Source organism: Adiantum capillus-veneris, chromosome 6, assembly GCF_014529385.1.
Source record: "Adiantum capillus-veneris isolate H3 chromosome 6, ASM1452938v2, whole genome shotgun sequence".
Lineage (NCBI taxonomy): Eukaryota > Viridiplantae > Streptophyta > Polypodiopsida > Polypodiales > Pteridaceae > Adiantum > Adiantum capillus-veneris.
The window spans coordinates 138,400,934-138,525,860 of NC_140936.1; the positions used below are offsets into that span (position 1 = coordinate 138,400,934).

General features: G+C 43.4%; 1 protein-coding gene across 7 annotated transcripts; it reads right to left on the reverse strand.

The window, feature by feature from the left end:
• Positions 1–17,430: 17,430 nt before the first annotated feature.
• LOC147456360 (beta-phenylalanine coenzyme A ligase-like) lies at positions 17,431–92,107 on the reverse strand. Of its 7 annotated transcripts, none has more exons than XR_015188454.1 (7): positions 91,019–92,105; positions 74,868–75,057; positions 74,639–74,784; positions 40,239–40,306; positions 40,001–40,103; positions 39,653–39,871; positions 17,431–17,928 (listed from the first exon to the last, which is right to left on the reverse strand). XR_015188454.1 is itself a non-coding variant. In XM_086514873.1 (6 exons), exons 1-6 carry the CDS (start codon positions 92,078–92,080, stop codon positions 39,758–39,760), a joined length of 1,683 nt encoding a protein of 560 aa, XP_086370999.1. In that variant the 5' UTR covers positions 92,081–92,105; the 3' UTR covers positions 39,539–39,757. The 7 variants fall into 7 exon arrangements, 3 of the variants coding, with proteins under 3 accessions (XP_086370999.1, XP_086371001.1, XP_086371000.1); XR_015188456.1 differs by lacking the exon at positions 17,431–17,928 and adding an exon at positions 18,178–18,444; XR_015188455.1 differs by lacking the exon at positions 17,431–17,928 and adding an exon at positions 18,430–18,560.
• Between the last annotated feature and the right edge of the window lie 32,820 nt (positions 92,108–124,927).

The window sequence follows — 124,927 nt, forward strand, 5'->3', positions numbered from 1 at the left end:
TATTGCCTCTTGTCTTCTTTTTAGCATCAATGTTTGTCTGCTTTAAATGTGATTGGTAGAACAATATTCAACACATTTGCTTAGAGTAAACATTAGATTCTATATAATTTTCTGTCATAATTCCTTGTCTAGGTTTAAGAATCAAGCAGTCTGACAAAGCTAATTTGACCAAGTTAGGAGTTATAGATCTTTTCTTTATACCATGGGGAATGCCTTATTAATAAGCAATGGCTACTTTAGGTTCATAATCCGATTTAGGCAGCATTGTGTGCAATGTACTAGGGCTTTCTAGTGGGCCTAGTCCCTATTGACCTTTAGCTTAAGTATCATAAAGGGAGTTTACTAGTGTGATGAGCCTGGGGAGGGTAACGGTATCATATGACCCCTCCAAGTTACAAAATAGAAATGCTGAAAACAAACAATAAAAATAAAAAAATCAAAAGTGACACAATGTAAAATCTTAAGTTGAAAGAGAAATCCCAGCTTGATTTGGTACTTCACTCACATGTATTGCCTATGGTACTAGAGCCCTAGAGGTTCCCAGTGTGGGCACTTTTCCTTAAAAAGAAAAAAGCCCAAGGCATACAAATAAGCACACACATCAAAATTCATTCAATGTGAAAAAACTTTGGGGGGTCAAAGAAAAGGGAATAAGTCAGGCGCGATGATTTCATGAGCAATTCCTTTTATCGCAGCTTAACTACAAGGTCTTCTAGGTATAGCCTCTAGTTAGCCCTTGAACATGAAAAACTTTGCTCTCACAATTAAAAAGCTTAATTGACCAGAGAGAATTGAGAAGCTTGCCCATGGTATTGATAGTTGACTTCTAGTGCCTCTCGACCATTAAATTAGTGACTCCAAACTTGTTTAGTTTTTGAACTTTATAACTACTTATAAGTTTGATTATATTATAGTTTAATGTTTACTGCAACAAATTGTTTAATATTGTTACCAATCAATTTGTGTGCTTACAAGTGCATATGATTTCTAATTGTATATGAGAATGCAAATACTGTACCAAATTTGGTTGATTTTGCAGTGATTGAAGAAGGCAAAAGAAATTCAATCTCGGATGCTCTTCCACCTCGACGAACGGGATTAATTTCAATAGCTTCCGAGGACAGAATCTACATCAAGAAGGGGAGTATGTTAACACTCACGGACACCCTATCACCTTCGAGGACGAACGCCTTATTATTTATTTGATTGACTCATGGACCAGGCTTGTCGACCCAATAGGCGTGTAGGTGATCGTCGATGAGAGACACACCACTTTTCTTATTTTTACAGTAGTTTTACAACGATCAGCCACTGTGGACGCCCATGTGTGAATGGGTCAAACTCTTATAAAAGGTCCATTTGACCTAAAAATACTCATTCTTTGAGGTGCAAGCTAAGAAGTACTCTTGCTCCATCTCCGTCTCCTTCTCCTTCGTGTGCTCACATGTGTGTTTGTGTGTACGAGAGAGAGAGAGAGAGAGAGAGAGAGAGAGAGAGAGAGAGAGAGCATTGCGGCGGCATCGGCGGTTGAGCGCGGCATCGGCGGCGGCTCCTTCTTCTTCGCAGCACATGATCCTTCACGATGGAACATTGAGTGGTGAGTGAAACACCATTGTTTCTTTGAGCTTTTTAGGACTATTTAGTTGTGTGATTGCAGCCTTTTGAGGATCGCACACAGTGTACAGACAAGTTCCCTGTCTCCAACACATGCGGCAAAGAGCACGACTTGTTTTATCCCAAGGGGGGATCATTGCCACCAGACTTACCGCTAGACTTACATGCTTTTTCATACTCAAATTGGGCTGGTTGTTTTGACACGCGAGTGTCCAAAAGTGGTTTTGGTTTCATGCTTGGAATTTCATGTATATCATGGTTGAGCAAGAAGCAACCTACTGTGGCCACTTCTAGTTGTGAGGCTGAGCACAGGGCAATCTTCACAGCTACGGTTGAATGTATATGGCTCAGACGCCTTATGCCTGATTTGGGTGTTGGACATGACACTGCCAGCACTATCTACACTGGCAGTCAGAGAGCACTAGCAGTTGTGAGGAACCCAATCTTTCATTCTCTCACAAAGCACATTGAGTTGCATTACCACTATGTCAGGGAGAGGCTCTCAGCAGGAGAGAGATCAGCTTGGCTTATGTGCCAACATAGGATAACCTTGTAGATCTTTTCACAAAGGCATTGTTTCATGAGAAGTTTGAAGCTTTCCGCAAAGCTTTGGGCTTACTCCCCTTTGGGACTGATCATGTCCTCACGGCATGACACTTTCCCCTACTCATGTGCCAGCTCTCATTCACCGCATCACTCCAGGGGGGATTTGTTACCATATACATGTGGTAGTGATGTGTGTGTACACACTTAGGACTGTTGGGGCATTTTTTTCCTCACTAGGAGGTTTTCCCCCCGTGCATTGCATATACGCCCATTCATGCTAGGGCTATCTATCTTTCCATTGCACACTAAGTAATATACTCTTTGTTGTGTGCCTTGATCTTCCTTTGTCTTCTCCAAGCCACATATCTACATTAAGTTGCCGACACCAAAATCAAAGCCATGCTAAATGGCTTGAAGGTAACATCATTTATCGCTTTAAAAGTTTGCCCGAAATAACTGTGCGAATTGGAAATTAGAAGTTGTTAGGTCACCCAAGACTCCTTTGAATGCTATAGTTTCTGCCCTTGGGTCCACTTTTTGTAACCAGGAGAAAACAAGAACGTATGTGATTTGCAAACTTGCTAAAAATCTCACTAACTAGCCTTGTGTTTGATGATGACTATACAAACGATAATTTTTCTAAGAATTTGTGATCTTGCAGATTTTTTCGTGTGTGTTGAAGGGACTTGAAACCCCATACATGCCGCACAGTGCCTCTTGACCTTGCAAGTGGAAGGATTGAAAGGAATGCAAGGGAATGGACCCTTGGCCAACCTTTGGGGGGGGGGGAGGAGAGAACTTCAATGTGTATCCATGGTGACCTGCAAAACAATCGCAAGCAAAGGAGAGAAGAGACTCCAGGTGTGACGCTTTCCAAGCCCGCGGGCTCCTGTGACATGAAGCGGCCTATGGATCCTTGCGTAGCCTCTAAGAGAGAGAGATGATGATTCTGTGCTAGTCCTCCCTCACTCTCTTATGCAAGTAAGCAGCTCTGCACACAGTGCTTCGTTGAACTCCACGGTTTCCTCCCCTGTTTTGCATGCCCCCAAAAGGCTCGTTAACTGAAGTTGCTACCATTGTGAGGCAATGGTGTGTGAAACATGATTTTCCACCCAGCCTGCCTACCAACTTTTATAGATAGTCCTGTGTTGGTCCGCACCTGGCCCTTGGCCTCACAACCATTGTGTATCTAGTGCACATTCTAGATATTGCTTGCAACGAGAAACCACTTTCGCTCTAGCTCTCTTCCTTAAATGACTTGTTTTTGGTAGATTGTTACTAGCATCTGAGTGTGTCTAGGTTGAACATTGCAAACGTGAGAAAATGATTGACGTGAAGGTGAAAAACCCAGTGGGAAAAAAGTGCCTTTATCCTTGATTTAGTCATCAAAATCGATTTGATGAGTGGTGAGTGCATATGCATGAGTGAATAATAAATGTGTGTCGAATGCACGTTCAGATAGTGAGACACCATATTGTGAACACTTGAAGATTATGCAATAAAATGAGTATGTAATAAAAGAAAAGAGTGTAATGGGTTCTCTAAGGACTTTATGGTGCACTTGTAACACATTACAGTGTCAAAAAGGGTTAGCATAAGTCCAAAGAGAGCTTTTTCACAATTCACGAGTATGTGAGTGTACACCGTCTTTGCCAAACTCTTATGTTTGACTTAGAAATTTTGGCTTTGGAGTGCTCTTGTCTCTTAACTCTTATTATCATTTATGCCAAAGGGTTTGCTTTTTCACCCTAGCGGCTTGACTCTATAGCATAGACCTCTTACCATGGGGTAAAGCTCAAAGAATATGAGCTCTGCTCTTTGCTTGATTGTTTTTGTGGTAAAGAATAGTTAGCACCATGCTCCATGTTAAAATCATTCTTTAACTTTAATATTGATGGAGTTGCACATGTATTCAACCTTCTCCTTGATACGGAGTGGCTTCTTAGGTAGTAGGTACCCATCCTACTTGATGGTGATTCGTGGCCCTTATTGTGGCTAAGAAGCTATTGGTCTCCATGATAGTTTAGTCTTTAAGTTTCCCTTTGGTCCTCTAGAATTAAAAATGGACTTTGGGTTGGCAGATAGCCAAAATTTTCCATTATCCATATATTAGCCTTGTGCTTTGAGGAGATCCTTGGAAGGATGGTGGTGAGGCTTAGGAGCAACCCTGGATTGTGCTACTTTCACCTAGATTTTTGAACTTTATTGAGGCCATGTGTTTTCTTGATTAGTTTGTGGTGGCACTTTATAGCATGTTGTGGTATGTGGAATTGGTAACCATGAACTCTTTTGACCTTCATAGAATCCTCGTGTAGTCAATGACTTTTGAGTAGTTAGCCACACTTTGGACACATTGGCTTGTCACTTTGTTGTCCACCCATGTGCATTCATCACCACCCCCTCGCTTTTGTGCTTGGACTAATGCTTTCAGCACCAAGACCTATTGTGACTCACATATTTTCCTACAAATGAGGGATACTTTGGTTGGTCTTATTAGCTTGCATGTTAGCTTCCTTTCTCAATGGGGATTTAGTTCTTGGATTAGTCAATGTAGATGCATAAGGTAGTTGGAAGTTAGTTGCATGAGGGAAGCCTCTTAGTCCTCTTAGCCCTTAACCTCTTCCTAATGCCTCAAGGATTCTAAGTTTCTATGCAGTTTTCCCTTGGGGTGGTGTGACAACGAACTTAGGGCATACTTCATTAGAGGTTCCTAACTCTATGGATTCATGGGAGGGAGTCTCTGATTTGTCAGATCCATTACCATCCCCCTTATCTCAAGTTTTCTTTGGGCTTTGGCTCCTCACATGGGATGCCCATGTTTGCATTTTCTTTGTGGCTTGGGAGAGAGCTATTGTAGCAGTGGCTCCTTAGTTGAGGGAAATATAGGTTGGTTTGTATCATTCTAGCTTGGCCTTTTTGTTGCTAGTCTAAGTGGGATTAGTTCACAATCAGTTTCAAATCAATTAGGAAAGGGAATGAATTCTAGAGAGTACAACTTACTTGTCTTTTTTAACACATCCTTTGGAAAGTCCTTAGGTGCTTTGCAATTTTGAGCTAGATGATCAATGCCACACCTCGCACAATGTCTAGGGACGTTTGACCAGCCAGCTTCTTCCTCTCCAACTCCTCATCAAAGTCCAATGAAATATTTTTCAGCCAGCGTGGCCCAAAACATTTGAAAATGTGAAAATTGTAGCTTATAACATCATATTAGAGAATTTGAGACTTTAGAGCCAATCTGGAAATCACCAATTTCTTGAAGATTTGGCCACATGGACAAATCTCAAACTATTTTTTTAAACCAAAGAATTCCACAAGGTAGTACTTGAAAAGATCTTCCGAGCCATGCTCTCAAAACTTTGACTAAGATTTGGCCATGTGGTCAAATCTTAAGCTTATTTTGAAATTGGAAATTGGGAAATTTCCAAATTCACTAATATAGTGTTTTATGGGTATTTTACTAGTTCTCTAGCTACACCACCACTTATGCTAGCACTAGATCTAGGCATGTCCTCTCTATGATATACTTGAGTTGGCACTAGCACTCACTCCTTGTCTTGCCTTGCCTGAGTCAAAGTCTTCTTAGGTTGCATTGTGTTTGGTATGATGCTTTCAAGCACACATGTGCCCTCAAGCGCACATAGGTTGGAATGTATGCAAAAGCCACATATCAATCGATAAAAATTACTAAAGCTGGAAGAAACGGGCTACAGGGGACACATAACTCCAAAGTGATCTATTTGTGTAGGATGGTTTAACTCAAGGATTCATTGTTGGGCCTTAGTTCTTCCCCAAACCACTATCTATTGCCCCTTGAAGAGACGGTGCAAACTAGCTTTTTGCAATACTTTGGCAACCACACTCGTTCCACAAGGATGCTAAGCCGATGCACTAGCTAGAAGCCCTCAAGAAGACACTTGAAGAAAGGCCACTCTACCCTGAATGGAAGAAGGATGATGGGCGGAGAAAAAGATATGATGAGATAAACAAAGCCTTAGCCTCACTTGAGGCTGAAGTTGTGCTACCAATTCAACTCCCCACTAAAATTCTTAACAAGATCCAGTCTTAAATGCAAAGGCTAGAGTAGGGTGACATGGAGAAGGCAAGGATGGAAGCACAACAACAAGACAGACAACCATCCAAAGAAAAGAAGCCTATATGGCTACATTGGCGAAGCTTGCTAAAACCCCAGTCAAACCACCAACACTACCACCCAAAAAAACTGCTCAACCATAAAAAAACACCAGCCGGATGGCCTCCCCACCTCCACTGAAGAGGCCATAAACACCCACAAAAGATGCACTTGCTCTCCCATAATGAGAAAACCCACCGGCAACAACCTCCAAGATCGCTTGAAGAAGGGACTAACGCGACAAGCATAAAGCTAAGCAGCATCCTCCTTCCAAGGATTAGTGATGTTCAAGGACAGAGTTGCTACCATATACATGTGGTAGTGATGTGTGTGAACACACTTAGGACCACCGGGGCATTTTTTCCCTCACTAGGAGGTTTTTTTGCCGGTGCATTGTATATACGCCCATTCATTCTAGGGCTATCTATCTTTCCATTGCACACTAAGTAATATACTCTCTACTATGTGCCTTGAGCTTCCTTCATCTTCTCTAAGCTATGTATATTTTCCTGCAACCCTAATTCCAACAATGGTATCAGAGCAGGTTACATCCTCTTGAGCTTAGTCGCCAGCAGCTCTAACACAAGCCTGCTCCCTTTCTTCGATTTTTGTGAGATTTGGCAAGCGTTCCTAGGTCGACAAGTTTTTTGGGAATGCTCAAAGAGCTTAGTCAGCTCAGATTTTTAATTCGTACTCATTTCGACCTCCGTTTCCACTACAAGCAAAACTGCACAAGCTATTTCATCATTTTGTGCAAATTTTTTGTCAGTGCCTTTTTTTGCATAACATGTCTTCTACAGTTTGTGCTATATAGCACGTGTTGTTTTTTCCTTCTCCTCTTTTCATGCCATTTTCATATCAGGAGAACAATTACCATGGCTGACAACAAGACATATGTGTTCAAGATGTTTTCTACTGAGGACAAATTGGATGGAGACAATTACCCTAAGTGGGCTTATATGATGCAACATGTTCTTGTGTAAAAGGGCGTTTGGAACATTGTGTAGGGCATTGATGTACGTCCTGTTATGAGGATACATGCTATGTTTAGGATGTTGTAGGTCAAAGGGCGTTTGGAACATTGTGCAGGGCATTGATGTACGTCCTGGATGGAAACAATTACCCTATGTGGGCTTATATGATGCAAGATGTTCTTGTGTCAAAGGGAGTTTAAAACATTGTCCATAGGGCATTGATGTACGTCCTAGTTATGAGGATACATGCGATGTTGAGGATGTTGCAGGTCTTGCTACAAGGATTGATGTTGTTAGAGTTGTTTTGCCTACGGTAAAACTAGCTCGTTGGGATGTAAAGGATGCGCATGCTCATGCATTGATTGCGTTGTCTGTGAAGCGCACCATTACTGCTCACATTCATTCAACAAAATCTGGAAAACAGGCTTGGGATATTTTGGTTGGTATTTATGCAAGCCGCAATGAGTCTAAAATTGCATTGCTGCATAAAGAGCAGGAGTCGAAGATTATGCATGAGGAAGATGATCTGGACACTTTCCTTGCTAGTGTCAAGGAAAGTGAGCAACTTATTTTTGTAGGTGAAGTCATTTCAGACAGTTCCCTTGCAGACTATTCTTGATGCCTTGCCAGACTCTTACTAGATTTTTGCTAGTACTTAGGGACTTATGACCCAAGGAAATCCTGAAGTTGTCATGTTTGATGCATTGTGCACATTGTTGTTGCAAGATCCACTTTCCAAAAAAAATAGTCCTAGATAGCGTGCAATTGAACATGCTTTTACTGATGCTCAAAGAAAGGGTGGTAACAACAATGCAACCACTTCTTATGGTTCTTCTACGAGTGGAAAATCACATGTTCCTAATGCTTCTGCTGACATCAATTCGTTTGGAAATTCTGGTGATAAGGGCAAAAAGAAGATGCGTTTCCATTATTGCAATAAAATCTAATATCTAACCAACCCAAATGATTTTCTCACATTAAATTGATCATTTAATGTGGGAGAATAGACGGGAACAAAGGTTAGAATATAGACGTGTGCTTACGGGTCTATCTCAACATGGGGCCAATGGTAAAGGGGTCCAAATGAGGGATGATCAAAGAGCAAGGCTAGTTAATGGAGCTTAAAGACCTTAGGGTTAGCTTCATTAAAGACCTCCAAAGGTTAGTGTTAAGAGTACTTTGACCTTAAGTAAGCTAGGGTTAGCTTCATTAAAGACCTCCAAAGGTTAGTGTTAAGAGTACTTTGACCTTAAGTAAGCTAGGGTTGTGCTTGAGGTGGGAACCCGTTGAGGCGCTTGTTGTGCTTGATGACTAAGGTGCTTGAGGTGCTTGTCATGCTTGATGACTAAGGTGCTTGAGGTGCATGTCGTGCTTGCTAACTAAGGTGCTTGAGGTGCTTGTCATGCTTGCCGACTAAGGAGCTTGAAGTGCTTGTGGGAACAATACCCAAGCTTGATGTGCTTTGTCGTGCTTGTTGACTAAGGTGCTTGTGTCTCATAAGTCAAAGGCATCCCTACAAAGGAGAGGGTGAGCCCCAAAGCTAGGGGATGAGAGAGAACGTGCGCGCACACACACACACACACACACACACACACACACACACACACACACACACACACACACACACACACACACACACACACACACACACACACACACAAGATAAGCCAAGTCTCAAGGGGTGACACATGTCAAGCCCCTACCCATGTTACCCTCATGAAGTGCCTCAATCCTATTGGATAGGCTTAAAAGAGGTCCATTGAGCAATTAGATTATTAATTTATTATCTAAGCAATTATCAAGCCTTTCTCTCAAAACGGAAAGAAGGACACTTGTCCAAATGGTACCCTATTGCTTGAAATGACCACCTAAGGTGATTGGCCAAGCCTTGCAAGCGCCAATAGGGATCAAACAAGAGAGAGATGTGTGTGTGTGAGAGAGAGGGATCAACCAAGCAAGAGAAAGGTTGATTTTTGACATTCTCATACTCATTCACACACACACACATTCTCATTGTGTGAAGTGCAAAGTGCAAGAGCTCAGAGAAGTTGAGAGCCTACACCAACACTCTTGGCTATGGAATGCAAATCCAACCAAGAGCCATGCTTCAATGCTTAAGATTGCTATCTTCTCCATCTTCATTACTATGCTATTATGTATGCTAGCAAGAAGAGTGACGATAAGCAAGGAACTATTTCCTTCTCCTATGAATGTTTCTTCTTCCTCTTCCCTACCCTCATTCCCCACTGACTCTCTCCACCTTTGAAGGTGTTTGTGGCCTTGGGACTGAGGATGGGGAGAGTTATTGCTTTTTACAAAGTCTATGTTATGCTCGTGATGGATGAAGATTTCCATCTTCATTGCATCCCCTAGGTCACAAGGAACACAAAGATTGTATTGTACCAAGTCTCTCTTGATGGGAGAATCTATAATACAAATGCCTATTGGAGGGGGGACCGGCTCCACATAAATCCGGTCCTCAACTGTTGTCAAGTTCTCTAAACTCTCTCTCTTGCAAAAGTATTGTTCATGCCAAGTTAGTTAAGTACTATAAATATGTTGCTACCATCAATTAAGTTCACCCTCTATGTTCTCAAAGTAGTCACACAAAAATGCTTTCTTTATTCTCAAAGTTCATAGGCCATTTCCATTACATTGGTATCAGAGCATTTGGTTTCTTTTTTCTTGCTTAAGAAGAGAGGTCCTTAAGTAACCTATTAATGGTTGATTTTGTTAATTATATTTGCCCGCAATGAGACTCCTAGAGCTTCCACCATCGAAGCTCCAAAGAGGATGCTCATTGCAAAGGATCACCTCTCTTCTATGCTTGGAAAAAGGTAAGGGAACATGATGTATTCATCTTGTTTGACCTTGAATCTACTCACAAGCTCATATCAACGGAGTTAGCCACCAAGTTGGGCATTCAAGCTTTTGAGATGGGAGATACTATAACTGTCGATACCGCTTTCAAGGGGCAACAAGCCTCCATTACTTCCTTGATTGGGAAGTTGAAGCTTCATGTCCAAAGCTATGTTGACAAAGAAGACCTCTTTATCTCTCCTCTCCAACATGAGGATGCTATCCTAGGGGCACCATGGTTCAACCGCATGTCTACCAACATGAAGTTCCCTGAAAGGAGAATCTCCTTCACCTACAGGGGAAAAAACATCTATATAGATGCTAGTGAGTCTAATTGTACTATACCACTTGTAAATCCTCCTGCTTTTGATAAATCAATGAAGAGCTCAGTTTCTGCGTACATGATTTTTATCAAAGAGTCCCTAACAAGTCATAATGTGTACGCTTTTCCATACGTGTTGAAGGTTGGGAACTTGTATGTGCACTATTTTTGCGAGCCTTGAAAAGCTTCAAGCAAAAAACTAGAGAGTCCTAGCAAGCTCAAAGAAACAATGGTGTGTCACTCACCGTCCAATGCTTTCGTCGTGAAGGATCCTGTGCTGCAAAGAAGAAGGAGCTACCATCAATGCCGTGCTCAACCGCCTCGTCGCCGCCGATGCCGCCGCAATGCTCGATCACACACACACTCTCCCTCCCTCTCTCTCTCTCTCTCTCTCTCTCTCTCTCTCTCTAGAATACATACACACACACACATACACACGTGAGCACACGAAGAAGAAGGAGACAGAGATGGAGCAAGAGCACTTCTTAGCTTACACCTCAAGAAAGAGGATTTTTAGGTCAAATGGATCTTTTATAAGAGTTTGACCCATTGACACATGGATGCCCACAGTGGCCGGTCGTTGCCAAACTACTGTAAAAATAAGATAAGTGGTGTGCCTCTCATCGTGCCTCTCATCGGCAATCACCTACACACCTATTGGATCGACAAGCCCGGTCCATGACTCAATCAAATAAATAATATGCGTCCGTCGAAGGTGATAGGGTGTCCGTGAGGGTTAGCATGCCCCCCTTCATGATGTAGATTCCGTCCTCGAAAGCTATTGAGATGAATCCAGTTCGTCGAGGTGAAAGAGCATTCAAGATTGAATGTCCTTAGCCTTCTTTAATGACTACAAAGTCAACTAAAATTGGTGTAGTAACTGCATTCTCATCCAATAAGGCATATATTGTTGAATTTAAGACTGATTTGAATGCTACTTTCAAGATGAAAGATTTGGGACTATTGCATCATTACTTGGGCATACAATTTAAGCAGTGTGATGGCGGTATTGCCTTCTGTTAGAAAAGTTACATAAGAGACATTGTTATGTAAGTTTGGACTTGAGGATTGCAAACCTATTACCACTCCCATGGAAACAAGTTTAAAATTGAGTCTTCATGATGCTGGTGATATGCAAATGTCACTCTTTACCAAACTGCTGTTAGATGCCTCATTTACGTATGCAACACGAGGCCAAATATTCAGTTTGCAGTCTCACAGATCAGCAGTTTTATGCATAGCCCAAGGTCTAAGCATTGGCAGGCTGTCAAGAGGATTTTTCGCTATCTTAGTGGCACTTTACATCTTAGCTTGTTTATCCCAAGGGGGGATCATTGCCACCAGATTTACATGCTTTTTTGGACTCAGTTGGGCTGGTTGTTTTGACACGCGAGTGTCCACAAGTGGTTTTTGTTTCATGCTTGGTAGTTCATGTATATCATGGATGAGAAAGAAGCAACCTACTGTGGACACTTCTAGTTGTGAGGCTGAGTACAGGGCAATCTTCACAGCTACGGTTGAGTGTGTAGGGCTCAGAGGCCTTATGGCTGATTTGGGTGTTGGACATGACACTGCCAACACTAACTACAACGACAATTACAGCGCATTGGTAGTTGCGAGGAAACCAATTTTTCATCCTCGCACAAAGCACATTGAGGTGCATTACCACTATGTCAGGGAGAGGCTCTCATCAGGAGAGATCAGCTTGGCTTATTTGCCAACACAGGACAACCTTGCAGATCTTTTCACAAAGGCATTGTCTCGTGAGAAGCTCAAAGCTTTCTGCAAAGATTTGGGCTTACTCCCCTTTGTGGACCAATCATGTCCTCAGGGCATGGCACTTCCCTTTACTCATGTGCCAGCTTTTGTTCACCACATCACTCCAGGGGGGATCTGTTACCATATACATGTCGTAGTGATGTGTGTGACACACTAGGACCGTCGGGGCATTTTTTCCCTCTCTAGGGGTTCCCCCGTGCATTGTATATATGTCCATCACTCTAGGGCTATCAATCTTTCCATTGCACACTAAGTAACAAACTCTTAGTTGTGTGCCTTGAGCTTCCTTCATCTTCTCCAAGCTGTGTGCATTTCTCTGCAACCCTAATTTGAACAGCAGCATCAACGTCAGCAAGGCGATTGAGCACCGTGACAGCGACGGTGATGGCTCCTTGTTCTTGATGGCAGAGGGTCCTTCACGATGGAAGCATTGAGCGACAAGTGAAACACCATTGCCCCTATGAGCTTGCTAGGACTGTCTAGTTGTGTGCTTGCAACCATTCGTGGCTCGCACATGGTGTTTTGGAAAGTTCCCAGCGTTCTATACGTGCAACAAAGCGCACACCCTCATTCCCACAATTGGTACCAGAGCAAGTAGCTTAATTTGGTACTTCATTCATAGGTATCGCCTATGGTACTAGAGCCCTAGAGGTTCCCAGTGTGGGTGCTTTTCCTTGAAAAGCAAAAAACCCAAGGCATACAAATAAGCAGACACATCAAAATTGAATCAATGTGAAAAGACTTTGGGGGCTCAAAGAAAAGGGAATAAGTCAGGTGATGATTTCATGAGCAATTCCTTTTATCGTAGTTTAACTAGAAGGTCTTCTAGGTATATCCTCTAGTCAGCACTCGAACATGAAATACTTGGCTCTTGTGATTAAACAGCTTAATTGACCAGAGAAAATTGAGAAACTTGCCCATGGTATTAATAGTTTCAAGAAAGCAGTAACAATGTCTAATTGATGTACATCCCAACCAAAATGAGTTGACAATGCACATAGAAAATGCACAGTAGTCATACGACAAGTGGGAGCAAAAGTATCTTCATAATCTATGACTTTTTGTTGTGCGTAACAGCTTTGCAACAAGTCGAGCCTTATGGCAATCGATCTCACCATCCGGCTTGTGTTTCAACTTGTAAACCCACTTCGTACCAATGGCCTTTTTGCCAGGAGGCAAATCACATAAAGTCCATGTGTCATTTTCTGTAAGTGCATCATATTCTGATTGCATGGCAACCATCCAATTTTCTGAATTCTGTGCTTCATCAAAAGACAGAGGCTCCTCAACATCATGTAAGCTAGACACAGCCAAAGCATAACAATATGATGCATAAGATGCATGGCGAGAGCCTGGACGAGTACGACTAGACAAAGGTGCATCCAATTTACTGTCATGCAAAGTGTACACCAGCCATTTTGGCATACCTCTAGCCTGCTTATTTTCAGCGCTTTCCTCATCAAGTACATCATGTACATCTGCATCAGTAATAGGCTGACCTGTAACATTTTCAAAAACCCCCATAGGCTGTACATTTGCCTCATTGGAAATTACATTCGTATTTCCACCACTGAAAAGAGACAACAAAGTGTCATAAATGTCCTGTGAGCTTACATTACCGTCTCTAGCACATGACAGCAAGGGTTGAACGGAATCTTCCACAAACACTACATTCCATGAAACTAAAATACACTTTGTTTGCGGATGATACAACCTGTAACCTTTGCTTTCAGCACTATAACCAACAAAAATACATTTGACAGCCTAATCATCCAATTTTTTGTGTTGTGTTTGTGGCACCAAAGTATATGCCAAGCAGCCAAAAACATGCATGTGCTCAATAGAAGGCTTTCTATCATGCCATGCTTCATATGGAGTAATAGACTAAAAAGCTTTCGTAGGACACCTGTTAAGTACATAAGTGGCACACATAATGGCCTCAATCCAAAAAGAATGCGGCAAAGCTTGACTTTTGACCATACATCGTGCCATTTCCGTAAGTGACCTGTTTTTCCTCTCAGCAATACCATTTTGTTGAGGTGTATAAGGCACTGTACATTGGTGTTTTATCCCACGAATAGCCAGAAATGCATCAAATTCATGAGACATATACTCCCTCCCTTGATCGGAACGGATGGTGCCCATAGTACATTTTGATACATTTTCAGGCATAGCCAAAAATTGTTTGAAGCACATAAAAACTTCGGACTTTTCTTTAAGCGAAAATACCCATGCATGCCTAGAGTAATCATCAATGAAAGTCACGAAAAGTAAAGGTAATTGCCCAAGGACGGAGTTTGCATGGGTCCACAAACATCACTATGCACAAGCTGCAACCTAGCCCCTAACCTTTCCTTTCTAGAATGTTACAACAAAAATACATTTCATTGTCTTATCATCCATTTTTTTACATTTTACTTTTGCACCAAAGCATAAACCAAGCAACCAAACACACGAAAGTGAGGAATGGATAGCTCCTTGCCATACAAAGTTTGATGTGAAATGCAACAACTTAGTGGGACACACATCATAAATGATGATATCAAGACGAAACGCATGTGAAAAAGCTTGGTTTTTGACCATACATTGTGCCATCTTCATAAATGACATGCTTTTTCTCTCCATAACACCATTTTCTTGAGGGGTATCTGACATTGTACATTGGTGTTTTATCCCATGACTTCCCAAAAAATACATTTAATTCCTTAAACTTATATATTCCTTGTAGATCAAAACGGAGGGTGTCTACAGTACAACTATATACGATTATGACTATAAGCAAAAATTTCTTGAAGTATAAATACACCAAAATCACATACACTCATGTATGCCTAGCGTAATCATGAGTAATAGTCACAAAGTACAACTTCTTTCCAAAATATGGAGTGTACCTTGGACCACAATAGTCACTATGACAAGCAATAATATGCAAGTAATCCGCACAAAACTATCCTAAGGAAATTTGAAACACCGCATTTTTCCCAAAATGTAGCCTTCACATATATATTTCAATGGTTTCTCAATAGAGGACAACGAGGAAATTATATCAGATTTTTGCGAACATAAAAATTTGTTGAACATTCACATGGCCAAAATGTGCATGCCAAAGATTTACATCTAAAACAGTCTGAGTAGAGAACTGTGCATATTGAATCTTCCATACATTTATTAGAAGCATTGAGCTTATACAACCCATGAAACAAAGTTTTCAATGCCACAATAGTGACATCAAAATGGAGATCATTCGCAATACATTGTCATTCACAAACTTAAATTACATGTTAGCGGAATGCAATATGTGCACCAAGCAAGGAAGACGTGCCATAATTTTTCCATTTGATCGTGGCCTCATTAGGAGTTACACATTGTATATTCTAGGATAGATAGACTTAATTTATGTATATTGTATAGAGGCTTTTAGTCCATGTCTATAAAAGAAAGCCTCTTCTATAGAGATATGTATTCTTCAGGGGTTATTCTTTGGAGAGTCATTCTCTTTAGTGGTCATTCTTTCAGTGGATTAGCCTTGAGCTTCAAGATTATACAACTCTAATTTCTAATATACCTTGATGGATGTCCTTCTCTATTTACCACCATGATGAAAGTAGGTCTTTTGAGCTTCAACTCCTCTTCAGACAAGGATACTTTGACTTGGGAAAATGTGCCTTCAATATCGGGCAATATATACTACTATGATCTATGATGCAAACGTCAACAATCCTTCTTAATTATCCATTGTGATAGGCTAGTACCATAATATATTCATTTTAATTGAAACATGAATGCACAATCCTTATAGTAATTGATAAAGTAGATCCATTATAATAGGCAAGTACCATAATGCATTTATTTCAATCGGAACACGAATCGACAATTGACGTAATTGACAAAGTAGATCCATTATAATAGGCCAATATTATGATGCATTTCTTTTAATTGGAACACGAATCGACAATACTTCTAGTAATTGAAAAAGTAGATCCATTATAATAGGCCAATACCATAATCCATATTTTATATTGTAACGCAAATGGACAATACTCATATTAATTGACAACCGTATGGGTAGAAAGAGAAGTTACGTGAATTGAAAAGTTAGCAATTATAACAGATCAATCTGCACACTTTGCTCAATAGAGCTCAAACACATCCATAGCCAATGACAATTTCAATCAAAATCTTACGCTATTGGTCTTGTAATTATGTGAGCATGTGTCTAATTGTGTGCTTGTGTTGTGAATAGGTTTATTGTGTGATTATGATCAACGTTCCTTGAATAACATGGGATGGTTAGGGGAGTTCAACATCAGTGTAGCTAGTGTGAGCTTAACATAGTTGCCATTATGAAGAGTGCTTAAGACTTGTGATGACTTAAGAAGATTAATGGGTACAATGTAAGTGATTCTTGATTAATGATTGGAGTGAGATTAGAGTCAGACATGGTTATTCTCTATTCACATTATTGTAGCATTCTCAAGGATCCTCCTATTCAAATAATCCAATGAAGCTCTCACATTTCTTGTGTGATAACTTCAAGCTCTAGCCTGGTTATTACTCTTTGGATTGACAATTTCGCAGGTCTTGGTATGAAGATTTGGCTTATGCTATGACACTCTCAACATTTGGCATTGTTTTTTAGGATGATAGTTTATGCAGTGGAGACAAGGATGCAACGATAAAAGTAATTCATCATTAATTGTCACTAATTGCATTTGGATTTGTGAGTGAGTGTGTGTGTGTGTGTGTGTAACTCAATTTTGATCAAATTTGGAACGTGTGCAATGACTACTCACTAATTTTGAGTTATGTTACTCCCAAATCTCCCATTTTAACTCTCATTAATTTTATGTTGACAAATAATAATTTTCACTAACCATTCACTGATTTCTGATACTTCTCAAACTACAAGCCCTTGCCTACCCATAGACACTACAAAGTGAGTCAAATTGATCAAAGATTAGCATCACAGCCAATGGCTACCAAAAGACACAAGAAGGATCATCAAAAAACACCAAAACTCTAGCCACAAGATGGCCCCTCTCAAACCATTGCAAAAGCAACACCAAACTCCATTTCACACAAGTGCATAACCATCAAATTTTTGCTCCCTAACATGATCGCCAAAAGATGATGGAGCAAAAGACACCATGCATACACCCACACACCCTCACTCCTTTAGACATACACAACATCTTTCCAAACTCCCCATGCATCATCAAATCTTGACCAAAATTTTAAAACAGACTACATAAACAGATTAATGACTTCTTTTTATGTATCTTGGTGAGGGAGCACCTATTTGAATTTCTTTCGATAGCATCTCTTAAACCTTTCCCACTTGACTATTTCATTCTGTGACAAACCCGCAAACCAATCTCTTGTATTCCCTTTGACCACCTAATTGATACTTTCAAGCTTTTGCACCTCACTCGGAATCCCCCGGCATAAACATGTTAAGTCAAACTCATAAGATACAAGCCAATTGCCTGCATCCTCCTTTCATGTAAACACTAGAACACTAGATTCCATCTCTTTGAAGTCGCCTCTTCTTTGGTTGAGAATCTCTACACAAGTTGAAGTCTTGTGCTTCAACCACACCACCACCTTCAATGCTAAAACTTCACAGCAAAACCACTTCACTTGGGTGCACAACCATATATGATTGCCAAAAGATGATGGAGCAAAAGACACTGCAAATACACCTACACACCCTAACACAACATAAGAAACTCCCTTATTCTCTTTACCTGACACAAGGCTACTCAAGAGTTCAATGAAAAACCTCCCCACACTCAACTCAAGATCCAAAAATTTCAAACTACAAGCCCCTACCTACCAACAGACAATATGAAGTGAGTCTAATTGCTTAAAACTTAACCAAAAAAGACACAATAAGGATCATTAAAAACACCAAAACTCTAACCACAAGATGACCCACCTCTCAAACCATTGCAAAAGTAACACTGACTCCAATCTGTTAGACTCTTTGGTGTTGCCTCAACCCCAATGGCACCAATAAATGGTCAAATTCTCTTGCAAAAAACCATACCTTCTTTCCTCAATTCCTTGCATACACATCCATGGAAACCTCAAAATTTCCATAGACCTTGTCCAGTGAAAAATTAATGAGAACAAACCCTTATTCACTCCTCCACACACTCAAAAAAGGGAAGCGAGCAAAATCAAGATTGCATGGGACCACCTGTAGAAACCTGCTTCTTCTTTCACACAAAGATATGAAAGTGTTAATATTTGGGCAAGCAAACACGCCCTAGGTTGGTTGGATCTAGATTTTGGCCTTTTTAAAGCCATTTTTAGCCTTGATGAGCAATTGCTGTGGAAAAAATACAAATTGGAGTCCAAATTACTGTAGATTTTGTAGGCTTGATCCTTAATACTCAAATCTCATGACCACATACCAAAATTCTATTTTCAATCACTTTTGAGGCAATCCACACATCATTACATATTGTGCACCACAAATAGACAGTTACATCACGTGTCAAACATTTGGAACAAAATGAGCATACCCACACTTTCCACTTGCATTATTCACAAACTAAAAATATTAAAATCACACCTTAGAGAAAAAAGAAGCCAAGCTTCAACATTTTTCTCAATGTGTACATATGTGTGATTGTTGACATGCAAACATAACTATTTTACAATGAGTACATTGTCCACCATTTTTAAAACCCAATATCAAGTTGGCAAGACTTTTGAATGCATGTATTTACATTTATTTGTACACAGGTTCATGCGCATATACACTACTACGAACATGCCAAAAGTTACTTACTTGCTAAATTGATTTTACAAATTGCTAATTTAAAGTGAAATTAATGCCAAAATTATGCTTACATAGCAATCGTTGATTGAATTGGGAATAAAATAATGAGTCAATTTTGATCCTTGTGTCTTGTGTGTATGATAATTATGCCAACAATTTTTATACATTAAAATCCATGCTTATGCATCAAGATTAGCATTTGATTAAAGGAAAAAGGTTACTTGGTGCATTGAAAAGAATACAAAATTGACAACAATTCAAATGCGTGTGCAATTGATTTCTTGTTTGTGCATGCTTAAAAACCAAGTGCTTTGATCATACTTGCAAGTTCATTTCACTCCAGGGATTGGCACAACTAATCAATGCTATCAGTTATGCCAAGGAGACCGTTAGTTAACGTTAACTTGCTACTTTCAAATCCAAGACCGAAGAATTGAGAAAAATTAAGTGTGACTACCAATGCTAAAGCCACTTTGATTTGATAAGTTTTTAACTTATAAATACCATTGCATTGTTAGATTCACATCAAGTGTGTATACAAGCATTGTGGTCATGCCTAATGGCATTGTTAATTGCGTCATAAAAGAACTTGTGCTTTCGGCTTCGCGAACTCAAGGGAAGAACCAAGAACCTCAAGAACCCAAGAACCCAAGAACCATCAAGAACCCAAGCAGAACCAAGAACCCAAGGGACCTCTTTCAGTATTTTTTGCTGAAAGAATCTTTGAGTCCTGACCATGGACTCATTAGCTCCCATCTTCATTGCCATGTCTTTGAAGGAAGATAGATATCGGATACACGACAACCCAGATCTTGAGTACCAAGATCTACTAGCCTCTTATGCGGATATTCAGATAGTCAACGTTTTCGCATCCTCAACTTTGCATATAGTGGTGGTTGCAGATCAACAGTAAAACCGCAGGCAATTGCAGATTGTAGCAGAGCATCTAGCGTTTTCAAATTTCAACATTGACGCCCTCACCCTCGCAGTCACCGTCGATGTCGTCGTCGTCGACACGATACTTCATAGTACCCCCATGACCAGCATGAATAGCATGACCCTGTCCTCAACCTCACCGTCTTTGACATAGAACCTCATTGTCGACCTCCCCGTCCTCGACATAGAACCGCATGACCAGCATGATCTCATCACCGACCTCCCCGTCTTCGACATAGTACCCATTAGCATCAGCATCTCAACATCCAATCATTGTATGAGCATTTGTGCAAGAATAAAGAAAGTACTTGCTTTGGCAACAGAGCAAGGGGACCCTTGAGGGTTGGGACCCAACATCCCTGTGTCATCTCTTTTCTCTCTCTTGTCTCTCTCTTTCTTTCAATTGAGTTCAGTTCCTTCAAGTGAAGTAAAGTGTCCCTTGTGTTTGTGCGGGGTACTAGATCCGAGCTAAAACCATAAACAAGTCCGCTGCACCTGACACTCCAATAGGTCCCGCTGAAACGGAAGCTCTCAATATGTGGGAGAAGAGCAAGCAAGGCAAGTACATAATCCGTTGTGTTGATATCTTGAGAATATTAACAACATATAAATCCTCTTGACGATGGCTATCTGGCTATCATTGCATATGAAGAACCCATTTGTAGCTTCTAAAAGATATTTACCATACTTTGTACATCTACTTGAATTATCTGTGATTCATCTAAAACACTCTAAATCCCAAGGCCTACATATTCATACCCTTGAAAATCCTTCGTTGATATCTAAAAGGCACCCCAACTAAAAGTTTTCCTTGCATTAAGTAATATATACTATGAGCATTCAAGGCAATTTCTGTTGGAATTAGGGTTGCAGAGAAACACACACAGCTTGGAGAAGACGAAGGAAGCTCAAGGCACACAATAGAGAGTGTGTTACTTAGTATGCAATGGAAAGATAGATAGCCCTAGAGTGATGGGCGAATATATAATGCTTAGGGGAAAAAACCTCCTAAAGAGGGAAAAAATCCCCGGCGGTCCTAGTGTGTTCACACACATCACTACCACATGTATATGGTAACAAATCCCCCCTGGAGTGATACGGTGAACGAGAGCTGGCACATGAGTAAAGGGAAGTGCCATGCCTTGAGGATATGATCAATCCACAAAGGGGAGTAAGCCCAAAGCTTTGCGGAAAGCTTCAAGCTTCTCACGAGACAATGCCTTCGTGAAAAGATCTGCAAGGTTGTCCTGTGTTGGCACATAAGCCAAGCTGATCTCTCCTGCTGAGAGCCTCTCCCTGACATAGTGGTAATGTACCTCAATGTGCTTTGTGCGAGCATGAAAAACTGGGTTCCTCGCAACTGCCAATGCGCTCTGACTGTCAATGTAGATAGTGTTGGCAATGTCCTGTCCAACACCCAAATCAGCCATAAGGCGTCTGAGCCATACACACTCAACCGTAGCTATGAAAACTGCCCTGTACTCAGCCTCACAACTCAAAGTGGCCACAGTAGGTTGCTTCTTGCTCAACCATGATATACATGAACTGCTAAGCATGAAACAAAAACCACTTGTGGACACTCGCGTGTCAAAACAACCAGCCCAATCTGAGTCCAAAAAAGCATGTAAGTCTGGCGGCAATGATCCCCCTTGGAATAAAACAAGCCAAGATGTAAAGTGCCACGAAGGTAGCGGAAAATCCTCTTGACAGCCTGCCAATGCTTAGACCCTGGGCTATGCATAAATCTGCTGACCTGTGAGACTGCAAACTGAATATCTGGCCTCGTGCTGCATACATAAATGAGGCAGCCAACAACAATTTGGTAAAGAGTGACATCAACAGGATCGCCAGCATCATGTAGACTTAACTTCAAACCTGTTTCCATGGGAGTGGCAATAGGTTTGCAATCCTCAAGTCCAAACTTACATAGCAATGTCTCTATGTAACTTTTCTGACACAAGGCAATACCACCATCACACTGCTTAAACTGTATACCCAAGTAATGATGCAACAACCCCAAATCTTTCATCTTGAAAGTAGCATTCAAATCAGCCTTAAATTCAGCAATATGTCTCTCATTTGGTCCAGTGATCAGCAAATCATCGACATAAAGAACCACAATGAGAAGTATATCACCCTCACGCTTTACATACAATGTGCTTTCTGTTGGACTGTTACGAAAGCCTCGTTTAACCAAATGAGTGTCAGCTTTCTCATACCAAGCACGAGGAGATTGCTTCAACCCATACAAAGTCTTCTTACATCTGGACACTGTCCTCTTGTCCTTTTATGACAAAACCGCGAGGCTGCGTTACATAAGCTTCCTCAAATATGTCACCATTCAAGAAAGCAGTAACAATGTCTGATTGATGTACATCCCACCCAAAATGAGCTGCCAATGCACATAGAAAACGCACAGTAGTCATACGACAAGTGGGAGCAAAAGTCTCTTCATAATCTATGCCTTTTTGCTGTGCATAACCCTTTGCAACAAGTCGAGCCTTATGACAATCGATCTCACCATTTGGCTTGCGTTTCAACTTGTAAACCCACTTCGTACCAATGGCCTTTTTGCCAGGAGGCAAATCACATAAAGTCCATGTGTCATTTTCTGTAAGTGCATCATATTCTGATTGCATGGCAGCCATCAAATTCTCTGAATTCTGTGCTTCATCAAAAGACAGAGGCTCCTCAACATCATGTAAGCTAGACACAGCCAAAGCATAACAATCTGATGCATAAGATGCATGGCGAGAGCCTGGACGAGTACGACTAGACAAAGGTGCATCCAATTTACTGTCACGCAAAGTGTACACCAACCATTTTGGCATACCTCTAGCCTGCTTATTTTCAGCCCTTTCCTCATCAAGTACATCATGTACATCTGCATCAGTAATAGGCTGACCTGTAACATTTTCAAAAACCCCCATAGGCTGTACATTTGCCTCATTGGAAATTACATTCGTATTTCCACCACTGAAAAGAGACAACAAAGTGTCATAAATGTCCTGTGAGCTTACATTACTGTCTCTTAAACATGATAGCAAGGGCTGAACAGAATCTTCCACAAACACTACATCTCGTGAAACCAGAATACGGTTTGTGTGCGGATGATATAACCTGTAACCTTTGCTTTCAACACTATAACCAACAAAAATACATTTGACAGCCTTATCATCCAATTTTCTGCGCTGTGTTTGTGGCACCAAAGCATATGCCAAACAACCAAAAACACGCATGTGCTCAGAAGAAGGCTTTCTATCATGCCATGCTTCATATGGAGTAATAGATTGCAGAGCTTTCGTAGGACACCTGTTAAGTACATAAGTGACACACATGATGGCCTCAAGCCAAAAAGAATGCGGCAAAGCTTGACTTTTGACCATACATCGTGCCATTTCCGTCAGTCACCTGTTTTTCTTCTAACCAATACCATTTTGCTGAGGTGTATAAGGCACTGTACATTGGTGTTTTATCCCACGACTAGCCAGAAATGCATTAAATTCATGAGACATATACTCCCCCCCTCAATCGGAACGGAGGGTGCCCATAATACATTTCAAGACATTTTCAGCCATAGCCAGAAATTTTTTGAAGCACATAAAAACTTTGCCATGTTTGAAGTCCGGATTTTGGCCGAGTGGGGCAACTTGAAAATGCTTGCCACCGAAACCATGGATGACTATAACCAAAGGTTTCTCGACGTGTACCTTCCGGTGTCCTTCTTTAAGTTCATTTCCTTGAAGGACCGGTGCGAGCGCTACACCATTGGACTACCATCACCATTGCAAGAATATTGTCTCTCCAAGAAAGTCTCTACCATGCAAGAGCTTATGGACCATGCCACGGTTGGCTACAAGCTCATGAAGGGAAAGTTGGTGTTTACCACAGAAGAACCTCCAGCCACTAACCAAAACTCTCGGCAACAACGAACAAATTCTCGGGAATCCTGTGAAAACCAACCTCAACGGCCTCCTCTGACACACCGTCAATGAGACGCCTTGTTACAAGAAGGCCGATGCTTCGAATGTTTCCAAACAGGGCATACGTTCAATACATGTCCTGAGCGAGCCTCGACATCCTTAGTGCAACCTTTTGCTTCCACGTCAGACAGATCCCCGAGGCCACCTCCAGCCAAGAGGGCTAGACCTACTATTCGACTAGTACCCGATATTTATGGTATACACCTCGAGATTTTAAATGAATTATGCAGAGCTTATGGAAAAGTCCACGGCTTGAAAGCCCTTATTTTCTTTGATCCCGGAGCTATGGAGAACTTCATCCATCCAGAATTCTTGAAGTAGATGCACTTTAATTATGATGCAGAGGCTGGAGAAATTGAAGTTGTGCTAGCCACAGGGCAAACTTAGAAGGTGGTACCGCTCATTGGTGCTCTTCCAGTGACTATACAAGATTATCATGGAAAAGCCGATTTCCACATTATGAAGTTGGGCAATTGCCACGTTCTCTTGGGCATGCCTTGGCAGGACAAGAATGATGCAACTCTCTAGGTTCGGAACCGAACCATCACCGTGATGCAGAAGGGCAAGACAATTGTCCTCAAAGTTCGGTTGTCCGAACAAAGCCCTGAATGACCTCTCTAATGGTTTTCTAGTTAGATACTTTTGAACATTGTTTGAGAAAGTATTATTTGAAATTTATTTTGAAATGGATGCTATTTGTTTTAAGCCTGTCTTGGTGTCGATTTAAATTGTTTGACTCTGGTTTTAAATACTGGTTTCAATGATTGGTGATTTTACTCCCAGGAGGAGAAGTGAGAAATACTTTTTGGTATTGTTTGAACCTCGGAACGACGCACGCCGATGCCTGGGGAGCGTTTCGTTGTATGTTTGAAAACCTCGGAACGATGCAGGCCGATGTTTGGGGAGCGTTCCGTTGTATGCTAGAAACCTCCGAACAACGCAGGCCGTTGCCTGTGAGCATTTTGTTGTATGCTTGAGCCTCCAAGCGACGCACACTGCGATCTGGGGAGCGTGGGGAGCGTTTGGTTGTATAGTCCTCTGAGCTCATGGCCCGGACCTTTTTAGGTTATTTGCGGGGGAAGTGACGAGGTAGTCGTTGAGTAGCTTCATACCGCAAACCATTTGTCTCGGGGGAGTGCTCAGCGGCGGCGTTTGTTATGTCTAGTAACATGCATATGTAAGCATTTGTGTTGCATTGTGATGTGTCAACTACTCAATATTCCTAACTGGATGAGATTGCCTGGGTATGTAATTTTAGTGCATCAAGACACCCATGGAAGATCAATGCGGTCTAGGTGTGATGGCTAATTTTACTACGCCAACATATCAAGAGTTCCGATATGGACAAAAGGAGAAGCCAACTCCTTAACAAAAAAAAATAGCAAACTGATTGTCCCTTGGAACGACCCTCGGAATTTTTTTAAAGCTAAGTTGAGTTGTTTTGCAGATATGTTGTAATTGCAGACAATTACTCTCTTTCAAGAAGGGGAGATGTCACAAATTGCTGAGGTGTCAAGTCAGTAAAGAGGAGAGCCAACCTTCAGATCACGGTCGAGGGGCCTAAACCCTAATAAGAACAAGCAACAACAAAAGAAGAATTCCTACCAACTTATGGGACTTGTCCGATGCATAAAGGATTAAAATAAAGCAGTACCCACCAACACACAGCCCGGATTTTCCGTTGATTGCTGACGTGGCTGAACTGTCCGGAATTCTGCGTTTCATACTGAAAGTGCGGACGTGGCAGATTTCTGCAAAACGCGCTGATAGTGCTGACATGGCAATTGTACTGACTTTTGCAAATCCTGCTGGCAGATTTTGGCGCTTTTTGGACCAGTTGCTTTTGAAGTTTTTCATTGTAATTGCTTTTCAGGCCAAGGGCCTTTAAACATGAGGTTAGGGCTCATTCTCTGGCATGCTTCCTAGAGAAGGTGCAGAGTCTGGAGTACCGGCTTGTACTATGTTGACGCAAATATAAAGAAATATCGAAAGGGGCGCCAAGGTTTGGGGCCACTACTCTCTAGGGTGGAATTCCGCCACTCTGTGTCGCGTGTTGTCTCTCTCTCTCAGTTCAGTTGTTATTGAACTGCTAAAAGTCTGTTCAGTCTCTTCTTTTCTATTGGCACATGGTGCCCGTCTTGTGACAGATCTCCCTTTGTGAATGTCTCCCATTACCTGGTCTCCTCAAGAGACTCTCCGTGTGTCAGCGCAACTCTAGCAAAAACAACCCGAGGCATCTCTGATCCTAATATCTCAAGACTCTAGCCAACGGTCCAAAGCCCTCTCTGAATAGATAGTGAAAGCGGCCTCGTATCTCATAGTATACAAGAAAACGACAAATGTGATGTAACTCTGTCTCTGGCTCTACATGACACAATTCGCATATCCTGGCTTCTGCTGGCACTCTCCTAAATCTGCTAGTCTCAATCTCTAGCTGATGCGATGATGTGCGCATCTGAACAATAGCACATCGTATCCCATAGGATAAATGAGTGTCCATATAGGCCGGTCTGATCACATATCATCCTCTATTAGTTGGGGGAGATGCTCTCTATAGAAAGACATCTTCGTGCCCAACTCTTGTACCGGCTGAATCCATGTGCTTCTGGTATCTAGTTGAATCAAATCCTGACGTATAAGTCTAGTGGTCTCTGTGCGTGTGAGAGAAAGGGAGGGTGTATCCAAGGAGTACTGGAATGGAGGCTATCCATGTTGAAGCCATGTGACTGAAACCATGATGTCATCTGCCCATACCAACATGTTGTGTCCCCTTGTAGCGCTAGCTGTCGGGATGACTCAAGGGCTAGCTGTCACAAAGTGATGACGTGGCGGACAGCAGAAACCCTAATTTCTGCCAGAAGCCCTAATTTCCGGAAATCGCGGAGGCGGAATATTAAAAAAAAAAATTAATATTCCGCCTCCGCGATTTCCGGAAATTAGGGTTTGCAGGAATTTTAGGGTTTCTGGCAGAAATTAGGGTTTTTGCTTTCACCACATCATCACTTTGTGACACTAGCCGAGCATATGTATCTTTGGGAAGGTCCCATAAATTATGCATGAAGGAAACTAATCTAGTAAGGGCCTCAACTACAAGAGGGGGGGCAGCTAGCTAAGCTCGAATAATCTCATGTGGCACTGAGGCCTTAGCCCGAATCATCCGAGAGATCATAGAGACTAGAGGCCTCTCCATACATCTCCATCTATCAATGCTACCAGATCTGCCTTAGTGGTCCACTGAGGAACCCCAAATCTGAACCCCATAGAGCATAACTGAAGCCACTAGAGTATCAAAAAGCCACAGCTTTGTTCGAGGTTCCTGATACTGAACGTGCGAACACCTCTCCTCCAGTCCTCCCAAGGCTGAATAAGCTCTCGTCAATATAGTCTCTGCTACTCTTCTCAATGAAAACGCCGGTCCACTGAAGGCTACCCCAAGATAGGTGTATGCATCTATATACTCCACCAACTCCTGGCCATATGTAAAAGTAGGTGTTGACCTCCTGACCCTTTGTGGTGTGGTGTTAAACACCACGACCTTGGTTTTCCCCAGGTTAACAAACAATCCACTATCTTGGGCAAATGTGTACAAAGCATTCTAAATGACGTTGCCTCCAGGGAGTCGGAAATCAACACAATATCATCAGCATATAGCAATAGTGGGATCCATGTTCCTGCCAACAGTGCTCCTCTATCACCATCCCTCTCAATGTAGTCAGTAACCTCATCCACATGCATGACAGATAGTGTAGGAGATAGCGGGCAACCCTGTTTCACCCCAATAGTGGAGTGAACCAAATCAAAAATCCCCTCTCGGGTGCGTACATGCCTCACTACTGACTTGTATAGAGCCAGGATCCCCCAAATCAATTTTGTGGGCCCCATCTCCTACAATCTGCCCATTAATCTAACTCTGGGCACTGTATCGAAGGCTTTGCGGCAGACCACAAAGCAACAATAGAGCCGTCTCCCACGTGATCTCCCCTCCTCAATAATGGCTATGAGTGTTAGAATACGATCAAGAATCGAGAAACCTCTCCTGAAACCCGCCTGTCCTGTTGCCTGTACACCCTCTCTCTCTGCCCATCTACTCAATTGCTGCTCAAGGATGGATGCGCACAACTTTGCCAATGTGTTTCCAATCATGATAGTGCGGTAGTCCTCACGCTCCATAGGGTCCCCTGACTTGAAGATAGATACGATTGTGGACAAACTCCAAGCATCATGTAGGCCCTCGCACATGGCACGGTTGAACATCACTGCTAGAAGCTCTGCAAGAAAATCTCTGACATGTATAAAATGCTCTGCTACCAGGCCATCGTGATCATATGCTCTCCTAGTCTTCATCGTGTGCTTTCTTTACCATTTCAGCGGTAAAGAACGCACATGTGTGTGGGCATGGCTCTGGCCGATCTAGCAAAGGTGGCTGCCCCGAAACTCTGTAGAGATGATACATACTAACCCCATACGTCCGTAGAAGTGATGACCGGTGGGGGGGAGTGCTCATGGAAGAGTAGCCATGCCTCATATGAATCCTGGCTCAAAAACAACTGATATAAATCCTGCTCTAGCCGAGCTAGAAACACCCTCTTCTTCCGTCGTACCAAACACCGAAAAGAAATCCGTGACTGCATGTGAGTAGTGACTCTTAGAAGTACCTCCCTCTGAAGTCGGGCTCTAGTCTCTTTGCACTCCTCATCATACCAGGTATTTTGGGGTGTGCTCCCAGAATGGCATCGCTACCCAGGCTAAGTGTATGGGTATGCCTTTGTTGCTGCATCCTGTAGTGTCTCTGTCATTATATAAGTGAGCTCCCCTAAAGGTCTTCCCGGATCCTCTGTGCATAAGCATCTGTAGATAGTATCTATGTAGACAGAATCGTTCTCTGAAGTAAAATGTATCAGGTATATGTAGGTGTCTATGCTTGTCGAGCTGTGCTTAACCGGAACGAGGCGGTAAACGTAAGGAGAGCATGATCTACTACTACCCCAATAGTGAGCCAAAACATAATCCACAGTGTTGGCCCCATGTCTATGAGGAAAACAAGTGAACCCACTCGACACTGGAAATCTTTGGAGGCCATTCAAGATGGCCAGTCCATATACAATCCCCAAATCAGTCAGATATCCCCCATATCCAATGTGCTCTTCATCCTACGGACACCTGGCCAATCCCTTGTCACCGACTTCCAATTCTCTCAACATTTCCTCTAAGGTATCGTAGAAAGCAATCTGAGACTGGCCCGTCCTGACATTGAAGTCTCCCAAAAGAATGACATCTCCATCCCTAGAGAACTCCCATATGTCCTCATCCAATATCATGTAGGGTGACTCCCCCTTGGGCGATGCATAATGAGATGTGCTGAGGGAAATATAGAATATTGCAATGTAGAGTGGCCTCCCTATCTCCGCTTTTCACTCTAACCCACATATATATGGCATGCTCATCCCCCCGAACAATACAAATGAGGGGTTGTAGCTCCTCCGTGAATAGGACTGCCACACATCCTGACCCCTATCCTCTATGCATTGATCTAGCTTCATTGATCCGTTACAATTCCATGTTGCCACTTTAAGGTTGGTCCCATAGGTCTCGCACCGTCGTGCGGTGCGTTTTTCCAACACCACTACTCTCCCTCCCCACTAGAAAGCAAGTTTCCCTCTCTCCCTCGCTGCCTTGATCTCTGGCATCAGCTCTTGCATATGTGCTACCTGTGTTAGAGTGAGGTGATCACCCAAAAACATCCCAGTTTGCTTGAGTGTTGGTCTCTTCTTCAGGAATTCCTTCCTAGCTTCTAGTGTAGGGAAACATATAATGAGTGCTCTTTCCTTGAGCCTTCCTCTCTCATCACTTCCCTTCTTGCCAACTCTCCAAGCACCTGTGGGTGTGGGTTCAGAAATATCCATGCGCTTCAAGAGCTCTTTCACTTCTTCTTCTACTTTTCCAATTGTCTTTGAGACCTGTAACACTGTAAGGTGCAGCGGAAGTGAATGTTGAACTTTGCTCAAGATGAGTGCTCCGAACTATGCCTTTTACTTACGGAAAGGAGAGCCTTCCGTTCCTTTAGTGAGAGAGTGCAATGGACACAAACAAAGTGATGAACACTGTGAATGAAGGTGCTGAGACTAAGAGCTAGAGAGAAGAATACGACACCAGAATGTTGTCAAAACCCTCCTCCGAAGGCCACTCTCTATGGCGAGAGTGGTCTACTTATGATTGCACAACTGTCTCCCCCCTCCTGGGTTCTCTGTAGGTGGCTGCAGAAGTGTGTCCATGTGCCTCTGTATCTCTAGCAAGTAGCGCCCCAGCTGTCTCTGATCTCGAGAGTGCATGATATCTCGGAAGGTAGGATGCCCTCTGAATAGGGGCTCGTATCGGCCTCTCATATCCGCATAAGCTCTGCATCTGCAAACAAAATGCTCCTCGCTCTTTACTTCCTCTCTGCATACTCTACACACTCTCTCCTACAAGGGAATGTCATGAGCTCGCCCCACTTCGATCTCTAGTCTGTGTGATGACACTCTGAGCTAACCAATCGCCAGTTGTGAGTTGTGTGGCATGTAGGTGCCCATATAGCGTGGTCGTTGTATAAATCAGTCCTCCAGTATGGTAAGAAAATGGTCTTTGTAGTTGACATCTTCCGTCGGAGGGGAGACGTGATCCAAGTTTGTCTGATATAGAGCTTCGAGAGATCCTGTCGGATCATTATGTTTCTCTCACTACATGATGGATGAAGCTGGGGGGAGTCGGGGTCGTACTGGAAAGGTGGCAAACTCTCCAGGTCAAGGCTGTGTGCTCCGAACCATGCTCTAATATGTGTACCATGCTCTGTCGTATCCAGCCTCTGATATCTGCATAGCTGACTCAAATGCTCGTCGTGTGAGTCTGTCGGTCGGGAGCTCTCTCACTCTCTGGATGAAGCAAACCGTCTGGAAGAGTGCCTCCACTATCATGGGGGGGGGGGGGACCTGCTAGGTCCGCTCCTGCCCCTCCTACTCGTAGGATGTAGTCGGAGATCTCGTCGATGTAGAGTCCGAAGAGGGTTGGGGAGAGGGGGCATCCTTGCTTAACACCAATGGTGCTAGCAATAGCCTGGGTGAACTCTCCCAGTCACTCTCATAGAGAGCGTAGATGGCCCATATCATCTCCGAAGGTATCCTGAAACTCTGGAGTCGTCGTGTCACAAACTGCTGACGTGTCAAGCCCTGAAGAATGGAGCCAACTTGTAGATCCCGGCCAAGGGGCATAAAACCTAAGTAAAGAAGCAGAAGCATCAGAAGATGAAGCAAAACCAGCACACACACACACATCAAAAGATACGCAACCAGCTGATGACGTGGCAAACCTGTACGGATAGCACGGATTATCCGTTGACTACTCACGTGGCAACACTGTACGGATTTCCGTTGTTTCACGCTGACAAGCAGACGTGGCAGCCTGTACGGAATTCCACGATTTGCGCTGCTGACGTGGCAGTTGTACGGATTTCTGTAAACCACGCTGGCAGTTTTTTGAACATCTGCTTTTGGACCATATGCTTTTGAGTTTGAAGGCTTCTCATGTAAACTGCTTTTGGGCCTAGGGCCTTTAAATATGAGGCCATGGGCTCATTCTCTGGCATGCTTATGGACGAAGGTGTAGAGGATGGAGTATCCGCTTGTACTTGGTTGATGCAATATAAAGAAATACCGAAAGGGGCGCCAAGGTTTGGGGCCAATACTCTCTGGGGTGGAATTCCACCACTCCGTGTCGCGTATGTGCTCTCTCTTTCAGTTCAGAAGTTATTGAAGTGCTAAAAGTCTGTTCAGTCTGTTCTTTTCTATTGGCACGTGGTGCTCGTCTTGTGACACGTCGAAAGAGCCTCTCCCGTGGGACGATGTCAAAAGCTTTGCGGAAATCCACAAAGCAACAATAAAGTCTCTTCTTCCGCACCTTTGCCCCATCAATGAGGCAACACAAAAAGAAGATGTGGTCGATAGTAGAGAAGGTCTGCCTAAACCGTGCCTAGCCAGGAGCCTGTAGGCCCTCAACCTCCCCGTAAGAACTAAGCTCAGCCTCAAGAACTGCCCCATATAGTTTGGCCATTGTATGGCCGGTCATGATAGTCCTGTAATTCCGTGGGTCCAAGTGTCTCCAGACTTGTGGATCGGCACAATGGTGTGCCTGGTCCACTCTTTTGGGAAGCCCTCCCCTATAGCCTGGTTGAATGCATGTGCGATCAACGGGTATCGTGGCAGCTGCATAAATGAGGTGCTCACTCTGTAAACATGTGTGGTCTGATGATCAATCGACGGTGCTGTAGTCGGTGGATGGCCTCCTTGGCCATCTCCGCTGTGAAGGAGGAGCTCATGGGTCGAGGCCCGGGTGGTTGTGGAATTGGAGGCTGGTTCGGCACCTCATAGAGTTTCTTTGCATAGTCGTGACATACATGTGGATCCTCAATGGGGGTAGTCGGTCGTGGCTCCTGGAGGGTGCGCCATGCTGTGGCACTGTCCATGCTCATGAACAGGCGATATAGCTCTAGCTCTTGTGCCTCCTCGAAAGCTCGTATTCATGTGGCGTCTGGCTTCTTGATCAGTGGTTCTCCAAGAGCCCGTTGTGCACGCAGTTGGCGGTAGAGATCTTTGCACTCATCATCGTACCAGCGATTCTGTGGCATGTTCCCAGGGGGGGGGGGGGGGAGTGGGGCATGTATGGGTGGTGTGCGGGAAAGAACTGATGGCTAATGTCTGAAGAACATATGTGATGTGGGAGGCAAGCATAAGTAGTGGTGTAGAGGGATGGAGCAGGAGGAGTCTCTTCTCGACCTCTGTCAAGTATAAGGGGGACTAGCTCATGTGAAATGGATCGTGGAGTGTGGAATGCGTGTCATGGGTGTGTGGGGTGTGGCGTTGCTAGTGATGGAGAGTGCAAGATAGGTGTGGTCGGCTCCAATCGGTATGGGTGGGATGGTGAAAGAGCTAAGTAGGTGGGTGGCCTCTCTAGGTCCCATGATGTAACCCACGCTGCTCCCCTCCCCCCCCCCCCGGCTGCAATTCCATGTGGTATGCATATCAATCCTCTCGAAGTAGGCCATTGTGCCATCCCGTTATAAAGAGGCGGTAATGAGAGCCTAATCTGAGCAAATGTTGGCCGTACTCTTAGGTACAAGCTGTGTCTGCTGACTCTCTCATGGTGGCCTCCTCCTCTTGTATGGAGAATAGTGCCATCGGGTCCTCTATGTCGTATGTCTCACACTGATTCCTACCTTTCCTGGCGTTGAAGTCTCCCATAAGGAAGACTTCCTCTAATGTAGAGTACTCAATAATCTCATATGGCAGGCATGTGTATAGGGATAGTCTCTCCTCCCTCTCCCCTGATGTCTCTGTGGTAGCAAATCTGGACCCTGAGGGGACGAAGTAGCAAAGGGCGATGTAGATAGTCCTAGCCTGTGGTAGCTCAAAATCGATCCAGAGGTAACGGGCCTGTGGGTCTCGTGCAACAATCTGTATCCTGCTCCAGAGTCCCTGTCTGAAGAGTATAGCCACCCCTCCTGACCCTCGTGTGGTGTGTTGGCGGGTGCTCTCGATGTGAGGCCTCCCACTGAAAGTCGTGAATCTTTGGTAGACTCCGCTCTTGACTCTCATGTGTCAGAGATCAACAAAATATCATCAGCATATAACAACAATGGGATCCACGTCCCTGCCAGATGGGCACCTCTATCACCCTCTCTGTCAATGTAATAAGACACCTCATCAACATACATACCAAATAGAGTAGGAGACAATGGGCAACCCTGTTTCACCCAAATGGTGGAGTGAACTAAATCAGATATTCTCTCCAGGGTGCTTACATGTCCCATCACTGATCTGTATAGAGCCATAATCCCCCAATCAACACTGTGGGCACCCCCATCTCCTGCAGCCTGCGCATCAATCGAGCTCTCGGTACCATGTCAAATGCTTTGCGAAATCCACAAAGCTACAATAAATCCGTCTTCCATGTGACCTGTCCTCCTCAACGACGGCTCTGAGTGTCAGAATATGATCAAGAGTGGAGAAACCCCTCCTGAAACCGGCCTGGCCCTTTGCTCGTACACCCTCCCCCTCTGCCCAATTACTCAATTGCTGCTCAAGAATGGATGCATACAACCGTGCCAATGTGTGTCCAACCATAATAGTGCGGTAATTCCCAGGCTTTGTAGAATCACTTGCTTTGAAGATAGGCACAATAGTAGACAACCTCCAAGTCTCAGGTAACCCCATACATGGCACGATTTGAAAGCGCGAAGCAGAAGGTACCGGTAGGTGCGCGTCGCGATGTAGTGCAGTATTGGGGTAAGAAGCAGAAGACGGAGTGCAGCAGAGAGGAAGCGCTAGGGATCGAAGCAGGGAGAGAGAGAGAGAGCTCACATTAACTCAATAAGTGAGTTTTGGGTTTTTCCACTTTTATTATAAGTGACTTTAAAAAAATGTGTTCAGGTTCGTCCAGGTTCAATATGAACCTGGACAAAGTATAAAAATGTACAAAAAGGGGTTATTTAGGCCTTTAACCCAACAACCTCCCACTTAAAGGCATAAATGACGCCTTTAAGTTCACCAACTCCCACCAGCTGTATGCAATGCTCATGTTGAGCCTTAGCAAGACTCTTGGTGAGAACATCTGTAGGGTTATCCTGTGTATGGATCTTAGTCAAGGTGACTAGACCATCCTCCAATACCTGTCGTATGAAGTAATACCGCATATCTATGTGTTTGGTACGCGCATGAAACATGGAATTTTTGGCTAAATAGACAGCACTTTGGCTATCACAACCCAACACGGGTGTATGAGCAAGCATGCCAAGTTCTTTTGCGAGTCTGCCCAACCAAATGGCCTCCTTTGAAGCCTCTTTGGCTGAAATATATTCAACCTCAGTAGTAATCAATGCCACAATTTTTTGCAACCTAGAACACCAAGAGACTGCACCACCAACAATGGCAAATACATATCCACTGGTAGATTTCTTGGTATCCATGTCACCTGCCATGTCTTCATCACAATATCCCTGCAACTTCAAGTCACTTTTTCCATAACAAATACACTTTGATTGTGTACCTTTCAAATATCTCAGAATGCATTTGAAAGCTTTCCAATGCGCTTTGCCAGGATTCGACATGTATCGACTAACAACTCCCACTGCATAAGCAATGTCGGGACGAGTGGCAACCATAGCATACATAAGAGAACCACAAGCTGATGCATATGGGATTCCCTTTATTGCTTTCAATGCCACCTCATCCTTTGGGCAATCTACTTTGCTAAGCTTAGTGTATGGAGGTAAAGGTACTCCAAGAGGCTTAGCATCAGCCATATTAAACCTGCCAAGTACTTTTGCAATGTACTTTCTTGAGATAAAAACAGCAATTTCAGCTTTCTATCTCTTTTCATACGCATGCCCAAAATATGCCCTGCATCACCCAAATCCTTCATAGCAAATGTTGAATTTAGCTTACGTTTCAGAGCATCAAGACTAGTCTTATGTTTCCTGGCAAGCAGCATGTCATCAACATAGAGAACAAGTATGATGGGACTACCATCTTCATCCCTTTTCGTATACAAACAATTATCTGCATGGCTGCATTTAAAGCCTTGAGAAAGCATAAAAGTGTCAAACTTCTTATACCACTGTCGTGATGATTGTCTCAACTCCCTTTTAATCCCATTTTCATCACAAAAACACTAAAATTCAGCAAATACATACTCTCCTCCATTATCAGATCTAAGACATTTAAGCTTAGTACTCTTTTGCGTAGTGACAAAAGCATGAAACTTCTTAAAAGCATTAAAAGTCTTGCTCTTACTTTTCAACAAATGCACCCATCCTTTCCTAGTACAGTTATCAATGAATGTAACAAAATACAATGCACCACCAAAAGACTTAACAGGCATAGTGCATACATCGGAATGAATAAGATCAAGAGGATTAGCTTTGCGAGAGACACCAGAGTTATAAGAAGATTTCTTTTGCTTTTTATAAAGACAATCGTTACAAAAATCAAAGTTTTTGCCTTTTACATCAACTCTCTTCAGACAGGAAAGCACATCAATACCCTTTTGGCTCATATGGCCAAGTCTGTTATGCCACAATTCCATGTGAAGCAACTTCAGCAACAGCAAGAAACTTGTCAGGCAAAGCTTTGCATCGAAGATAGTACAAAGTACCTCTTTTAGACCCTTTTGCAACCCTTAAGCAACTTCCATGAATCCCTAGCAAAGATGGTAGTATAACCATGTGCATCTATCTGGCCAACAGATAGCAAACTTTTCTTAATGCTTGGTACAAACCTGACATCATTCAACACAAGCTCTTGACCGTTGTTAAGAGCCAAACGGATAGTATCCATTTCCTCAATATTGCAAGCAAAATTATCACCAAGGTAAACCTTGCCATAATTGCCTGCAGCATATGTAGCAAAACACTCCAAAGATGGAGTCACATGGAATGAAGCACCAGAATCCACTATCCATGACTGGGATAGGCCATCATTAGCACTGAGCAATGCATCAATGACATTTTTCTTCGAGATAAGCATGTCTTCTGCATTAGCTATCACCAAATCTGAGGGGAATGAAGCCACAACCAAGATTTCCTCAATGTCTGACAACTCCTCAATGACCACACTAGAGGATACATTTGCATTCTCAGCATCCCTGGAGGAATCACCTGCTGATTTTTCCCCTTTCTTTTCATCTTTCTTCTTCTTATCTTGGGTTTCCTTCTCCTTTCCTGCTCTTTCTTGAAATACCTGCAATCGGGTTTCTTGTGACCCTTTCTGCCGCATTGATAGCAAGTGACATCCTTATCCTTTGTCTTGCTCTTACTTCTATTTTGAGTCCTGGTTCCCGCATCATGCTTTTGATTTCTACCTCTTGCATTGTAGGCAGAACTGCCACCTTCCCCACTAGACTTGCGTCTAATCTCTTCATTGAGAATAGACCCTCTCACACCATCATACGTGAGGGTGGGACTGTTGCTCAAGGAGACAACCAAGGTTTCCCAAGTATCTGGCAATGTCATAAGCAAGAAAATAGCTTTCAGCTTATCATCGAGTTGTTGAAGCTCGCTGTCCTGCAACTGACTCAACACACCTGTAAAAGCACTCAAATGCTCAGAAGCTGACTTCGAGTCATCAAGCTGCATATTCACCAACTTTTGCATCAAATGCACTTGGTTCACAGGTGTGGTGTTTTCATAATTGGACTTTAGCTTTTGCCATATTGCATAAGCAGAGTCCAAACGCTTGATGTCCGTCAAAATGTCATCATTGATAGCCATTTTGATGTAGGCCATAGCCTTTTTATTCAACCTAGCCCACTCAAACTCGGCGGCTTATTCTCTTCCAATGCATCTTCACAATCCTTTAAGAAAAGGATACCTTGCATGCGTTCTTGCCAGAGGTCGAAGCCTTGATCATCGAACCGTTTGATTTCCATCAATTTTTAGTGTCAGATGTGGAAGAGGAAGAAGCCATTTTTAATCAACCAGAAGTATGTATACAAGAGAGATGCAACAAGCTGAAAATTTCAGCAAATAGGAGCAACCACAAGACTTTGCATACGATAGACCACGATTTCTTTACATGAAACTGTCCAAATCTGAAATTTCAGCTGAAAAGTGCAATTTCAAGCACCTGTACTCAGCTTTTCACTCAATTTGTCGCGACAAACATCAATACATGTGATCCCACAACTTTGGTACACCTGCGTATTGCTGTTTTGACCTGTTATAACCTGTAAATCACCTGTTTTGACCTAAAAACGGCCTGTTTTGGACTGTTTTGGCAGTTTTGGTGACCTTTTCGACTCCGGAAGCAAGGGGCTTCGCGATGGAAGCAAAATTGATGGCAGGAAAGCAATTTTAACTCGCTGTCCAACAGACTGCACAGGATTGTTTTGAAACCCTAGGGCTCTGATACCAGTTGAAAGCGCGAAGCAAAAGGTACCGGTAGGTGCGCGTCGGGATGTAGTGCAGGATTGGGGCAAAAAGCAGGAGGCGGAGTGCAACAGAGAGGAAGCACTAGGGATCGAAGCAGAGAGAGAGAGAGAGAGAGAGAGAGAGAGAGAGAGAGAGAGAGAGAGAGAGAGAGAGAGAGAGAGAGAGCTCACGTTTTTTCTGAAAAACTCAATAAGTGAGTTTTGGGTTTTCGCACTTTTATTATAAGTGACTTTAAAAAAATGTGTCCTTCAATATGAACCTGGACAAAGTATAAAAATGTACAAAAAGGGGTTATTTAGGCCTTTAACCCAACACGATTGAACAACACTGCAACTCAAGAGCAGTTGATACAAGTCTCGCTCCATCTGGGCCAAGTAAGCTCATTCTTCCGTCGCATAAGGCGTCGGGAGCAATCCAAGATTGTCTATGAGTGATGTCTCCTAAAAGAAGATCCCTCTGAAATGGGCTCTCATCTCTCTGCACTCCTCATCATACCAACTATTCTGGGGCATGCTCCCAGAATATCACCTCCGACCCGGCTAAGTGTGTGGGTATGCCTCTGATGTTGCACCATGCAATGTCTCAGTCAGTAAAGTGGTGCACTCCTCCACTGAGAGGCAAGGACCAGCTGTGCATAGACGGCTATAGATCTCCTCTGTATAAACTTAGTCAGTCTCTGGTGTAAATGTATAACGGGTATGTGATCTAACTCCTCATGTCTGGGCTGTACTATACTGAAATGAAACAGAAAATGTCAAAAGTGCATGATCCATTGCTACGTCCACTGGTCTGGCTCTCACTATGAAATCCTGAATACAAGGAATAAAGCTCGGCTCTGCCATAACATAGTCCACTGTACTGGCCCCGTGTCTGTGTGGAAAGCATGTGAAACCGGCTGCTCCAGGAGATCGTTGTAAGCCAAGTATGGCTAACCCATGTGCAGTCGTCATCTCCGTGAGGTATCTCCCATACTTCGTCTACTCTCTGTCATGTGAGCATCTGTCAAGCCCCAACTCACCCACATCCAGCTCTCTAAGCATCTCATCTGAAGTGTCGTAGAAGACTGTCTGAGAGTTGCTCGTTCGCGCATTGAAGTCCCTAGGAGGATGATTTCACCATCCCTAGAAAACTCCCATATATCATCAACTAGTATAGAGAAAGGCGACTGTCCTCCGGATGCAGCATATACTGACGTACTGGGTGGGGAGTAACATATGGCAATGTATAGAAATCGGCCTGTGTCAGCTCTCAACCTCACCCACATGTATCTAGCATGATCATCTCTCCGTACAATATGTAGTAGTGGCTATAACTCCTCCCTAAATAGCACTGCTACTCCTCCTGAACCTCTACTCCCATGCTCAGATCTCGGGACTGTCCTGTGGGCTGTCTCCCATCTGTATCTCACCACATGTGGCATAAGCTGTCCGGGGGCCTGATGCGTCTCTGAGAGAGAGAGAGAGAGAGAGAGAGAGAGAGAGAGAGAGAGAGAGAGAGAGAGAGAGAGAGAGATCTTCAGAACTAAATCTTGTGCACATAACACGATCAAGAGAGACATGTAAAAAAAAAGAAGATACAGGGAGACCAAGAACTTAACTTACTGAGTATAAGAAAGGCCAAAACTCTGAACGAAACGGAAGACCAAGAGAGACAAAAAGAAGATTCACAATAACATTAAGTAAGAAAACTCTTTTACAATAAATCAATGGGCAAAATAATTGAGAGACGCTCAATGAAAGAAACTGTCTAGATTTCACTCATACCTGCCTTCTTATACATAGCAATTGGCGTGAAGAAATTGTACAAGGAACCCCCCTCCTTTCAAAGCTTTATTTCACAGCCGTCTGCAAACCCAGCTTTATGATGCACTACAGCTTAGACCCGGCCTTGGCAATCAACTGCCGTCTTAATATCTTTCCAGAGGGTGTCTTTGGAATGCTTCTCACAAATGACACTTTGCGGATTTTCTTGTATGGAGCCACCTATTCAAACATCACATGAAGCATATCTTGACGAAACAAGTGGAAAGAGAACCCCAAAGAGACTTACACTTGAAACAAACCAGAAGTTCCACATGTAGATACAAACACAAGCAGTTCAGAGTGGCGTACCCTCTCTGCAACAAAGTCTATTGCCTCTGCTGCTGACAATGTGGCTCCTCCAGCTACGACTATGTAGCCTACAGGTATCTGGCCAGCTTCTTCATCAGGATGCCTATAAAGATAGACACAGAAAAATTTCAGCTGAAGCACAGAATGAACCAAAGCACGCTTTCAAAGAGCCTATATCCTGTTGACTATCCATGAGGTGTCTACTAAAACAGAGAGAACAAAGGGTTTGGAAGCTCACGGAACTACGGCTGCATCTTGAATCAGAGGATGAGATAAGAGAACATCTTCGAGCTCCGCCGGTGCGACCTAATCAGTCATTAAAAAATAATTCAGTTTCTTCTTATTGCTTTAAACAGCCCAACTGCAAGCATGATGAAATCGACATTAAAACATTTTTCTTGTTGTACAATACGTTGTCTATCGTCTGGTGTTGAACTCCTGGCACAAAGTAATTTTCCCAACATGGTTTAATACATAAGAGTTTGCACTAATGGATCATCAACAGAAACAGACCCCTACCAATGCCCATAAACGTAATGGTACAGGTAGCTTAGGATTTAGCCCTAGGACAGATGTCAAGTCCCAAAATATCCTGTAAAAATTGCTTTTATTGAGCTACCTCCACAGTTTTGGTTGCTGGAGATGTTGAGGCAAATGGGTTCTATATTTGGTATACCTTTTAATGTGCTCAGTTCACACCCAGACATCTGCGCCATCTATTAAGTGGCTACCACCCCTTCCAAGGAGTTTCAAGATCACTTTTGAGAGAAAAGGGGTGCTACACTCACGGAGATCGTGGTTACGGGCAGACCGAACCAGTGCCTTAGGTGACTTGTGATGGAGCATCTGGTGAGGGATTGACCTAGAGGGCGACAACAGATACAGATTGGTCGCGACTCTCACAGCCACAGCCGACTGGTAGTGAGACAAAAGTTGGATTAGGCAAAGCAACCCCCAAACAAACCTTCTAAGGAGAGGTTACCAGATCAGGATCAAGAGGATGTCCCAGAGTAGCTGGAAAGACAGCATGAGAACCAGCAATCGAAGACAGCTCAAGATCAGCCTGAGGTGCCCCAAGATAAACCAGTTCAGCAGCCTTCAATTATTTGGATGTGGATGTACAACCCAAGTGTTTTACAGTCCCTTGGCTTCTATGAGCTACCATAGGAGGGGTTCTTACAACGAATACTTTATATCAATTAGGTAGCTAGCAATAGACACGTTGATTTTGCTACATCGCCTGAGGCGAACAGAGCTTTTGGCAGATTTATGTAGGTCTCTTACAGCCCGAGAGCTTCATACCACTTTTTAATCAGAGTATCTTATTCCTTCATGTATCCTATGGTTTGTATGGGATTTTTCCCGATGATACTATTGTGTATCTTCCAAGTTTTTCCCATATTTCTTGTATATGGACCTATGGCCAATTTTTTATGTAATGCAAAGGGTCACAACCCCCACTTTTTGCTCAAGTAGAGAGAGAGAGAGAGAGAGAGAGAGAGAGAGAGAGAGAGAGAGAGAGAGAGAGAGAGAGAGATGAAATGTTACATTAATGTCTTCAAAAGGCCAAAGTGACCTATGAGACCAAAAAAGTTACAATGTGGTGGATATGATACAAAGTCTTGAGTAACAAAGTAAAAATACTATGGAATCCTAAGCTGCTAGATGTGAACTAAGCAACTAGCTGGGATTGTGTAGGATATGAGTGGGGGTTGAAGCGAATGGGGGCTAATACAACACAATGTGGGAGTATCCTTAGAAAGAGCTAAATCACAGGAGATCCAGCATCGGTCGCTAGCGGATCTCATCAATCTCCTCCATGGTTCAGTACTCTGACCGGGCGTCGTGCATGTTGGGCCAAAGTGACCCGAATCCTCTGATGCATCCTCCATCAATGCTTTGTAGGTCTCCGCAACCGCGGACATCTGAATCTCCCCAGCTTGGTCGCTCGATCGATCAACATGCCTCTCGTGTGAGGAGAATGTGGGCTCTACTGTGGTAACAGCTCCTCCAGATGTCTAGTGTCTGCTCTAAAGAAGTCTGTGATTCGTCTTTGAGACTGGTTAGCCTCTCCTCTCATCAAGCTCTCTTTGTGTCTGCGCAGCTCGAGCAAAAACAAACCTAGGCATCTCTAGTCCTCGTATCCCATGACTCTGGAGAGTGGTCCAAAGCCCTCTCTGAACAAGCAGCGGAAGTGGCCTCGTATCTCATAGTAGAGTAGGCATTAGCATGGGTAGTGCAACTCTATCTCAAGCTGTTGCCAAATTCGCTTTATCTGACAGAAAAATAATTCTAAATGAATTATTGGACTTATAAGTAAGAGGGTTTTCTCGCTTGGAACACCAAGGAAAAATAATTCTAAATGAATTATTGGAATTTTAAGTGAGAGGGTTTTTTTCTCACTGGAGACATCCGAGTACAGAATATTCCTAGTGCGTCATTCAGAGTAATGACGGGAGCACTGTGAAAGGGAATATCTGTAAGGCCACCAGGAACGGGTACTTCTGATGCGTCACATCGGATGGGTGATAGGGAGCATCGGGAAGAAGTATCCAACCATCCGGGAACGGACATCTCTGATGCGTCATAGGATGGGTGACAGAGAGCATCGTGAAGGAGATTGTACCGTAAGTTCGGTAGGAAAGGACTAGGTGATGGGTATTCCTGATGCGTCACAAGGTGGGTGACGGGTGCATCGGAAAGGGAATATCCATAGTCGGGAGGAAATTCTGAACTGTGTTAGAATTGTGCACAAGGAAAAAAGCAAGCACTTGAATGAAGATGGGTTCAAAGGAAACTTTGAGGAAAAACAGATGCTTTTTGAGAAAGCGGGATTGCTTTTCGGGAAAGCAGATGCTTTCCCGCGAGGAAGTCTATGTCTGCATTGCAACTGTGCATGTGATTGCATCCACGGACGCCTGGGAAATGCTGTGAAAGCATTGTTTTTAACTTATAGGTTTTATTGAGTTTGGGCAGGTTCAGATTATTTTTAAAATACGCTGGCCGTCCACTTAATAAGTGGGCAGCCATCTGATAAATAAGGCAACAGATCAGCCAGCGTTTTCTCTCTCTTTTTTTGACAGAACACCAAAAAAAAAGGTTTTTTTTTTTTGAAAAAAAAAAAAAAAAAAAAAAAAAAACGGTCGCGATCTCTACGCGAGCAGCTATTCGTGCCCGTGGCTAGGAGCTATAAAAGCATCACATGCCCTCACTCAGAGAGGAGGACCAATCTTTGCAAGGAGGAGATGCTGCTGCAAATTTCAGCCGTAAAGAAGACGTTGCAGGTGATGCCCATGGCTGCCCAAAGTGTACCCGATGTCGCCAAGACCCAATGCGCGAGTTCCCTCGCGAAGAAGTGCCTACGGAGCGTGTTTCCATCGCGACAAGCTGCTGTTTTTCTCTGTTTTCAGCCCATAAACGTCGTAGACGGGGCTGATTTATGAGAAGGAACCTGAGAACACACCTCTTTTGTGTGTAGGATTGGAAGAGAGGATTTTCTATGGAGAGATCTCTTCCGGGGAATTGCTTTTCGAGAACGGAGTTGCGTTTCGAGCGTCGAGACTTTGAAAGTAACGATTTTCATGTTATGAATTCGAGTATTTGTTTGCAGGTGTACTTCCTCTTAGTGAGGGAGTAGGAGCAAAGGAAGGTATGAGCCTCTGCAGGAGAAAAGCGCTCTGAGGAACTAGAGCCAGATCAGCCCAAGGGTTTCGTACCCGAGTTTGGGAAGTAGATCCACGGATCGGAGGAAGGTAGTCTCTCAAGTTGTGATCCGGAAGTTGGGATTCCCAAGTAAGGACTTCGTGTCCGAGAAAGCGGAGTTGTTCTGTGGGAAGAGGACTCTGGAAAGAGAGTTGGGAAAGAGTTGCAGGGATGCCATGCCCTGAGTCTGGAAGGTGAGATCCAGAGGCGAGAACCTTGATTCTCGAGGAATTGGAATAAGGAACGGAAGTTCCTTGGAATAGGGTTTTGCCCTAGGAATCGGAAGCTGAGGCTTCCGGGAACGATCAAGTCTTATTCTAGAACGAACGTGGTAATACGTTCGGTTCAAGTGCTTGTATAGACTTCTCCTCGGTAATAAAGATACTATTACAGGGGGGGACCAGCCCATCTTCTGGTCCCCAGTACTGTGTCGATCTTCTCACTCTCTATCTCTCTCTCTATTTATTTCTCTCTATATCCTCTAGCTTCAGTAATAAGTGATAAATCCTATTTATCCGAATGTATTTTATATTGTTATGCGCTCCCGTTTGTGACACAAGCTCCATGAGACACAGGGGGCATGTCTTGGCCTCTGCTGGTACTCTGCTGCATCTTTGAGTCTCGACCCGAAGCTGGTGTGAAGATGTGCTTATCTGGCCAATAGCACATCGCATCCCATGAGACAAGTGGGTGTCCCTGTATCTGGGTCTCGTCACAAAGCCGTCCTTCGTAAGCTGGAGAAGATGTCTTTAGAAAGCCATCTTCGTGCCCAGCTCCTGTGCTGGCTGTATTTATGTCCTCCTGGTGTCTAGTTGAGTCAGGTCCTGGCGGATGAGCCTTGTGATCTTGGATATGTAGGAGTTAAGAGAGGGTGCATCCAATGAGTACTGGAAGGGGGGCAATCTGTCTATGCTGAACCCATGTGCCTGAAACCATGATGTCATCTCCCCATACCAGAATGTTGTATCTCCTTGCATGGCTAACTGTCGAGAGGACTCAAGTGCTAGCGGGCATATCTGTCTGGGAAGTTCCCACAGGCAGTGTATAAAGGAGACTGATCTGGTGAGCGCCTCAACCACTAATGGGGGCGCAGCTAGCTCTGCTAGGATAATGTCACATGGTATTGAAGCCTTGGCTCTAATAAGCCGCGAGATCATAGAGACTAGAGGCTTCTCCATGTCCCCCCATCCATCAGTGCAACCCGACCTCCCATGATGATCGAATGAGGGTCCCCAAATCTCAGCTCCATAGAGCAATGCGGAAGCCACCAAAGTGTCAAAGATCCAGAGCTTCGTCCGAGGCTCCTGAAACTGAACCTGTGAACACACCCTCTCCAATCTACCCAATGCTGCATGGGCTCTGGTCAATCTAGTCTCTGTTGCTCTCCTCAATGAAAATGCTGGTCCACTAAAGACCACCCCAAGGTAAGTGTAAGCATCTGTATACTCCACTGCCTCCTGACCGTATGTGAATGCGGGTGCTGACCTCCTGATCCACTGTGGAGTGGTATTAAACACCATAACCTTGGTTTTACCAAGGTTGACAGACAAACCACTTTCATGGGCAAACCTATGCAAAGCATCCAAGTGACGTTGCATCCCCTCCAGAGTGTCGAAGATCGACAAAATATCATCATCATATAACAAAATAGTGGAATCGATGTCCCTGCCAGCTGTGCACCTCTATCACCATCTCTCTGAATATAGTCAAAAACCTAATCCACATACATACCAAATAGAGTAGGAGAGAGTGGGCAGCCTTGCTTCACCCCAATAGTGGAGTGAACCAGTGTAGATAGACCTCTGAGGTGCGTACATGCCCCACTACTGATTTGTATAATGCCATGATCCCCCAAATGAACTCTATGGGTACTCCCATCTCCTGTAGTCTTCGCATCAATCTAGCTCTGGGTACTGTGTCAAATGCTTTGCGAAAGTCCACAAAGCTACAATAGATCCGTCTCCCATTGATCTGCCCTCCTTAATAATGGCTTTGAGTGTCATGATATGGTCAAGAGTAGAAAAACCTCTCTTGAACCTTGCCTGCCCGCGGCTGCACGTATCCCCTCATTCTCTGCCCATCTACCCAACTGTTGCTCAAGAATGGATGCGTACAACTGTGCCAATGTGTGTCCAATCATGATAGTGCGATAATTCCCACGCTCCATAGGGTCTCCTGACTTGAAGATAGGTACAATAGTAGATAAGCTCCAAGTATCAGGCAAGCCCTCCCACATGGCACGGTTGAACATAACTGCTAGAAGCTCTGCTAGTAGATTTTTGGCATGCATGAAACGCTCAGCCACTAAGCCATCATGATCATATGCTCGGGGGGGGAGGGGGGGGGGGGGGGCTCATAAAAGAGTCGCCATGCCTCACGTGAGTCCTGACTCAAGAATAGCTGGTATAGCTCTACTCTAGTCGAGCCAAAAATGCCCTCTTCTTCCGTCGCACTACGTGTCGAAAGTCAATCTGTGACTGTCTGTGAGTGATGTCCTCCAAAAGAACCTCCCTCTGTAGTCTGGCTCTTGTCTCGCAGCATTTCTCATCATACCATCTATTCTGGGGGCATGCTCCCAAAAAGCCATCTCTGCTCAAGCTGGGTGTGTGGATATGCCTCTACTACTACATCATGTAAAGTCTGTGTCAGTATAGTAGTAAGCTCCTCCAGAAGTCGCCCTAGCTCCTTAGTGCACAAGCGTCTGTAGATCCCATCTATGTATACAAAGTCCGTCTCTCGCGTGAAGGTGTAGCGAGTACCCGTGGCCTTGTGGCGTGTGCTACACTAAACTGGAAAGAGATGGTCATCGACACAAGGGCATGATCCACTGCCACACCAACATGTCTCGGTCCAACCGTGAGATCCTCGATACTAGAGATGAAGCTCGGTTGTGCCATGACATAATCAACTGTGCTGGCTTCATGTCTGTGTAGAAAGCATGTAAAACCTCCTGCAACGGAAAATCTAGATAGCCAGTCTATGTGCAGTCCCCATGTCTATAAAGTGTCCTCCATACTCAGTCAGTTCCACATCATGTGATAGTCTAGATAGGCCAATTTCGGGTCCTTCGCAAAATTAAGCATCATCTTTGTTGCATCGCCCATCAATTGTCGACGCTCCATCTCTCGACGCTCTGCCTGAGTAGGCCGAGGCGGGTCGTACTCCTCGCGTTGTGATCCCTTCCCGCATCTCCGGATGCATAGGGAGTCGACTGATCTTTGCCTGAAGCCATAAGTGCCGTTGGAAAAAAAAAAGGAATCGAATTTCCCGTAGAAGAGAAATCGGCCATGCTCTGATACCACTGTGAGTGACAGACTTGGACACCCCAAGTCGAGAATCTACCGCGACACATTAGGAGAAAGTTGGACTCACTTTTGGGCCCTGTAAGAAGTTCCACGTCGGCTTAGAAAGAGAAAATGAAAATGTTAAATTGTGCATTGTATGTGATACTTTTTTGCGCCAACAAAAAGCCAAAATGACATTCTTTGGTAGATAGCCGCCGTCTTTATCATTCTTATCCTTTGTTCTCTTGTCAGGAATCCAACTAATCGTATGACTAATAATTTGAAATGCCAACTTACAAGCGTTCCCTCCAGAAACATAAGCCACACAAACTCTACCAACTCTAAACATGAGAATATGGCCTTCCCTCCCAAAACCTGAGATATTTCATGAGTTTCAAGTATCTGTCTATTTCTCTATCAACTTTAGGAATGGAGAACGCTTCTTTTTCCGAGGAAAACACCAATTTTGAACTTGCAATCCTCAACCCCTTCATCTTCAACACTTACCCAAAGAAAGAACACACATCATCTTCATGTTGATGTATTGCAAGAGTACGCACCATTGCAGAAATGTAAGAGGGAGTCTTTCTTATCTCAGCGGAAGAAAGAACTTAGAAGGACAAACGAGGAACATCATTTGGATTTGTGGACCAATGGGTTTATTTATCCAAAGGATCCTACGACAAATGCGCCACCTCCCTTTGCTAATATCACTAACCTCTTACATTTCATAGGCGATGGCAAGGATGGACTATTGGGATACACCGACATTTGAAAATGAGAGGATTGAATGCGGAAAGGCAAAGAAACCTCCTGGCGATGGAGAACATGCAACTGAAGAAACTTAATGAAGCATGCTCTCGGAAGATTTCATCAAACAAAGAGACAATCCAAAGCCTTGAGAAGAAGATCACAAGTTTGCGAGAGAAAGACACCGTGCTTGGTAGTCGGAAAAGAAAATGAGATCTGTGCAACATTGAGAACATGAAGATTGGTAGTGGTGGCCTGAAAAAATGAATACGAGCTTTAAGGTAACTCGAAGTTTGTTTCTGATTTTGTATCTTCAATGTGCTTCACTAAGAAAAGGATACACTTTCCTATACATGATCATAACGCATGGTGCTTTTTTGGCAGGTCTTTACTGCATCCAAACTCGAACGGTGTAGGCTTCAATGCCAGAGTGCATTACAGCCGTCTAGTTCCAAAAGAAGTATGATAACTCAGAAAAAATTTCGTAAGTTGAAAGGGAGACTCCTTACCTCCTTCATGAACGAGAATCAGCTAGAACCAATGGAAGTGCAAGCAATACTTGATAAGAGTGGCATCTCGCAGATAGGATACAGGGAACTCTTCAAAGCATTAGCTAAAAAGTCTCAAAATAAACTACAGAGAGGATCATCGCTGCCAAAGCCATCGCATGTAAAGGTTGCTCGCCGGCACGTAAACGATGAGGTGTTGGAGAAACTTGGGTCACCATTCTATATTGAAGCAACGTTCTTAGGCAAGGGCGGCAGAGAGATACAGTTTAACGAGCACAACAACCTCTTTGTTGATCTTGAAGCATTGCAAAGGTATGCAGTTCACTTCTTTGACATCAGTCGAGAGGAGTGCGGTGGGGTTCTCAAGTTTGTTTTGAAGCTCGACGAGTGCGAGGTCTTGAAGAACAAGAAGCTGGAGAGAGTCACCATTACCCTCATGAATAGAGCTCTGGATCCATCAATAACGAAAGAGGATCCACGATACTTCAGCGTGTAATCCGAAAACAACTTTCTAACTCTATGATCATTTCAGGTATACTTAGTTCACTCTATAATAACAAAAATATTGATTATTTGGTTGTTGAGTTTCTGTTTTCATTTTTCATTGCAGGTTGATAAGGAAGATTTTGAAATCCTCGATTGGGTTTTTAGTCAAACCCAAATTCCTTCTATCATCAGTGAACAAAGAAACGGAGTTGTTCTTTCAGTGAAAGGATTTGGTGACTATGCAGTGGAATGGCACATGGCAGCTGACTTAAAGACTTAAGTGTATGTACAACATAACACACGGAGCAGCTGTGGCAAATCCATGCTTATATTGCATGGCTGATGCACAATCTCTTGAGAGTGTGCAATGGAATAGAGCTCCCAACACACATCTTCAAGATAAAACTTTTAGGCCAATGCTTGATATTCCTCTGAGTAAAGTTCACGTCTGTACACTTCATGCACTCTGTCGAATAATTGAAAAGGTGGTTCATTTGTACATATGTTTTGTATGGACATTAAAACCAAAGAGTGAGTCGAAAAGAGTGATCAAAGCATTAGAGGGAGTGCTCTCAGACATTGGTTTGCATGGAGGCAATGTCAAAATCGAAGAGGACCCTAAGATGTCTCAAAGTCGTTACAAGGTACCTAGGAAAGCATCGATAGGAGGCGTGAAAGCCAGAAGGTTTCTTGGGTTTAGCCTCAAAGATTCGGATAGAGAAGAGAGGAGAAACCTGTTCAACAAATAGAAACAGTTACATAAAGTGGTTAAAGACAATGCTAGTGGTGGGGCAATCCAAAATCACAAGACGAACGTGTGGAAATCACTAGATAAAATTTTTCACTACGTTGAGCAACATTCTTGGGACCAAAGTAAGCCCACATCATTTCAAGCAGCCTTGCTGGATTGGAAGAAGGCTTACCTTACAAGGTGGGGTGGGCAACATATCACACATTACATGGTGGGTTAGCATTCTACGTATACAAACAAAATTTAAAATTCTACTCTACTCACCATTTTGTTTTATTTCTATGCAACACATACTGTCAACCATGGTCCATATTTTGCCAAGACATATGGCTCACTATCAATATGGTCCGCACAAAGCATGGAAAAAACCCAATACATGGCAAGGATAGGTTACTTTAAGCACACTAGACATAGGGGAGGAAAGGATAACGCCAATAGCCTATTAGAGTTACATCAATGGACTTATAGACGACTTATTCATAGAGCAACGCAGAAGGAGCTTCTTAAGAGTTCAAAAATTACATGGTCTTTACAACACATCCGCAAAGAGAAGAAACAGATGGCTTGGGGAAACTCAAATGTGGGGGAGCGCCATGCGAGGTGGCGATAGTCACGAGTCAGGAGCGGGAGAAGATGGACCTAAGCCCATCGTTTTTATCCTCTTCGATGCACCTCCTTCTTCCTCACTCTGTACCTCTTCGATGTGCAAGCTCTGTAGACAAGCTCGTTCCTCTATTGATGGCAACATCCCCACGGGCATCAAGCATCTTCTTTCCCTCATAAACAGCCGCTTAGTGTATAAGTCTAAGCTCTCCAGGTCTTTAATCCCTGCAACCAGAGCCTGAGCTGTGTAGGACATGAAATAGGGGGCTCTGAGTGCTTGGCACCCATACCCAATGCCAAAGACGCGTATAGCAAACTGTTTCTCAATCAGCATTAGTCTTTCTGCGTTTAGTGGGAGGGGGTGCCCACCACACAATCTTATTATAACTTTCATTGCAAACAATGGGAACTTTGCATTGTCCTCGGAGTATTCCTTGTGGTATATTATGATCTACAAAACAATATTACAACATTTATGGGCCGTAAGTGAGATGAGTACAATTACCAAGTACTTGAATTGTTTCTACAAACCTTTTTGTGGTTGAAACGCCCGATGTAGTGAGACAACGCCGCATCCTTGCCTTGTACTCCAGTGACAAGCCCTTACGTGAGCCTCCCGCTCTTCTAAGGAAACTATCGTCATATACTAGCACCTGTCAACAAAAAGATAGATCATGATATTTCATCACTAGGCCATCTCCAATACCATCTGAATGCCTTTAAAAATTACCATCTGATTCTCGTCCACTTCCAGCATCGACCTTTCCCACAAGTGAATAGACTGACTATTCATTACTTGAGCTCTAGGTGCCACGGGCCTATCCATGTTTTCCAAGCCGAGTTGTTTTGTTGTCGATTGAAATTGCTCATCTGTTGGAAAATTGGCCTCTCCGGACTTCGCTTCATTGAATGTATCTTTGATCAGTTGCCACCCTGAAGTGAATTGTGAGTCGTGGACAGCTGTGTCACCAATAAGATGTTGGTCCACTCCATCATCATCCACAAATCCCATGTCTGCCTCACAAAAATTCGCAATTGCAGCTAGGCAGTAGTCCTCCCGTATATTCAACTCATGCATGATATCTGTGAGCAGAACGTTGTGGGAGTCGCACGCCATAGCAAAGTTGGGAGCGCAATTCAAGGCAAAGTCACTTCCTTATTTGGGCTTTCTTGCTCGCACCCTAATGCTGCATTTGCAAGAGAAGTAAGAGTTAAGCTCGCATCAAATGTTTCCTTTAATACCTCTACCCGCTCTTCTTCTGGGTCAAACTGCACCTCCACATCCTCTACCTCTTCCTCCGGCACCGATGGACAACTACCGAAAGTTGTTGACTGGGAAGTCTTTGACTCACCATCCGTCTGCAAGTACAAGTAACAGACAAACCCGTGGTTGAATTCCACTAAGCGACACTTTTTTAAGTGCTTCATACACCTGTCTTGTACAAGCAGTGCATTGGAGGGACACTTTTCTAGACAGCGATTCAGTCTCCTTGCCGCACTCTTGTCAGGGTCAAGGTCCGTTGGGTACACATATCTCATGCCATCAATTGTCATGGAATTGTCACAAATGACTGCCTCATACTGTTGAAAATGGCTTTGTAGGTACTCAAATGAGCAAACTATGATCCTCTATATAGAAAACTTTGCATTAAACATTCCTAATAGTTCTGGTGCACAGTGATGAGCACGAGCGTTGTATAAGAACGTGAATAGTTTTTCTTCACATGTATCCTCACCCACATCGTCTGTCTCCAGGACTATGATACCCATGACTGAAAGAAAAAGCAAGCCAAAACTACTATTCAAAATTGGTCTGTATTTGGTGTCACAACCAAGCGAATATTAAGCCTGGAGTATCCCTCGAGGTCTCTATTCGCTTGGTTCTGTCCCGTGCGCTAATGTCTGATAGGTGACATGACTAGAGTCAGAACCAGGCGAATAGGGGCCCCAAGAATCTCCAAAGATTCGTATTCGCTTGGTTCTGACCCAAGTTGAATTTATACTGTACCCACGTTCATTCAGAACGGGTGGATTGGAACAGAGCATTTAATGTTATCAGTAAATGCTCTGTATCCTCGCCCACATCGTTTGTCTCCAGGACTATGATCCCCATGTCTGAAAGAAAAAGCAAGACAAAACTACTATTGAAAATTGGTTTGTATTTGGTGTCATAACCAAGCGAATATTGGGCCTGGAGTATCCCTCAAGGTCTCTATTTGCTTGATTCTGTCCCATGCGCTAATGTCATAATAGGTGACGTGACTAGATTCAGAACCAGGCGAATAGGGCCCCAAGAATCTCCGAAGGGCCCTATTCGCTTGGTTCTAATCCAAGTTGAATTTACGTTGTACCCACGTCCATTCGAAACAGGTGGATTGTAACAGAGCATTTAATGTTATCATTAAAAGATATATAGGCCTACTCACTCACTATGCCCAAACATAGCATTGAATAACAACTCAGGCACGGTCACATAAGGAGTAATTATTCTAACCATGCGGTGCATGGAGAATCTCAACTAATACGTACGATTTGTAACTATGTCAATCTTGAGGTTGCGAGACTTTTAATCTTACCCTAACGACCACTCTTGGTCCTTGGAGTGTTGTTCCCCTTGTGCCCTAACCCCGTAACGTAGTGGCTTCGGTGCGCACACAGTTAACAACACACACACAGGGGGAGGGGGAGAGAGAGAGAGAGAGAACCTATCTCTACAATATCCAATGGCGCCGAGTTGGATGGTGATGTCGCAGGTCGCTGAGAGCAAGAACCAGAAGGTGGCCAAGAGGAAGAGGACAAAAAGGCGAAGGCAAGGGCGATGGCGACGCGGCAGCAAAAGACTCAAACCAATGGAGGTCGCTCAACGCAGGATCGCGAGAGGTGTCCAAGGGGAAGAACGCAGAAAAGGCGAAGGCAAGGGCGGTCTGTTTGTTCTACTTGGAGATGGAGATGGCGACTGCAACGACGATCGACGTCCGACTCTAAACGGTCACTCGAAAAAGGCACGTGGGTTGTGCTCACAAGGACAACCAGTTTGGGAGTAATAAACCGGCTCAGATTCCCATGCAGTACGATCTACCAACCACAATCTCGGGTGTAATAATGCGCATAAGTGAAGTTGTTACCCTCGCAGAGGTAAGCATACTAAGTTTAGAGGCAGTACCCTCGCCAAACATTTTAACTATACCCTCGCCCCAGTTGAGGCTCATGCAATGAGCAAACAGTAAAAGCTTGAGCACTCTTCTGCCTCTTTTCGCATCCTCCACTGCCCAGCGTTTTAACTCTACCCCCGTCGATGCTAGCAATAAGCAAACCATCTCTTTTGTGCTCCCAACCCTTTTTGCGCATCCTCCTCTTACTCTCTAGTGCTCCTCCTTTTTGTGCATCCTCCTCTTACTCTTGTTCTCTAGCGCTTTACTGACGTAGACCTCTACACACAATGAAGAGGTATGCTACTACACTTTTGTGCACTTGTATTTTGTGAGGTCAGCACCAAGCGAATAAGGGAAGGCAAACTCTGTTTGTTGCACCTGTTCGCTTGGTACTGACCATCGTTGCACCTGTTCGCTTGGTACTGACCATCGTCTTTATTAATGATGTTTGCTATTATACTTTTCTGAGGTCAGTACAAAGCGAATAAGGGAAGGCAAACTCTGTTCGTTGCACCTATTCGCTTGGTACTGACCATCGTCTTTATTAATGATATTTGCTATTATACTTTTCTGAGGTCGGTACCAAGCGAATAAGGGAAGGCAAACTCTGTTCGTTGCACCTGTTCGCTTGGTACTGACCATCGTCTTTATTAATGATGTTTGCTATTATACTTTTCTGAGGTTAGTACCAAGCGAATAAGGGAAGGCAAACTCTGTTCGTTGCACCTGTTTGCTTGGTACTGACGATCGTCTTTATTAATGATGTTTGCTATTATACTTTTCTAAGGTCAGTACCAAGCGAATAAGGGAAGGAAAACTCTATTCGTTGCACCTGTTCGCTTGGTATTGACCATCGTCTTTATTAATGATGTTTGCTATTATACTTTTCTAATGTCAGTACCAAGCGAGTAAAGGCAATACAACCGTATTTGGTGCACTTCTTCGCTTTGTGCTGACCCTAGAAATCTTAAGTTCCTTGTGCAACAAATGATATGTCGTTTTCTGTTATGCTATTTGTAGAGATGCCTCGTGCAAAGGCCATGCCTAGAAGAGCAACAGGTGACTCTTTGCATGCTCAAGCAAGAAGGCGCCGATAGAGGCGCACAGAGGTGTCCTACAAGAGCTGCAAAGGATTGAACGACACATGCAATCGGCCATTCCACGTCTTCCTTGCCAGTGAGTAGTACGAGAGATTTGCGAGCATTGGAGAGTGGGCATGAGATGGGCCAGCAGTGCACTTCTCTGCCTGCAAGAAATTGCAGAAGACTACCTCGTTGAATTCTTCAGTAATGGAGATATCCTAGCTGCCCCTGCACACCGCGTTACTATCATGCCGCGGGATTTCGACACTCTTCGGAGACTTCGTTTCCGCTACGATAGGATGCTTCAGCTAGTACCTATCCGCGATAGTAGAACCATGGATATTCTTAACATCCCCCCTCTCCATTCTTGTGCACGATAGACAGAGCCTTCTAGGGTTGAATTAAATAGCAGAAGGACACGATCACGGATCGAGAGAAATGACACAGATGGGCAGGCTGAGCCAGCCGATGAGGGGCATGAGCAGGCCAAGGTGAACCCTGAGGCGGTCGTTGAAGAAACAGAGACAGTTATGGAGGAACCAGTTATGAAGCAAAATGAGCAAGGCATGGAGGATCCGGAGCCAGTTAGGGAGGAGCCTGTGCCAGTAAGGGAGGAGCCTGTGCCAGTAAGGGAGAAGCCTGTTAGGAAGGAGCCTGTGCCATTAAGAGAGGAGAATGAGGCAGTCACGGATAAAGCTCAAGAAAGGCAAGGGAAAGCCTTTGCTTCACAAGGGCCATCCAACGAGGAGCCTTTATCAAAAGAGTTGATTATTTTAGAGCAAATCAACGAAGAAAACGAAGCGGAGTTGCAAGTTTTGATCAGCGCAGCGCCTCTGCATGCACAGATACTGCTTCCTGGAAGGTCAGAGGAGGCCTACATTTTCAACCTCGATCAACAAAACTTCCTTGTGCATGAGCGGTTTCTCGAACTCCAACGCAACGGATGCGGTCGTCAACATTGCTATGTGGTACTTCTCAAGCTCTTTATAAGTCACGTTTGGTTCATTAAATGGCTCACTTCCGCTAAGACATGGGTCAATACCAAGCGAGTCAGTGGCTTATGGAATTGGATAGTTATACCACTCGCTCGGTATTGACCCATGTCTTAGCGGCAATTGTCAACGTTGCTATGTGTTACGTCTCAAGCTTTTCTTTATAAGTCATGCTTGGTTCATTAGATGGCTCACTACCGCTAAGACATGGGTCAATAGCAAGCGAGTCAGTGGCTTATGGAATTGAATAGTTATACCACTCGCTCGGTATTGACCCATGTCTTCGCGGCAGTCGTCACCGTTGCTATGTGTTACGTCTCAAGCTTTTCTTTATAAGTCACACTTGGTTCATTAGATGGCTCACTACCGCTAACATGGGTCAATACCAAGCGAGTCAGTGGCTTATGGAATTCGGTAGGTGCCTCAATCGCTCGGTATTGACTCATGTGTTTGTGGCAGTGACATGCCGCTGAAATATCTAAAGTATAATCTCTACCATTGATTCATGTTAGGCACGCTATCTCGCTTCTGCCCGCTGATGTTCAGAACAAAATATACGTAATAGATCCGTTGATCTCGCCTATGCTGCAAAAAACAACGGAGTTTCCTTTTTGGCTTTGTTGGGCTGGTTTAGCAGAGTCAGCGTTTTCTGGTCACTGCATACAATCAATCGTGAGTTTCTTCTTGCCTTATAAAAATCATGTTGGATTTAAGATCTTTCTCCTTATCTTTGATGGTTTTGGTGTAATGATCATTGGAGTCTGTTGTTATTTGACCTTGAAGATAAGATTGTTTACTACGCAAACTCCGGGCAAAGCAGGTTGTTTCACGGTCGTGTAAAAATGTAAGGCCTGGATACATTTGGAAGCAGTATCTCTTTGTAATGTGTTACTGACTCAAGTGGTTACGTATGTAGTGCCGCAAAAAAATTTGTATGCTGTGTAGAGCATGTTTTGTTAGAACATGATCTAGGGACTACCATCCGACACGAACGGGTCACCGTGCCCACGCAGGTTGATGACTATAGCTGTGGCTGGCGAACTTGTTTGAATGCCGTGTTGCTCCTCAGTCAAATTTTGGATGTACCAAACGTAAGTAATCGTATTGTTTCATTGTTTGTTTGCTGCAACATTTGTATTAAAAGAATCAACATCTTTACTTACTTTCTTATTATCACGCTTCTACAGAAACTTCAATTACATAACTACACCCCCAATGATGTGCGATATTTTTATGTAATGGCCATCCAGCATATTATAGTCTCGGTAAACAGACGTACAAGAGAGGAAGGGGCAAGAGCTGAGGAGTTCGAACAGGCTTGCATTGACGAAATGACGCAGCGCTACCTGTCACAAAGTGATAACGTGGCGGACAACAGAAACCCTAATTTCTGCCAAAAACCCTAAAATTCCTGCAAACCCTAATTTCTGCCAAAAACCCTAATTTCCGGAAATCGCAGAGGTGAAAAAGCAAAATTAAATAAATAAATTTCGGCGACGCAAATCTCAGCTTTTTGCTATGATTTGGGAAAAAGAGAACTTGCTTTTTACTGGCTCTCATTGAGAGAGAGAGAGAGAGAGAGAATTTGCTTTTGCTTTCAGAAGCTCTCTGTGAGAGAGAGAAAAGAGCTTTTGCTTTCAAGCTTTTGGGGCTCTGCTTTTGGGCATCCCTTGTAACTTTAAATAAGTGGTTTGGGCATTCACTTCTTAGAGCATCTGGACGCAGAGTCTGAGAGTGAAACCCTAACCGCTCTCTTGTACTTTGATGATTGATTAATACAAAAAGAAATACAAAAAGGGGCCCCAGTCTTTGGGGCCAATATCTCTAGGCACGGAACTCCGCCGGGCCAGTGCAAATCTATTGTGATCTGTGAATTGTTTTGAAGTAGTTATTTGGTGCTGTCGCGGTTGGTTCTTGACTTGGAGTGTCCAAGTCTGTTACAGTGGTATCAGAGCACGGCCGATTTCTCTTCTACGGGAAATCCGATCCCCGAATTTTTTTCCCGCGGCACCTATGGCTTCAGGCAATGATCAATCGACTCCCTCTGCATCTGGAGATGCGGGCTGGGATCACAACGAAGATTCAGACAGAGAGTATGGCCCTCCTCGGCCTACTCAGGCGGGGCAAAGAGAGATGGAGCATCGTCGATTGATTGGCGATGCAACAAAGATGATGCTCAATTTTGCCAGGGACCCGAAGATAGCAAAATATATGAACCAGACCTCTTTGGAAGAGGTACAAATGGAGTGGCAAAGAACCACAACACCACTCCCGAAACCCACTCTCAAGAAACCTTCTGCCTCCATGAAATATACGGAGAAGGAACTAGAGGCCGTGGTTGATGCACGGATTGCTCAGCTTTTTGACGCGCAAAAGAAAGCCAAAAAGCACGGCAAAAAGCAGAAGAAAAGCACTGACTTTCCAGGTTATTTGGGTCGTCAATCGACTTTTGACAAGGCAAAGAAACAGAAGAAGCGTGTTCGATATGAAGGAGTACCCAGTTCTTCTTCTTCTTCTTCTTCTTCTGATAGTTCTTCTAGCTCCTCAGACTCGAGCGAAGAAGACAGGAAAAGCAAAAAGCGAAGCAAGAAACAAAGCTTCGGAAAGGGCAAGAAAAAGGCAAAGAAGGCTAAATCTCGCCCAGAGACTGAGAGTTCTACTATGGACTCGTCTACAGACAGCTCAGAATCCGATGACGGAAAGTTTTATGCGAACAAGAAGAATTTTTACAAAGCCAACCAGTATGACTTTCTCGAAGATAAAAGCAAGAAAGTCCGAGAGTTTAAGGAAGGTGGCCACTCGATCAAGTTTGATACTTTTCAGGATACTCAGATGCTTCGAAGGCTTTGTCTTTTATACAGCAGTTTGACATCGCTTTCGCGGGAGGACTCTCTTCAGAGCCTCCAAGATTCGGAGAGCTACCTCTTACCTTAAGGGGAATGCTCGTACTTGGTGGTCCACGCTTCTTTTAAACAAGAGTGCGCCAGTTAAATGGCTGAAATTTGAAAAGCTTTTTATTTCTTCTTGGTTGACGCAAGAATATGAACGAGATATACAAGTTGCTTGGAACCATCTCCGGATGACCAAGAGCGATACAATGAATTCTTATTGTGAAAGATTCTGGAGCTCTTTTCTACCCGCCTCTTCATTCAAGAAGATCTCGTTCAGAGAACAGATTGAGCGGTTTACCTTGGGTCTACCTATAGAGATCCGAGATCACTGCTTGGAACAGAAGTCAGCTTCTATTCAGGAGTTGATGACTCATGCGAAGCGGGGCTTTGCCATTCACTCTGGCAGTCTGACCTACCCCACAGATGAGGCCATGACACAACGAGCCGAACAGATTTCTGGGAATGAAAGTAGAAAGAAAAAGAGCAACCCAGCGAAAAATGATGTACGACCCACGCTTACTCCTGAGGAGAGAGCTCGCTTCATCAGAGAGGGGAAGTGCTTTGGATGCGGGGAACATGGACATATCTCCGCGAAGTGCCCAAAAAAGGCACCGAAAGAACAGAATGATAAAGATGACCACAGGTCTGAGAGTTCGAGAGCAGCTGAGGAATGTGGCAGAAAAGGCAGATAGAAAAGCAGAACTAGTACCACATGGCGTGGGACCTGCACCGAATCTAATGAATGAAAGTACAAACTTTGCCGCTTTTGGGGCAAAGTGAAGGATCAAGAAGCTCTTTTGAAGGAGCAAAGGCCAACTTCTTTTCACTTGGAATTGGCGGCTCGATTTGGAAATTACGCCCAACAGACTGACGCCATAGGCGGAGGTAGTTCGACTGGCACCCGGATGGGATGTTGCCATTACACTGAGCATTGGCAAACTTTGTTTGCAATGACAGGGGTGTTCAGGGCACGCGAGTGACGTTCTACTCAGGATCCCTTGGTACCACAAGAACTACGCCGTGGTTGACTACCGGGCCGAGAAAGCGACTTTGATAAATGAAGGGCTTAGAGATTGTACTTGATGAACTTCAGTTTCTTACTCATTCTTTTGGAAGAGAACTGAACGATGGATAAAGGTTGAATATGTTTTGACCTGATCAAAAGAACGCCAAGATTTTTCTCCACACTCATGCCGATTGCTTTTCAGAGGGCGTGAAGATCAAACCATTGATCTGATACCTGGAAGCACACCACCGAATCGGCCACCTTACCGTGTGAGCCGAGTACAGAATAAAAAGATTATGAGCCCGGTGAAAGACCTCTTGGAAAAGGGTCTTGTCCAGCCTAGTACTTCACCGTATTGCTCTCCAATGTTGTTGGTTTTGAAGAAAGACGGATCTTGGAGAATGTGCATCGATTATAGCACTCTCAACGAAATCACCATCGAGAACAGATTTCCGATTCCTAGGATCGATGATATACTCGACAGGTTACAGGGATCCTCGTGCTTTAGCAGGATTCACTTGAAGAGTGGATATCATCAGATCAGGATAGCGCCAGGAGATGTCTACAAGACAGCTTTTCGAACGACTGTTGGGTTATTTGAGATTTTGGTGATGCCTTTTGGCTTAACCAATGCTCCTGCGACATTTAACCGGATGATGGACAGGATTTTTCGAGAGTACAGGCTATTTATTGGCACTTTCTTTGACGACATCATTGTTTTCTCCAAGAATGAGGCAGAACACAGAGATCATCTGCTTCAAATCTTTCAGGCATTACGAGATCACACGTTAGTGATTAATGCAAAGAAAAGTGAATTTTTCCTACCAGAGATACACTTTTTGGGACACATTGTGTCAGCAGGAGGAGTGCAAATGGACCCGGCCAAGATAGAGACTATCCGTGATTGGCCCGATTTGAGGAATGTCCATGAAGTTAGAAGCTTCTTGGGACTGTGTTCGTACTACAGGTGGTTCATACGAAAGTTTGCAGAGGTTGCTTCCCCTTTGCATACCTTGACACAGAAAGGAGTACCTTTTTCGTGGGGACCCACACAGGTGACTGCCTTTCGGACATTGAAAGAGAAATTGACTACGGGACCTATTTTGACTTTGTCGGACTTGCAGAAGTCATTTGAAGTATATTGTGATGCTTGTGGTCGTAGTCTGGGTGCGGTCTTGATGCAAGAAGGCCATGTCATAGCTTACGAGAGCCGTTTGTTCTCTAGGCCGGAGATGACAGCACAAATCTATGAGAAAGAGCTTTTGGCGGTTATCCATGCTCTTACTCAGTGGCGGCATTACCTACTCGGAGCGGATTTCACTGTCTTTACAGACCATCAGAGTTGGCGCTACTTCTTGTCACAGAAGCAGCTTTCGGAAAAGCAGATGCGGTGGGCAAACATCTTGTCACAGTTCCACTTCCAGATTGTCCATGTGAGGGATAGAAGAATGTGGTGGCAGATACTTTGTCTCGGAAACCGTTGGTTCTGGCTATTTCCGCGATACATCATAGGAGCTTCGAGGATATGGTCGATCAGTATGCCACAGATACAGATTTTGCTGATATTTTTCATACGGATACGGGATGGGGAGACAGTAGCTGGATACTCCCTTCGAAAGGCTACTTGATGAAAAAGACTATGTTGTGCATTACACAGCTGTTGAGGGATAAGGTTATGACTAAATGCCACTGTCCACCTTTTACGGGTCACCGCGGCATTGCTACCACCATGAAGGGGTTAGAGAGATACTTCTTTGGGCCGAGACTCAAAAAGGATGTGGAAGAGTTTGTGCGCAGTTGCTTGGTATGCCAGAAGGTCAAGTTTGACAGGCATAAGGCACAGGGATTGCTACAGCCTTTACCCATACCCACCCACCCTTGGGAAAGTATTGCAATGGATTTCATTTTTGATCTCCTGAGAACACAGAATGATCACGATGATTTTCCGATTACATGGCACGTCTGAGACGTTTAGCTCCGACAGAGACCCCAGATTTATGAGTTTGTTTTGGAAGGCAATTTGGGAGAACATTGGCACGCAGTTGCAGTTCTCATCATCGTTCCACTTGCAGACTGACGAGCAATTTGAGATTGCCAATTCAGTGATTTTAGATTTATTGAAGTCTTGTATCTCGGATCAGAAGACTCAATGGGAAAAGAACTTACCTTTGGTGGAATTTGCCTACAATAACACGATACACTCTTCGACGGGGAAGACGCCATGTGAGATTGTTGAAAGTGCTGCGAAGGTTCCATCCTTCCTAAGCACGAAAGATTAGATATTGGAAGCGGATGAATATTCGCGAGATTTGGATACGGCTTTTGCCAAGGTTCGCGAGACTTTGCAGAAGTCTCAAGAACGACTGAAAAAGGCAGCGGATCACCATCGTCGCGACTTGAAACTGAAGGAGGATGATTGGGTGCTCTTACTTTTGAGAAGGCACGCCTAAGAAAGAAAAAGGGAAAGGAGAGGCTTTTTCTAAAGCTTAGTATGTGATACTACGGACCTTTCCAGATTACTGAAAAGATAAATGATGTCTCCTTCCGATTGAAACTGCCAGATACTTGGAAGATTCACAATGCATTGCATGTGAGTCTCTTGAACCCTGTTAAGGGTGATGTGCCTGATGATGGGGAGCCTGATGAGCAACCCGCAATGGAAGGAAACGAGGAGATCGTTGTTCCTGAACAGATTTTGGCACATAATGATACGAAGAAAGGTAAAGTCCGAAGGCGGTTCTTGGTTAAGTTCAAGAACTTTCCTGCATTTGATGCGAAGTGGATGGAGGAGGAGGACCTAGCAGATACTCCTCGGATTGTGAAACTTTACCTCGATGTTTTGGTTTAGCATAGTCTACTCCAAACGGAACCCAGAAACTCAGCTTGGCCGAAGATCTGGTGCAGTGGGATGCACAAGAGGGGAGTTACTCCGCTCCTTTGTCAACAGATGCCTCGATTTTGATACTAAAGTCACTGATGTCTCTTTGAGCTTCAGGGATACTGAGAGCTGACAGTATTCTGCTGGATGACTTTATGAAATGGAATTCCTGATAATGATACTGATTTGTTCTTGACTTCTTGTGAGTGCAAGAACTGATAGACGAAATGACTGCAGCATTTTGGTCTGATTGATCTCGAATAGACATGGTTGCAATAGGGGTTAGTCAATCGGACATCGATGAGGTCCCGATTGGACCTAGATGTGATTGCTAGCTACATTGCCGATAAATCATGGTCTAAGATCCGAATGAATGTTGAATGTCATGTGATGTCTGGTGATGTCCTGTGATGTCGTGTGATGTGACTGTCGATTTTGTACATGTGCTAGATGTGTGTTCCTAGTACGTAGGTACTAACAGTCGGTGTCTGCTAAGACGGTTTATGGCTTTTGTCGGTTTTGCAGGCGTAATCGCGGTCGATTACAATGCTTTCAAGAGGGGGGTATGTCACAAAGTGATGACGTGGCGGACAACAGAAACCCTAATTTCTGCCAAAAACCTTAATTTCCGAAATAGCGGAGGTGAAAAAGCCAAAAAAAAAAAATCGACGACACAAATCTCAGCTTTTTGCTATGATTTGGGAAAAAGAGAACTTGCTTTTTACTGACTCTCATTGAGAGAGAGAGAGAATTTGCTTTTGCTTTCAGAAGCTCTTTGTGAGAGAGAGAGAAAAGAGCTTTTGCTTTCAAGCTTTTGGGGCTCTGCTTTTGGGCATCCCTTGTAACTTTAAATAAGTGGTTTGGGCATTCACTTCTCAGAGCATCTGGACGCAGAGTCTGAGAGTGAAACCCTAACCGCTCTCTTGTACTTTGATGATTGATTAATACAAAAAGAAATACCGAAAGGGGTGCCAATCTTTGGGGCCAATATCTCTAGGCACGGAACTCCGTCGGGCCAGTGCAAATCTATTGTGATCTGTGAATTGTTTTGAAGTAGTTATTTGGTGCTGTCGCGGTTGGTTCTTGACTTGGAGTGTCCAAGTCTGTTACACTACCATCAGACTCAAGAGAAGGTTCGAAATATGCAAGAAGCAATCAATCAATATTATGCGGACACCACAAAAGTAGAGGAATGGGCTACACGTCAGCGGCAAGAGCAAGAACAGAGGGAAGCTTCATAGGTGCAAGATGCATGGAAAGCCATGGAAGAGGCCCATGATTCAAACGACGAGAAAGGATGACCGAGACCAACGTACCCCCAAGGGGAAGAAGCAGCAACCGGGGGAGAGGGCAAGGGACTAGTGGCAGCAACCGGGGGAGAGGACAGGGGACCAGTGGCACCAACCGAGGGAGAGGACAAGGGAGTAGTAGCAGGGGAAGGGAGCAATAACTACCTCTCTTTGTATACATCTTGACAAAAACAACACAATTTGTAAAGTTTTGAGACAATGAAAAGTGTACATTTTTTTAACATTGTTTGAGCGGCACAAAAAGACATTTTGTATTAATCATTTTGAAGAGTACATCATGGTTTGCATGGCATCAAAGCTCATTGCGTGCACAATGTATGTGACCTAGCTTCCGGTGGAAGCAATTAAGTGAAGTATATTTGAGAGGGACTCCTTGCACAATGTTGTTTTCTCCATGCGTCTTGGAATCTGAGAAGAAGAAACAATTAGATTCCATGTCTCAATGTATTAAAGATAATCAAAATTCATCCATTTAGTAAGCACCTTTCTATTGTTGAGACTGAATGCATACAATTCCGGCAAAAGTGGAAGTTCTTCACATGTAAGATCTACCCTGAGTTGTGCAAGAGTTGTATTTGACATTGTCTCCATCACAATAAGTAAGCTGTCTCGAAAGTAGAGCTCCATTGATAAAGGTTTGTTCTCTCGAGACTAAACTCTGTATCTTGGTCGAGTGGAATAAGCTGCCCACTAAGAAGATGATATCTTAAATAGTAAAATGACACTGAAATTTTGAGAGCTTATAATAAACTTGCAAATTATGGACTTCTTTTGCAAAATACAGATTTTGCCCTGTGACTTGTTTCCTATCCCAATTATCATCTAAAAAGTCCAAACAGCTCTCAGACTTGCAAATGAACATTGTTGCGGTAGTTCTTATTTGCTCATCGAAGAAGAAATCTACAAACACTTCAAGAGGCATAAATAGTGCGAGCCGAACTATTTTTGTGGCAATTGAATACTTGAGGGACTTTTGTATATCCTCAAACAACCTATTCCTAAAGCTTTTACTAGTTTGTGAAGATAGCAAAGACCAATCCTTGCTGCCAAAGGATGGAAGTGACAAAGGAGCTACACAACCCCAACCAAAGGAAGTTCTCGGTTCCAAATATGACATATCATAAAAGAATATTTCATTATCTCCAAGTTCCTTGTGTTGTCTTCCTCGGTACATCTGCTCACCAATAAATGCATGGAAAGCATCAAAAATCCCAACTATGCTCTCAATTGGTTGCCAATCCGTCCTATTCGATGGATAAATATCTAGAACATACCAAAGATGATATCCACCACTTAACCTTCGAATATAATCATGCACTAAGTGAGATGCTCAAAATAACTTACATTTGGGTCGATGCCGTGGAAAACTTGGAGGAGATGTTTGCAACCTTAAGTCTGTATGCTAGAAAGCATGTTGTATGAGGACCTCTTTCACCCGCTTGCTTTGTGCACACACTTTAAACTTTTTAACTTGTCCCTTGAAAGCCTCCACGAAATCATTGCGTTGCCTTCTCTTCCTCCTCCTAGTTTGCAGTAGTACCCAACTTCCGATAGTTATTCGAGGGATGGTATCCATGCTTGATCATCTGTAGTATAACTGTTAAAAATGCTAACAAAGTCAATGATAGTGCTAGACCTTCGAGAAGTAGTCATGGTGTGCACTAGAATACACAGAAAAGTTAGCGCAAATATGAAAAAGGAAAGAAAGTTTTTAGAGGGAAGTAGAGCTACTCAAAGTCATATTTGGGCAGGAACATAGATACTAGATAGAGTCTTCAATGAAAGTTCTCAAATTTATCGGTACAAAGTTAGTACGACTTATAGCATTTATGCCTTGAAAGCGTGAAATTGTGCAATTTGATGAACAAAAATAATATTTTTTCCCTTTTTTCTAAAAGAGCTTGGCTCCAAAATGTCGATTCTCAACGTAACGTTAGCCTCTTCCTCATTGGTCGAGCGTCACTCTCTCTCTAAAACTGAAAGGCCCAAAAGTAAGTCCAATTTTCTCCTAATGGCACAAATAATCACTTCACATCACCAATTTATGACATACCTCGTCGAAGAGTGTATCGTGTTAATCCTGTCCATCATCCGGTTAAATGTCGCAGGAGCATTGGTTAGGCCAAAAGGCATCACCAAAAACTCAAATAACCCAAAAGTCGCCCAAAAGGCTGTCTTGTAGACATCTCCTGGTGCGATTCGGATCTGATGATATCCACTCTTCAAATCAATCTTGCTAAAACACGAGGATCCCCGTAATCTGTCGAGTATATCATCGATCCTAGGAAGCGGAAATCTATTCTTGGTAGTGATTTTGTTGAGAGCTCTATAATCGATGCACATTCTCCAAAAGATCCGTCTTTCTTCAAAACCAATAACACTGGAGAGCGATACAGTTAAGTACTAGGTTGGACAAGACCCTTTTCCAAGAGGTCTTTCACTTGGTTCATAATCTCTTCATTATGGGCTCGGCTCACATGGTAAGGTGGCCGGTTCGGTGGTGTGCTTCCAAGTATCAGATAAATAGCATGATCTTCAGGCTGAGCGGGTGGTAACTCGCCTGGCAAGCCCTCTGAGAAGCAATCGGCATGGGAGTTTGAAAAAATCTTGACGTTCGTTATCAAGTTCAGACATATTTATTCTATCCTCATCACTCAACTCTTTCAAAAAGATCGCGTAAACAAACAGACTGGATTTCATCAACTTTGAAATGGCCAAAGCCGATACAATAGCGACAGACTCGCCCTTAAGTTTAATATCAAGTACAATGGTTCTGCCCTTCTCTGTGGTCAATGTCGCTTTCCTCGCCCGATAGTCGACTACGGCATTGTTCTTGTGGTACCAAGGAATTCCCAAGAGGACATCACAACCTTCCAAAGGCATATGTAAAAGTCCTCATGTCCCAAATACCCCAGACAATGCAACCGAAGTTTGCCAATGTCAGGTGTAATGGCTACGTCCCTGCCAGGTGCCGCTAGAACTGCCTCGGCAAGTGGTCCCATCCGATCGGGAGTGATCTCGAGATGCACCGCCAATTCCGGTGAAATGAAGTTAGCCTTGGCTCCTCCATCAAAGAAGATCAGGGCTTCTTGGTCTCACTTTGTCCCAAGTTCGACAAAGTTCTGTACTCTCGTCCATCGTGTTGGGATCGGTACCCATGCAATCTGGAACCACTTGTTTTCATCTTGCCTTTTCTTCCACATTCCTCAGCTGCTCTCGAACTCTCACGCCTCTCGTCGTCCTTGTCGTTCTGTTCTTTCTGTGCCTTTTTAGGGCACTTCGCGGAGATATGTCCAATTTCCCCGCATCCAAAGCACTTCCCTTCCCTGATGTAGCGAGCTCTCTCCTGAGGAGTGAGTTTAGGTCGTGCATCCTTCTTTTCTGGGTTGCTCTTCCTCTTTCTACTTTCATTTGTCGAAGTCTGTTCGGCTCTTTGTGTCATGATCTCATCGGTGGGGTAGGCCAAACTGCCTGAGTGAATGGCAAAACCCCGTTTCGCATGACTCATCAACTCCTGAATGGAAGCTGACTTTTGTTTTAAGCAGTGATCTCAGATCTCTGTTAGGAAGACTCAAGGTAAACCGCTCAATCTGTTCCTTGAACGAGATCTTCTTAAATGAAGAGGCGGGTAGAAAAGAGCTCCAGAATCTCTCATGATAAGCGTCCACTGTATCCTTCTTGGTCATCCGAAGATGGTTCCAAGCAGTTCGTACGTCACATTCTTACTCTCGAGTCAACCAAGAAGAAATAAAAAGCCTCTTGAATTTCAGCCATTTAACTGGCACAGTCTTGTTTAATAGAAGCGTGGACCACCAAGTTCGAGCATTCCCCTTAAAGCAAGAGGCAGCTCTTCGAATCTTAACGTGCTCTGAGTAACGCCCTCCCGCAAAAGCGATGTCAAACTGCTGTACAAAAGACAAAGCCTTCGAAGCATCTCTATAACGAAAAAACGTGTCAAATTTAATCGACTGTCCACCTTCCTTAAACTCTCGAACTTTCTTGCTTTTATCTTCCAGAAAGTCATACTGGTTGGTTTTTAAAAAATTCTTCTTCTTTGCATAAAAGTTGCTGTCATCAGAGTCCGAACTATCTGTAGACGAGTCCTCTGTAGAACTGTCAATCATGGGGCGAGATTTACTTCTTTGCCTTTTTCTTGCCCTTTCCAAAGCATTGCTTTTTGCTTCGCTTTTTGCCTTTTCTGTCTTCTTCGCTCGAGTCAGATGAGCTAGAAGAACTGTCAGAAGAAGAAGAAGAAGAAGAACTGGGTACTCCTTCAAATCGAACACGCTTCTTCTGTTTCTTTGCCTTTTCGAATGTAGACTGACGAGCCAAATAACCCGGGTAGTCAGTGCCTTTCTTCTACTTTTTGTCATGCTTTTTAAATTTGTTATGCGCATCAAAAAGCTAAGCAATTCGTGCATCAACCACCTCTTCTAATTCTTGCTCTGTATACTTCCTGAGAGTAGGAGGTTTCTTAAGAGCAGGTTTGGGGGGGTGGTTTTGTGGTCTTCTGCCACTGTGTGTGCACCTCTTCAAAAGAAGTCTGGCTCATATATTTTGCCAATTTCGGGTCCTTCGCAAAATTAAGCATCATCTTTGTTGCATCGCCCATCAATTGTCGACGCTCCATCTCTTGACGCTCCACCTGAGTAGGCCGAGGCGGGCCGTACTCCTCGCGTGAATCTTCGTTGTGATCCCTTCCTGCATCTCCGGATGCAGAGGGAGTCAACTGATCTTTGCCTGAAGCCATAAGTGCCGCGGATTTCCCGTAGAAGAGAAATCGGCCGTGCTCTGATACTACTGTGACAGACTTGGACACCCAAAGTCGAGAATCTACCGCGACAGCACAAATAATCACTTCAAAACAGTTCACAGTTCACAATTGATTCGACACTGGCCGGCGGAGTTCCGTGCCTAGAGATATTGGCCCCAAAGACTGGCGCCCCTTTTGGTATTTCTTTTTGTATTAATCTGTGTTCAAAGTACAAGAGTGCGGGCAGGCGCTCGCACTCAGACTCTACGTCCAGATGCTCTAAGTTGTGAGAGGCCTACCTGCTTATTTATAGATTACAAGGGATGCTAAAAGCAAAGCCCCAAAAGCTGAAAATCAAAAGCTTTCTAAAAATAAAGCAAAGGCTCTTTCTCTTATGCTTTAATAAAATAAAGCAAGTCAACTCTAGCCTTCTTTAGTAAACTAAAGCAATTCAATAAAGCTCCAACGTAGCCAGCCCTGCGTAGAAAAAAGCAACGCCTAAAAGCTGCCGCCTGTTTTTTTCCTGCTGCCCCAATCAGCACCGGAAATTACAGGATTCCGTACCGCAGTGCCACGTGTCTGTCCCGCCAGAAATCCGACAACCACGTCAGCATTTCCCATTGGGGTGTGTGTGTGTGACACGTCACCAATTTGTGACAATATTTGTGTAACTCAAGTAGATATAGCCCAAGACATCTCTGATCCTCATAACTCATGACCCTAGAGAAAGGACCGAAACCCTCTCTGAATAAGCAATGGAGACGGCCCCGAATCTCATAGTACACTGTGAAATGACATATGTAATGTAGCTCTATCTCTGGCTCTACCTGGCATAAGCGGCATATCCTGTTGTCTGCTGGTATCCCTCTGAATCTACGAGTCTCAATCTCTAGCTGATGTGAGGATGTGCGTATCTGACCAATGGCACACCGCAAACCATGAGACATATGTGTGTCCATGTAGCTGGGTCGAATCACAAACCCATCTCCTGTGATGTGGAGAAGATGCTCTCTATAGAAATCCATCTTCGTGCCCAACTCCTGTGACGGCTCAGAGAGAGAGAGAGAGAGAGAGAGAGAGAGAGAGAGAGAGAGAATGAAATGAAAAGAAATGTTATATTAAACGTTCCAAAAAACCAAAATGACCTATGAGGCCAAACTGATCAATCCTTGTGGATCTAATTCAATGTTTGGGAACTTTGGGTACAAAAATAAAATGAAGTAAAGTGAAAGACTAAACTAAAAAACTAAAATCGTCATATTGAAATCATCATCATCATCATCCATGCCCGAGGATGCCCGGGATCGGGCATTGTCCGAGAAAGTATTGCATCGGTCGCTGACGAGCTTCGTCGATGTCCGCCTTTGTAAGTAGTCGTACTGGGCATCTCCCATGTCGTGCTAGAATACTTCTGATTCTCTAGTGGAGCCTCCGTCGATGTCGTGGTCTGCCCGTATACGTGGGCGTCTAGCGCTCCCGAGCTCAGTGGCACTCTCCACTAATATACCTCTTGTAGAAGTGGGCTCTGAAGTCTATTGTGAAGCATGCTCATCCGGCTGCTGAGTCCCTGCTCTAAAGAAGTCAGTGATCTCCCTCTGTGAATGTCTCCCACTACCTAGACTCCTCAAGAGACTCTTCCCTGTGACTGCGCAGCTCTAGCAAAAACAACCCAAGGCATCGTTGATCCTAATATCTAATGACTCTAGCCAACGGTCCAAAGCCCTCTCTGAATAGACAGTGAAAGCAACCACATATCTCATAGTATACCGGACAACAACAAATGTGATGTAACTCTGTCTCTGGCTCTATATGACACAACTGGCATATACTGGCTTCTGTTGGCACTCTCCTAAATCTGCCAGTCTCAATCTCTAGCTGATGTGATGATGTGCGCATCTAACCAATAGCACATCGTATCCCATAGGATAAATGAGTGTCCATATAGGCTGGCCTGATCACATATCCATCCTCTGTTAGTTGGAGGAGATGCTCTCTATAGGAAGACATCTTCGTGTCCAACTCTTGTACCAGCTGTATCCATGTGCTTGTGGTATCTAGTCGAATCAAATCCTGACATATAAGTCTAGTGGTCTTTGTCCGTGTGAGAGAAAGGGAGGGTGTATCCAAGGAGTACTGGAATGGAGGCAATCTATCCATGTTGAAGCCATGTGACTGAAACCATGATGTCATCTGTCTTTGAGAAGGTCCCATAAATTATGCATGAAGGAAACTAATCTAGTAAGGGCCTCAACTACCAGAGGGGCAAAGCTAGCTCAGCTCGAATAATCTCATGTGGCACTAAGGCCTTAGCCCAGGCCTTAGCCCGAATCATCCGAGAGATCATAGAGACTAGAGGCCTCTCCATACATCTCCATCTATCAGTGCTACCAGATCTGCCTTGGTGGTCCATTGAAAGCCCCCAAATCTGAACCCCATAGAGCATAGCTAAAGCCACTAGAGTGTCAAAAAGCCACAGCTTTGTTCGAGGTTCCTGAAACTGAACCTGCGAACACCTCTTCTCCAACCCTCCCAAGGCTGAACAAGCTCTCGTCAATCTAGTCTCTGCTACTCTTCTCAATGAAAACGCAAGTCCACTGAAGACTACCCCAAGATAGGTGTATGCATCTGTATACTCCACCGTCTCCTAGCCATATGTAAAAGTAGGAGCTGACCTCCTGACCCACTGTGGTGTGGTGTTAAACACCATGAACTTGGTTTTCCCCAAATTAATAGACAATTCACTATCGTGGGCAAATGTGTACAAAGCATCTAAATGACACTGCATCCTCTCCAGGGAGTCGAAAATCAACACAATATCATCAGCATATAACAATAGTGGGATCGATGTCCCTGCCAACTGTGCTCCTCTATCACCATCCCTCTCAATGTAGTCAGCAACCTCATCCACATACATGCCAGATAGTGTAAGAGATAGCAGGCAACCCTGTTTCACCCCAATAGTGGAGTGAACCAAATCAAAAATCCCCTCTCAAGTGCGTACATGCCTCACTACTGACTTGTATAGAGCCATGATCCCCTAGATCAACTCTTTGGGTACCCCCATCTCTTGCAGTCTGGGCATCAATCTAGCTCTAGGCACTGTATCGAAGGTTTTGCGGAAGTCCACAAAGCAACAATAGAGCCATCTCCCACGTGATCTCCCCTCCTCAATAATGGCTGAGTGTCAAAATATAATCAAGAGTAGAGAAACCTCTCCTGAAACCCGCCTGTCCTACTGCCCGTACACCTCTCTCTCTACCCATCTACTCAAATGCTGCTCAAGGATGGATGCGTACAACTGTGCCAATGTGTGTCCAATCATGATAGTCCAGTGATTCCCAGGCTCCATAGGGTCCCCTGACTTGAAGATAGGTACAGTCGTGGACAAACTCCAAATATCATGTAGGGCCTCGCACATGGCACGGTTGAACATCACTACTATAAGCTCTGCAAGCAAATCTCTGGCAAAATGCTCTGCTATAGTCCATCGTGATCATATGCTCTCCTAGTCTTTATCCTATCAATGGATTTCTTTACCATTTCAGCGGTAAAGAAAGCACATGTGTATGGGCATGGCTCTAGTGGATCTGAAAGAGGTGGCTGCCCGAAACTGTGTAGAGAGATGATGCATACTGACCCCATACCTCCGTAGAAGTGATGACCGGTGGGGGGGAATGCTCATGGAAGAGTCGCCATGCCTCGCTTGAATCCTGGCTCAAAAACAACTGATATAAATTCTGCTCTAGCCGAGCTAGAAACGCCCTCTTCTTCCGTCGTACCAAACGCTAAAAAGATATCCGTGACTGCCTGTGAGTAATGACTCTTAGAAGTACCTCCCTCTAAAGTCGGGCTCTGGTCTCTCTGCATTCCTCATCATACCAATTATTCTGGGGAGTGCTCCCAGAACGTCATTGCCACCCAGGCTCTATGTGTGGGTATGCCTCTGCTGCTGCATCCTGTAGTGTCTCTGTCAATATATAAGTGAGCTCCCCTAGGGGTTAAGCGTCTGTAGATACCATCTATGGAGAGAGAGAGAGAGAGAGAGAGAGAGAGAGAGCAATGATGACTAAATTTGAAGGTTTTTACACCAAATGATGCTAAATTTCTCTAGATTTTGTAGGTTTATTCACTTTATAATTTAAAATTTAGAGGTAAATCTCAAAATTTGTAGGTGGGATTACATTAAACCTAGGTTTTTTTTTCAACCCCTCCCCCTCTCTTTCTCTCTCCTCACTCTTTGTCAATCTCTTTAAAAAAAAGTCTCTGAAAGAGCCCGCACCTGCGTGGAATTTTTGTTAAGAGAGATTGAGAGAGATGGAGGGGAGAGAGAGAGAGAGAGAGAGAGAGATGAAATAAAATGTCATACTAAACGTCTGTGTGAAAATTGACGGTCAAGTAAGTGCAAGGTTAATGCAGAGCTATGTCAGATGATGTGCAAGGTCAAGGTTAAGAACTAAGGAGTCAGCAGCATCTTCCCACCAAAATGCCCCCCTGCAAACTCTGCCCAGCAGCAGCGCAGACTCTCAATGGGCAAGTAACAGCCACTGCAGCAACTAGCGAACAGCTTTCTGTGGTGGAGCAACTTCGCAAGGCTCAAGCAGGTTAAGAGAATGCATGCAGCCTATGGCCTTACCAAGCATAGTTTTTCATACGCCAAACATATTGCATACGCATACGGGTATGAAAGTATGAAAAGAGTATGATCCAGACCCGTAGAAATACCATACTTCTGAGATCATATGCCATAAAGAAAATAGGGGGGAAAATATGACCTTAAAAGCTGAGTGATTGCAATTTACTTTATAATGAGCAATAGAAGGCTTAGACTTCTAGTGTTACAGAGTTTACTTACAATTTACATGGTACACCATCACAAAACCAAAACCACGACTAAAGTGGAGTCTCAAAATTGAGAGTCAAGACTAAATGATAGATTCATGAATCATAACATAGCTTGTAAGCATGGAGCTTGCTGGCTGCTGAATACAAAATGAGAAATTCCAAAGTCCAGGCTGCTAACATGAAGCATGAAGCTGCAAGCATACATGCTAGATACTAATAGTGAAGTGTGAACACTAAATATAAACTAAATATCAAAAAGACTAAGGCGGGCTGCCAATGGCAATTCATGAATCATAAGCATGAGTCATGTATCATGATGCATCAACTACTCGTCCCTTTGCTCTCATCATTGCTGGCCTCATCTTCATCGTCGTTGTTCAATGCAAGATCCTCATCCTCATCATCCTTCTCTACATCTTCATTGTCATCCGAAGAATCTCCAGCCAATTGGACCTTTTAGTCCAAAATTTTGTGGACGCCCAAAATTTTAAGGCTGGAGTATATCCAATCATACTCCAAACATACCAAAACGTTTGCGTGGCCAAACATATGTGTATGAAAAAAACTATGTTCCCAAGCAGCAGGTCACGCGTCAGCCTCTAGCGCTCAGGTCGGCCCCAATCCTCATGCATGCAGTTCCTCTTGACAGAACCGTCTCCACGACTCTGGCGTGCAATTCTTCCCGTTATATCCTCTCCTTGTTTCCATCTACCTCCCATATAGCAGAGAAATAAAAGTAAACCAACATTAGGAAATTGCAGTGCACAACGAAAATGTGTACATTTGATAAAAAAAGGATGATACAATAAGAGATTTGATGTTTATGAATCCTATACGACTCACAGGAGCTGTTTTGAAAATGACCTAACTCTTGTGGCATATCTTCAACAAACATAACAAGTCTTTAGTGGCCACATTCACATCACGAGGAAACGTCATCCTAGTAAACTCCAGAATAGGCAGCAAGCAAAGTGCAGGATGCTGCCTCACATTTGGCTTCTTCACTTAATACAAACAACTTTTGCATTAAGCACATGGATACTCTATAAACACAATAAGACAACTGCACAAGTCAATCTAAACCAAGTACAAAGCAACTAATCATCAAACCTTAAGTCTTTTTCACACAAATGCTTTAGAAAACAATATGCTATTCAAACCTGATTGACAAAGAACACTAGAGGTACAACCTAAACTAATAAGCAAACGTAAGACTACCTTTGTGAGAGTGATTATTGCATATACAGCAGATAGTAGAACCTTGCTCTACTGCCCCTTGTACCAAAATGGCCATTTTCCCAAACAGTTCTTGCTATTCATAGCATGCTCCCAGTGACCATTTATGCATCACTGTACATTACAGCCTAGGAATCTTTGGAGACAGTAAGCGTAGACAAACTAGAAGACACCTTTAGACCCTCTCATTCAGGCAATTGAACTTCAAGACATCTCTTAAAACCATAACTCACTGAAAAGAGGCTTTTAGGCTAGATAACTGGGAACAAAAGTACTAACAGATTATCAATGGCTTTAATACAGTATTGTGGCTCCCCAGATTCTCTCACAAGATTATGACATACATGAAAGCTAGCAAAGACAAGATATGTATGCATTCTGAAGAACAAGCTCTGCTTTGCATCTCGATACCTGAAATCCCTTGTACTTGATGAGCTCCTTCAATCGGTCAATAATAAAACAAAACCCGTTGGAGTTGATGTATCCCAAATCGCCAGTACGCAGCCATCCTTCCTTGTCAACTGTGCTTGCTGTTGCTTCGGGCTGTCCAAGATATCCTGTGGTTTACATTTCTGGAGTATGAAGGAGCAATTTGGTCTCTTTTTGATGTTCAACTTTCATGCCAAATATATTGAGCTACCTTTCATAATTGTTGGTCCTCTTAGCCATATCTCTCCAGAATGGTTTGGAGGCAAAGGACTTCCTGAATCAACATGCACAATCTTTGCTTCTGTATTTGGAGAGAGCAAGCCTACTGAGCTGAACTCTCGAGACTCCTCAGCAGTAAGGATTGTGGCCCCAACGGCAGCTGACTCGGTCAACCCATAGCCCTTTGAATAGCATCAGCCATACCAATTTTTAGTGCTACTTGTTAAGAAAACCGATCACTATACAAACATCACCAAGGGCAAGATATGAGCTTGTAAAAAGTTCTAGTTGTGACAACAAACCAGTTCAATACACAAACAATGCCAATCAATTGCAAGGCTATGTCATCATTTGATTGTTTCATTGAAGCCCCCCCTTCCCACCCTCTGTAAAGAAGAAAAGAAAGCTGTGAAAGGTTCTAGTGCTAGGATTTACCCATAAGGTGAAAGAGCCATTGGCCAATGCCTCTATCTTTCCTAGTAAGGTAAGCTCTAGCTCTAGGAAGGTGGTCCCATACATAGCAAGAATCCTCCCCTACTGCGCTATTGTAATAGACTTGAACACTCCAAGCCAAAGATCTACTACAACACGTGAGATAGTGCAAGTAATTGTGCAAAACTTGAATAAAGAGAGAGAAAAGGAGAGTCAGCACGGCACGGCGTAGTTCCACGCCCAAATGCACTCCCCTTCTTTCTTTATTATTATTGTAATGTGCAGCGGAAGTGATTGATGGTGGATGCTCAAAATGAGTGCTCAGTGCATACTCAAGGTTCCTTTTACTTCAGAATGATACTGTGAATGAAGGTTCTGTGAGTGATAAAGAGATAGAGAGAGAGGACTAACACCAAATGGGGTCCCAAACCCCCTCCGAGGGCCCCCTCTATCGCTAGAGAGGTATCTTTAAATTTCACAAATGCTGATAGAATGGTCCTAGATGCTGAGATGCTGATGGGATCTTGCTGTAGGTGCTTGGGTCTGCAAGGCTAAGGGTTGAAAATGCAAAACATTAGGGTTTGCAACTGCGACAAGGCTATGGGCTGACCTGTTGTCGCCGATGTCGGCGATGGGCTGGAAACTGAAAACGTTGGCTGATGATGGCTGAATCTGAAAACACTGGGACTATGGATGAAATCGGCAAATTCTGAAAAATGCTAGGGTTGAAAACTAACGGCGATGTAATCTATTAGTGTAGGCTAAAAACGCTGGTGGCTTGAGTATATTGGTGGAAAATCGCCATGGATGTTGATGGTCGTACTGCTGCAAAAACGCTAGAGGTGCTTAGGTACTGCAGGTACTTGGTGCCGGTATTGAGGGTGCTGACTTATGCTTAAAAAGTGACCCTCAGGGTCACTTATATATGGGATTAAAGTTGGGTTGGGCAATGCCAATAAAAATACCATGATTTCTAAAAATGTCACCTATTGATGAGTTAATAAACTCGCTTATAAGAGGTGCTTCACATGCAGATAAATACTTAGGTTGGATACTAATGCAACTGTATGCGAATACTCCCTAGTGCCTACACGTATCAGACACTAGCTATGTTCATGTGCGATCAGAGGATATGCAACAAATCTAAAGTGCCTGGACATGCATGTCTTGCGTACAAGCTCACAAGGGTTACTTCCTAGGTTGTCCTAAACCCTAGAAATAGGAGTTACACCTTGTCCACATGCACATAGGATTAGATGTGCACGTGACATCCCCCCCGTTTTATGGTGAGGTACTAGTACGGCCATAGCTTCCTTGTAGTCTACCAACAACTCGGGGTAATCTATGAAGAAGTCTTCGTCCACCCACACTGCTTCGTGACTTCTGCGATCCTTGAACTTCAAAAAGTATTGTTGTGCTTGTTTCTTTGAGCCATGGCAAAAACGATGCAGCAAAATCTGTTCCGGCTTCATGACTTCAGCTTCGTCCACGATCTCAAGTTCGTCTTCTTCAGAAATGTCCTTTAGTGGATCTCCCTGAAACAACTTCAACCAAGAAACGTGAAAAACGGATGCATTGACCATAAGTTAGGTAGCCGCAATTTCACACACACATAATTTATCTTTTAAATGACTGGAAATGGACCATACATCCGAAAAGACAACTTTGAACACTTCTTTCCTACTTGCTTAAGACGTTGCTTCATGATTCTAAGATAAACCCAATCCCCTTCTTTGATAGTAACATCTTGATGATGCTCATTAGCTTGTCGTGAATAAGATTTTGCTGCATCGTTTTCACCATGGCTCAAAGAAACAAGCATCATAGTACTTTTTGAAGTTCAAGGATCGCGAAACCCAGGAAGCGGTGTGGGTGGACAAAGACTTCTCCACAAATTACCTTGAATTGTTGGCAGACTACAAGGAAGATGCATCTCCGTACCAATACCTCACCATAAAAAGGGGGGATGTCACGTGCACATCTAGCCCTATGTGCATGTGGGCAAGCTATAACTCCTATTTCTAGGGTTTAGGAAGCCTAGGAAGCGTTATGGTACTCTTGTGAGCTTGTATGTAGGGCCTGCATGTCCAGGCACTTTAGATTAGTTGCATACCCTCTGATTGCACATGAGCATAGCCAGTGTCTGCTATGTGTAGGCTTAGTACCCAACCTAGGTATTTATCTGCATGTGAAGCACCTCTTATAAGTGGGTTTATTATTTAGTCACATTTTCAAAAATAGTGGGATTTTTATTTACATTGCGCGACCCAACTTTAACCCCACGATTTCGAAAAATGTCACTTATCAATGAGTTAATAGACTCGCTTATAAGAGGTGCTTCACATGCAGATAAATAGCACCAATATAGTTGTATGGGAACATTCCCCAGTGCCTACGCGTAGCAGACACTGGCTATGCTCATGTGCAATCAAAGGGTATGCAACTAATCTAAAGTGCCTCGATATGCAGGTCCTGCTTATAGGCTCACACGGTGCCAAAACACTTCCTAGGTTGTCCTAAACCCTAGAAATAGGAGTTACAGCTTGTCCACATGCACATAGGGTTAGATGTGCACGTGTCAATTATCCTTCGGAAAGTACAATGTCCGAGGGTCCTCCTCTCAGTGCTCCCAAGCTCACATGTGAGGAGAATGAGGCCCTCGCTCTGCTTATAAACATACAAGACGTCCAAAAGCTGGCACCCCAAAAACTGTGCACCCCAAAAGCCTCCAACGTGATTTTTGAGCCTAAGCCTCCAACGTGATTTTCGAGCATGTCCGTACGCTGCTGCCACGTAAGCATTTTTAACCGTAACCCCCTTTGGGCCACTCAGCCAAACTCTGCAAGTTGGTGATAACTTCTTTTCCTTCCTTTTTAAAAGATTTAGGCCCTTTGGCCCGGATCTGTCCTTTAGGCCATGCCACATCATCACTTTGAAGCATACACCCCCTCTTGAAAGAATTGAAATCGCCCCTCGATTACGTCTGCAAAACAAACATAGGGCAAAAACTAGTTCAATAGACACTGACTCTAAGTATCGACACTGACCACACATATCCAACACTTGCACGAAGACGACAATCACTGACATTCACATCACACTATCCCCGTAGAGATCTTAGAAGAGAATCATGATCATTGTAACTTATTTAGCAATCACATCAAGACCGCGCTGATCTTTCACAGATGTCTTGATCTACTAAATCTCGTTACTATCACATTCACATCACCCCTGAGATGACTTAGATAAAATGTTGCAATCATTCTATCTTTTAGACACGTACTCAAACAATACACACATGAGAGAGCCCATGTAAAAGATTCATTTAGGAATTTCCATTTCAAAGTACTTCTTTACATAAAGTCATTCACATGTCAATATCAAAAGAAATCAGTGACTTTATTCCCATCTCGGGGGGTCACTTAATAATTATGTGACTATCACGTGAGGGCAGCAGAAGGGGTTATTAAATTTTATTTTTCTCACATTTTCACATACAGAAGGGTACCATAAAATGCAATTGGAAAAAAAATTTACAGATTGAATAGGAAAAGGGTGTATTTTATTTCACATATAAGGAGTTAAAAAGATAGTCCTTGAACGCACGTGATATGTAAAATTTATACATAGTGACTGTAACAAACTTGGACACTCCAAGTCAAGATTCTACCACGACACAGTAGAGATTCACTTCAAAACAATTCACAATTCACACTTGAGTCGACACGGCCGGGCGTAGTTCCGTGCCTAGAGATATTGGCCCCAAAGACGGACACCCCTTTCGGTATTTCTTTTTGTATTAATCTGTGTTCAAAGTACAAGAGAGTGGGTAGGTGCTCACTCTCAGAATCTACGTCCAGATGCTCTAAGAAGTGAGGTTTAGCCACTTATTTATTGGTTACAAGGGATGCCCAAAAGCAGAGCCCCAAAAGCTGCCATTCAAAAGCTTCTAAAATTAAAGCAATAGGCTCCAAAAGCAACTCAGCGCAAATCCAAGAATTCCGTACACTGTGTCAACGTAAAAAGCGGGAATCCGTACGGCAGGCTACGTCAATACTGTCAACGTGAAAACCGGCGGAAAATCCGGAACTGTCACGTCAGCCTGTCTTTGCGTTTTACGGTGCTGCCAGCTTGTGTGGTGTGTCTTGGAGTATGCCACATCACCTATTTGTGACATACCCCCCTCTTGAAAGCATTGTAATCGCCCTCGATTACGCCTGCAAAACAGACAGAGGCCATAAACTGTCTTAGCAGACACTAACTGTTAGTATCGACGCACTAGGAACAACACATCTAGCACATGTACCAATTGACAGTCACATCACAGGAAATCACTTGACATCACATGAAAAATCACATTCAAAAATCATTCCAAATCTCAGACCATGATTAATCGGCAACGTATTTAGCAATCGCATCTAGATCCAATCGAGACCTCTCAGATGCCTGATTAATTAATCCATATTGCAATCATGTCTATAGAGATTTATGAGACCGAAATGCTACAGTCATTTCGTCTATCAGTTCCTGCACTTAAACAAGTCAAGTACAAATCAATGAGTATCATTTTCATTATCAGGAATTCCAGTTCATAAAGTCATACAGCAGAATACTGTCAGCTCAGCAGTATCCCTAAAACCCAAAGGGACATCAGTGACTCTATATCAGATCAAAGTATCGGGACAATCTGGCGACAAAGGAGCGGAGTGACTCCCCTCTTGTGCATCCCTGCTGCACTAGATTCGTCCATGCTGAAATCGGGGTTCTATCGGAGTAGACTATGCTAAACCGAATGCTTCAAGGTAAAGTTTCACAATCTGAGGAGTATCTGCTAGGTCCTCCTCCTCCATCTACTTTGCATCCAATGCAAGATAGTTCTTGAATTTAACCAAGAACCGCCTTTTCACTTTACCGTTTATCTTTCTATTTTTATGTGCCAATATCTGTTCTGGAATGAGTATCTCCTTGCTTTCCTCCACTTTGGGTTGCTCATCTGGCTCCCCATCATTGGGCACATCGCCTTTAAAAGGCTTCAAGAGACTCACATGAAATGCATTGTGAATTCTCCAAGTATCGGGCAGCTTCATTCTAAAGGAGACATCATTTATCTTTTCTTTTATCTGGAAAGGTCCATACTATCTCATGCTAAGATTTGGAAAAAGCCGCTCCTTTCCCTTTTTCTTTCTCAGGCGTGCCTTCTCAGAACATAAGAGCACCCAATCGTCTTCTTTTAATTTCAAATCGCGACGATGTCGATCTGCTGCCTTCTTGTGTCTTTCCTAGATTTCTATAAAGCCTCCAAAAGCAGTGTCCAAGTCTCTCGTGTACTAGTCGGCTTCAAAAATCTTATCTTTTGTGCTTAGGAAGGGTGGAACCTTCGTAGCACCTCAATAATCTCAAATGGCGCCTTTCCCGTCAAAGAGTGAATCGTGTTATTGTAGGCAAATTCCACCAAAGGTAAAAACCTTTCCCATTGAGTCTTCTGATCCGAAATGTAAGACTTCAACAAATCCAGTACGACTAAATTTGCAATCTCAGATTGCCCATCTTTTTGCGGGTGGAAAGATGACGAGAACTGCAACCGTATGCCAATGGTCTCCCAAATAGCCTTCCAAAACAAACTCGTGAATCGGGGATCTCTGTCAGAGACTATTGTCTCAGGAATGCCATGTAATCTGAATATCTGGGCAATGAACAATCTCGTTAAGTGATCCGGCTTGACTGTTTTCTTCACTAAAATGAAATGAGCTTGCTTGCTAAATCTGTCAATAATAGTCCAGATACCATCGTGCCCACTATGTGTCTTCGGGAGATCAAATCCATAGCAATACTTTCCGAGCAGTGGGTGGGAATGGGTAAAGGCTGTAACAATCCCTGTGCTTTATGCCTGTCAAACTTGACCTTCTGGCATACCAAGCAACTGCGTACAAAATCGTCCACGTCCTTCTTGAGTCTCGGCCAAAAGAAGTATCGCTCCACAGCTTTCAAGGTGGTATCAATGCCGCGGTGACCTGTAAATGGTGGACAGTTGCATTCGGTTAGAACCTTTTCCCTCAATGGCTGTGTGACGCACAACATCGTTTTCTTCATCAAGTAGCCATCCAGAATGGAATATCCCGCTACTATCTCCCTATTCTGTATTCGACCGAATACATATGCAAAATCTGGATTTGTGGCGTACTGATCGACCATGTCCTCGAAGCTTCTACGATGTATCGCGGAAATAGCCAAGACCAACGGCTTCCAAGAAAGCATCTGCCACCAAGTTCTTCAGTCCCTGCACATGGACAATCTGGAAGTGAAACTGTGACAAGATGTTCGCCCACCTCATCTACTTTTCCGATAGCTGCTTCTGTGACAAGAAGTAGCCTAAACTCTGGTGATTTGTGAAGACCGTAAAATCGGCTCCGAGTAGGTAATGTCGCCACTGAGTAAGAGCATGGATAACCGCCAAAATCTCTTTCTCATATATCTGTGTTGTCAATTCCGGCCTTGAAAACAATCCACTCTCATAGGCAATGACATGGCTTTCTTACATTAAGACCGCACCAAGACTACAACCACAAGCATCACAATATACTTCGAATGACTTCTGCAAATCCGGGAAAGTCAAAATTGGACCTATAGTCAATTTCTCTTTCAATGTTTGAAAGGCAGTCACCTTTGTAGGTCCCCACGAGAAAGGGATTCCTTTTTGAATCAAGATATGCAAAGGGGAAGCAACCTTTGCAAACTTTCTAATGAACCACCGGTAGTAAGAACATAAGCCCAAGAAGCTTCTAACTTCATGGACATTCTTTAAATCGGGCCAATCAGGTGCAGTCTCAATCTTGGCCGGGTCCATCTACACTCCTGTTCCTGAGACGATGTGTCCCAAAAAGTGTTATCTCTGACAAGAAAAATTCATTCTTTTTTGCATTGATAATCAACTTGTGATCTCTCAATGCCTGAAAGACCTGTAGTAGATGTTCTCTATGTTCTGCCTCATCTTTCGAGAAGACAATAATTTCATCAAAGAAAGTGCCAACAAAAGATCTGTACTCTCTGAAAATCTTGTCCATCATTCGGTTAAAGGTCGCTGGAGAATTGGTAAGGGCAAAAGGCATCACCAAAAACTCGAATAAACCCGAAAAGCTGTCTTGTAGACATCTCTCCGTGCGATTCGGATTTGATGATATCCGCTTCTCAAATCAATCCTACTAAAATAAAATGTAAGGTGCAGCGGAATGAATGTTTGAACTTTGCTCAAGATGAGTGCTCCGAACTGTGCTCAAGGGTTCCTTTTACTTACGGAAGGAAGAGCCTTGAGAGCCAAGATCAGTTCTTTCTGAGGGGGTTCTGTAGACCTCGACTCGAGAGCCAAGATCGGTTCTTCGTGATTGATCGAATCTGCAATGAGGTTAGCTTCACTAGAAAAAGCATCAACTAACCCATCATCCTTGTGAACAATCACATCATCTTCATGCAAATTATCATGCTCGTGAGAAATCACATCTTGATCATCATGCAAATCATCATACTTGTGAGAAATCACATCGTGATCATCATGCAAATCATCATGCTTGTCATTCAAATCATCATGCAATTCATCATGCAAATCCTGTGTGTCATGCTTTGGAGAAGAAGAGACTAAAAGAGTCTCCTCTTCCTGATTCTGTGCAAACTGCGCCTGCACTATAGAAAAAAGTCGCCACAACTCTTTCATGTGTTGGTCGCCCTTCTCTTGTCTTGCTTTGTTCTCGCGATCAAATTCTGGTTGTCTTACTTTGGCTTCCAAGCATGCTTGCTCGCGCTCACGCACTATGGCTGCCATTTTGTCTTGGTACTGACGATCAATTTCTGCCATTCTTTCTGTTGTTCTTGCTTCGCGTTCTAACTTCCTTTCCATAAACATCTGGTCTAAAGCCTCCATAGGAGATAGTGCAATCCTTGAGTAGATAGGGATGGGAGAGGGTCGGAAAAACCTCCTGGTGGGGAAAATGCTTCTTCGCCTCTCTCATGCTCATCACCTCCAAGCAAAGTATCCATTCCGCTTCGAGTGATGACCATCCACTAAAGTCGTGGGTTCATGTGGGTTCTTGTGGTCTTGGGTTCTTAAGTTCACGAGGAACTTGGGTTCTTGTGAGTCTTGGGTTCTTGGGGGTCTTGAGGTTCTTAAGGTTCTTGAGGTTCTTCTTTAGCTTGCAATCTGTGTTAGAGAAGGATCTTCTCTTACCCGAGATATACTCTTCCCTGCAGGCACACCACTTGGCGGCCTTGCGCTCACACCAAGGTTGCTTTTTCCCACCTCACGTTGATTGGCCGGCCGCTAAGTGCACGGTCCACTCTCAATGAGTGAAAAGAGGCACCAAGGGAGGCTAGACAAGCCCTTCTTTCTTGGGATTCCTGCCACTCTTCAAAAACAGGATTAGGAATCGACACGCCCAAGAGGACTTGGGTTACGTGCGACCGCAACAAGCAAAAAAAATTATGTGGTTCTTGTGGTTCTTTTGTTGAGTGATACAGAACACCGCCAAAGCTCTGATACCAACGTAAGGTGCAGCGGAATGAATGTTTGAACTTTGCTCAAGATGAGTGCTCCGGACTGTGCTCAAGGGTTCCTTTTACCTACGGAAGGGAGAGCCTTCTGTTCCTTTAGTGGGAGAGTGCAATGGACACAAACAAAGTGAATGGACACTGTGAATGGAAGTGCATGAGACTGAGAGATAGAGAAGAGAATACGACACCAGAGACGTTGTAAAACCCTCCTCCAAAGGCCCCACTCTCTATGGCGAGAGTGGTCTACTTATGATTGCACAAATCTCTACAATGCTTGGACTTGCCGATGATGTCGACGACGATGAGGACGACGATGAGGACGACGACGAGACGGGCTGAAATCTGAGAATGCTAAGGGCTAAAATTTGCAAACCTTTATCTGCTGAATTTTGACTCTATGTCGGTGACGATGTCGGTGACGATGGTACGACGACGACGCGCTGAAAATGCAGATGCTGAAATCTGCGTTTTCCGGGCTGAATCTGCAAACTGTGCGGGATCTGACCGTGCAGCGAGGATCTGCTACGGGAAGGTGAGATCTGCGAGGTTTGGGGATTCTACTGCGGAGTCTAACTGCTGAAAACTGAAAACGTTGGTGCTATTGCTGCTTCTATTGCGAAGATCTCCAAAAACGCTAGATTGATCTGCTATGTTGTGATGACGCCGGGGCTGATCTGCTATGCACAAAACGCCAAGGCTTACCTGATGCAAAAACGCTAAGTCTTCTGTTGAGAGAAAACGCCAGAGTTGTCGCGGGGGTTGGTATTGCTGAGAAGTTGCCTGTTGAGCAAGGTGCTCCTGCTGCCTCTTCTGCCAGAAAGTGCTAACTCTGGTTTGCTTATATATTAACTTAGCAAAATTGCCTTACCTACTTTCCAACAAAAGTCACTTAAAAATAATAAGTGAAAAATGTCAAAAATAGGGAAAATAGGCCTATGCACTGTAAAAATGCTACTGATGGGATCTGATGGGAATCTGATGGTCATGCTGTGTGCAACCAAAGGATATGCATCTAATCTAAGTGTCTGGACATGCACGGTCTGCGAACTAACTCACAAAAGTGCCCTTCCTATTCTAGACTGACTTGACTGAACTGAACCCTGGTCATGCTGTAGCTTGTCCACGGACACATAGGGTTGGATGTGTCACGTGACACAAGAGGATCCCTATAGTCGGTCAAGAATATCATCGATCCTCGGAATCGGATATGTTCTTGATGGTGATTTTATTGAGAGCTCTATAATCAATGCACATTCTCCAAGATCCGTCTTTCTTCAAAACCAACAACACCGGAGAGCAGTAAGGTGAAGTACTCGGCTGAATAAGACCCTTTTCCAAGAGGTCTTTCACTTGGTTCATAATCTCTTCATTCTGGGCTCGGCTCACACGGTAAGGTTGCCGGTTCGGTGGTGTGCTTCCAGGTATCAGATCAATGGTATGATCCTCAGGATGAGTTGGTGGCAACTCGCCTGGCAGGCCCTCAGAAAAGCAATCGGCATGAGTGTGGAGAAAATCTTGGCGTTCTTTATCAAGTTCAGACATATTTGTCCTATGTTCATCATTCAACTCTTGTAAAAAGATCGAGTAAACAAACAGACTGGATTTAAGTATAATGTTTCGGCCCTTTTCAGTAGTTAATGTCGCTTTCTTCGCCCGATAATCGACCTCGGCGTTGTTCTTATGGTACCAAGGGACCCCCAAGAGGACATCACAACCTTTCCAGGGCATTATGTAGAAGTCCTCATGCCCCAAATACCCCTGGCAATGCAACCGAAGTTTGACGATGACAGGTGTAATGGCCACATCCCTGCCAGGTGCCGCTAGAACTGCCTTTGCTTGTGGTCCCATCCGATCGGGTGTAATCTCGAGCCGCGCCGGCAATTCAGGTGAAATGAAGTTGGCCTTGGCTCCTCCATCAAAGAAAATCAGGGCTTCTTGATCTTTCACTTTGCCCCAAGCTCGGTAAAGTTCTATACTTTCATCAATCGTGCTTGGGTCAGTACCCATGCAATCTGGAACAAGTCCTGCTTTCATCTTGCCTTTTCGTCCACGTTCCTCAGTTGCTCTTGAACTCTCTGGCCTGTCTTCATTCTGTTCTTGATGTGCCTTTTTAGGGCACTTCGCGGAGACGTGTCCATGTTCCCCGCATCCAACACGCTTCCCCTCTTTGATGTAGTTGGCCCTCTCCCAAAGAGTGAGGCGGGGTCGTGAATCTTTATCTTTCTTGTCTTGGGGGCTCTTTTTCTTTCTGCTTTCATTGTTAAAAGTCTATTGTGTTCTCTGAGTCAAGATCTCATCAGTGGGTAAGGGAGATTGCATGAATGCATGGCAAAACCCCGTTTCGCATGACCCATAAATTCTTGAATAGAGTTTGACTTTTGTTCTAAGCAGTGATCTCGGATCTCTGTAGGAAGTCCGCAGCAAAACCGCTCAATCGGTTCTTTAAACGAGATCTTCTTAAATGAAGAACCTAGTAGAAAAGAGCTCCAAAATCTCTCGCAATATGCATCCAGAGAATCTCCCTTGGTCATCGAAGATGATTCCAAGCAGTTCGTATATCTCGTTCGTACTCTCGAGTCAACCAAGAAGAAATAAAAAGCCTTTTGAATCTCAACCATTTAACCAGAGCTTCCTTGTTCAATAGCAGGGTGGACCACCATGTTCGAGCATTTCCCTTGAAGAAAGAGGTAGCCCTCCGAATCTTGGAGTGCTCTGAGTAATGCCCTCCAAAGAAAGCTATGTCAAACTGTTGTATGAAGGCCAAAGCCCTCGAAGCATCTCGGGATCCAGAAAAAGTGTCAAACTTAATTGACTGTCCACCTTCTTTAAATTCTCTAACTTTCTTGCTTTTATCGTCGAGGAAGTCATACTGGTTGGCATTATAGAAATGCTTCTTCTTTATCTGAGATGGTCGGAGTCCGAACTATCCGAGGACGAGTCCTTTGTAGGACTGTTAGAAACTGGGCAAAACTTAGGCTTCTTTGCCTTTTTCATGCCCTTTTTCAAAGCTTTGCTTTTTGCTTCGCTTTTTCCCTTTCCGGTCTTCTTAGCTCGAGTCAGAAGAGCTAGAAGAACTGTCAGAAGAAGAAGAAGAACTGGATAGTCCTTCAAATCATACACGCTTCTTCTGCTTTCTTACCGATGCAAAAGTAGATGGACGACCCGAATAACCGGGGAAGTCCGTTCCTTTCTTCTGCTTTTTGTCATGCTTTTTGGCTTTGTTCTTCGCGTCCAAAAGCTGAATGTTGGGTGGCTCTGTGGCCTTCTACCACTGGGTGTGCACCTCTTCGAAGGATGTCTGAGTCAAAAATTTTGCAAACTTCGAATTCTTCGCAATGTTGATCATCATCTTTGTTGCGTCGTCAACCTATTGTCGACGTTCCATCTCTTCAATCTCTGCCCGAGTAGGCCGAGATGGGCCGTACTCTTCATGCGAATCTTCTTCATGATCTCTTCCCGCATCCCCAGATGCAGACGGAGTCGACTGTTCTCTGTTGGAATCCATAAGTGTCGCTGGAAAAGGATCGGATTTCCCGGAAGAAGAGAAATCGGCCACGCTCTAATACCACTGTAACAAACTTGGACACTCCAAGTCAAGATTCTACCGCGACACGGCAGAGATTCACTTCAAAAACAGTCCACAATTCACACTTGAGTCTACACGGCCCGGCATAGTTCCGTGCTTAGAGATATTGGCCCCAAAGACTGGCGCCCCTTTCGGTATTTCTTTTTATATTAATCTGCGTTCAAAGTACGAGAGTGGGTTGGTGCTCACTCTCAGACTCTGCGTCTAGATGCTCTGAGAAGTGAGGACCTAACCACTTATTTATTGGTTACAAGGGATGCCCAAAAGCAGAGCCCCAAAAGCTGCCATTCAAAAGCTTCTAAAATTAAAGCAATAGGCTCCAAAAGCAACTCAGCACAAATCCAGGAATTCCGTACAGTGTCAGCGTAAAAAGAGGGAATCCGTACGGCAGGCCACGTCAGCACGTCAGTGTGAAAACCGGTGAAAAATCTGGAACTGCCACATCAACCTGTCTCCGCGTTTACGGTGCTGCCAGCTTGTGTGGTGTGTCCTGGAGTATGCCATGTCACCCATTTGTGACAGTGACCCCCCCGAGATTCCCATCAAGGTACCCTATGACAAAGAAGAAGAGTAACTCCCCTCTTGTGCAGTCCATGCCGCACCAGATTCAACCTATTGATTGATTGGTAGCTCTAGGAATAGTCATAGTGCTAAATCAAAAGCTTCAAGGTAAAGCTCTAGTATCTGGATTTTGAGGAGTATCTGCTAAGTCCTCCTCCTCCATCCACTTGGCATCACGAGCCGGATAATTCCTGAACTTGACCAAATATCCTCGTGTCAACTTACCTTTCACTTTCCTTTCCTTGCGAGCCAAGACATGTTCTGGAATAAATATCTCTTCCGTCTCTTCCACTTCTGGTTGCTCGTCTAACTCCATGTCCACTTGCACTTCATCTTTGAAAGGTCTCAATAGACTCACAAGGAATGCATTATGAATCTTCCAAGTTGAAAGATACATCATTTAACTTTTCCTGGACCTAGAAGGACCCGTAGTATCTCATACTTAGCTTCGAGAAAAGTCAATCCTTACCCTTCAGCTTTCATAGTCGTGCCTTCTCAAACTTGAGTAGCACCCAATCATTTTCCTTCAACTGCAAGTTACGTCCATGCTTGTCCGTTGCCTTCTTATGCAGTTCTTGAGACTTCTACAAAGCCTCCCTTACCTTGCCAAAAGCAGTCTCTAGATCCTGTATATATTAATTTGCTGCAAAAATCTTTTTCTTGGTGCTCTAAATCGGTGGAACCTTTCTAACAGCTTCGACAATCTCAAATGGTGCCTTTCCTGTAGACGTGTGAACTGTGTTGTTATAGGCGAACTCCACCAAAGGCAAGAACTTCTCCCACTGAGTTTTATGATCAAGGATATAAGACTCAACAAGTCCAAAAACACTAAGTTGGCTATCTCCAATTGCCCATATGTCTGTGAATGAAATGAGGACAAGAAGTCAAGGCGTGTACTTATATTCTCCCATATTGCTCTCCAAAAAAATATGGGGCCTCTATTTGACACTAAAGATTCAAGCATGCCATGTAATAGAAAAATTTGTGAGATGGACAGCTTGGCCAAGTGATGGGCTTTCACTGTCTTCTTTACCCGAATGAGGTGAGCCTGCTTGTTGATTCTATCAATGACTATCCAAATTCCAACATGCCTATTGTGAGTCTTAGGAAGGTCAAAGATAAAAGTCCATTGCTATACTTTCTTAAGGTCGGTTCGGAATGGGAGGTCGGTTCAGAATGGGTGAAGGATGTAAAAGTCCTAGCGCTTTATGTCTGTCAAACTCGACCTTCTGACACACCAAACAAGTGCATGCCAGTAGAAAGTCTTTTCTACCCCTTTCAAGGTACTCGCGATGCCTCTATACCCTACAAAAGGTGGACTATGGCACTTTGGCAGCACCTTTAACCGCAAATCCTTAGTGACACATAACATGGTCTTTCTCATTAGTAACCTTCCTTGATATTATAACCTGTAACTATCTCCCCACTCTATAATCAGTCAAAGAAGTCTACAAAACCTAGATCTATAGCCTTTTAATCAAGCATATCTTCAAAAAGGGAGTTCCAATACGCAATCCGAGAAGAGCTTAAAGGTTGCCACACCCTCAAATCGGGCTAAGACTCTTCAAAGTTCAGAGTGGAGAGCTTTTGCTCTTGAGAGTCAATTAGAGAGATGAGTCTCTCAACTACCATCAAGATCAAGATCAAAACAGCGTGTGGGGATCAGGCCCCACCTTCCAATTCATGTGCTGTATTCTTTCTTCCCCATTAATAAGTTATTCTAGAGGAGAAGAGAAGGGGGCGGGAGGGTTCAATTAGGTGAAGGAACAATAAAAGGCCACAATGTCAAAAACAATGTAATTGCCACCTTAAAGGCCTAATCCTGAGTTTTAACTTCACTTGCGAGAAGTCTCCACCTCAATGACATTCAAGTGTCTCCACTTTCCATTAACCTATAAGTATCTCCTTCTTTCAAGGAAAAAACTACACAATAATAACATGCACCAGCTAGAATCTCTTCGAAAAATGTTATATAGGATTAGGCTGAAGTCACAAATGAACCCCAATTTACAGAACGAGATTTGTTGATCAGGTTGGTTGTTTGAAGCCTTTACTCTGGTAGCTCACAGGTCGAAGACCTTCCATACACTAAAGAGGCTAATCGGTGAGTAGCAATCAACTGAATTTGCCACAGACAATCCAATATCTTGCTCAGACTTTCTCAGATATTTGCCACTAGACTGGTACTCTTTATAGGGTTAGCAAAACTTCCGTTGATTTCCTTACTACTTGTTCAGTTGTCTATGAGCAGAGATAAGGACATACCAGCTCTCATATATGAAGCACGCCCAGTGGCTGTTAAACACATACTCCAAAGGATTGCCCCATCATACTGCAGAAGTGTAATTAGAAGAGAACTCTTGGTCAAAAATTCCGATAAAAACAATGGTCATGGGAAAGTGGGCAGGGCATGTCGATTGGAGCCTTCAGGTGTCATGGGGTGTTTCGAATAAGACCCCAATACCCTTCGGGTAACAGTATTAACAAGTGATGGCTAGCAAGGGCTAATTTGGTTTTTTCACCTTGATAACCTAAACGAAGCACTCTACGGTGGCACAGAAACAGTTATCCTGCTTCCTCCTCGTGTGCGTTTCTTCCAACAAAAAGCAAGAGCAGGTAAGAAAGCTGTGTTGCAAGAGACACAGGATTTAAACACAGGATTCCTCATGAGGCAACAAGAGCATCTGCAAAGATTTTGTAGAGGTTCTAGAGGTTATGGCAGTTCTTATAGAACATCCTCATATAGTCACTCCATTTATGTGTAGGATTGCTGTAGGGTCAAGCTAGCTTAATGGGTGATGAATGATCAGATGTCTATCTGACAAATTACAAGTCTCCTCTTTGTGTGCAAGTTGAATCCTCATGCATAAATTCTAGTTGTAAAAGAAGGACCATGCACAACTCTTGTACACAGGGACAAGGTATGCCATACCCTGTGAGACAATATTTATAAAACAATTCATATTATCTTTTGGTTAAAGAACAGAGATGCTTTTTTTTATTCTCAACTTAAATATAATGCATACCTGCAAGACAACTACATCAGGAAATCGAGCTTTGAAGGTCATTATAAGATCTTTGCTAACTGGAGCTGCCCCAACAGATATTTCACGCAGTGAAGACAAATCATATTTCTCGACCAAGCTTGATTTTGCAAGGGCTAGCAAAACGGGAGGAACAAGGGGCAAATAGGTGACTTTGTAATTTTGAATGGCTAGGAGCATCTGTACCATGTCAAACTTAGGAAGAAGAACAATGGGAAAGCCTTTTCCAAGAACTGCACTGCTGAAAATTGCTAGTCCGTACGCATGGAACATGGGGACAAAGCAAAGATAAACTCTTGCAGGTGAGCCCGTCAAACCTGGTCTATTAATGAAGAATACTGCCTGGGCTATGAGGTTCTTGTGAGAAAGGATGACACCCTTACTGGTCCCAGTGGTACCAGAGGAAAACAGCAGTAAGGCGGTGTCCTCTTGGTAGACTGGGATAGAAGGAAAGCTGTCCGCATGTACAGTGATGAGTCTGGAGAGTGGAACATGGGGGGGAAGACGAGCTGACTGCGGGACATCTCCCAAAAGGATCAAAGGGAGATGCAAATCTGCAACCTTCTGAACAAGAGCAGCCGTTGTGGCTATGCATTTGGCAGCGCACTGCTCCACCTGATGTGAGATTTCCGTGGGAAGGCTAACAGGGTTGCTGGTGGTGATAACCACACCGATCGAAAGGGCGGCCTGAAGGAAGATGACAAAATGGATGGAGTTGGGCGACAGGAGAAGAAGCACATCGCCTTTCCGCAAGCCTAAGAGGAGGGCCAAGCCGGCAGCAACTGCTTTGATGTGGGCGTGCAGCTGTGCGTAGCTGATGCTGGAGCCGTTCGAGAAATCGATGTATGCCGTGCTTGTGCTGTTGCCACAGCTTTGCTGCTGGAGGAATGCGGGCAGGGAGAGCTGAGGCGTGGACGGAACAGGAAGCCGAGCTCTCTTGCTATGGAAGATGCCCGTGACCGCGCAGAAGCCACTGTTCTCGTCAATACTGTGATCCATGTTGAGGCTCTCGCTGCTCTGGGTATGGGTTGACGGTTCTCTCATGGATGATGGGAGACTGCAGCCACGGACATCTTCTTTATGCCGAGGTGTTGATGTATATTTTGTCGTTACGTGAGGGTCCTCGCATGCAAAGTTGCAAACTAAGGCTGGGTTCACATCGAGGAGGCGGAAGAAACGTTCCAAAAGGTGCTTCTCCGGGTGGTAGAGTTGCAGAATGCACACTTTCGCCACCCAATTGTTCACATAGAGGGTGGAACGAAAAGTGACTTTGTTTTCTTTCGTCGTCTAGTGTGAACATTGGGTGGCGGCGGAACAAAGAGTGGAAGAAATTATTTTGTGTGTATGTGAGTTGGTGGTGGTGTTTTAATTATTTTTGGAAAGGCTTCAAAGTCCTTGTAGTCACTTTTTTTTAAAGGCTTTTTAAAGAAATTTCGTTGACAAGCTGTCCACCGTGGAGGGTGGGAGTACCTTGGGCGGGGGAGGGGGGGGTTCGGAAGCAAAAGGGGGCAACCCTTCCATGCGCTAGCAGCAAACAGCGCGCACTTCCGTCGCCTACTGTGAACGCACATGCCCACGTGGGCGCATTTGACAGGCTGTTGGATTCACCTGCATGCTGCCGCCGCCTACTGTGAACCCAGCCTAAGCTAGTATGGCTTATATATTGGGGCCCGGGGGGCTATGATTGTAACTAGAGTGCTTCGTTAGCTGTATTTGTATTGAATTGAAGTGGGTCCAAGGGTAACAGAAAAAAAGAACCTAAAAGAGAAATACTAAGAGAGAGAGAGAGAGAGAGAGAGAGAGAGCTTGTGCTTTGTCTTCCACAAATCCTATTACCTTGAGTTGACATAATCATATTTTGACAACACGTTGATCTTCACGTCCCAATGTTGATATGTCTAAATATGTTTTTAGATTTTGGATTTATCAATTCTTGATTCAATCTCTCTCTATTGTCTGAATTCTTGTCACTTGTATATGCCACGTCAACATTTCTTAAATGAAAAAAACTCGACAAATTCTATTATTTGATGCTATTAATTATGATATTTATTAATTAGGAGGTGAGACATTAAAATGAAGCACACACACACACACACACACACACACACACACACAGTTGTTTTATCAAAGCGTGTTATATTTTTTTACCTAAGAGCGTGTTTGGGATATCGATCATAGTGTTTCAGAGGTGTACCTCGCAAAAAACCACAGAGGGTTAGAGTTTTGTCAAGATCAATGTTTGTAATCATAGAAGATGTCAATGTTATTAATTGTTTGTTGTTCCATTTTTATGTTTCAAAAAAAAAAACATGCAAGTCTCCTTGCATGGGGGAGTTTGCACAGTCCTCCCCAATTTTTATAATACGAGGGAACGTGCCATTCCCAAGGCAACATGCAATTTTCAGTACGTTCATTAACTATATTCTCAATGTCAAAAATCAAAAAATGATAATGCTTAATCACCGTGCAATTATCGTCGATGCACGCAGATTGTATTTAACCTTCCGTATCACCGCACTACTCTGAACAAAGATGATAGTTGAGGCGGAGTGGACATTGCAAAGCCTGAAGCTGTGTCACCAAGCTTTGGTATGGAAGAGCCGAGAGGGCTCTTTTACAATGGTAGAGAACCATTGCAGTACGGAGCCCTTTACCCTCTTATAAGAGCACTCCAGACTTTGTTTAATGAAAAACCTCAATTTGCATCCAATTTGTTCATATGCATTTGAATGCATTTGAAGAGAGGAAAGGCTTTTCCTTAGTATTTGATTAAAATTGGACAAAATGTTCATGAAGAACATGCCCATGTCATATTGCATCTTTGAAATTAATTTCAGAGCTTCCTCACCTGCCCTTGCTTGGTATAACTTGATATAAAAGCACTCCAAGTCTCAAGAGACTTTGGATGGTGAGGAACCGTCACTTTTTTGAAGCGCAACACACTAGTCATACTTATCGACCAAGATTGTGCGAAGCGTGACATCTTTTTTCAACAGCCTCTAAACAACAATAAGAAGCTGATTTTTTGTGCGCATATCAGCCTTTTGCAATGAGGACACGTAGGTGATACCATATGGAGAGAGGCCCACAGCAGCATCTTTTATACAGATAAATGCCTACAAGATGTACATGTATGTGATTGCACTTGGAAAGAGGAGCTCGCTTCATATCCATGGAAACAGCCAAGAGTTTTCTGTCCGTGCTTCTGTTTTGCGTATCTTGCATTCAATGCACTCCAAGAGACGGCATCAGGGATATGAAGCTCCTCAGGCAGGTTTTGTGCTTTTTGAAGTGCCAACCAAGGCATTGCTAAGAACAACAATTCTTTGAAACAGTCCTTGTTGAAGTGTCCCACATTTGGCATGCATATCGACCAAGACAATGCCTAGCATGCCATCTTTCAAGAGCAGTTGCATAGAGCCACATGCTTGCAAGATAAGCATGCCATCTCTTTTCGAGAGCGTCTGGAGAAAGGCCTTCACCGTCTGGAGAAAGGCCTTCACTTTGCACCTGTTGAAAACAGTCCAGAGCTTGCTAGCCCGACTATTGTTGGATATATCTTGCAATCAGTGCATTCCAAAAGACGACATCCCGCATCTGGCATACATATCGACCAAGGCATTGCCAAGCACGGCAGTCTTTTGCAACATCCCCTTATTAACAATATCAGAGTGAATTTTTAAGCCCAAACCAACATCTTGTGTGCTTTCAAGATGCACGCGTATGTGATTGCATCTAAAGAGAGGTCCTCGCTCTCCATCCGCTGAAAAAAACTAAGAGCTTTTTGGCCCTGCTCCTGTTGCACATATCCTGCAATCAATGCACTCCAAGGGAAAACATTCGGGATGGGAAGCTCCACAGGCACGTTTTGTGCTTTCTAAAGTGCACCACATTTAGCATACATCTCGACCAAGTCATTGCCAAGCATGGAAATTTTTTGCAGTAGCCCCTAACTAACAATATCATAGTGAATTTAACGGCCCCTAGCTAACAATTCGGGACAGGAAGCTCCACAGACACGTGGTGTGCTTTTGGAAGTCACCACATTTAGCATACGTCTCGACCAAGGCATTGCCAAGCATGGAAATTGTTTTGCAACAGCCACAGTCTAACAAATCAGAGTCAATTTATAAGCCCATGTTGGCATCTTGCGTACAGCCACATGCCTTCAAGATGCACGTGTATGTGGTTGCATCTGGAGAGAGGCCCTCACTTTGCATCTGCTGAAAACAACCAAGAGCTTTCAGGCGCTGCTCTTGTTGCGTGTATCCTGCAATCAATGCATTCCAAGAGACAACATTCCGGCTCAAGTAGTTTTTGTGCTTTTTCAAGCACGCGACAATTGGCATACATATTGACGAAGACAATGCCATGCATTGTATCTTTAACTTTTTGAACAACCCTTGACTATAGCATTCTCAACATGAATTATCTCATCCAAGGGGAGGCTTTCAAAGTGCTTGCAGGTCTTTGCTTTGAATCTTGTGAAAAGAACCCAAAGCTTCCTTGCCACCCCGCAAAGATAATTTTGAAAAGGATACCCATCAAGATGGCTTTGATAGCTTGAACCTAATCTTCTGAGCTCTTGTGTTTCCAACGGAGAGGAACACTTCCCTGTTTTCTTATCAAGAGGCCTTTTTTAAAGATGCGATGGTTCCTGCCCTTTCAAACTTGTCTAAAGAATCATAAACAAATAGTTCGGATGCATATCAAGATGGTTTAAACATCTATTTTCAACAGCCTTAAGAGGGAGCTGAATGCAACAATCTCTGAGTAACAATGTAATAATAGTAAATTTTTTTGTCCCATATCAGCATCTTGCGTAGAGCCAGATGCACGCATAGGTGATTCCATCTGGAGAGAGACCCTTGCTTCGCATCTGCTAAAAGATATGACCTTCAAAACAGAACACCGAGAGGGAGCTGAATGCAACAGTCTCTGAGTAACAATGTAATAATAGGCCTCTGATTGCATTTGGAGAGAGTCCCTCACTGATGTTCGTGAGTAAACTTTTTTGGCCATATCAGCATCTTGTGTAGAGCCAGATGCCTTCAAGATGCATGTGTAGCTGATTGCACTTGAGAGAGGCCCATTTGCTACCGAGAGGGAGCTGTTCGTGAGTGCTACCGAGAAATAAAGTGCGCGAGACCTGTTAAAAATAAGTATGCAGTATTGAAGCCGTTTGAAAAGCGATGCCACGTGGATTAACGAGAGGGCAGTATTGAAGCGAGAGGGCAGTATTGAAGCGAGAGGGCAGTATTGAAACGAGAGGGCAGTATTGAAGCGATGCCACGTGGATTAACGAGAGGGCAGTATGCCACGTGGATTAACGAGAGGGCAGTATTGCAATTTTGCCTTCTACGCTAACGAAGTAAAAAAATGTTTGCTTTGTGGAGAATATACCCCCACAAATAGAAGTAGTAAATTTGCTAAAGTAAGGCGTTGCTAAACATGGGTCCTGATTTTTCCGCGTGTGTAGTCCATGTCTATAATTGACACCTCCTTTTGGGAGGTGGGATCAACGGTTCACGATCGCCAGTTGATTGTGATCGTTGGATTGCCTAGGTAATGCAAACCATTCCATGTTTTCAACTTCGAGGCTTCAACTCGTTCCCTCTTACCTGATTGGGATTGATTATAACCGCTAGGCTATTGCGTACTTGGTGTAAGTCTCGCAATGCTTAGAGGTGCAAGAGAGGCAGACAGAGGGCTGCCCAATGATGTCTTTCTTTCTCAGCAAAGGGGGCTACAAGCTGCACTCAACCGAGCAACGGAACTCTCGTTTTGTCTAAGCCGACATGGTTGTTCTCATGGTTGCTCTCATTTTCAAGGGTTGTGCTTAAGCAAGGGGGGTGCTAGCTTAACCTCACAAGAGGGAAAGAAGGACACTTGTCAAGAGACTACACACCTTGCCCCAAAGGGAGCCAATCTCTCATTGGCTAGAGGGCTACATGGCTCAATGAGCTTCAAGGGAAGCCTAGGAAAGGGGGTCGACCAAGCTACCTCTCTCTCTCTCTCTCATTTGAGCATCCCACGAGCCCTCTCCCTCTCTCATTATTCTCTTCACACACTCTTGTGAAGCAAGAACTCCATCTCCTTCTCCAAGCTTGGGAAGTTGAGTGCCTACTACAACAAGCTCTTGGCTATGGATGCAAATCCACACAAGAGAATGCTTATGCTTGCTTATCAATCTCTCTAATCTCCATTATCACTATGTTAAGCTATGCTACGAGAGCTATGAGTGATTACGTGCAAGGGGATACTACTTTCTCATAGAGCTACTTCTACTTCTCTCTTCTTCCTCACTCCCTGCCAGCTCTCCTCACCTTTCATGGTGTTTGAGGTCTTGGGATTGAGGCTGAGCATTTTTATAGTTTATGCTAATCATGTTTATTGTTGTTGTTATGCTAATGCTTGGTGAGTGAAGCTTGCCATCTTCACCTCATCAAGAAGGTCTCAAGGAACACAATCAATTGTATTGTAAACAAGTCTTCCGTCATGGAAGAATCTATAATACAAATGCCTATTGTAAGGGGGACCGGCTCCAACTAATACGGTCCTCTATTGGTGTCAATTTCTCTAAACTCTCACTCTCTTTGGCAAGTATTGGTCATGCCATGTTAATGAATTAATGTGTTAGTGTTGCTCTCTTTCTCTCCACCCAAGCACCCTCTTTTTCATTCTACATCTACTCACAAAGGAATGCTCAAGGAAATGTTGAATATGTTATTCACTTTCCGCTCCAACTCAAGCTAAAAGGCTAATTCCATTACATTGGTATCAGAGCCTTTGGTTTCTCTTTTCTTGCTTAAAAAGAGAGGTCCTTAAGTAGCCTATAAATGGTTGATGTTGTTAATTATATCAGGGTAAGTGGAACTGGGATCTATTATCGGTTTTGTTGATCCCACTATGTGGGATATGGTGCACACCTCGGGAGCTTTGGACTTAATAATGGAGTCTTTTTAGACTTGCCTACGGGTTTACCATTATTGAGCCATAAGAAGTCCAAAAGAAGCTAGCCCTCGGCATCTCTGCTATGTTAGACTTACTCCACTACTCTCTATAATTAACCACTTCGAGCCGTGGGTGTAGATACTTAAGAGCCAATTTTCAAGGGCTAAGAGGAGTGGCAACTAAAGTTTTGAATTGCCAAAGCATACACTAAGTATACACATAAAATTTTGTTAACATGGCTGACAATAACCAAGAGAGTAGAATGAACTTTGATAGCTTTGATTTTGCACATGAAGGTGCTGCTGATGATGCTTGCATGTTTGTAAATTATCTCATCACTAGGTTGCAACAAGCTATGGGCAACCCTGCCTTGCAAGCCAAAGTTACACAACAACTTCCTACTTATGGGATTTGCTTTCCTCTCCAAGAGGAGAGAGAGCTTAGGAGACCTCTTGAAGAGACCCCCAAAAGAAGACTCTCTCCCATTCGAGAGGAGGAATCTAAAGAGCAAGAAATCAATGAAACTATAAGTTCCTCTAAAGATGTGGCTCCACGAAGACGGTGGTCTAGACAATCGCCCACTCCTCCCAAGAGGAAAAGATCAACACACAGTCCTTCTCCTCGTCATTCCAAAAGGAAAGAGAGGAAAAAAAGGAAGAAAAGGGCTAGAAAGAGGTCACCCTCTTCTCCTTCTTCTTCACCTTCTCTTTCAATGAAATCTATGGCTATTCTTCTAGAGAATACAAGAGGGGAGGACATCGCAAATCATACCCTGCATGGTGAAGGTCACAAAAGCTAAAGAAGTTCAAGGAGGGAGGAAAGAGTATCTCTTTTCTCATCTATGATGGCACCTTTGGTGCTACCGACAAAGTGTTGGCCTTCATCTAGCAATTTGATGCGGCCTTTGGAGACGAGGGCTTCACAGAGTCCTCAAAGCTACGCCATGTCGCTATGCATTTTCAAAAATCAGCTCGTCATGGTGGGCTAGCCTTTGTGGCAACGGTGAAGCCCCAAAGACATGAAAAAACTCTATGAGTTTCCATCGTGAAGCAATTCCTTGCAAGCGATGCAAAGAACAAAGTGCTTACCAAATGGCGTAGCTTGAAGCTTCTTTCTCATGAGTCTGTCCACAAGTATGTAGACAAGTTGTGGGATTTACATCTCAAGACCATTGTCTTTCAAAAGATTGACTTTGCCTAGAAAAGGCATCAATTTTGTGCAAGATTAGCTGAAGAGATGGCCGAATACATCAACTCTCAACGGCCTGATTCTATTAGCGAAGTAATCCATCACACCATGGTTGCTTCACGCATCAATTTCCATCAAGGGGCTCGACAGAATGGCAAGCCCATGGAAAACAAAGACAAAAATGATGCAAAGGGGAAGACCAATGCTCAAAATTCTTCCCAAGGAACTTCCAACAACAACAACAACAACAATTGGTCCAAGGAGAAGGGAGTTTACAAAGGTTTTTTAAAAAAACTCTCTCCTGAAGAGCTTGACGCTTTTTGCAAGGACCATAAGTGTTTCAAGTGTGGGGAGCAAGGACATGGCTATCGTTCTTGCCCCAAAAAAATGCTCTCAATGAGACTCCTAGGGCTTCCACCATCGAAGCTCCAAAAGAGGACGCTCATTTCAAAGGATCATCTCTTTCCTATGCTTGGGGGAAGGTAAGAGAGCATGATGCCTTCATCTTGTTTGACCCTGGCTCTACTCACAAATTCATATCAATGGAGTTGGCCATCAAGTTGGGCATTCAAGATTTTGAGATGGGAGATATGGTAATGGCTGACGCAGCTTTCAAGGGACAGCAAGCCTCCGTTACTCCCTTGATTGGGAAGTTGAGGCTTCATGTCCAAAGCTATGTCGATAAAGAAGACTTTTTCATGCTATCCTAGGGGTGCCATGGTTTGATCGCATGGCTGCCAATATGAAGTTCCCTGAAAAGAGAATCTACTTCACCTACAGGGGAAAGAATATGTATATAGATGCTAGTAAGCATGGTTTCACCATTCCACTTGTAAATTCTCCTGCTTTTGATAAATCAATGTCATTTTCTGCATACATTATTTTTGTCAAAGAGTCTCAAAAAAATCCTAATGTCTCATCAAATGTGAATGGTAGGAATCAAGAAGAGTTAGACTTGTCTAATTTTCTAAAAGGATTCGAAGATGTGTTCATCGATGATATCCCTATGGACTTACCTCCAAAGCAAGGGGATGATGACCATCGTATTGAGCTCCTTCCAGGAAGCTGACCACCTAACAAGCCTCCTTATCGAGTCCCTCAAACTCAACAAGAGGAGATCATGAGGCAAGTACAGGAATTGGTAGACAAAGGGATGGTGAGGCCTAGTTCCTCTCCCTTTTGTTCTCCAGTCCTTTTAGTGCAAAAGAAAGATGGTACATACTGTATGTGTGTGACTATCGAGCACTAAACCATATCACTATCAAAAATAGATTTCCTGTGCCTCAGGTAGAAGATCTGTTTGACAAGCTACAAGGTTCTACCTACTTCAGTAGGATTGACCTTAAGAGTGGCTATCATCAAATAAGGATAGTGGATGAAGATATCCTAAAGACCGCATTTCGTACAACGTTTGGTCTTTATGAATATATAGTCATGCCTTTTGGTTTGACTAATGCACCGGCTACATTCAATCGTATAATGGAGAAAAATTTTAGACCTTATCATAAATTCACTGGAGTGTTCTTTGATATCATCATCTAGTCCAAGTCTTTGGAGGAATATAAGCAGCATATCCAAGTGATTTTTCAAGCCTTGAGGGAAAATAAGCTTTTTCTTAACCAAAAGAAAAGCGAATTTTTCCTTCAAGAGATTCAATACCTAGGTCATATTATCTCTCAAGATGGTATCCGTATGGATCCATCAAAGTTAGAGGTAATAAAAGCATGGCATAACCCAAAGAATCTACATGAGCTAAGAAGCTTTATTGGTATGTGTGCATACTATAGACTCTTCATAGCAAAATTCTCTCAAATAGAAGGACCACTACATGACTTAACTAAGAATAACGTTAAGTATGTATGGATTGCTAAAGAGAAAAATGCTTTTAACCAATGAAGTGGCTCAAGAAGACATCTGCCATGATACTAACTACATTGTGGGATGAAGCATTCAAAAGTTTCAAGAGGCGAGCAAGGAAACCAAGGACGAGAAGACACCTTGCATGGTATGCATGGAGTAGAGCACCATAAGTAATATGAAGATAATAGTCGGAATCCCCCTTAAAAGAGAAGTATCCACGGAAGTATGCTTCAAGGTAATAACTACCTCAACCCCATCAAAATGGAGTGAACATTGTCATTACAACTCCAAAGCTAAATCCCAAAGTTCCCCTCTGAAGATAAGGATCCCCTGTCTCGCCCATCTTGGGATAAGAAAATAAGTACCACCAAAAAGAAAATTGAGACCACCTACATTAAAACTACTTCCTATGTAATTGAATAGCAACATGTTTGCCAAAGAAGCCATCAAGGTCCCATAGGACCTACCTACTTAAGCAGACTCCCTAAGATCATACCATATGTCCACCAGTCATAGATCAAACATATAGGAAAAATCCTATACAATATGTCAAAACCTATACAAACTTGATAGGCACATACTGGCTTCCTTAGAATCTTTGTCAAAACTTTTTCCTTTTCCCCTTGTTCTTAAGAAAATGCACCCACAAAATTGTGCAATCAATATCCAATACACACTGTAATACCAACACTGGCTGGCCCAAGGTTGGAAATCTTCAAAGGGATGTACATGAGAGACCTCCATGGGATGCCCACTAGGGGAATTGCAACATGCCCACGAAGTTTGAAGTGGGCTGCCCGAAGGTTGGAGATCAAAGGGATGTACAGGAGAGAGCTCCATGTGTTGTCGACTATGGAAGTAAAAACTAGATGTTTCCTCCAAATACCAGCACTATGTGCAAACCTGGCATCCAAAGGATCTTGACAAATCTATTGTTGGACATTAGAATACATCCCCTCAACTCGTATTGACATGCTCACAAAAGGGCATAGGAATGATCAAATATGTAGGGCCAACTATCATCGGTGAAGAGAGGACATGGAAATAGGAGTAGTTCACACTCCAACAAAATCTCCTTGAAAAGTTGTCCTAGTCAGTTGAGCATTTGGCACCACATGCTCCAGTCCTAGGATTCATCCTCTGAAGTCAAACGATCATACAAGAAGTGGCACCGAAGATAGAAGACTCCCCCTTTCCTTGTCAAAGCCAACTCCAACATAAGCACTTGGTCTACTACATACCGGATGATCAAGAGTCAACTAAAGTTGAAACTGAAACTTCCATCCTTTAAAAAAAATGAGTACATCCTCTGATTCTACAAGAAAAGACCCCCACACACACACACACACCCCCCCCCCCCCCCCCCCCCCCCCCCCCTCCCCCTCTTAACAAAGGTGCAATTGAATCATCAATTGCTACCCGTCTTGGAAGATGAACCAAAACTCCACATCTAACTATGGAAGACAAGTACATCCTCTACTTCTAGGAGGAAAGAAAACCCCCATGGTGAAAAGGTGCAACTGAATCATCAATTGGGACCCCTCTTTGAAGATGGATCAAAGCTCCACATATGTCTATGCAAGCCAAGGCTTGAACTCTAGATAAACCTCCCTAAAGTCCTCCATAGGGATAACTCTTTCAAGAACTCCAACATAAAAGTGCACTTGCAGAAGGCATATCAAATCAGCCAATCCATCTCCTCAAAGAAACATATTCACAACAACCCTCTCAACATGTGTTAAAAATAAGATCCCAGTATTGTCCAAACACTTCTCTCCTTGAAGAATAAAGTTGGAAAAAATTTGTCCCCCTTTGGATTCGAAAGCCTCAAGCTTGCTCCCTTACAGGAAGCCACGGAAACACAACTTCATCTTAGAAAACTGAAGCACTCCGACAATGCTCCACCTGCCGAATCCTTCACGGGGCTCCCCTCAATGAAGAGAGGTCGGGGTAAACAAGGGTAGAAGATGGGGATGTTGTAGACAAGGGTCCACAGCCTCCACGTACCAAAAAATCCCAAATTGGAGAAAACACTGGAAAAATTTTGAGCTTCTTTTCTCTCAATCAAGTCCAATATGTCACCAGATCAACCTACATCAAGCATCCAAGGCAATCAAGACAATAAGGCTCTCATACCATGTTGAAATAGGAAACAGAAGATGCAATGAAGACACGGACTAAAAGATGCAATGAAGACACGATCTAGCCTCCATTGAATCGACTCCCATAGGACCCTTTGTGTCAAAAACTCTAATATCTACCTATTCCAAAAAGACTTTCTCGTATTGAATTGATCATTTAATATGGGGGAGATGAATGGAAAGAAGAGGTAGAATATAACCATGTGCATATAATGGAGCTTAGAAGACCTTAAAGTTAGCTTCATTAAAGACCTCCAAAGGTTAGTGTTAAAAGTACTTAGACCTAGGACCTTAAGCAAGTTGGGACTGACTTGGAGGTGGGAATCCTACCCAAGCTTGAGGTGCTTGTCGTGCTTGCTGACTAAGGTGCTTAAGGTATTTGTGGGAACCTTGCCCAAGCTTGAGGTGCTTGTCATGCTTAAATGACTACGGTGCTTGAAGTGTTCAATTCAAACATGATCTCTCAAGAGGCATAAAAGTTTGTCATGCTTAAATGACTGAGGTGCTTGAAGTGTTCAATTCAAACATGATCTCTTAAGAAGCATTTGTCCCAAAAAGAACTCTTATAAGTAATCTTAAATGTGGAGAATTAAGGAGAGAGTGGATCTTCTCTCTATCTCCATCTCTAACGTTTCATGTATGGAAACTATGGGGGAGAGAGAGAGAGAGAGAGAGAGAGAGAGAGAGAGAGTTGGTGCATAACACAACTTTGGAGAGCACTTCATTCAACATGTTACGGCCACAATTTTAGAGAGAGAGAGAGAGAGAGAGAGAGAGAGAGAGAGAGGAAGGGGGATACTTCTTTCACAAAGACCACTCCGGAAAGTAGCTAGATAGATAGATCCATGCACTTTGAAGATAATATAGATTCCTTTTCTTTGATAGAGAGATTCTCCCCTTCTCTCTCTATTCCCTATCCCTCCTTTTCTCTCCACCTATCTCTCAATTTTTTTTCACCACCCCTCTCTTTTTCCTCTCTACCTATCTCTCGATTTCCCTCTTTCTCTCCCTATCCCTATCCACCGCACATTGTTGATTTGGTCTCTCTCTGGCGTAGAAAAGACCACCTCTAATGAATCTCCTCCAAAGGTAAGGTCTTGCTCCATTACTCTGAGAAGTTAGAATAGGTTATTTAGGATAAGTTAGGACAGAGTGTGGAGCAATATTGGCTCTCTCTCTCTCTCACTCTCTCTCTCTCTCTCTCTCTCTCTCTCTCTCTCTCTCTCTCTCTCTCTCACACACACACACACACACACACAGAGTGTGGAGCAAGATTGGCTCGATACTCTCTCTCTCTCTCTCTCTCTCTCTCTCTCTCTCTCTCTCTCTCTCTCTCTCTCTCTCACACACACACACACACACACACACACACACATACACACACACCTATCTCTCGATTTCCCTCTTTCTCTCCATTTCTCTCCCTATCCTATCCGTGTCGGCTACTTCTCTCTCTATCCCTATCCCTCCTTTTCTCACCACCGCTCTCTGAATATTTTCCTCCCTCTCTCTCTCTCTCTCTCTCTCTCTCTCTCTCTCTATAAATATTTCTCTCTCTATCCTTATAAATATCTGCGCCGACTACTTCTCTCTCTATCCCTCTTTCTTTTTCCTCTATACCTATCTCTTGATTTCCCTCTTTCTCTCCATATCCCTATCCACGCCATCCCGCCATTCATTTTGACCCTTTGAAGACGGACGTTAATATTTCATTTCATTACATATCTTTCTCTCTCTCTCTCTCTCTCTCTCTCTCTCTCTCTCTCTCTCTCTCTCTCTCTCTCTCTCTCACACACACACACACACACACACACACACACACACACACACACACACACAAAACACACTCATAGGTGATTTTGACCTTTTGAAGACGTCAACATTTCATTTCATTTAATCTATTTCTCTCTTCCTACCTCTCTCTCTCTCTCTCTCTCTCTCTCTCTCTCTCTCTCTCTCTCTCTCTCTCTCTCGTAGTCTCTCTCTCTCTCACACTCACACGCACACACATAAAAAAACGTCAATATATCATTTCATCTCTTTCTCTCTCCCTGCCCTCTCTCTCTCTCTCTCTCTCTCTCTCTCTCTCTCTCTTGCAGTCTCTCACACACACACATAAAAAAATGTCAATATATCATTTCATCTCTTTCTCTCTCCCTGCCCTCTCTCTCTCTCTCTCTCTCTCTCTCTCTCTCTCTCTCGCAGTCTCTCACACACACACACATAAAAAAACGTCAATATATCATTTCATCTCTTTCTCTCTCCCTGCCCTCTCTCTCTCTCTCTCTCTCTCTCTCTCTCTCTCTCTCACACACACACACACACACACACACCCCCCCTTTAAAACATCAATAGATCATTTCATCTCTCTCTCTCTTCCTAATCAAATGGACGGGAGATTTCACCCATGAGTGGATGTGTGATATGTTCAACCTTGCACTTCAACATGGTATGCCTTATGATTGGAGTACTAATTGGGTTAAACCTTTGCATAAAGGAGGGGATGTAAAGAATGTAAGCAACTACCGGACTATAATGATTGGGTCTCTTATGGAAAAGTTGTTTGGGTGCATAATGGAGATGAAATTGAGTGATTGGGCTGAAGAGAATGACAAGCGTGCAAAGGGACAAGCGAGTTTTCGTCGATGCCATAGCACCATTGATCATCTTGTCACTCTTCGTGTTCTCATGGAGGAAAGTCGGTTGAAAGGCAAGCGATTGTATTGTTGTTTTGTGGACTTTAAGAAAGCCTTTGATATGATTCCACGTAACAATTTGTGGAGAAGGATGGAAGAACTCCAAGTGCCAAGTGAGTTTATGCTTGCGGTTTCTCGAATCTATGAGAAGGTGATTTGTCAATTGCGCATGGGAAGAGAAATTTCAAAAATTTCAGAAATTTTTGTAAGCACTATTGGGGTTAAACAAGGATGTCCATTGTCACCAACTCTCTTTGGTCTATGCATCGATCAATGGAACAAATGGTACTTGACTTTATGCAAGAAGAATGCATTGAAGAGGTCACTATTTGCAATGCGGTAATCATGCTTTCGTTGTATACGGATGATGTAGTGCTTCTAGCACACACTTTAGAAGATGCACAAAAGCTTATGGTTGTCCTTGAGAACTTTTGCTTGCATAGTGGGCTGATTGTAAATGAATCCAAAACAAAGGTTATGCTTGTGAAAACCAACCATAAGGAGAAGCCATGCATTGTGTACAACAACGAGACACTTGAAGTTGTTGAGAGCTTTAAGTACCTTGGCCTTGAGGTTCCATCCAATCACAAGTGGCATGAATGTGCTATGCGTCGTTTGGAAGCGGGAAAGAGAGCATATTATGCATTTGAGAACATGTGTAATGCGGGAAACATCAAGTGTTGGGTTCTCAAGAAGTATCTTTTTGATGCATTGGTGACACGGTTCTTCTTTATGGAGTTGAAGTGTGGGGCGGGAGCATCTCAAAGTCTACTTGGAAAGAGTTTGAGAATGTCCAAAAGCGTTTTCTTACAAACTTTCTCCAAGTTAAGACACAAACACCATATATGCTCCTACTTCTTGAGTCGGGATCTCTTCCAATTGAGGTTATGGGCATGGAAAGGGTTGTGGAGTACATGATAAAGATGCGTCAAAACCCCTCACATCGACTTCCTACAATTGCATGGGAAGCAAGCAAAAAAGTTCAAAAGACGCATAAAAGCAAGATCTTGAGCACGGGATGGATGCAATACATAAAGAAGTGGTTTGGGAGATGGGATGCATTACACTTGCTACATGATGCTTCAATTGACTCTCAAGTGAATGAAGCTTTTCTACAACGCCAATGTATTACGGTTTGGGAGAAATCCGGTGGGTCACGCTTCATACATTACACCACCTATATTCACTACAAGAGGTTGTGTGCTCTTGTGACGCTGTTAGCGACGGAAATACACTGTGTTTTTATAACCCCCGGCGTCGCTAAAACCGTCGCTACGAGAGCGTCGCTATATGCGTCGCTATAGGAGTCGCTATATGCGTCGCTATATAGCGACGCTCATAGCGACGCATATAGCGACGCCTATAGCGACGCATATAGCGACGTTTGCACAGAAGACTATAGCGACGCTCATAGCGATGCTACAGAGCCATAAATAGCGACGCTTATAGCGACGCCCGAGAGAATTTCAATGCCACCCATTTCAATGCCTGCGTACTCGCGCTCGTACGGTGTGGGATCACGTCCTGTCATCGACCATTGTCAAAACATACAAAGATTTCATTATGTTAGAACTAAAAAACTCATAAACCCTAAACTATCGAACATAAAGAGCAATGTGAAAACACTTACAAAATCGGCCTCAAATGATGCCCATCCACCGCTCCCCAAGTGGTGCGAGCTCCCTGCCTCTACTCGCGCTCTGGCTGCATCCTTTTGTTGCTTCCACTTATCGGGATTCTCGCGCGCTGCTTTCTTCGCATTCTTCCAATCTTCTTTGGCCAGCCAATATTCTGGCCTGTTCCACCCATTCTTGATTGCTTTTTGCACTTCGGAACGCTTGTGTTTGCAGTATTCGCGCATTCGAATCTTCATCAGGTCTTCATTGAAGCGCTGATCCCGTGTTGGAATGGGAAACTCATCATGAAGTATGCTGATGACTCTGTTTTTTAAATCACTTGGTACTTCACTCCATTTGTTTAGTATGTAGTGTCTAAACAGCTGAGAGCAAAGACCACGCATGCGCGAGATCACCTTCTTGCCGTCATCATCCATGATGATGCCGCCGCTGATGTCGACGGAGTAAGGCAAGCCCTCTGGCCGGTGACGCGTGAACCTGGGTGTCCCGGCAGGGGTCTCTAGCGGCGTGTCGATGGGGGTACGGACGTCAGGTGTCTCCACCGGCGTCTGGGCCCCGAAGCGAGGAGTGTCGAGTGGGGTGGCTCCTGGCGGAGTAGGTAGAGGTGTGTAGCTTCTAGGAACAGTCACCCGTGCAAAACCTGGCGTAGATGGCGATGTTGTGGCTGGTGTGGGGGCGGGCAAAGAAGGGGAGGGTAAAGAGCCTCGTCGAACACGAGGCGGTGTGGAGGCATCGGTGGCGGAATCCCCACAACAACCGCCACCGCCACCACTAGAGCGTCGGTGTCTAGATGAGTGTGAAGCTCGTCTCGTCGACGTCGAAGCTTCGGAGCGCGCCGAATGCTCCGAAAGAGAGGGAGATGCGGATGGAGTAGGAACGCGCGATGATGCGCCAGAGCGATGACGCTCCACGTACCACTGTCTCTGCTGCGGTGACAAAGAAGAAAAAAACTCCTCATCATCCATACCTGCATTAAACACACGAATATTTAAACTTAATATTGAATGAATAGAGTAGACAATGACGCAAAGACCATTAAATACAATGACATAATGACGCATATAAATACAATGACGCAATGAATTGAGTGATAGAAGAGGCAAGTCGAAAACTCAGAATTTTCAATCAAAAGATGTGAGCGCGAGTAGAAAAGAGCGTTATACACCATGGAAGGTACTTAGAGAGCCAGAGCTTTTACAACACGGAGCAAAATTGTTCAAATACAATATTTGTGGCTTTAAGAGATCTCTCTCTCATCCTCGCATAACTCAGCATAACTTCCTATATCTATATAGAGCTCTCCGTTTAAACACATATCCTCTGTTTCATTTTGTAGCTCCTCTGCATGCACCCCATATAGAGTAGTAGCATCTTGATGCTCGTCTGGCACCACCGCAGCGGCTTCTGATTGAGCATCTTCTTTGATCTCCTCCATTGATGTCGTTGTGATTGGCACATGGTAGCTTTCATACGTCCTTGCACTACGAGGGGCTACCTCTATGACGTACCACCAGTTTGATGTAGACTTTGTAGGATGAAATATTACCTGCCAGAGCCACATAACTTACATGAGAGCTTTCAAGCACATAACTTGTAAAAGGGGGATGTTAACTATTTACATACTTACTTGTTCACAATGCTCGGGTAGTTGAATCCACCTCAAGAAAACCAGACTCTCCTCTACGCACAGTAGCGTTGCGACCCTCCATGATTATCTTGAACCATTGCACGTCGAACAAGTCGACAAAAAATCCTCTGTAATCGATCCTCAAAATCTCTTGCAGCGTGCCGAAGTAAGTGAGTTCCACCACCACAGGATCTGCATCAGAGGAACGTCGTCGACTAGACTGTTCAAATTTTGCCATGATTCCACAATCTTGAGTAAAACGCTTTTTGTCGATTCGTTCCACCCTAAAATGTCGACCTTTACACCATGCTGCTGTGTATGACTTATACTACAACGAACAAAGATTATGAGTGGCCGTTCAAACGTTTATAAATAAAGTCACTTGCTAGTCGTACATTGCAAACTTACCTTGGTCGCGCAACCCCGAGAGTTCTCCCACTCTTCTTCAGTCACTTCGTCACTGCATTGTTGTGCGCTTTTCAATTGGTTGTGCAACCATCTTAAGCTCATGAAGGTTGGTAGGCTCTCCAGAACCGCTGGATAGTGCATCGGTGGTCGTCTTCCCCGTCTCCACTCGATTCGTGCCCTTTGTCGCTCTTGCTTTGCATCCTCATATTGTGAAATCCACTTTTGCATCACTGGATTGTGAAGCATGCAAAATCGGTTGATTTTAGCCTCTAGATCTTCCGTCATCTTCTTCTCAACACCGAGATTGCACATGACAATCCCAGATATGCGCTCATCATCTATGGTTCGTCATAGCGTGTCCCGGGATTTATCAAATCCGTCTAGCCACTCTCCAATGTACACTAGGGACTCTGATACCAACCAACCTTCTGCCATGCTACCCTCCGGACGTGCCTTTTGACGCACATATCCCTTAAGCGTTTTCATGAAACGCTCTAAGAAGAACATCCATCTGGAATGAACTGTGCCAGCTATTTCCACTTCATCAACTATGTGAACAAGAAGATGCACCTGAATGGTTAGCATTGTAGTAGGAAAATGTTTCTCAAACATGCACACAAGCTCCGCAGCATCTAGTTTGGCGAATGGTATGGAGTCTACGTTGATCTCCTTTTGTGAGATCCATTGCACCAGCTTTGCAAGTTTGTAGATTGTGTTACGGATGTCGAGAGACAAACATCCCTCAATGGCAACCGGTAAAATAAACTGTAAAGTATGTGCAGCAATGATATTAAAGTCCACATTTTATGCAATGATATTAAAGTCCACTATGAACGTACCTGACACATTTTATGCCAATCGTGTGACTTCAAACCGGTAAGCTTTCCTTCTTTAGTAAAACATGCTCGGAGCGAGTGCATTACGCCAGTGGGGGTCCGCAAAGATCGAATGGTCTCTTTTACTTTGCGTTCTTGGGCTCCTGTGAAAATCCATGGTGCTTTAGGGAGTTTTATCGATCCATCAGACGCTGTTTGCGGCCAATATTGCTCCATACGATCCACATTTCTAAGGTCAACTCTGGCTCCCAAAGTATCTTTCTTGCCGGTCAAATGGTCCCATAGTAGATTACCCACATTCTTGAATATGTGCATTGGATCGAGCAAGTGATTGATCATGAGTCGGGGCCAGTATGGTAACTCGTACCATAGAGATAGTCTCTTCATCCCTGGAGGCAATCCGTCATCGCACATCTCCTTCTGCTCTAACCATGCTTGTGCAGACATCCTTGGTGGCTCTCTTCCCAAAAGGCCGTCGCGTAACACATGATTCTCTGAAAGATACGCTTGATGACCTTCGTAGATTTGCTTCTTCAGTGAGGGTGCCCTACGTGCATTCAGTCTAGGTCCACATGTGACACATGCTCTGTATCCGCTTGTTTGAAGCCCTGCATGTATACACATGATAATAGATCAACTATGGGAAAAAACAAGATTTACAGTGTCTGAGTGAGGAGTGTCAATAGATCACCTGAGCATTCTGTTAGCCCGGGATAGTCATGCATGGTCCACATTAGAATGCCTCTGATCAAAGCATTCCGTCGTCCTGTGTGTCGGCTCATATCCACCACCTCTATGCCAATCCACAATTGTTGTAGCTCTTCCAATAGTGGACGAAGATACACATCCATATTCCCCACTTTATATCGCCCTGGCACAATCAAGCTTAGCCATAGGTGCCCCTTCTTCGTAGTCAACCACGGGGGAATGTTGTAGTTGACGATGACAATGGGCCATACACTGTAAGATGTTGATCTTTGACCAAATGGATTTACACCATCCATAGCCAGGCCTAAGCGCAAATTTCGAGCTTCCCTGCCAAAATCCGACCATGTTCCATCTATATGTTTCCACGCTACGCAATCTGCAGGAATTCGTAGCACACCATCCGAAGATTTATTCTCCTCATGCCATGATGCTAGGGCGGCCATGGACTTACATTCGAAGAAATGCTTGATGCGAGGAAGCAGAGGGAAATGTCGCAAAACCTTTTGTGGAATTTTTGTCCCGTGGAGATCTACTCGATATCTTTCGGAATCACATTTCGGACACTTCTCCATGTCTATGTATTCCCCTCTGAAAAGAATGCAGTCATTAGGACAAGCGTGGATAGAATTGTAATCCATCCCCAAGTTTCGCAAAATCTTTCTTGCTTCATCTCGGGAATCTGGCATCACATTGTCAGCTGGTAGTATGTGCTCTTTCAGCAATCTACACAACATAAAAATATGATACAATCGTGTAAAAATCTATTAGATCATTATACATTTAGAGTTCTATTAAAGTAAACTAATTGTAATAGATCACCTGAAAAGCGTTGTGACGCTAGTGTCACTCCATCCAAACTTTGCCTGCATGTTGAAAAGAACCAGGAGTGCTTTCAATCTAGACATACGTGCTCCATTATACAATGGCGTATCGGCTTCACTTTTCATATCATCATAGATAAGCCTTTCTGAATCCATGATCGTCTCGATCATTTCATCAATCTCGGGCTCAAACATTGCCTCGTTGGGAATGTGCTCTGCATGATCATCCCCCGAGCTGTCAGAGGCTACATCTTGTAGCCTCACATATGCTGCTTGATCAAAGCGCCTGCGAACACGTCTATTGGGTTGCAAGATTGCTGCTTGTTGGCCAGCGTCAGAGTCCGACGAGTTATAATTGGCAACAACTCGATCTATAATAGATGGATCGAACTCGCCAAATTCGCGAACGTGCTGCAAAGAAACACGTCTTGTCCGTCGCACAGCATGCTTGCATTGATTACAAGGACATAAGACCCTCGTTGAGAGATAGGTGTTTCGGTTGGACGGTCCCACATCCTTGTCGCTACTCATAATGAGGATAAAAAACTTATAACCTGGACAACAAATTTAATATTCTATTGGCATTCTTCGTCTTATCTCTCTCTCTCTCTCTCTCTCTCTCTCTCTCTCTCTCTCTCTCTCTCTCTCTCTCTCTTTACCTCACATTCTCTAGTCATGTCCAATCCCCGCACACCTCGGTCTAGAGGTGCACGGAGATCAGAACCACCGGGTTATAATCTCGTCTTTATTGGTCAATACCTATATTTGTGGGTACAAGAAATCTACACACCCACGTCTACATGATACTGCATGTAGTGGACAAAACCCCTTTGCCTCTTCTCTAGCTGTAGCACTTCACAGCATCTTAACATCTTTTCACAGTAGATCTTTTCACTGTTCGTCTAACTCTAAACCCTAAACCGTAAGTAATTCTTGCGTGGACTCGATCTAACGTAAATAAGCGTAAATCTAAATAAACGTAAATCTAACTAAAAATAAAGCTAAATCTAATTTAACGTAAGTCTAATGACTAGAGGTTGTCTAGATGGTCATTGTGTCGGGGATGTAGTGACTCTTGCCGCCGGCCCTGAAGATCCACCTTCTTCCCTATCTTCTGAAGACATTTCACCAGTACTTTTGGATCGACGGAGCCCACCATGAGTGACGGCAGCAATACCCTATATTCCATTGAGGGCTTTCTTCACCCGCTTCATGCAGGCATTGCAGTCTATGGAGACCTAAATCTAATCTAATATAACGTAAATCTAAATCTAGCTTAAATAAACGTAAATCTAGTTCAAAATAAACCTAAATCTAATTTAATGTAAGTCTACATATAACCTAATCTTTAACGTCTTTTAAGATAGTTTCCTACGACGTTATAACTCTCTTCTTCTTGTGTGTGTGCGTGTGTGTGGATGTGTGTGCCAATAAAAAGAGATAAATGGTATAACCTTTCTATCACCCATGCCAAGTATGATAGATTGATTATGCCATTTCCCTCTTGAATAATAGGTCTTGAGTTCAACTCCTCGTCGGCTAGATCTTTAGGTCTTTTAATTTTAATTAGTTTCCTACGACGTTAAATTAGTTTCTCTCTCTTTCTCTCTCAATGTGTGTGCGTTTTTTTGGATCGTATGCATGTTTTCTCTCTCTTTTCCTCTCTCAATGTGTGCGTTTTTTGTTTATGCATGTTCTCTCTCTCTTTTCCTCTCTCAATGCGTGCGTTTTTTATTTATGCATGCTCTCTCTCTCTTTTTCTCTCTCAATGTGTGTGTGCATTCTTTGTTTATGTATGTGTGTGTGCGTTTTTGTTTTTGTTTGTACTCTCTCTCTCTCTCTCTCTCAAAAACACTATGTGTGTGTGTGTATGTGTGTGTGTGAGAGAGAGAGAGAGGGAGAGAGAAAGAGGGGAAGGGAACATGAGAATGAGGAGAGGGAAGGAGCATACCTGGCTCTCCTTCCTCTCCTCGTGTGTGTGTGTGTGTGTGTGTGTGTGTGTGGAGAAGAAAAAGAGAGAGAGAGAGAGAGAGAGAGAGAGAGAGAGCGTTACCTGCTCTTTGCGTGAGGGCGCCGAAAAACTCAGAACTGATATCTGAGTTTTTGGGCACGCTCGGTTATTTTTTTACCCCAGCCGGCGTCGCTATGAGCGTCGCAAATTTCTTTGTAAATTTGCGACGCTCATAGGGACGCTTATAGCGACGCTCATAGCGACGCCGGGATTTTTTTTTTTGAGCGTCGCTGTGTGAGCGTCGCTAATATGAATAGCCTCTTGTAGTGATTGCCCCCAACTACAAAACCATGTTCTTCGCTGAGAGAGGAAACCGTACTCACACTTACATGCTTGAGCCTATTCCCTTGTCCGCGATACGCACTATCGCAGCAATTCGGCTTAGCTCCCATTTCCTTCGATGCGAGATAGGGCGTTGGGGCAATGGAGAAGAGTCAAATCGATTGTGCACATTATGCTCACTGCAAGTTCGAGAGTCTGAGTACCACACACTACTAGAGTGCTCAGCTTTTGATCACATCCGAACTTGCTTCTCTCACATTTTCAGCCATAACTTAGACCTACACACTTTCCTCTCCCAGCCAAAGTGTGGGCTCTCCATTGCGACTCTCATCACTACAATTTTGGAGCATCGAGAGTCACTCATCACCCATACACATACTACATCACATGTAACTTTGGTCCCATAGGTCATATTTGACCTTCGAGGACGATAATAAAATCTATCTATCTATCTATCTATCTCTCTCTCTCTCTCTCTCTCTCTCTCTCTCTCTCTCTCTCTCTCTCACACACACACACACACACACACACACACACACGCACGCACGCATGCAATGGAGGCCTTGACTCTCCGAGGATCGAGCTCCTCAGTTTTCACTGCAATTCCTCACAGTGCCAACCATGATCCAAGACTTGAGCCAACTTTTCAGTGCCGGATGTGGGTTTCATTGCCACTTGGCACCCCGAATCTCCTCCTCGATAATAGGATATACATAGATGCATAGATGCTTTCTTCTTAATTCATAGCTGCTTTGCATGCTCCCTACTTGCATCAAATTTGGGCTCCACGAAAAGCAAAAACTCCCTATTTTTCTATTGTGACAATAGCGAAGTGTATGGACCTCTGTTTCCTATGATGTCGGAGTCAGTTTCAAAGTTTTGGTACCACACCGTGACTATGAGTGCTAGAGAGCATCGTAAGACGTGTGATTATTATATTCTTATTCACATTGGGAAATGCTTGCTAAAGCTTTGAAAGCATATTAGGTGTATACTCCATGGCGATGGCATTGTTTGATCATTAAGGACCATTGATACCTTTAGTCTCACTCCTTGATGGCGTGACATTGCCCCAAATATTGTCAAAGCTCCACAGAGCTAACACCTACCTACTATTATGGACTTTGCTATTGTGGACATTTTCACCATGCAAACATCCAACCTCCTTGTTGCCACTACAACCCACTTGTAGAACTCAGTGCAATTGCACATGTCGTGGGCCTCTAGTGAATGTACAATAATTTAAATTCTTTTGGCTAACCACTTAAATTTGACCTTTTTACATTGATAATGTATCAAACTAAGTTTTGAGTCCTTAGATAACCTGGAAACTCACCTTTATAGAGGTGATAAAATTCTATTGTTTACAGTAAAACCAAACGTACCAGGAGCTACCAAATTTGTACGTAAGATCATTGGTTTGAAATGAATTTGGCAAGCGGAACGCAATTTCAAGAAATACTGAAAATTAACCCTTGAAAAACATCATCAGATGGCCATTAAAAAAATGAAAATACGATAGGTTAAAAGGCTTGGTTCTCTCACGTAATGCATGGGAGGCCAAAGCCTTTCTCTCTTGAGAGCTGAGGGTTGGCCTGGTCGGAGCCCTGCAGAGCAGATGATGTGCAGGCAGTTGTGTGTGTGTGTGTGTGTATGCGCGCGTGTATGAGAGAGAGAGAGAGAGAGAGAGAGAGAGAGAGGACTTGGAACGTGCAGGCAACCACGATCTGAGGCAACATGGGAGAGAAAGGCTTGGTTTGAGCCTTGGTGCAATGTGAGTGTGTGTGAGGGCCAACATGCAAGGCGGGCGATATATCTCTCTCTCTTCCAGCTATAAGGAACTCTTGCAGTTGGTCAATGGGAAGGCAAGAAGGCTGAAGATGAGTCATAGACAGAGGAAGGCATGCACGTGTTATCATAGAAGCTGGTTTTCCCTTAGGTTTGCCTCTAGCTGCCAGGGACTTCCTGAGCTGTGAGTATTATAAGTGGCTGGGAGCGAGCCGGGGGGAGGGATTCCTGCATCCAAGCCAACAACGTGCCTGTGCTGACTACCAAGCTACACCCGACTATGTGTAGGTTGCTACAGCAAGCGGAGGTAGCAGGGGTGGCTATCGGGCTATCAGACACCCTGCTAGCTATCAGGCAGCGAAGAAGAAGAAGTTGAAGAAGAGAGGATTTATATTGTTGTAAGAAGAGAGAACAACAACATCGTGGATTTCCTCTCTCTCTCTCTCTCTCTCTCTCTCTCTCTCTCACACACACACACACACACACATAAAAAAAACGTCAATATATCATTTCATCTCTTTCTCTCTCCCTGCATGCAACAAGCTGGACGTACCTGTGTTAAACGAAGGCGAAGCAGCAGTCAACGAAGCCTTTGAGCAGTAGCAGTCGAGGAACCCGAGGCAGTAGAATCAACAACAGTAGAAGCAGTCGAAGCAGCACCACCACCACCAACAGTTGACAAAGACGAAGGTGGCTCTCACAGTCTCTCTCTCTCTCCCTCTCTCGCGTTATGTAGTCTCTCTCTCTTCCGCTCTCTCACATCAAGCAGTAGGCTGAGACTCTCTCTCTCTCTCTCTCTCTCTCTCTCTCTCTCTCCCCCCATGTAGCTGGTACCGGGTTCATTCAAGCACCTCGCGCCACATGAATGCCGGCGGCTTTCCAAGGTCACCTCCGTCATTCATATTTTTGGATTCCCTCATTCAAATTTTTTGGATTCCCTCAGGCGGACCTCCAACCAGATGCATGAGCTCGCGCCACGTGGCGGGGGGTGGGACTGAATCCCTCCCCCTTTTATACCAGTATAGATTTTAATTCCGCTACTTTTCATGTTACAAGTTCAATTCGGTTACATTGGTATCAGAGCTATTAGTTTCTCTTTCTTGCTTAAGAAGAGAGGTCTTGAAGCTATAAAAGAGGATACTCATTGCAAAGGATCATCCCTTTCCTATGCTTGGGGAAAGGTGTGGGGACATGATGCCCTTATTCTCTTTGACCCTGGCTCTACTGACAACTTTATATCAAAAGAGTTGGCCACCAAGCTGGGTATACAAGCTTTTGAGATGGAAGATACGGTCACTGCTGTCTGCTAATGGAGATTTCAAGGGACAACAAGCCTCCATCACGCCCTTAATTGGAAAGTTGAGGCTTCATGTCTAAAGCTGTGTCGACAAAGAAGATTTCTCCATCTCCCCTCTCCAACATGAGGATGCTATCCTAGGGGCACCATGGTTCAATCGCATGATTTCCAACATAAAGTTCCCCGAAAGGAGAACCTACTTCACCTACAGGGAAAAGAGCATGTATATAGATTCTAATGAGTCTGTTCGTACTATACCACTTGTAAATTCATGTGCTTTTGATAAATCAATGAAAAGCTCGGTTTTGGCGTACATTATTTTTGTCAAAGAATCCACTAATGACCCTAATGTCTTAGGTAAAGATGATAGGAATCAAGAGGAATTAGAGTTGTCTAATTTCTTAAATGGATTCCAAGATGTTTTAATCAAAGACAACCTTGGAGAGCTACCTCCAAAACGAGGAGATGATGACCATAACATAGAGCTTCTACCTGAGAGCTCACCGTCTAATAAGCCTCCTTAAAGAGTTTCTCAGCTCAACAAGAGGAGATTATGAGGCAAGTGCATGAATTGGTAGATAAAGGGATGGTGAGGCCTAGTTCCTCTCCCTTTTGTTCACCAGTCTTTCTAGTGCAAAGAAAGATGGCACATACCACATGTGTGTGGACTATTGAGCACTAAACCGTATCATTATCAAAAACAAATTTCTTGTACCATGGGTAGATCTTTTCGATAAGCTACAAGGCTTGACCTATGACTTCAGTCAGATTGACCTTAAAAGTGGCTATCATCAAAAAAGGATAGTGAATGAAGATATCATAAAGACCGCCTTTTGCACAACGTTTGGTCTTTATGGATATCTTGTCATGCCTTTTGGCTTGACAAATGCTCCAGCCACGTTCAACCGCCTGATGGAGAAAATCTTTCGACCCTACCGTATGTTTACTGGAGTGTTCTTTCATGATATCATCATCTACTCCAGATCCATTGAGGAGCATAAGAAACACCTCTAGGTAGCTTTTCAAGCTTTGAGGGAGAATAAACTTTTCATTAATCCAAAGAAGAGTGAATTTTTCCTTCAAGAGATTCAATACTTAGGTCACATTACCTCTCAAGTTGGTATCTGTATGGATCCAACAATGTTAGAGGTAATAAACGGATGGCTTAACCCAAGGAATCTACATGAGCTATGAAGCTTTATTGGTATGTATGCATAATATAGACGCTTCATAGCTAAGTTCTCCAAAATAGCGGGACCATTACATGACTTGACAAAGAAGAATGTTAAGTACCTATGGTCTGCCACGGAGAAAATTGATTTTGATAAGCTTAAAGAAAAGATTACCTCTCAACATGTGCTTACACGTCCCGTATCTTACCACGGAGATGTATTTCTATTGGCCTACCATGAAAGTGGGCATGCAAGAGTATGTTTCCAAATGTGTGGTATGCCAAAATACCAAGTATGATACGGGAAAGCAACCTGGATTACTCCAGTCATTTCCGCTTCCTACTTCATCGTGGGAGAGCATATCCATGGATTTTATCTTTGGATTACTCAAGTCTATCCATGGGAATACGGGAATATGGACGATAGTTGACAGGTTTAGCAAACAAGCACATTTCATACCTCTAAAAAATACTATCAAGACACACCAAATGGCAACCCTCTTCATATCCCAAATTTTTAAACACCATGGCTTGCCAACATCAATAGTGTCAGATAGAGATCCTAATTTTTGGAAGGGTCTCTTTGAGAATCTAGTTACACGGCTAAATTTCTCTTTGGCCTATCACCCACAAACGGATGGCCAAAGTGAAATAGCCAACCTTACAATTCTCGATCTACTCAAGACTTATGTTACAGAAGTAGATCAATGTGCCCAATGGAAGAAGTACTTACCTCTTGTAGAGTATGCGTACAATAACACTATTCATACCACTACAGGGGAGGCTCCTTTTGAAATCATTGAGGGAAGACCTAAAAGTCCCTTGCTACTTAAGGTACATGACAAGATCTTCGCCGCTGATGAGTATAGTCGAGACCTACAAGAATCTTTTCAAAAGATTAAGGAGGCTATATCCATCTCTCAACAAAGGCAAAGGACTGTTGCTGGCAAGCACAAAACGGGCCTTAGCCTTCAAGAAAAATAATTGGGTCCTACTCAAGTTTCCAAGGGCTCGATTGACGAAAACTACGAGCAAAAATCCTACGGGCCACCAAAAGTATTATGCTAAGTTAGCAAAAAGACACTATGGTCCTTTCCAAATCTTAAAACCAGTCAACAAGATGGCCTATCAACTCAATTTGCCCAACCATTGGCTCATTTACAATGCATGTGAGCCTACTCAATCCTGACAAAGGCAAGTCACAAAAAGAACCAATAATTGAGGGCCCGTCAAAGATCGAAGATCAAGAAGATGTGTTGCAGCCCGAATCGATTCTTCGACACGAAGAAAAGCTACTAAGACATGGTAAGATTATTCGATGGTATCTTATTAAATTTAAAAATTATCCTTTTGAAGATGCTAGATGGATGCAAGGAACACAGCTTAAGGATAGTATGAACCTTGACAATGCTTACAATGCTACACTAGAGTAAGCAAATGTAAATGCTTTCTAAATGAACAATGTTTTTGTCTTATAAGACTAATCCTCTTTAGTGCACAAATTTAAATAGTATGCATGCTTAGAATCATGTTTCTGATGACAACGTCACTCAAACACCAAGTAAAATTTGTCACTCTACTTTGGGAGTATGATATGGACTAAAGAGCAGACATGCTTGCGGCAGCTAAGTCTCCCAAGCACCAAAGGATCTAGTCATCCATTCTGGAATGATGTTGCAAGGTAAAAAGGGATCCTCTACCCGCTAAGAAACATAGACTAATGACTATGGTTTCAAGAGAGAGACACTGTCATAAAATCTAATATCTACCTATTCAAAAAAGACTTTCTCATATTGAACTCATCATTTAATATGGGGAAGATGAATGGGAGCAAGAGGTAGAATATAGACATGTGCATATAATGGAGTTTAGAAGACCTTACGGTTAGCTTCATTAAAGACCTCCAAAGGTTAGTGTTAAAAATCCTTAGACCTAGGACCTTAAGCAAGCTAGGGCTGACCTTGAGGTGGGAAGCATACCCAAGCTTGAGGTACTTGTCGTGCTTGGTGACTAAGGTGCTTAAGGTGTTTGTGGGAACCTTGCCCAAGCTTGAGGTGCACATCATGCTTAAATGACTAAGGTGCTTGAAGTATTCAATTCAAACATCATCTCTCAAGAGGCATAAAAGATTGTCATGCTTAAATGACTAAGGTGCTTGAAGTGTTCAATTCAAACATGATCTCTTAAGAAGCATAAAATACATATGTCATGATCCTCCCAATTTTTTCTCTCATGATGTGCTTGAATCCTATTGGATACGCATTAACACTAGTTTGGTACCAAAACAGGACACTTTAAGTGTCCTTTTTTAACAAATTTAAATTAAATGCTACTTGTAGTAGACGATTTATTTAAGAAAACCCTCTTGATATGCTTAAATATGTTAGCTAGAGGGTCTTTTGAAAATATAACCTTGCTTTTTAGTTAGAGTCTATCATGATCAAGAACTATACTCATCAAGTTGACCCTCGTAAGACAGCGATTGACGCTTTGAAGAAATCGTCTTTATAAGCTCAAGAAAAAAATGAAGCGACCTTGTAGAAAATTTTAGGTGACTCTTCCACAATTTTTCTATAGATAATCGAAAGTTTCATGTGCAAAAAAAATAACTTTGGAGTATATAAAATAATGGAAAGTTCCATGTGTTTGATATGGTTATTTCAAACATATCATCGTATACATAGAAAAATATGTTTCTGATGTATTTGTGAGTTTTAGAAAGTCATACATTGCTTTCCCTTTCCATTAAGCACTCAAGGTGGCAAGTAGAAGGGTTTTGGTATGCAACAATTATTGGATCATTTCAGATATTCAAAACTGCATAAGAGAAAACTTTCATATTTTCATTCTTGAGACATAAGCATTCAAAACCTCAAATAATATCAAACTTTCCATGTAGATCAACTAAATGTATCAAAGTACGTGGTACATACACAATTGGGGTGCCTAAAACCTTGGTTTCAATGTTATTATGGAGAACTCAAGATTTTCAAGAGTTTTTGCACGATAACAAATTCAAGATAGAGTTCAAGCAACGAGATTTGATTGAGTTAGGGAACCCAAAAAATACATAGTTTCTTGGTTTAAACATATAAAGTCATCTATAGTCGTGAAATTGCACTAGAATAGTACCAATTTTTTTAGGGGACCTTTGGAAGACCAAAATTATGCTCTTCTTCAGCACGTGCTCATGTATGAAGTTATGTCTATAGCTGCATGTGACTTGAAAACTTATCTTTGAAGTGCATTCCATTGTTTTATAACACTAAGTGTTAACACTTGGCTTTTATAAACATAAAAAAGGCCATCTCTACAAAAAGATATAATAATTTTATGATTTTTTTGGCAAAACAGCTTGAAATTTTACTAAAATTTATATCTTAGAACTTACCAGAATTCTCTCCATACAGATTTTATTTTGATATGGAGAAAAATCCAGTGTGTTCTTTCCCTCATAACCAATCTATGGTAGAAGCAAGGTGTTAAAAACTTCTTTCTATCTTGACAAATAAATTGCCAAAACTTGGTAGAAAAACACGACACTTTAGTATCTCAAGACACTAAAGTGTCCAATTACAGAACTAGTGTTAAAGGGGTTCAATGAGAATTTAAATGCATTTAAATGAATAATTAATCTCTTATTTTCAAAGAGGAAAAAGACGACACTTGTCCAAATGATATAATTAAATAATACAAAAGAGAGAGAGAGAGAGAGAGAGAGAGAGGGGGGGGGGGGTCGACCAAGCATGAGAGGGGAGGCTGATTTGGACATCCTTATTCTCATTCACACACACACACACACACACACACTTTGATGGTGTGAAGCAAAGAACTCCATCTTCTTCTCCAAGCTTGAGAAGTTGAGAGCCTGCACCAACAACTCTTGGCTATGGAATGCAAATCCAACCAAGAGCCAAGCTTCAATGGCATGCTCATCTTCTCTACCATCTATATTACTATGCTAAGCTAAGCTACAAGAGTAATCTATGGTGAGGAAGATACTTATTTCGCATATGTTACTTCTTCTTCCTCTTCCCTACCCTCATTCCCTGCTAGCTCTCTCCATCTTTGAAGGTGTTTGGGGTTGACGTCGGAAACAAGTTAATGCTTTCATTAAGTTGATTAAGGACATAATTTCGATGCATGAAGCTTTCCATCTGCATTGTATCGATTAGGTCTCAAGAAACACAAAGCTTGTATTATACCAAGTCTCTCATTATAGGAGTATCTATAATACAAGCCTATTAAAGGAGGGACCGGCTCCAAGTAAATCCGATCCTCAACTGTTTTCAACTTCTCTAATTCTCTCTCTCGCAAAGTATTGTTCATGCCAAGCTAATTAGGTATAATGAATATGTTGCTATCTATCATCAAGTCTTCTCTTTATGCTCTTGAAGAACTCTCTTAAAAATGATCACTATAGTTATTTTAATTCCGCTACTTTTCATGTTACAAGTCCAATTCCGTTACACTTTGACACTAGAGAACACCTACAATGCCACATACATATACAAGGCAATTGTGGAGAAGGGACATCACCAACGTAGAAAGAGATAGGACATCTAAGAGAGAGAGAGAGAGAGAGAGAGAGAGAGAGGAAAGGCTCTCCATGCTGATATGCAAATGCATATATAAGTGGCCAAGGGTGCGCCAACATCAATGGGGCATGCCCTCAATAGATAGACCCTTGGTGCACACAACTACTACTGCTATTGCCATCTACTCTTGCACACAAGACCTCCTTTTTTGTGCAAAAAACCAATGCATGCTCCTTTTGATTCTTGTCATCTTTCCATTCCCCAACTTGTACATTCAAAGCTTGCATTTTCATCCTCCTCTTCGTCCCATGTATTATTTTGCATTTTCAACCTCCCATTTATAATTTTTGGTATAAGGGGGAAACGTTTCTACCTTTTAGGCACTTCTATCCATTTGTTGCTCTCTTTATGTCGTTTAACTACCCTCGATATGTTCTAAGTTGCCCCCACTTGTATTAAGTTTACTCTTAAAGTTTATCAGAAGAACATGATAATGGACCTTATGTATCAAAGATAAGCAGGTGACTTGGTTGTAATTATGGTCCCTGGATGATGTCATGGCTCAACACGAGCATGACAAGACCTTGTAATTATTTGGGTTGATTAATATAATTCACTCACGACTGTGAGTTTTGCTATAAAATTTTAAAAAAAGTATACTCTTAAAGTGCCCCTTAAGATTGTCAATTGAATCCTCCTCTTCTTTTATAGCAAGTTCTATCCTCAAAATGACCTGCATTTCCCGATTAAATGTTGCCTTCATATCCGTTCACAATTCACCTCGTCCCTCCTGTTGTGCGCACATATATCATTTCCTATGGACTTTCATTGCCATATCTCGCTTTCAATTTCTTTCCTCATAAGGCTCAACTTGACCTTAACTAGAAGCACATTGGAAGGGGCGCGTAAAGGGGGAGAGAGAAGAAAAAAAAGAACAGGATGCCTCAATGATCTATCCGACGAGAGTTGAACGCAAGACATGTTGAGAGAGAGAGAGAGAGAGAGAGAGAGAGAGAGAGAGGAGTGGGAATGTCACAAGAAGCATTAGCTCCCACTGTCTGCTCGCAGGTAGTGATATAGGTGTGGTGCCTATCAAATCTTGTACACATTTTAAAAGTTTTTTTAGGCTTCTTAATTAAAAAATAGCCCTAATAGCGCTGTTTTGTAATAAAAATAGCACCTGCGTAAACAGATGCAGAGACGAGAGAAAGCTCTCTCTCTCTCTCTCTCTCTCTCTCTCTCTCTCTCTCTCTCATTCATATCTGCTCTATTGTGCAAAGCAATCACAAGCTCTCTCTTTCACACACACATACACAAGAAGTAGTGGTGCCGTCCGCACAGTAGTGACGGCCGTTGTTTCACTAGTCATTGTCCCGAACAACGCGTTCTAGTGAAGACATCCTGGACAGACAGCTCATCAAGAACATTTTTTGTGAAAGGGAGTGATTACACAAGCAAGGTCCATGATTGCATGGGTGCCTTTCACTTCATGGTACACGAGCAGAACATTGTGATACATGGGTACTTTGTTTTTGTTATGACTTTTTGTCGAGATGACAAGCATGTATGCAGATGGCTTGCATATGTTGAGATATTTGGTAACAGCCCATCTGCTCTGTACACAAGCATTGATAATGGTATTCCATGTGATCACATTTCTTGTGAACGGCCTTTTGGAAGCATTTTCAGCATCAATGAAGCTTCCACAATTGATATACATGCCCAACAATGCATTATTGACTACAGGACTTGAGCCGGTTCTAGAATCTAAAATGCAAGCATGAATCAATTTTGTCTCGAAACAAATCTTCTTGCTCATTGCAAGCACTAAGAGTCTGCAACGTGATGGAGAATGCGGAGCTTGGAGATGAAACAGCAGCCTGCTACAGAATATGGGACTTGGAGAATCTATGGCGCACGTAATT

What these genes read in the sequence shown, in the direction of transcription:
- LOC147456360 (XM_086514873.1), bottom strand. Translation starts at nt 92,080, where the DNA reads ATGAGAGAACCGTCAACCCATACCCAGAGCAGCGAGAGCCTCAACATG. An exon ending in CAAGATGCAGCCGTAGTTCC is followed by an intron (nt 40,104 to 40,238) that starts GTGAGCTTCCAA and finishes CTATCTTTATAG; the next exon opens with GCATCCTGATGAAGAAGCTG. An exon ending in TAGACTTTGTTGCAGAGAGG is followed by an intron (nt 39,872 to 40,000) that starts GTACGCCACTCT and finishes ATGTTTGAATAG; the next exon opens with GTGGCTCCATACAAGAAAAT.